Source organism: Brachycentrus maculatus, unplaced genomic scaffold, assembly GCF_059751285.1.
Source record: "Brachycentrus maculatus isolate JH-2025_06_01 unplaced genomic scaffold, ASM5975128v1 h1tg000404l, whole genome shotgun sequence".
Taxonomy (NCBI): domain Eukaryota; kingdom Metazoa; phylum Arthropoda; class Insecta; order Trichoptera; family Brachycentridae; genus Brachycentrus; species Brachycentrus maculatus.
This window is the reverse complement of record NW_028281153.1, coordinates 149369-293547: the sequence shown is the minus strand read 5'-3', so window position 1 is coordinate 293547 and position 144179 is coordinate 149369. Positions and strand designations below refer to the sequence as shown.

At 29.7% G+C, this 144179-nt stretch overlaps 4 protein-coding genes across 4 annotated transcripts in view; all 4 read right to left on the bottom strand.

Annotated features, from left to right (window-relative positions):
• LOC148302870 (endochitinase-like) overlaps positions 1–849 on the bottom strand; it is a 2449-nt gene extending 1600 nt beyond the window's left edge. The window contains exon 1 of the mRNA XM_088270917.1: positions 822–849. Within this exon, the coding sequence (XP_088127043.1) occupies positions 822–828 (7 nt within the window). The 5' untranslated portion in view covers positions 829–849. The remainder of the gene's footprint in view (positions 1–821) is intronic.
• A 4447-nt stretch (positions 850–5296) lies between these two features.
• LOC148302869 (uncharacterized) lies at positions 5297–8900 on the bottom strand. Its single transcript, XM_088270934.1, has 3 exons — positions 8826–8900; positions 7052–7254; positions 5297–5801 (listed from the first exon to the last, which is right to left on the bottom strand). The coding sequence occupies exons 1-3, from the start codon at positions 8830–8832 to the stop codon at positions 5334–5336; spliced, it is 678 nt and encodes a 225-aa protein (XP_088127060.1). The 5' UTR covers positions 8833–8900; the 3' UTR covers positions 5297–5333.
• Positions 8901–28391: 19491 nt separating this feature from the next.
• LOC148302868 (uncharacterized) lies at positions 28392–30493 on the bottom strand. The gene is made up of 2 exons (XM_088270936.1): positions 30302–30493; positions 28392–28536 (listed from the first exon to the last, which is right to left on the bottom strand). Exons 1-2 carry the CDS (start codon positions 30491–30493, stop codon positions 28483–28485), a joined length of 246 nt encoding a protein of 81 aa, XP_088127062.1. The 3' UTR covers positions 28392–28482.
• Positions 30494–35002: 4509 nt separating this feature from the next.
• Positions 35003–135151, bottom strand: LOC148302867 (allatotropins-like). Its single transcript, XM_088270927.1, has 6 exons — positions 134989–135151; positions 123648–123709; positions 43657–43849; positions 39100–39196; positions 37032–37119; positions 35003–36370 (listed from the first exon to the last, which is right to left on the bottom strand). The coding sequence occupies exons 3-6, from the start codon at positions 43844–43846 to the stop codon at positions 36326–36328; spliced, it is 420 nt and encodes a 139-aa protein (XP_088127053.1). The 5' UTR covers positions 43847–43849; positions 123648–123709; positions 134989–135151; the 3' UTR covers positions 35003–36325.
• Between the last annotated feature and the right edge of the window lie 9028 nt (positions 135152–144179).

The window sequence follows — 144179 nt, the reverse complement described above, 5'->3', positions numbered from 1 at the left end:
TTACTGTGCAACAGATCTTTTTAGGTAAAACCTGAAGGTTTTTCTCCATTTGAAAAATATTAAGTAAGTTTATTTAAAAAATATATACTTAATATTTTTTCTTTAAAATGCAAAAAACAACACTTTCTGCCCTGTAGCGGGTAAATATTAAGTTAAAAATATGTCGCTTTTGCTGAGATATAGTAAATTTCTGGGCTGAAGAGAGTTGAGAAGGTTTAGGCGTGTGAATCGAATGAATGAAGAATGAATATATATATATATATATATATATATATATATATATATATATATATATTTATATATATATATATATATATATATATATATATATATATATATATATTATATATATATATATATATATATATATATATATACATATATATATATATATATATATATATATATATATATATATATATATTTATATATATATATATGTATATATATATATATATATATATATATATATATATATATATATATATATATATATATATATATATATATATATATATATATATATATATATATATATGTATATATATATGAATGTAGTAGGAAATGGGAGCAGACGAAGACGGAGGAAAACCTGGTATGATCAAATATTTCAACTACTTTAAATTGGTCAGGTCAGGAGTCGGAATCGTCGTGGGTTTGTATGAGGAGATGCATAAATGTGGAATGTGATTGGTATAGCGGCCGATTTTATTTGACTACCCCTGCGGGGAATTGGCGTGATGGTCAGTTAGCTAGTTATTATAAAAAAAATTATAGTTTAAAATATAAACTTTATTAAATTTAATATCGAATTTCCCTACCTTTCATAATTGATTTCTAGCACTGCACACTTTCAAAACGTGAGTAATTAAAAAAATCAATATATGTTGGTTTTTATATTAAGCTTGATTTTATCGTTATCTTTACTGAAGTAGCTGATATTTCTGAGAAAACATGATTAAAAAATAGATAAATAATTCAAATAAATATTTATATAATCAATAATAAACGCAACAACATGTTTTTATTTTAAATTCATTCGTTATTTTGTTAATTATGAGTTGTAAACATGTTTAAATGCGGTGTATGCATATAAGAGAATAATGATAATCCGTTATCCTCGTAGTTAGATAGAGAAGGTTTTAACCCTCCCTTCCCGGTGTTGTGTACCTTGTACACATTGTTTCTAATAACCATAATATCCCTATAAATATAATAAATATTAGGCTGCGATTTTAGGTTATTCATCCATAACATATTGATTTAAAAAATAATATTAAAAAATAATCAGAATTTATCGGGCACATCGGATGTATTTTGTGAATATCGGAAACGAATTCACGTATAAAAAACGCGTGAAGAGTGTACTGGAACCGCGACACTATATTCGTATCTCACTCTTGCATACGTACATACAGTACGTTTTTTTGTATTTTTTGACTAAGTAGATTCTACTTAGTCCAAAATGCAAAAAAACCAACTACAAAAAAATGTCCCTTACTGTGTTTTTAGTTTGGACAGCCGATCCATTGGTGAGATAAAACGACGCTTTTTATTGAACAGATACTCTTTTATTAGTATGTGAGGTTCGAATCCTGTATTATAATCACATACGTGAGAAACGCCAGAAAATATCATTTTCATTTTTATTATTCTAGCTTATAATTTGACCAGTTAATTTATTTACAACATTTTGAGTGTGTCCCAGTACTTGTTCACAAATCTGGATTATCTCAAATTATAGTACTTATTTTTCATATTATCCTTTGACGGTATGACAGTTTGTCAAAAAATAATATGAAAAATAACTCCTATAGTTGGAGATAATCCAGATTTGTGAACAAGTATTTCGATTCAAAATGTTGCATTTAAAGAACCATGCATTTACGATAAATTGCTAATGCATCGATTGTCTGATAGGATATCTGTCTGAAGATATGTTTGAAGTCATTTTTAATTACGTCAGGCCATTTGATGACTATGATAATTGCACTATCGTCAAATAAATTCGAATAATTTTCTTATCAACACTGGTGTTGTCACCTGAATGAAAATCAAATTATCCTTCATTCCAAGACGATGATTACGAAAATTAATTGAATATGACTCATTTTTTATATTTTGAAAATCAATGTTTAAGCAAAAACGACTGCTTTAACAAATAAAATTGATTCACAACATTTAAACGAGTCTAAATCCTTGTTCACATATCTGGGTATGGGATTGTTACTTGGGAGCTATTTTAACATTTTTAACATCTCAATAGATGAAGGAGAATATGGAAGTCTGGACAATAATTTAAATGATGTTAAAAAAATAAATGAGTCTCTGCTATTAAGTAGATTTTTAGAGAGAATATAGAAGTCTGGACGATGATTTAAATGATGTTAAAAAAAAATGAGTCTCTGCTATTAAGTAGATTTTTAGAGAGAATATAGAAGTCTGGACGATGATTTAAATGATGTTAAAAAAATAAATGAGTCTCTGCTATTAAGTAGATTTTTAGAGAGAATATAGACGTCTGGACGATGATTTAAATGATGTTAAAAAAATAAATGAGTCTCTGCTATTAAGTAGATTTTTAGAGAGAATATAGAAGTCTGGACGATGATTTAAATGATGTTAAAAAAATAAATGAGTCTCTGCTATTAAGTAAATTTTTAGAGAGAATATAGAAGTCTGGACGATGATTTAAATGATGTTAAAAAATAAATGAGTCTCTGCTATTAAGTAGATTTTTAGAGAGAATATAGAAGTCTGGACGATGATTTAAATGATGTTAAAAAAATAAATGAGTCTCTGCTATTAAGTAAATTTTTAGAGAGAATATAGAAGTCTGGACGATGATTTAAATGATGTTAAAAAAATAAATGAGTCTCTGCTATTAAGTAGATTTTTAGAGAGAATATAGAAGTCTGGACGATGATTTAAATGATGTTAAAAAAATAAATGAGTCTCTGCTATTAAGTAGATTTTTAGAGAGAATATAGAAGTCTGGACGATGATTTAAATGATGTTAAAAAAATAAATGAGTCTCTGCTATTAAGTAAATTTTTAGAGAGAATATAGAAGTCTGGACGATGATTTAAATGATGTTAAAAAAATAAATGAGTCTCTGCTATTAAGTAGATTTTTAGAGAGAATATAGAAGTCTGGACGATGATTTAAATGATGTTAAAAAAATAAATGAGTCTCTGCTATTAAGTAGATTTTTAGAGAGAATATAGAAGTCTGGACGATGATTTAAATGATGTTAAAAAAATAAATGAGTGTCTGCTATTAAGTAAATTTTTAGAGAGAATATAGAAGTCTGGACGATGATTTAAATGATGTTAAAAAAATAAATGAGTCTCTGCTATTAAGTAGATTTTTAGAGAGAATATAGAAGTCTGGACGATGATTTAAATGATGTTAAAAAATAAATGAGTGTCTGCTATTAAGTAAATTTTTAGAGAGAATATAGAAGTCTGGACGATGATTTAAATGATGTTAAAAAATAAATGAGTCTCTGCTATTAAGTAGATTTTTAGAGAGAATATAGAAGTCTGGACGATGATTTAAATGATGTTAAAAAAATAAATGAGTCTCTGCTATTAAGTAAATTTTTAGAGAGAATATAGAAGTCTGGACGATGATTTAAATGATGTTAAAAAAATAAATGAGTCTCTGCTATTAAGTAGATTTTTAGAGAGAATATAGAAGTCTGGACGATGATTTAAATGATGTTAAAAAAATAAATGAGTCTCTGCTATTAAGTAGATTTTTAGAGAGAATATAGAAGTCTGGACGATGATTTAAATGATGTTAAAAAAATAAATGAGTCTCTGCTATTAAGTAAATTTTTAGAGAGAATATAGAAGTCTGGACGATGATTTAAATGATGTTAAAAAAATAAATGAGTCTCTGCTATTAAGTAGATTTTTAGAGAGAATATAGAAGTCTGGACGATGATTTAAATGATGTTAAAAAAATAAATGAGTCTCTGCTATTAAGTAGATTTTTAGAGAGAATATAGAAGTCTGGACGATGATTTAAATGATGTTAAAAAAATAAATGAGTGTCTGCTATTAAGTAAATTTTTAGAGAGAATATAGAAGTCTGGACGATGATTTAAATGATGTTAAAAAAATAAATGAGTCTCTGCTATTAAGTAGATTTTTAGAGAGAATATAGAAGTCTGGACGATGATTTAAATGATGTTAAAAAATAAATGAGTGTCTGCTATTAAGTAAATTTTTAGAGAGAATATAGAAGTCTGGACGATGATTTAAATGATGTTAAAAAAAAATAAATGAGTCTCTGTTGTTATTAAGCAGATATTTTTAAAAGCTTACTTAAATTAACCACAGATACTGCCGCGAACTCACGCATGAAACGGCATGTAAATCATATCATATTAGTACTGAGAGTACCAACTCTCCGAAACAAACAAAATACAAATTTTTACATGTTGATGAGAACAATTGAAGTTCTCTAAACTAGTAAATTCTGTTTACATTAATAAACTCAAAAGTGGTATTATACAAGTATTTCATTTTAATATTTGGTCTTAATCAAATAATTGTTCAAATGTAATTTTTTGTTATTTATTTCAAAAAAATACTTTATGTTGCTTTTTTTCTCTTTGAGTATTTTTATTGTTTAAAGAGAAATAAAAACGTTTTTTTAACGTAAATATAAGTCATATATGGCGATTAAAAAAAAAACGAATTAAAAATTATTTTAATTAAAAATATTTTATTTCCTTGAAATATGTCAATAAGACTAAAATTCATGGCAGTGATCATATTTTCATTTAACTGTTGAAAAATTATATTTTATAAATTAATACAACAGTTTGAGACTAAATTTGATAAGTTTCATCTTTTTCCGAGTCAAAGTCCAAATAAAAATAAATTAAATTAATTTAAGCTGTCCGGGAGTATGGACGTAAATGAACGTCAGTGCTAATTTTCCTTAAAGGAGTATCGACGTTAATGAACGTCGAAGTCCGTCTGTCAGTTAGTATAATGTAATTTGTAAAGCAATGACATCTGTGGATATTTGTGTATAATTTTGTCGTAATTGAAAAATATTTCAGGTGTTTTAAAAAAAATATTTTAACATTATTTATATCTTCATAATACATCGATTTGATGAAAAAATTTTTTTTTCATGTAAAAAGAACTCACTCCCTAGAGCATGTCGGACATCAATTTTTATACTCCCGGAAAGGTTAATTAATTAATTAAATTAAACAAGGAATAACGTAATTAATAATAAATATTAACAAATAACACAACATAAATAAAAATAATTTCTTTTAACATTTATTAAAAATAATTAAATTTAAATTATTTATCATCGTCATCATCATCATCATCATCTTCTTCATCTAGGTTCAAATTTTTAAATAGGATCCAAAGCTGTTTTATAAAGTTTGCCTCTTTTTCATTCTGCATACTGGTTTCACTCTTTTTGGATTTTTTATTCTTTGCCAGTTTTGTAGTTTCCGTGGTTTCATCAGTTGTGGACTCTGTATTTTCCGTGGTTTCATCGGTTGTCTGAGTGGACTCTGTATTTTCCGTGGTTTCATCGGTTGTCTGAGTAGACTCTGTAGTTTCGGTCGTTTCATCAGTTGCAAAAGTGGATTCCGTGGTTTCAGTTGTCTCATAGGTAGACTCGGTCATATCTGATGTGGAGTCCTCATCTTCTGTAGTGGACTCGTCCGTGTCAAACGATTCAGTCATTGTGATATTCAATGTCTTGTTGATATTGGACTTGACGCTATGTGCTGATTTCATGTATTTAAATTCACATACCTGAAAAAATACAACATGGGATTTTTAAATCAATAAATATATCTCAACAAAGAATTAAAAAATAAAAATTACTATTCGGCATTCTAAGTATTTACAGGGCTAACAATATGTAATTGGCTGGTTTAATCCCTTATACATGCATGACACACGATAGAAAAATTACTAATCAAATAAATTTATAAATAAGTATTGTAAAATGTGCTCTCGTTTTTTTTTATAAATTTATAAATTTAACAAATCACATTGTGATGGTAAATTCACCATTCTACCCATGATTGACAACCATATTACTAAAATTATGGGAAATTGTATGTATATACTCGTACATATATTTGTAAATATATATATATATATACATATATATATATATATATATATATATATATATATATATATATATATATATATATATATATATATATATATATATATATATATATATATATATATATATTATATACATACATACATACATATATCCACGTACAAGCAAATTAAAAAGTTTACATTTTTCAGTACAAGGTTGCCATCTATGTTTGAAAATCATACATATCGCTCACTCCTTGCAAGAACATCATAAATAAAGAAACTTGATTTTTCAGGAGAACGTTTTTAATGTTTAAAAATATAAAATAAAATGTATTAAAAATAAATATCAAGCCACTTATTGATCGTTTTACTGTCCAACAGATATTTTTAGGTAAAACCTGAAGGTTTTTTCTAGATTTGAAAAATATTTAGTTTTTTAAAAAAATTAATTAAGCAATACCTTTTCTTCAAAATGCAAAAACAACACTTTCTGCCCTGTAGCGGGTAAATATTAAGTTAAAAATATGCCGCTTTTGCTGGGATATAGTACATTTTTTAGGCATTCCGAAAACATGCACAACTCAAAATTAACGATTTTTGATATATGACGTTATTGAAAGGAGTGAGCGATATGACAGAATTCAAAATGAAGATATTAAAAGGGAATATAAGGCTGAACTAGGGTTAATTAAAACGATTAAGAAAGGTTTTAAAGGTGGTATGGATGTACGGAGTGAATGAATAACGAGAGATTAACAAATTGTATTTGGAACATGTGAACGTGAGAACAGAACGAGGACGGCTAAAAACATTCGGCACGACCAGAACAATCAGAAATTAAAACCTGGTCGTGTCAAAAGTCTACGTATGAGTATATGACTAGATGTAGGCGGTGCCAGACCGAAAAGTTTGAGAAACTGTGTTTTAGATGATCAACAAACCTTAAGTACAGGATTGAACCAGAGTCCTTCAAGGCATTCCTGTAGAACTGGGACTTCGTTTATACATAGATAGAAAGTGGAATAGTCATCGGGGTTTGCAAGAACGGTAATTTCTCCATCTTCAGATTCAGGACATACTATATGAGGCGGTGGTACAACTTTTGAATAAACTGCTGACGTCAAAACCAATACCACGAAAATTCCTGAAATATAAATGTTATTTATTAGACATTACCGTTATGAATTAGACGTTACTGTTATTTATTAAACGTTACTGTTATTTGAATAACCGGTTACTTAAATGTTATTTTTAAACTAACTAACAAACTAACTATCATGCCGCTTTCCTGAATAAGTAGGTAAAGGAAATATAACGCTACACAAATTTGTCTTTGCAAATAATCTTCGCCTCTTCCACATTTATGAATCTCCTCATACATAGCGGTAGACAGTCAAATCTATTATTTTATTGCATTATCCATGTATAGATTAAAGAGCCATGGTGACATTACACATCCCTGTTTGACAGCTTTAGAGATGCCAAACCAAGATGAAAATGAACCATTTACCCTAATGATTTTATTTTTATGTTGATACTAACTCTGTAGTATGAACGTAATAATGAACATATAAAACAAGGAATAATGCATCAGCCTGAAATATTGTAATTATAATTGCTTTATAGTTAGGAAGTGACATATTCCAGATATCGATATGGTCCGGGAAATCATTGCCAAAGTTTTGCATTCGGTGTATAGGAGTATTGAATCCAAACACTGTCCGGCTGTTATTACAGTAAAATATATGACGGTTTCTCGTGTTTCTGGTTGGGGCGTAAATATTTATAATTTGCAATAACAAGGAAGTATAAAACATGTTTGAAAAATTTTGGACATATTAATCATATCGAATAATTTTCTCCTATCACTCAAATTTATTTTATTAAGTAAACAAAGCAATTTACAAAATTTGAGTTTGTCCAAATACTTGTTCACAAAATTTGGATTATCTCCATTTACAGGAGTTATTTTCATATTATTTTTTGACATCTCATCAAAGATAAAGAAGAATATGGAAGTCTAGGCATTTACGGGGCTGACGACCGCCATAGGCTGGTTTAAGTGATCACTTTACACACGTGTAACATTTACCAATTCTACCCATTATTGACAACCACACTACTCAAATTCTTGGAAGTTTTATAAATATGAACCAACTTAGAAACATTATTCTTGAATCACTAGAACTTTACTAGAGACGTCTATTGGTGAGATGAAAATATGTTTTTATTGAGCAGAAACTCTTTTATTAGTATGTGAGGATTATAATCACACACACGAGAAACGCCAGAAAATATCATTTTCATTTTTATTATTTAAGCTTATAATTTGACCAGATAATTTATTTACAACATTTTGAGTGTTTCCAAATACTTGTACACAAAATCTGGATTATCTAAAATTACAGGAGTTGTTTTCATATTATTTTATGACAACTCATCAAAGATGAAGAAGAATATGGAAGTCTGGGCATTAACGGCTGACGACTGTCGTATGACGGTCGTCAGCCCCGTAAATGCCCAGACTTCCATATTCTTCTTCATCTTTGATGAGATGTCAAAAAATAATATGAAAATAACTCCTGTAATTGGATATAATCCAGATTTGAGAAACAAATATTTGGAGACACTCAAAATGTTGTAAAAAAAGTTCTATTTCAATTAACCTGTTCGGTACTGTGTGTCAATATATTTATTTAATTTTTTAAATCTTACCTTTCATTGTGATGTAAGGACTTGACTGATTTCCGTCCTCACTTAGTAGACTTGTTCACAGCACTAGCACAGAAATGTGACAATAATTACGTTTTATATTAAATAACATATGTTTTCATATTGTCTCCTCGTAAACGATGGAAATTATATGCAATCATATGTCTGTTTAAATTCCTTTATTCAGCCATCTTCATTGTCGTCAGTAATATCGAAACCTTTCGTAAGAATTTTAAACGAGAATCAAGTGGCTGGATCCCTAACGCACCTAACCGCCATTTAATACTTCTTTTTAAATTTAAATTAAAACACTTGATTTTCACGGTATATTTATTCTATGAAATTTTATTTATTTGTTCGGCATTTACTTTGTGGTAAGACATGTTAAAATGATTAAGAAAACAATTCTTTTTATACCACTTTAGTTTATTACTGACCAATAGTTTGGGAAGCTAAACTTCCATCGTCAGGTCTGAAAATTTAGAAAATTTAGAAATCCAAAAAAACCTAAATTTTAATCATAATTTATTAAATAATATATTGTTTCAAAATTCTTCACCTTTGTCAAACACTAATGTTGAAAAAATACACTTTTTGACTTTTACCATAATTTAACGTAATATTGTTTAACATATTTCATTCAATTTGGAAATTGTATATAAGTTTACAATGTTATGAAATCCGTTTTGTATGTTGGTTGAAAATTAGATAAACGTGGAATTTCGACAGATGGTTCTGCCATCAGTTGATAATAAGTGAAAAATAAAGCTTTTAATATTAAACTTTGAATGTGTATAATTTTAGAAAATTCTATTTGCCCAGTTGATTATGAATAATATTTTCATTCCGATTTTACCATGCTGGGGGTCCCAGGTTCGTTTCCGAAGAGGGTTTAAATTATTATAAGTGCTTTTTACTCTTAAATTTATTAACTATTACCCTGGACTGGTACCTGAAGCGTAGGACTAGTCACCTTGCATTTGAATAATAATCGATCAAATAAACTTTGCATCAATTTGTTGCATTACCCAATGCACCATTGGGAAAGAATTAGGGTCAGTAGTAATAAAAAATATATTTATTTAAAATCTAACATTTTTAAATAAAAAAAGGAAAACGGAGTTATGTTACTTTTCGTGTTGTTCTCACATGTGAATTTTTGAATAATAAAATCAACCGTGAAACGAAACAATGTTTAAACATGTTTCCAAACAAACCAATCATTGTCTTTCAATACGAATTTTGAATTAAAATTAATATGTATTTATAATGACAATACAATGTATGGATTTGTAATTGTACATCTTTTTCTTTTAAAATGTAAAAGGAGTTGTATGATACGGGAAAGATATAAATTTTAAAAACAATTCATATTGACCTTGATAGATATAACAAGAGTGTATAGTCCTGTCAGAGATAACCTGAGCATGACTTATTAGTAAGATAAAAAAATCACAGTCGCGATAAAATCAATTTCTCCAAATTGTGTATTAATGTTATACTCTGCGATAAATCATATGAAGCAATTAATCAAAATTTTTCATCGAATTAAAAATAACAAAATAACGATAAACACTTTTAAAAAATAACGGCTTTAAACCCTTTTTAAATAGTTAAAATCCCGACTACGCAACAAAAAAATTGGTAATTTAGTCCAATATTTATAGATTTCAATATTGCATTCAACTGTTTTGAATCACCAACAGTACACTCTGTTCACAGATATTTTACACATTTTTTTTATTATTTTTATTATTTATAATGTTATTATAAAAAAGAGGTAAAATAACCGTGAACATTTAAACGTTAATTAATTTAATTATTAAAATTTTTAAAAAATATATAAATAAGTATACAGGTAAAATAACTGTCAACAGAGTGTACTTTAAAACGATTTTATACCAACTGGTTGAAAACGTTTTAAACCACAGTTACCCACTAATTTTGACCCTTAAGGCTAATATTTATCGGCTTCATTATTGCGTTGAACCGTTTTAGATTTAGGTTGACTACCAACAGTACCAAAGTACCAGTTGGTATAAAACCGTTTTTATATCAAATGGTTAAAGCCGTATTAAACCATTTTTACCAAGCAATTATGACCTTTTAGGATAATATCGGTAGGCTTCAATATTGCATTCCATCTTTGTAAATTACCAACAATGGTTCAAACGGTTCAAACCTAGTGGTTAAAAATGTTTTAAACTGCCTTTACATTCATAACAACCAGAGACTATGTTTCGGTAACAGAACTATGAAACGTAACCTTAAATTTATTCTCAAAAATTAACATTTACTACCAGTTATAGTGACGCAAATAAATTTAAATTATTCTCGAAGATTCTGATGACGATGTTATCAACGAAATGCATTTTTACTAAATAAAACCAAAGTTTATAAGAATATTCTTAGAAAATACATCTGCATAATCGATTATCAGTATGAAATATAAGGTACATTACAACAATAGATGTTTGATGATGCAAATTGAAAAGAGTACCTATTGAAGGCATTTTAATTGATTCTGGTTAATCCATATTTTGTTGAAACAAGTGGGAAATTGAAACTAGTCGATTAATAGTTTTTTTACACTTCTCATTTTAAAAAAATTCAATCGTTACCTTTATATTGTAGATATTTCCCACTACATCCCGGTTGAACCAGGTCTATCCCCTTTTGAAGATGCTTACCGAAGGCTTATTATTTGTCTTCATTTGAAATTAAATGGTATCGAAATCGAAATGGAAGCTATCTACGTTTAAATAAAAAGGTAACGTTGAAATCGAACGTACCTATTTTAAAATTTAACGAACTACTTACTTTTAATTTAATTTAAATTGAATAGTACATAAAATTTAATAGTACATTAAATGAAATTTAAAAACATTGAAATTGAAATAGAACGGTACCTAAATTGGATTTTAAAGGTTTCAATATTGAAATTGAAAATTATCAAAATTGAAATTGAAAAGTACTTAAAATGAAATTAAAAGGTTACTTAATTGACATCGCAAGGTTTCGAAATTGAAATCAGACGATACTTAAATTGAAATAATTGTTAAGTACCTACCTAAATTGAAATCAAATTCTTCTTATATTGAAATAGAGCGGTACCTAAACAGAATTAAAAGATTCAGAAATTTAAATTCAGAGATCAAATTGAAATTAAAGCATTCCAAAAATAAAATTGAACGAGACCTTAATCAAACGATACTTAAATTGAAATAATTGTTAAGTACCTAAATTGAAATCAAATTGTTCTTTTATTGAAATAGAGCGGTACATAAACAGAGTTAAAAGATTCTGAAATTTAAATTCAGCGATGAAAATTGAAATTAAAGCATTCCAAAAATAAAATTGAACGATACCTTAATAGAAGTGGAAGATTATGAGATTTAAATTAAGCGTCACCTAAATTAAAATCGAAAAATACGCTTATTGTAAATTGACAGGTTCCAAAACTCAAATTGAACGGTCTCTAGATAGAAATAAAAGATTCCAAAATTGAAATTGAACGATACCTAAATTGAATTAAAATGTTCCAAAATTGAAATTAAACGGTACCTAGATTGAATTGAAATATTCCAAAATTGAAATTGAACGATACCTTAATTGAATTAAAATGTTCCAAAATTGAAATTAAATGGTACCTAGATTGAATTGAAATATTCCAAAATTGAAATTGAACGATACCTAAATTGAATTAAAATGTTCCAAAATTGAAATTAAACGGTACCTAGATTGAATTGAAATATTCCAAAATTGAAATTGAACGATACCTAAATTGAATTAAAATGTTCCAAAATTGAAATTAAACGGTACCTAGATTGAATTGAAATTGAACGGCACCTTAATTTTTATTAACACTTAAAAATTTTATTCAGAAATTTACGTATGGAAAAATGATGCATAATATTGTCTTACTCTCCTTAGAAAAAAGATGAAAGGTACTCAAAGATTCCGATTCAACTGATGTTTTCATTATGATGTTTCAGGTATAACGTAAGAGCTTACATAAAGAGCAAGTCTTAAATAAATTAAAACAGATTTAACTAAAGCATATTTATTTTGAAGTTGTTCAAGTAAAAGGTGTTTTCATCAGTTTTGTGAAAGCTTCAACAGTGATTTTAATACAATTATAATTTTCAAATTTTCAGGGGTTTTCAGGCGCTTCGTTCAGTTGTGTCTGTAGGAGGTATTGTAGTCATAGGACCGGTAGTCATTTCAGGCTCTGAGGTCGTAGTTAGGGGTGGAGGCTTACAAATTCCTTCAGGCACGTTTTCAGGCCAATCACATGTCTAGAAATAATTTTAAAAACACACACATTATACTTAACATTTTTAAGATCTCAACATAGATGAAGAATAATATTGAAAGACCGAGCTTATGACCTGTCATAGACTTGTTAAGTGATCACTTTACGCACGTGCAAATATTTATTATTCTACACATGATTAACACAACCACATTACTAGAAATAAAAATAACAAAAAAAAAATTTACACAATTTTTTTTACATTTTGACATAGATGAAAAATGAACACGAAATTCTGAGTATTTACAGGGCTCATGACCTGTCATAGGCTAGTTAAATAATCATTTTACACAATACACATGTGAAAACATTCATTTTTCTACCCGTCATAAAAAACCAAACTACTAGAAATAAGAACAAAAAAAATTACATTACATTTTTTACATCTCAACAAAGATGAAAAATAGCATTCTTGCCAAGCAAAAGTGACTTAAATGGCCCTCCTGAACATTTTACCTGTTGTTAGTTGGTCACTTTCTCCTGCACGACTACGATTTATTGAGATGTTAAAAATAATTTAAAAAAAAACTCTTAATTGGATATAATCCGGATTTGTGGTAACAAGTATTTGGACACACTCAAAATGTTGTAGTTAAAGTTTAATGGACAATGATTAAAAAAGATCATCAAAGTAATATTGACTTACATCAACCAGAGGATTGAACCAAAGACCATTTTGGCAGTGCAACAGGACAGGGGTCCCATTGGAGCACTCGTAGAATGTGGAGCAGTCCTCCGGGTTGGATAGGTGTGGGGCTCCGCCTCCTGGGCCCGGATCAGGACATTCGGGAACGTCGACAGGGCTTCCGGGAATGGAAGCCGCCCAACACAATCCCAGTAGCGAAGCGAGGACTATTGTGACTTCACGAACACACATGATCAGTCAATTGAATATAATGTAAGAGAAATGAGTAAAAATCTTACCACCAAAATATAATCATCAAAATTATGAGATAAAAGTATTTAACTCATCGGGGAAAACCATCAAAATCACGAGAGAAAAAAATCTTAAGCTCAAAGTTTAACACATCGTAAAAGATGATTTCATGATTGATGATTTCATCTGAGAAAACCATCAAAATCGTAAGAAAATACCGTAAAATTCATTTGAAAAAAAATAAATCAAAGGAAAAATACCTTAAAGTTATAAGAGAAAGCCCTGATGGTTTTCTCTTATGACTTTAAAGTATTTTTCAATTCAATTCAAAAGAGAAATCCATCAAAATCTTAAGAAAAAAACTTTAAAAATCATCAGAGAAATATATCAAAATCATAAGAAAAAAAAACATCCAAAAATCATCTCAGAAAACCACCAAACTCATAAGAGAAAACCATCAAAATCTTAAGAGAAAAACCCATCAGAGAAATCTATCAAAGTCATCAGAGAAAACCGTTTAATCATGAAAGAAAACCACCAAAATACAAAAGACAACTTAATGTGTAGAGTATAGCTTACACATACATACACTACAAAATATAGTTTGTATTTTCACCTGATAATGAGAACATCTGTATTTCTTAAAAGTAATGTTGATTAAATTAATTTACTCTATACTCCTATATTCCTTTAAATTTGCTTAAAATGTTCAATATTTAATATTACAATATTCTTCAATTAAATTTAGAAATAATCGAATATTTGGTCATTATTTATAATCAATTTAATTTTATACTTTTTGTCATATTGTGTTTCGGAGTATTATCAATCACAGACTAAGGAATAATAAATTAACAAGTTAATTTTTTAAATACCTTTCATGATCAGCTATTTTGAAGAACTAATAAAATATTTCAATTTGAGTTTCTTATACAACCTGATTTATCGTATTTTCAAAATAAAGGTGATGTCATATATGCTACATATATCAGTATATTCCTTTACCTTCACCTTTTCAGAAATAAATCGAATCGAATGATAACAAAATATTGATGTGTTTCCCTAAACGAAAAACGTTCAGAACATTCCAAACAAATCATTTAAAAATCAAATGAAAGTTATGCATAAATTTATATGAAAACGTTCTGATGATTTCTATCTAATCATAAAAAAATATATATAATTGTAATGTATGGATTTTATGTCTGAAGTTCCAGACCATGTTTTCAGCTTAGTAATATAATTCAAAATATTTTTAATGAAAAAAGCGGTCAGTTCAAGAGTGGAAATTCTCGGCGAGTATATGTTTAAGAGGAGATGCATGAAATAGGAAAAGATGTCGCTCACTCCTTTCAACAACGTCATATATCAAAAATCGACAATTTTCAGTTGTACATGTTTTCGGAATGCCCAGAAAATGTACTATATCCAAGCAAAAGCGGCATATTTTTAACTTAATATTTACCCGTTACAGGGCAGAATGTGTTGTCTTTGCATTTTGAAGAAAAGGTATTGTTTAATTATTTTTTCAAATGTACTAAATAATTTTCAAATGGAGAAAAAACATTCACGTTTTACCTAAAAAGATCTGTTGCACAATAAAGTGTTCAATAAGTGGCTTAATACATTGTATTATATTTTTAAACGTTAAAAACTATCTCCTGAAAAATCAAGTTTTTTATATATGACGTTGTTAAAAGGAGTGAGCGATGTGTCAAAAGTGTCCAAAATATTGTTCACAAATTCTGGTTTTCTCTCCAGTTAGGAGTTATTTACATTAATATCTCATCATAGAGGAAGAATGTGGAGGAATTGGTATTATTACTCTGTATCATAGGTTGGTTTAAGTCAGTGGTTCTCAAAACTTATTTCGTCTATCGCCCATTTTGAAAATCAATTATTTTTCAGCGCCCTCCAATTTTTTTCCAACTTTACCACATCTTAAAAACCACAATGACATTCATTACTTTAATTCTAAATGACACTTTTTTACCAGTGGGAGCAATTAAAACGCAACTTTATAATATTAAGAGTATGTTTTTTATTATCTTGACTAAAATAAAATCAGCATCTCTACGAAAACTATATTAAATATTGTCATTTTTTATAAAATCAAACATGGCAGAAATATGAACCACATAATCGATTTAGTGAGTTTTAATTTCTGTAATTTAATATCAGTTATTATACCTACTCTGAAAACTACTAGGGAAAGGCAATCTTTCAGCATTTGCAATTAAAATAGATTAAAAAATCAACAGATATTTTTTTAAGTAATTTAGCGCGTCAAACATGAATGATGCAATTGATAAATGTAATCTTATCAATATTTCTGATTTAAAAATTAAAAAAAAGAAAGTCGATAAAATCATTATCAATAACACGTTTTATTGACATGTTGAGATTGTTAACATTTTGAGTTTATAGATGAAGAAGAAATATGGAAGTCTGTGTATTTGCAGAGTTTATGGCCAGTCATAGGCTGGTTAAATTTTATTTATTTATTTTATTTTTCAAAATATATGACATACGTAAGTCATATTTATAATATTCCCGAAGAGTAATTTCTATTTCTTATTTTGGGACATGGGGTTAAAGTTAACAAGACTGAAACACAAATAATAAAGTTACAAAAAAGGTTTTTTTTTAATTACCAAAACTAATACATGGTAAAATATAAAAACAATAAACAGTCATAATAAAAAGGCATAAAAAGCATATTTAAAAGAAATAAATGAGAAAAACATAAGGTAGAAAGCATATTTGAAATAAACAAATGAGAAAATATAAAAATAGAGAAAATATAACAAATGAGAAAATATAACAAATAAAAAAATATAACAAATGAGAAAATATAACAAATGAGAAAATATAACAAATGAGAAAATATAACAAATGAGAAAAAATAACAAATGAGAAAATATAACAAATAAGAAAATATAACAAATAAGAAAATATAACAAATGAGAAAATATAACAAATGAGAAAATATAACAAATGAGAAAATATAACAAATAAGAAAATATAACAAATGAGAAAATATAACAAATGAGAAAATATAACAAATAAGAAAATATAACAAATAAGAAAATGTAACAAATGAGAAAATATAACAAATGAGAAAATATAACAAATGAGGAAATATAACAAATGAGAAAATATAAAGAAAAAACATAAGGTAAAAACAAATTAAGAAAATATGACTTATCACTACATAAAAGGGGTATGTTCAAAAGATCAGTTTACACACGTGTAACATTCACCATTCTACCCATGATTATCGACCACACAACTCTATCATTATTATCATGACGTTGTATACATGAGTTTATAACAGCCATCTATGTTGGATTAAGAAAGCTTTTTGTTTAGCAGAGACACTATTTTATTTGGATGTATGTAAGATCGAGCCCCGGATTTTTTTTTGACTCATTGTGAAACGCCTGGAACCGAGATTTGTGAACAAGTATTTAGACACATAAAAATGTTGATAATAATTTATTTTCATCTTTTCAAGTAGACTTAAAGAGAATGGAAGGTGAACACATCTGTTTGTTTGTTTGTATTTTTGTTATAAACCCTTAAATATAAATGTTATAAAAAATATTAAAACAACCTTAGGTATAATTACATAAATCGCTTTAAATAAATAATTACATTTGCATGTTTTATCAACAAATAAACAACGTTTAGCACATTTGATGCGGTGTACGCGCCAGCCGCGTATTTAACATTTTCTCCAGTGCGTTATACGCGCTAGGTGCGTATGGCTGATAAAAGAGAATCAAATCGCTGAAAGTATCATTGCGTAATTTCATGTATACTCTTACAGTCTTGGAACAATATTTTATGCCAATGTGCAAATGAGTAAAAAAGCAAACAAAAAAATAGTACATTTTTACTTCTCAACATAGATGAAGAAGAAAATGAAAGACTAGGTATTTACAGGGCTTATGACCTGTCATAAAGCTGGTTGTGTGATCACTTTACACATGCGTAATATTCACAATTCTACCCATGGTGACTAGCACACTACTAATTTTTTTTGGAACTTAAAATGAATAAATCTCTTTACTCTGTTTTTATGAGTTCACCGGAGCCATCTATAGTTGGTTTGTGAAAGCTTTTGTAAGCAAAAACCCTTTATTCAGATAAATGCAACATCTTATTTTTTGACATCTCATCAAAGATGAAGAAGAATATGGAATTTATTATTAGATTAAAACCAATATTTTTAGCTTTTCCACTTTTTTATTTGACCAGCGACCGGGTTTCGTCGTTACCGACATCATCAGACACCAGTCTGATGATGTCGGTAACGACGAAACCCGGTCGCTGGTCAAATAAAAAAGTGGAAAAGCTAAAAATATTGGTTTTAATCTAATAATAAATTAAAAATGCAATTCCATCACGAAGTGTCAGTGGATAATATAAATCTATTAAAAAGAATATGGAAGTCTGGGCATTTACGGGGCTTACGACCGTCATAGGCTGGTTTAAGTGATCATTTTACACACGTGTAACATTTACCAATTCTACCCATTATTGACAACCACACTACTCAAATTCTTGGAAGTTCTATATATATGAACCAATTTAGAAACCTTGTTCATGAATCACTAGAACTTCACTAGAGACATCTATTGGTGAGATGTAAAGAAGCTTTTTATTAAGCAGAAACTCTTATATTAGTATGTGAGATCCGAATCCTGGATTATAATCACACACATGAGAAACGCCAGAAAATACCATTTTCATTGGACACACTCAAAATGTTGTAAATGCAACATCCTTACAGGATTATGTAACATACTGGAAGACGCCCGAAAACATGATTCAAAATTTTTATGCTGCTTGTAATTTGACCAGATTATTTTATTCACGACATTTTGAGTGCGTTCAAATCCTTCCGCCTACGCGGTGTAGTGCTTAGCGTGTTTGGCTACAGTGCTGGAGGTTCGACTCTAAGGAGGGGGGTGAAAATAAATATATAATTGATTTTAATAAATAATAATAATAATAAATCCGTTACCGCACCCCAATGGTGCAAAGGGCACTGCTTCATATAAACGCAGTGTTATCTCGATCGATTACACATGAAGGAAAAGTGATCAGCCCTCCACTTCAGGTACCAGTCCAGTGTAATATTGAATAAATATTAGAGTGAAAAAATCACTTTTATTTATTAAACCCCCCTGAGAATCGAACCCGGGACCTCCGGAACGGTAGGCGAGCATGCTGACCATTACACTACGGAGGCGGATTGATTTTACACTGTAATATTTATTTAATATTACCCTGGACTGGACACTGCGTCAATACGAAACAGTGCCTTATGCACCATTAAGTGCGGATAGAGGTTAGAAGAAAGAAGACTTCTAAAAACATCATTTTCAATTTTTATCCATCTTTTTATTTGACCAAATTATTTTATTCTCAACATTTTTGAGTGTGTCCAAATCCTTGTTCACATATTTTTTCTTTGATGTTTGAAAATAAGGTCGTTAATGCGATCGTTATAAGTGGTAGAGCTTCCTTCAGGCAATATCTCATTTATTACATTAACCATATTATTTTTCATTACGCGAATATGAAAAAAAAACAGTCACAAAACAATGAAAAATAAAAAAAATAAAAAAAGAGGTTTATTTATTTCAAATTAAATGATATTTTACATTCTTCATGGGTAGCTTTTAACCTGGCTTTAATGAAATTCAGGATATATGTTTCAGGAAATTTCAGGAGCTTTCAAAGAGGTGCAGTCGAGAATTTTCGTCAATAGGGAGAAAAGTAGATGGTCTGTGGTATTAAATAAAAGACGGATGTAGTAAGTGGTATATTAGTAGTAGACGAATTGGTAGGTTGGGTATTTTGTATATAAAAAGCATTGTTAACTTTGTGGTATGGTAATATAATACTCTCCTTATCGTTCATCGTTTAATTTGTGTTATACCACTTTAATATACACTAATTTGTTACTACCGGTTTTGGAGTAATCATTCCATCATCAAGTCATTAAGATGAAATTGTTACAGTCTGACATTTATACAAAAATAAATTTTTGAAAGAGAGAAAGTAGACAAATCAATCACAATGGAAATATTTTTTAAAGTGGACATGAATTAATATTAATTGCTCTACTTATTTCTTATTTTTCTAGATTATTTAAATGAAGACCAGTTTTATTTACATGTAAAATTTCTACACCCGTTGATTAATTAAAATTATGGTCTTCAGATATAAGGTGATTAGCAAATTCAGTTAAATTATTATTATTCAGGTACCTTAGATGTTCTTTAATTCTTTTGAATTAATGTGTTGCGTATTAATATGTATTCAATTAGGATAGGGTGTGAAAACAGGGGTGAATTAGTATGGGTTAAGGTAGGAACTAGTCTATTAGTAAGGGAAGCAGTCGTAGTGGGTGGAGAAATACTGGTTGGAAAGCAGTAGGAAGTGAAGTGGTAGGGGTTGGAATTGTAGGGGGTAGTAGAGTTTAAGGTGTATTAGTAGGGAGTAATGTAGTAGGAAGTGGTGTGTGAAACCACTTCCTACTACATCACGTAGGGGGTGAAATGGTAGGGGGTGGAGTATTAGTTGGTGGTGTAGCAGTAGGTGGTATGGTAGAGGGTGGACTAGTAGGATGTGGTGTAGTAGGGGGTGGTGTGGCAATGATGGAATGGTAGGTGGTGGTGTAGTTGGGAGCGGTGTAGCAGTAGGGGGAATGGTAGGGGGTGGACTAGTAGGGAGTGGAGTAGAAAGGGGTGGAGTAGATAGGGGTGGGTCAATAGGTGGTGGAGATAGGGGGTGGAGTAGCAGTGGGTGGAATGGTAGGGGGTGGAGTATTAGTTGGTGGTGTAGCAGTGGTTGGAATGGTAGGGGATTGAGTGGTAGGGGGTCGAGTAGAAGGGGGTGGAGTTGAAGGGGGTGGAGTAGAAGGGGGTGGAGTAGAAGGGGGTGGAGTAGATAGGGGTGGGTCAGTAAGTGGTGGAGTAGAAGGAGGTGGTGTAGCAGTAGATGGAATGGTTGGGGGTGGAGTTGTAGGGGGTGGAGTAGTAGGAGGTGGAGTAGTAGGGGGTGGTGTAGTAGGAGGTGATGTAGTAGGGGGTGGTGTGGCAGTGGTCGGAATAGTAGGGGGTGGAGTAGTAGGGGGTGGATTAGTGGGCTTGATTGTATCTGTAGTTATTTGAGGCTTCGAAGTGGAAGTTTGTAGTGGAGGCCTACATATTCCTTCGGGGACATTATAGGGCCAGTCACAAACCTGAAAATAAAAATAAAATGACATTAATCTCTAACTCCTGACCTGTGTCTTTACAGAGTTAACCCCAAAGTAGGCGTATTTGGAAAATATAAATATTTCGATCATGAGAAAGGTAAATTTAATGATGCGATATAGCTATACTGCCTTTATATATATGTATATATATATATTTAAATATATATATATATATATATATAATATATATATATATATATATATATATATATATATATATATATATATATATATATATATATATATATATATATATATATATATATATATATATATATATATATATATATATATATATATACATATATATAAATATATATACATATATATATACATATATATATATATATATATATATATATATATATATATATATATATATATATATATATATATATATATATATATATATATATATATACATATATGTGTTTATACATATGTTAATCCTTTGATTGATACAATATTTTACATGCGCGTTCTTGGCACTCTTGGAATTGGGATGTTATATATTACTTGTTTAATATTACTAATATGATATTTTAATATAGGATTAAACCACAGACCAGGACATCTACTGTAAGATTGGAATGTAATGAATACTTTTGTTTAACATTATTTATACTGACTGTGGGATTGTGATGTGATGAATACACATGTTTAATATTACTTACATCGAATATAGGGTTGAACCACAGACCAGGACATTATTTTCACCCACTATGGGTTGGGCTAAGTAAGTTTCGTTTAGAAAGACCTTAATGATAGATTCTTCCACAATTATTTGACATGCTAAATTTACAGCCCGGAATATCACATAAAATTGAAAATGAAAAGATTTGAAAAAAAATTGAGTAGTGTGATTGTCAATTGTGGGTAGAATTGGTGAATGTTACACGTGTGTAAAGTGATCACTTAAACCAGCCTATGACTGTCGTATGCCTCGTGAATGCCCAGACATTCATATAGGAAGCCCATATATTCCACTGTGTTGGGTTGTGGTCCCGTGGCTAGTGTCGCGGACTCTTAAGTCAGAGTTTCTCGGTTCGAACCCACTCTTCTACAATTTGATACCTATTTCTAATAATGAACCGCTTAGGCTCATAGCAATAGTTTGATTTATTGATGTCAACATTCGTTTGATAATGCCCTAACAAGGCGAAACAATTGTCACAATATAATTTTTTATGTGTTTTTGTTAATAAAATACAACTTAGTAGACTCAAAAAATCTGTGTTTGATTTAAAATTAATACATAAAAAAAAAAAAAAGCAATAGTTTGAAATTGAAATATTTGTGTAAATAATACAATAATAAAAGTTCTTCTTCATCTATGTTGGGATGTCAAATATTTTATGGAAAATGACTCCTTATTGGAGATAATCCAGATTCGTGAACAAATATTTGAATGCACTCAAAATATTGCAGAAAAGAAATATATTTATGAAAAACGATTAGGACATTTTTGTTTGTTTTTTGTATTTTTTTTTATCGTTACAGGGTTTTTCTCACGGTCACATTTCAAGCAATATCATATTTATCTAATCGCAGTTAATTTCACTTACAATTCATTTATCATGAAATATTTTTAAAGGCATTATCGACGCATCAACTGCATTATCGACGGACGTCACGTTTAAAAAATAAGACACGGGTTACTTAGTACACAGGTCGCTACCTCGCTATAACTTTGTGTCATGGACCAATTTTTTAATGAAAACTATTCCTTAGGGTAAACTATTATTTTACATTAGTAAAAATTAATACTTTTTAAATAAATATCCAGTAATGTGTATCTATTTTCTTTTTTTTTAAAAAGACACAATTAAAGGATCTTCTTCACATCTTCAAACCCTTATTCGCAACCGATGGTGCATAGGGCACTGTATACTTAAATCCATTGTTGGATTGGAGTGCGATGAATGCTTCTGTTTAACATTATTTAAATCCACTATAAAATGTGATGAATATTTATGTTTTATGTTACCAACATCCAGTGTATGATGATGAATACATATGTTTAATGTTACTGACATCGAATAAGGGATTGAACCACAGACCAGGACATCTACTGTAAGATTGGAATGTGATGAATACTTATGTTTAACATTATTTACACCCTCTATGGGATTGGAATGCGATGAATGCTTATGTTTTATATTACTTGTATCCACTGTAATATTTGAATGTGATGGATACACACGTTTAATATAACTTACATCGAATATAGGATTGAACCACAGACCAGGAGGGCAGTCTATCAGTATCGGGTTGTGCCCAAACTCGCATACGTAGTAGGTCGAGCAGTCATCGGCGTTAGTGATGTAGACTATCTCACTCTCTGGCTTCAAATCTGGGCAAATCAACGCATCGACATAGCCTCTGGGAATGTAAGTCGTCCGAGAGAGTCCCACCAACGACAACAGAACTATAGCAACTATCAAACAAAACAAAAATAAATATATATTTATTGTAACTGCAGACAGTTGGTAGAATTCCATTTTGAATTGTTGGGTAATATATCCAAAATTAAACAAGGTTTATTGAATTTGAATTCTACATTTATTTATGTATATGTTAATACGTGACGCGTTTCGTCTTGACATTATCAAACACTCCAGTGTTGGATAATGTCATAATAAGGTGAAACGTGTCACGTATTAAAATAAACATAAATAAATGAAGAATTCAAATCCAAAAAACCTTGTTTAATTTTGGATATATTACCCAACAAAAAAATTAATTCGTCGCATTTTTTAAAATATATTACATACATAAGTCATACACAAGGCTTTTTTTTTAACAAAAAAGGTCCCAGAACTCACTGCATATCAAGCTTTTTACTTAAAAAATAAAAACTTAAATACCATTTAAATATTTATAAAAATATTAAATTTTATCATAAAAGTATTAAGAAGTTCTATTTTTTTTTGTATGCACTTATTTAAATCACAATTTGTACATATTTAGAACTTTTTTTGCGGAGACCCACCAAGCCACCTTGTGTGTCTTGTCGGTGGAGTTCTTTTTAATACATTTTTTATTGATTTTAACGATTTAACCTAATATAGACACAAAAAACAGGAAAAAATTAAGAATATAAGCATTTTACAATTTTCATAAAATTAACTCTTGATCAATATATATGAACCAATTTTGAAACATTGTTCTTGAATCACTAGGACTTCACTAGAGACATCCATGTCTTTATAAGCGCCCTTGAGGTAGTATTTTACGAAAATGGCGCTATACAAATCATCCAAATTATTATTATTGTTATGTATTGGTGAGATGAAAAGAAGCTTTTTATTGAGCAGAAACTCTTGTATTAAGAAAAAACTCTTATGTCAAAAAATAATATGAAAAATAACTCCTATAATTGGAGATAATCCAGATTTGTGAACAAGTATTTGGACACACTCAAAATGTTGTAAATAATTTCTTTGCACTTATGATTATAATTTATGGTAAAATGCATAAAAAATCAGTAACACAAATATCTTTATATAAAGAATTTTTTTTAGTTATTTTTTTTTGGAACCCTGACTGGGTTCTATTTTATATATGTCAGGCAGCTGGTTAATTTGGGTATAGGCAACACATATGTTGTAAGGACCTTACTCCAAACTATCCATATTAATTTTCATGGATATATCAGAGAAAAACTGACAGATGACGGTCTCTCCTCTGTTTGTTTGTGACGAATCCTTCAATTTTTCAAACACATCGCCAGAAATGATGATTGAGCGGAAAAGTTAAGGAGGAACTCGCAAACAACTGATTCAATGGCAAGGGGCCAGACACCTTTTTTTATAGAATATATGTATATTGGAAAAAATACAATAACGGTGTATTAAGCAATAAATTCGATTGCATTAAATGTTATATGGGTTCAATGAAAATTATTTTGTGGATTGTTGATTGTCCCGCTTTAAACACGTGTTCCATATCAAAAATCAGTTTTTTAAATGTAAAAAAAACATATCTCATAATTTAGAATCGATTTCTTTTATCCACTTTTTCAATAACAAAGTTATAAGTATGATATAAAAAAAAACTATTTTTTGTTCATATGGTATGGAGTTATAAGTTTTCTTGACAGTGCATAATGAACACTAGGCCCATTGGGTATAATTGGCCTCTCAGGCCTTTGGTGGCTGATCCTTACGAGATTAAACAGGTTTTTTTTGCAAAACTCTACCAAAAATGATTCTAATACCATACGATTTAAACCTGCGTAAAGTGATGATGAAATGGGTCTCTATCGCAAGATCCTGCGAGTTTCATGGTGTGATCGAGTCACCAACCTAGAGTATCAACATCACTCCTACCAACCATCAAGCAGAGAAAGCTGATGTACTTCGGACACGTCATGTCAATGAAAAATATCCTCTTCTCCAACTAATCATACAAGGAAAGATTGAGGAGCGAAGAACTCAAGGACGCCGAAGGACGTCATGGCTGAAAAACCTACGACAATGGTTTGGCAGAAGCACCAAATCTCTGTTCCGAGCTGCAGCATCAAATGTGAAGATAGCCATGATGATCGCCGATCTTCGTTAGAAGTGGCACAGAAAGAAGAAGAAAGTGATAACTTAAACCAGCCTATAACGGTTGTAAGGCCCGTAAATGCCCAGACTTCCATATTCTTTTATTTATTGATTCGGCAGTCACTGGTAAAATCTATCCATTTTTAATTAATGTTTTACTTAGTAAATACCACTATTTCGAAGTAGTGGTATTTACTAAGTAAAACATTAATTAAAAATTCCATATTCTTCTTCATCTATGATGAGATGTCAAAAAACAATATGGAATCTTGCTATTTTAATATATTTAATAATTTTTAATCGTTTTTAATTTCAATCACTTAAATTAAAACATAGATTGAAAAATAAATAACATTAATAAAGGTCCAATATACGATAAAGCGTAACATATTTTTCATTAAACACATGTAACATTTAATGTAACAGCATTTTTTGCTTAAAACACCAATTTTGTATTGAAAAAAAGAATTAAATACACAGTTTTTAAAGAAATTGAAAGCTTATGATTATATGGGTATTTATAACATACTTTTTTTAAATACGCATTCTAAAAAAAATCAAATCCCAATATTCATTCCAAAACAAAATGTGCGCTTAAAGGCATCTAACCCCTTAAGTGTTCGGTTGCGTTCAGAATTTGAACGAGATCTCAGCCTTAAATTCATGAAACAAACGATTTTTCAGTACATACCTTTCATGGTTTTCCAATTTTGAAGCACTCACATGAACATTTTATTTTGAGATCTTTATATTCGAAGTTAAAATTCGTCCATTCTCAATATTGACACAATTTTATATGAGCCATTTCTTTACTTAAACTATTAACAATTATCTGATGAGAGTGATTTTCTTGTCAATTCCTTAAAAAGCAATGTTCAGGACCCCAATCAACTAATAATTAACAATATTATTTTTTTATTTGACGTTGTAGAACTCCATAAAAGTCAGGTTGTGGTCCCGTGGTTAGTGTCGCGGACTCTCGAGTTTCTTGGTTCGAACGCACTCTACCACAATTTGATACATATTTCTAATAATGAGCCACATAGGCTCACAGAAAAACTTTTTCAAACCACATTCGTTGGAAAATACCAGAACTAGGCGAAACAATTGTCAAAAAATAGATTTTAATGTGTTTTTTAACGATAAACTTAGTAGACTCAAAAAATCAGTGTTTGGTTTAACATTTAATACATAAATAATAATTTATTATTAATAACACTCTTAAGAAGATGAATGAATGTGGAAGAGACGAAGAATATTTCCATATATAATGTGGTGTGGCGTTCTATCCTCTTCGTAGTAATTTTTTATGATAGTTTGTTAGGTAGTTGTTGGCAAACAACGGGAGATGAATTCGTTTCGATGTGTTCATATTGCATTCGTGAGAACGGTTATTATACTCTGAAAACGAATAGGGAAAGGAATTGATCTTAATTATTTTCGATAAAAAGATAAATACTGTTAAGTTTAGATAATAATTAATGAAATTCGATTAATCATACTGATGGGAGTACTTTTTACGCAAATATTATATAATTTTTAAAATATGTATATCACAAGGGCACCTTATAGATTTTGATCTAAAGCCAAATTACATAATTATAGTTTTATTATTTTTTTATTATTATCGCATACACATTTATAATTAAGATTTACAACGGAGTCCTTGTTCCAACCCTATTTGAGAAAGTGCGTAATTAGTATACGATGTGTCATAAGTATATAATATCTAGTAAATTAATAAAATTGTAATACTTTTTGTATCTATATTAAATAAATAAAGAAGTTTAAACCACAATAACCGCGACAACATTTTGTCCAAATAGTTGTTCACAAATCTGGATTATCTCCAATTAGTTATTTTTGTACATTTTTTAACATCTCAACAATGCGACTTTATACTGTTATAAAAAAAGCTTTTTTTTGACATCTCAACAAAGATGAAGAAGAATATGGGAGTGTTGGAATTTATGCGGCTTACCGTCATAGACTGGTTTAGGTGATCACTTTACACTTTATTCACCAATTCTACCCATGATTGACAACCACACTATCCACAAATTCTTGGAACTTCTATAAATATGAACCAATTTAGAAACCTTGTTCTTGAATCACTAGAACTTCACTAGAGACATTTATTGGTGACATGTCTCTAGTGAAGTTCTAGTGATTCAAGAACAAGGTTTCTAATTGGTTCATATATACGTGTATATAGAACTTCCGAGAATTTGAGTAGTGTGGTTGTCAATAATAGGTAGAATTGGTGAATGTTACACGTGTGTAAAGTGATCACTCAAACCAGCCTATGACGGTCGTCAGCCCCGTAAATGCCCAGACTTCCATATTCTTCTTCATCTTTGATGAGATGTCAAAAAATAATAAGAAGAATGACTCCCATAATTGGAGATAATCCAGATTTGTGAACAAGTATTTGGACACACTCAAAATGTTGTCGAAATATAGTGTTTGACTTCACTAGAATTTCACTAGAGACATCTATGGTGGGATGAGAGAAGCTTTTTAATTAGCAGGTATGAGATAAAAGCCTTAATGAAATACAAATTTATTTATTTATTTTTTTAACGTTATTATACATATATTTGATAAATTGATTTCGTTAACAAGGTCACAGAAAATTTTCTTCACTGGGGTGGTTTGCAAACTCCTTCTTCAACGTTTCCAGGCCAATCACAAACCTAAAACCAAAATGGAATTTAAAAATACAATTTAAATTAGATATCCATATTCCTTTTTAGAAAACCTTCTTCGTCTGTGTAGAGACATCTCTAATATCTTGAAATATTCGCTCCGGCGTTAAATCCATCACATACGGTATTTTAAAGACGCCATCACGCCTCTTCCCCGGAGGAGTAGGCAGAGAGAATAGAACGCCACATCACCCTGTCTTTGTAAATATTCTTCGCCTCTTCCACATTCATGCATCTCCTCATACATATCCGCTGATTATTTCGACTCCTGACCTGCCCACTTTCAAGTATTTGACATATCTGATTTTGCCAAGTTTTCTTTGGTATTCCACTTACCCACTTTTTCTCCAAAAAATTGCTTCCAAAATTCAGGTGCGTGTTATACTCAAAATAAAAATAAAAATGTTTGATTTAAAAATCGGCCTTAAAAATGGCCATATTTCGATGTCTCCATCTGGCAACATTGTAGTGATGGGAATAGTTCATTCGTTCGAACCCTTATCCGCATCCCAATGGTGCATAGGGCACTGCATCATATAAACGCAGTGTCATCTTGATCGTTAACACACGAACGAAAGGAACTAAGTTAGTTTTAATTTTTACTAGAAGATGAAAACATCTGTATGTTTTCGAAACTAGTCGTATATATGAATAAAACTCATTAAGTGGTATATTGAAGTGTTTAATTTAAAAAAAATCAACATGTCATTCCACAAAGTTGAATCAATAAATAATAAAAACCAACTAGTTTCGGCAACAACCTGTTGCCCACTTCGGGGTATGTTTTACGACTAAACATACATATATAAAAGAAACAGTAAAAAATATTGGGTTTTAAAAGAAACCGTTGAGAAATTATTTTATATATTAAGTATGTATAGTCACAAAACAAACCCTGAAGAGGGCAACAGGTTGTTGCCGAAACTAGTTAGTTTTCAATAAAAATGTGAGTGAATAAAAAAACAAAGTCATTTTATTTCTCCAAATAATATATCGTAGTCATACAGGAGAAAGTGACCAAGTGCATTTTGCAAGTGAAAAGTTATCATTGACTATTTGATATCTTACCAGCTTAATATTGCCCTGAAAAATATTTTAAAGGATTTTAAACTTGGAAGTATAATGTATTGACTTGTTAAAAATGACTAACAGCATTGATGTTTATTTTCTTGCCAAGCAAAAGTGACTTAAATGGCCCTTCTGAACATTTTACGTTTTGTTAGTTGGTCACTTTCTCCTGTACTGCTACGATATTACAATGATCCACAAAGTAAATGCTTTAAATATTTAAAAAAATAAAATAACAAACTGAATGCTGTCGAAATGCGATCTCTCAGAAGAATGTGCGACAAAACGACGTATGATTGACGTTCGAATAGTGAAATAAGGAAGGAATGCAAAGCTGAGATAAGCATTATCGATAAAATTAAGAAAGATGTGTTGAGATGGTTTGGACATGTCGAACGAATTAGTGTGGAAAGAACGGGGAAACAAATTTATGAGGTGAATGTGGAAAAAGGAGCAGAGGAAGACCGAGAAAAACATGGCACGATCAGGTATGCCAAATACTTGAATGTGGTCAGGTTAGGAGTCGTAACAATCGGCGGGTATGTATGAGGAGATGCATGAACGTGGAAGAGGCGAGGAATGTTTGCAAAGACAGAGTGGTGCGGCGTTCTATTCTCTCTGCCTACCCCTGCGGGGAACTGGCGTGATGGTTAGTTAGTTTATAATAACAAACTATAAAGCTCACCCCAGCTGCAGGGTTGAACCAAGTACCGGGCATGCACTTGAGTAGGGCGGGGGTCGATCCAACGCACTGGTAGAACGTGGCACAATCCTCAGGGTTGGGCAGGTGGACCGCTCCACCCTCGGGATCTGGCTCAGGGCATTCCGGGAGAGCCAGGGTGGAACAGACTACCAGGAAGGCCACGAGGAATACCATGAAGGCTGAGATATAAAATCAAACAGATTACCAAGATGTTGAATACAGAAAAAAACAGTACAGTTTTAGTAGCTATTTGTCTTATTGCAATATTAGTCTGAGTTTAAATTGTACACATATATATATATATATATATATATATATATATATATATATATATATATATATATATATATATATATATATATATATATATACAGTGTATATAACCTCTATCTATCGTTTTTAAAGGGACCTATTAAAATAAAATATGAATGCGGGATTAAGAGGTCAATACGCAAATAGATACGACTGAGTAAAGATACCGACGAAGAATGGCGCCCAAGAACTGGCAAACGAAGCATCGGCCGACCCCCGACAAGATGGACTTACGATATAAGAAGAATAGCGGGAGTGACCTGGATGCGGAAGGCGGAGGATCGAAGAAGATGGAGACTCATGCGGGAGGCCTACGTTCAACAGTGGATGGACACAGGCTGATGATGATATATATATATATATATATATATATATATATATATATATATATATATATATATATATATATATATATATATATACATATATATATATCTTTTATTATATAACATTAAACCACGAGTGTAAGTCCCTTTCCAAGCACAAGAGCACAGACTCTTTTATGGAGAGGCACAGCGAATCGAAATATAAAAGTTCTCCATATGTATAAATGATTCAAATGTTATTATGTTATAAATAAAAATGTAAATATATTAAATGAATAAAAAAATATAAATATACATATATACACTTTTTTTTACTGTCGATGACAACCCTAATTTAGTACTAAGAGTACCGTAAACGTAATCCTATTCCGGCGGCATCGGTCTAATTGCCCGGTTAGATTTTATTGCTTAAGGTCAAAAATGTTTTAAAACATTAAAATATTTACAACATTAAAAAAAGGCGATTTCTTTTTGCTCGCTATAGCAGAGAAGTTGCTCGTTTTAACCGTGAATAAATGTATGGAGAAAACCAGAAACCAAAATTTCATCGAATGTTTCCTCGTTATATCCGAGATCTCGCTATAACCGTGCTCGTAATAACTGAGACCACTGTATATATAAACAACTCGTAAATGGATTTGGATGCAGCTAAAATGTTATGGACAATCACAGAAGTGGTTACTCAAATATTGATTAAATTTAGGTACCTTTTGATGTTTTGGTAACTATAAACACACACGACACGAAAATTTGATACAAAATTCTTTATTTACCTTTCATTTTTTGATGTTGATAAATTCCTTTCTTGTGAATAAAATGACAAACTAATTCTGAAGACGATCTTAAATTCTGGTATTTATAGTTTTTTTCTTAAGTACCTGCTGATAACTGATAATATGATGTAAATGGGTTTTCTTCGGAATTATACTTTATGAACAGGATATAAGTAGTAAAATTGAGATAAGATAAACTATTATTGTAAGTTTATACTAATATTTATGACTATTTTGATATCAATTAATACTAAGATAAGATTGTTTCCTTTTTCAGTATATTGTTTGCAATTTTTTAAAGTATTTAGTAAGTTTTTAAAGCGCTTAATTCCAATGACCCTGTTTATGTATTATTCTTTATTAATTCTATCAGGTACAACCACTAATAACAATAAAAAATAATAACAAAACTGATAAATATCATTAAATATTACTTGTTTTTCTTTTGAATTTCAAATGCTTTGTTGACTGTGTCGTGTGGTAATATAACACTCTCATTATCATTAATCATTCACTTTGTCTAATACGCACACAAACTCATGAATACCGGTTTCGGAATAACAAATCGCTCATCTGGTCAACTATAGGCTTTCTATCGTCAGCTATAATTAAAATCAAATTACAACTAACATTAAAAAATAATCCATCAACAGTGTTTTTTTTATACATTATCACCTTTGTTTAATTAGAGATAGATTTATGAATTACAAATTCTCAACTGAGGGCAGCACAGTCAGCCATAATTCCACATCTATCAAAATTACAACTAACACATAAAAGATATCCAACAACAGTGAATTACATCTGTGACATATCTCTCAAAAATTAATGTAATATGTGAATTTTATTTTTAAAGTTGTCAACCCAGAAATATCCAAACATCCATCTTATTTCGGATAGAAACACATATCGCTCACTCCTTTCAACAACTTCAGATATTAAAAACATGATTTTTCAGGAGATCGTTTATAAAGTATAAGAATATAATAAAATGCGTGAAAAATAAATATCAAGCCACTTATTGAAGATTTTACTGTGCATCAGATCTTTCTAGGTAAAAGCTGAAGGTTTTTTCTCCATTTGAAAAATAAAAAGTATATTTAAAAAAATAATAAAACAATACCTTGTCTTCAAAATGCAAAAACAATACTTTCTGCCCTGTAGCGGGTAAATATTAAGTTAAAAATATGCCTCTTTTGCTGGGATAGAGTACATTTTCTGGGCATTCCGAAAACATCCACAACTGAAAATTGACGATTTTTGATTTATGACGTTTTTGAAAAGAGTGAGTAGTATATATATATATATATATATATATATATATATATATATATATATATATATATATATATATATATATATATATATATATATATATATATATATATATATATATATATATATATATATATATATATATATATATATATATATATATATATATATATATATATATATATATATATATATATATATATATATATATATATATATATATATGTGTGTGTGTGTGTTCAAATCATTTATCCAAAAAAAGTAAACTCATCTGTGATTGTCGTACCACATTTTTATTACTACAGAGTACTATTGAAACATGTATACCGATACTTGTATACATGTGTGAAGGTTCTTTCTATATACACCTTAGGGGTAACTGATAAAGCAAGTTCTATTGAAAGGGCGTTTGAGGTTGGTGAAATGAAATCTTTCGACAACATTCCTTATCCAACCCTTGGTGAAAATGCAAATTGTTTTATGGGACGTAAGGGGTGAAAACATGTAGTTTTATTCATTTCCCTTCGCTTTGACGACATACCTTCAAGGGTGGAAAACTGTCTTGGCGTTTTTTATCAGTTGTATATATTGTTCTGACTATTTTTTCCTTTATTAGATGAGTTGAAAAAAAATGCTAGTAAAAAATATTCCGATGAACTGATAATGAAGCAGTTTGATCGTGTTATGAAAACAATTGTTCAATCAAAGTATGATCAATAAAATCAAAACAAACAAAAAATATCGTTTCCAAACATGTTATTTATTTCCAACAATTTGATTGTGTCCAAATACTTGTTCACAAATTTGGATTATCTCCGATTATAGGAGTTATTTTTCTTATTATTTTTTGATATCTTATCAAACCTATCAACTTTATGTTTAAACCCATTGACGGAAGTATCTGTAGCTTCCGAAACTAGTCGTTAAAATATAATACTTAAAGAGTTAATAGCAATAGTTTTATTTATAATTTAACCATGTCTTATTGTAAGGAGAATGCCGAAACAATAAATAACATTATTTTTTCACATGTCTTCAAAGATGAATATGAATATGGAAGTCTGGGATTTACGGGGCTGACGACCGTCATAGGCTGGTTTAAGTGATCACTTTACACACGTGTAACATTCACCAATTCTACCCATTATTGACAACCACACTTCTCAAATTCTTGGAAGTTCTATATATATGAACCAATTTAGAAACCTTCTTCTTGAATCACTAGAACTTCACTAGAGACATTTATTGGTGAGATGAAAGGAAGCTTTTTATTTATTAATTCTGGCGTTTCTCATGTATGTGGTATAATCCAGGATTCGGACCTCAAATACTAATAAAAGGTAATATAAAAAGTCCCTGTGGTTTTTTGCCACTAGATTGTGTTGATACCTATATATCGAGCAACGCTTGTCCGAATTATCTATACTTTATCAAAAACTCATGTACTAATCAATTTTTAGGTAAGGTTAGAGATTAGGTAAGGTTAGAGATTAGGTAAGGTTAGAGATTAAGTAAGGTTAGAGATTAGGTAAGGTTAGAGATTAGGTAAGGTTAGAGATTAGGAAAGGTTAGAGATTAGGTAAGGTAAGAGATTAGGTAAGGTTAGATATAATGTAAGGTTAGTGATTAGGTAAGGTTAGAGATTAGGTAAGGTAAGAGATTAGGTAAGGTAAAATATGGTACGGTTAGATTAGATTAGTTAAGGTTAGAGATAAGGTAAGGTTAGAGATTAGGTAAGGTAAGATATTAGGTAAGGTAAGAGATTAGGTAAGGTAAGAGATTAGGTAATGTAAGAGAATAGGTAAGGTTAGGTTAGATTATGCAAGTTTAGAGATTAGGTAAGGTTAGAGATTAGGTAAGGTAAGAGATTAGGTAAGGTAAGAGATAAGGTAAGGTTAGGTTAGATTAGGTAAGGTTAGAAGCCTTCACTTGATCTATAGTTGAACTTTTTTTATAACATAATTTTTTATCAGTTGTCACTAGCAAAAATGAAACAATTTTGTATGGTTGAACCCTCTAAAGGTTTGAAACAATTTATTTTTTACATATACAAGTTGTAATTATTGACATCATAGTTTAAATTTATACATACACTTTGAAATAATTAAACACTGAATACATTTATATATTTTTAAATATGAAGTATTACATTTCATGCATAACGATAAATAAATTTTATTTTTATATTGAATTAAGTAAAGTCAATTTTATATAGAGTTTTGCATCGTACTAAAATAAATGATTTTTTAAATACAATGGATTTTATGACATTTTTGAAAACAATTTTTTTTTAATTTCCAAGACAATATTCGACATGTTTTTATGTTTTTTTTTCATTGATTTTTAACCAAAAATGAATTTTGTAAATACGATAATTGATTATCAAATCCAAAAGACTCATAAAAACACCAGCCCAGTCGAAAATTTGTCTTTGGAAATGAACAATACATTTTGGAAAAAACGTAAAATCACGATTTTAGATCGAAAATATAAAAAATGCTAGCATTGTTCAATATTGATTTATTCAATAACTTTTGATATAATTAATTAAGTTTTTAAGTTTATTTAAAATAAAATAAAATAAATCTTTGCCTGATTTTTATGCAATAAAATTTTAAGCCCTAATCAAAATATAAATGAAATTTAAAACTAGTTTATACACATAAATATTTTATATAATACTGAGATCTTCCTTATAATGTTATATAATATATTTATTTTCAGAAATAACAAAAAAAATAGCACAACAATTAAGCCATAATTAATAATTTTCAAATAAATTTTTAATGAAGTATTGTGATTTTTTTCAATGTTTTTTTTAATCAAACTGCTTATTTTATTAAGATACAAACAAAAGGGGAGAACGCCAAAGATTTTGAAATCCGTATTTTATACTTAGATTTTTATTTTATTTTAGACTTATATATTATGTATTATGTGACGTTTTTTGTTTATGCTGTGTAAGCGGAAAAAACGACAATGAAATCAAAAGTAAAAAATATTTGCATTTAAATTTCAGCATGATTGCGTCGCTAGCTTATTGGAATTTAAAAGAGGAATTCTATTGCCATATGTACTTACGAAAAAATTGCTTACTATCTCCTGAAATAAGCTTAATATAAGTGAGGCATTGAATTTTAAAACACGTTTTTTGACAAAAGTAGGTACTATAATGTATTAATTTATATATGACTAATTGAAAATTAATATCTTTTTTGGAATGTTTGATTGCGCGTCATTAATCGATAGTATTTAAGTGTTTTTTTTTTTAAGATATATTTTTTAGATGTTTGAATGAATATTTTTCTGTTTTCTTCATCTCAATACACACTCCTTAGCAGTTCATCCGGTGTCAGCAGGCCATCCTGAAATACGAAAAAAAATCAGGTTGACACACTGAAAAAAACTAAGTCTTTTATGCAGATTGGTACACATATCACTCACTCCTTTCACAACGTCATACATCAAAAAACTTGATTTTTCAGGAGATCGTTTGTAATGTTTAAGAATATAATGAAATGTATTAAAAATAAATATCATTCTACTTATTGAACTTCTTACTGTGCAATAGATCTTTTTAATTAATACCTGAATGTTTTTTCTCCTTTTGAAAAATATTTAGTATATTTAAAAAAATAATTAAACAAAACCTTTTCTTCAAAATACAAAAAAACACTTTCTCCCCTGTAGCGGGTAAATATTAAGTTAAAAATATGCCGTTTTTGCCGGGACACAGTACATTTTTTGTTCATTCCGAAAACATGCATAACTGAAAATCGTCGATTTTTGATATATGACGTTGTTGAAAGGAGTGAGCGACATCTGAGAATACATGTTTTTTTAGAAAATATTTATAAGCTGCCTATTAAATTTCTCCTTGCCGTATGTATAATAATTTGAATACAGTGACTTCTTCTGTAATTTTGAGGCTCAATCAAATTACAATTTAAATAAATTTAAGAAGAGAAAGTGGTATTTATTATTACCGGATTTGTTTATTTATTACCTGTTTTTTTTTGTAATTACCTGGTTTATGTCGACGAATTTACGCACAACAGTCCTGGCGAGTTCAGGGTTGTTCAGGAGTTCATCTACAAACCAGTCGACTGGAACACTGGAATTTATTAAAATAAAAACATTAATAAAATGGAATTAAGGATTTTAAAAAATCATTTCCTTTTTCCACAAACTCTTTATTCACGAATAATATATTGTTTTGAGATTATTGGTAACTGTAATTGGTAATATATGGTAATTGAAAAAATTGGTAACTGTTATTTGTAAGTCATTGTCAGTTGGGCATTTACGGGGCTGACGACCGTCATAGGCTGATCTAAGTGATCACTTTACACAAGTGTAACATTCACCAATTCTACCCATGAGACACACTACTCAAATTCTTAAAACTTCTACATACATTGATCAAACTCGAAACACAGTATGCACGAGTTCACTATAACCATCTATGGTGGGATGATGAACATTTTTAATAAGCAGAGACTCTTTTAATCGTATGTGTGGTGACAATCCCGGATTATATTCACACACTTGAGAAACGTTTGAAAACATTATTTTCAATTTTTGTTTTAGCTTAAAATTTGACTAGCTACGTTCTCTATAGAGATGAAAAATAAGGAATTTATAAATATATATATATATATATATATATATATATATATATATATATATATATATATATATATATATATATATATATATATATATATATATATATATATATATATATATATATATATATATATATATATATATATATATATATACATGGCCAAATTTATTAGAACATTTTGAGAAACACACTCAAAATGTTGTAATATATTCTGCTATATTTATCTATAAGCATCTCGATTATTTCTAAAAAACATCAAATTATTTATAGATTTTTTTATTTGAAAAAATGCAACAGAGAAAAATCCAGGTCCTTTGAGACACTGCAGGCATTATATTTTCCTTTAAGTTTCCAGTAAATTGACTCCGTTTGACATTTGATATCCTTGAAAGCATTGCAAGTATGTATTGAGGAAAATGTGAAACCGCGCGAACCCAACCGCGAACTGCGCGGGAAAGGACATCGATACGATCCTTGCAAAAGTGATGAAATTTTATTTTTAGATCGAGAATTCTCATTTTATTTACTTTACTTTGTTTTATTTTTAAAATCTTGCTCTAATTATTTATTGAAAGAAGAAAAAAACAGATCTAAGTACCTACCTTCTTCTTTTAAACGTCCAACTCATATACATATTTGATAATTTGTTTTCATTTTTATCTCTTTGATTTTTTGTTTTCCGTAAACACAAAGTGTGTGATAATATCTCGATAAGACGAAACGCGTCACATTTTATCATATATGTGTAAATAAAAGTAGAATTCAATCCAATAACCGTTAAACTTTATAAAATAAAACAACTTTGTTTTAACCGCTTTTTATCGGTACACTTTATCCAACCGGTTTCGACAAGAACCTTGTCATCCTCAGGGTTTATGTACTAATTCTAAAACATTGAAATACTCATAGTTAGGTTATAGTTAATTACCCTTCCCTTACGATACCAAAAACTTCCACGCACTCCGTACACCGTATGAAAATATGATTTAAAAAACGGGAAAAAACTCCTAAATGTTGCTTTTATTGAGCATTGCTCAGCGAATTCGTCAACTCCGGACATAAAATACGGAATTAGTACATAAACCCTTAGGATGCAAAGTTTCTTGTCGAAACAGGTTGGAAAAAGTGTACCAATAAGAAGTGGTTACAACAAAGTTGTTTTATTTTATTAAGTTTATTAAATGTACCACAAAGTATCTGCGAAAATCATTCAACCTACAACCGCGTTTAATTTTGGATATATTACCCAACAATTCAATATGGGATTCTGCAAAATATCTGCAGTTACAATTAATGAATTTTGAACATTTTTGGAGCTATGAAAAATGAGTGTCTTTGCTTTTGCGTCTGGATTTGCAAAAAGGGATTTTTGTTGCGTTACCTTTAAATTGTCATTTTATCCGTAGTGGGAATAATCTAGTGCCCGATATAAAAATATTATAAATATTTCTAAGATTAACTTACTTTTCGGGCATTTTGTCTTCGAATTGTTCGATGAATCCATGTTCCTGGGGCGAGTCCATCATGTCTAGGAAGTTGTCGGTGGGTCCCATTGTCAGGGCTGAAATAAAAACAAGAATAAAATATTTTTAACGAGAATTGAAAGCTCTCCAAACCGCATTTCCGGATCTGTTACAGACGTATCTAGGCTTCCTGACAGACCACTCTCGCAAAGCAATTTTATTTTCTGAACACAATTGAGAAAAAAATTAGAAAATGTAAAATAAAACTGTATGAAACATGATAATTTTTCATATAGTGTGGTTGTCAATCATGGGTAGAATTGGTGAATGTTACACGTGTCTAAAGTGATCACTTAAACCTATGACAGTCGTAGGCCGTGTAAATATCCAGACCTCCATATTCTACATCATCTTTGGTAAGATCTCAAAAAAATATCTTTACTTGTTTATTCATCGCTAATTTCCCAAACTTCTATTGTCAGTACATAATCAGATCATGTAGAATGTCGTTAGTAATGTTAGCTTACAGTTTTCGAAAGATTTGAATTAATATCATATGCGAAATTAGCTTAATTCTCAGTAAGATGCTCGTATACTGCCTAATAATATTATACACATCCATACCTCGCTATACGGCCGCTCTTTATACGGCATTTCGCTATAAGGCCCTCTTCGATTAAGGCACGTTTTCGATTTACGGCCTAAAATGTTTCGCTATAACGGCAAAAAAAACTTATTTTCGATGTCGGTTTATATGTACATGTTGCCAATCACTGAAAAACGAAACAGACAAGAAGACAAGTCAACAACGTTGGACAATTTTTTAAAGCCAGGCCCATCTTTACCAGCGAAAAATGATGACGACAGTGAAGTACAGGTTACCATTTCTTCATCGTCTTCAGATTAAAGCCATTTAAAAAAATGATGTATGTGTACATACACATATTTTATGTAACATGAAGTTATTTCATTGATGTTTATATATTATTGATGTTTTTTAATTTAATTTTTTTATATTTTTTTAAATTTTTTTTTGATTTATTCGGGAATTGTACAGCTTACATATAAAAAAAAGATATGAAACAAAAGTTACATTAACAATAATAAACATTACATTACATTAACAAAAAATAGTTACGTTAAAAAAAGGCAATTAAACAATTCTACATTTATGTTATAAAACTATTTAAAAACATTCAGAGATTAAACAAAAACAAAAAAAGGTATTATATAAAGTAATAGATTTAGCAGGAGGGGGAAGGAAAGGAGAGGAATTAATGAGGGTGGTTAAAGGATTTTTTCATTCTAGGTAAGAAGTTTAAAAATATATTTATAAATATACATACATACATATACATACGCATACATACACACATATATATACATATACATACATATACATATTCATTATATATGCAGAAAAAAATGTCATGCACCGTTCACCCCCCACCCATAACATAACTAAGTTATTGGTGGAGAGTAAACAGAATAAAAGTGTGTTTTTTGTAGTCTGTTATTATTTTATATACAAATGTATGTACTTGTTATGTATGTATTTTTGATTTAAATTAAAAGATAAAATGCATTTTGAATGATAAACCATGTTACATATTTACCAAAATTGAAACCGATCCCATTGAATTTGTATGAATTTGTATGAGAATAATTGATTCCTTATACGGCTTTTCGCTTTGCGGCCAAGTTTCGTGGAACGTATCTAGGCCGTAAAGCGAGGTATGGGTGTATTGTAATGTTATTCAAACTTTGGTATTTTAGTAATTACATTATTTAAAAAGACAGCGTATATTATTATGGTTTTATCTATTCATACTTTTATCAAAGAACTTACTTTAGAGAAAATTATTTTAAGGAAGTTAATATATACGGTACAGTAATTTAATAATATTATATTTTCCAAAAATGTCTCAGATAACGTCACTTTAAGACCACATTATAAAGATGTCATTAAAAATGGTTTATTTAGATCTGGGAGTAAAATAGTTGTAAAATTTGGTAGATAATTCGTATTTTGATAATAAGTTTGATAATAGGATGAAGAAACGAGAGTGAATACTGGGAACAGAGTGAATGTAGAACTCAACGTAGTTCTGGTACCAACCCTAATGTTTGCAAAAGAAGCATGGAGTTGACAAAAGAAATATGAAAGTAGACTGAATGAAAGAAGAGTCGCAATGCGATCTCACGAATGTACGGTAAAACGATGAATGATTGATGTTCGAATAGTGAAATAAGGAAAGAATGCAAGGCTGAAAAATGAGCTTTATCGATAAAATTAAGAAAGGTTTATTGAGATGGTTTAGATATGTGGAACGGATGAGTGAACAGTGAAACGAATTTATGAGGCGAATGTAGTTGGAGACAGGAGCAGAGGAAAACCGAGGAAAACTTGGCATAGTCAAGTTTGTCAATTATTTAAATGTGGTAAGGTCTGGAGTCTGAATAATCGGAAAAGGCGAAAAAATGTGATGTGGCATTCTATTCTCTCTATCTACCCCTGGACGAAGTGTTAGGTTACTACTACTACTACTACCATCACGCCGTTTCCCCGCAGGGGTAGGCAGAGAGGATGGAACGCCACACTCTTCTGTCCTGACATACACTCCTCGCCTCCTTCACATCCATACATCTAGTCATACATGCCCTCCGATTACGCAGACTTTTGACACCGCCAGATTTTAGGTTCTGATTGATCTGATCGTGCCAAGTCTTTTTCGGTCGTCCACGTTAAAGGTTAGGTTAATTTACTTTAAATATTAAGATATGAAGATCTATAAACTACAATATTATTACCCTGGACTGGTACCTGAAGCGGAGGGCTGATCACCTTTCCTTCATATGTAAACGATCAAGATAACACTGCGTTTATATGACGCAGTGCCCTATGCATCATTGGGGTGCGGATAAGGGTTTTATTATATTTTTTATAAATCCATTTTAACACGTAGAACATTGGTGTCTTATATTCTCCGCGTAATTCTAAAACCGTATTTTTTAAACCAAGTGAGACCCCAAATAATTGAGTTACAAGGATTTAAAAATACAATGTTAAAATATACTTAAAATCCTTTGTCCGCTTTATTCCGAGTCCTTTGCGAGCGGAAGTGAAAATATTCGACAAAGAAAGTCAAATATCAGATTTTTAACAAAAGTTTTAAAATTTGCTCAAAGGATTTAATTACAAAGGAGAGAAAGAATAATGTTAGTTTATATTTGTTTTAGCGAGATTTAGGCAGAGAAACGAATCACTGATAATTTCTGTAAACCACCTGTAGCGGGGGTTGGTTTCATGGATTTTTATATAAAATTGTTTTTTTACAACATTTTGAGTGTGTCCAAATACTTGTTCACAAAATCTGGATTATCTTCAATAACAGGAGTTATTTTCACATTATTTTTTGACATCTCATCAAAGATGAAGAAGAATATGGAAGTCTGGGCATTTACGGGGCTGACGACCGACATAGGCTGGTTTAAGTGATCACTTTACACACGTGTAACATTCACCAATTCTACTCATTGTTGACAACCACACTACTCAAATTCTTGGAAGTTCTATATAAATGAACCAATTTAGAAACCTTGTTCTTGAATCACTAGAACTTCACTAGACATCTAAAAAAAAAATAAGTTTTTTTTATAAATTTTAAAATTATTTATTTATTAAAATGCTGTACATTTAAATCTTCTTCTTCATCTTCATCTTGTTGTAGGCCCTGTGGCCTGTTTTTAAGAGGGATCAGCCTCCTGCTATGTCAATTCCCAGCTATAGACCCATCTCTCTGGTGGTCTGCCCGGGAGTCGTCTACCATGGGGTTGGCCGTACAGTGCGATGTGGAGGAGTCTGGATGGTTCCATTATCCTAACATGCGCTTACCATTGTCTCCTTCGTTGACCTTCCCGCCTAACGACATCTTCGATCTCGTATATTTCCCTGATCCTGGCGTTTCTTATTCTATCCCGAAGACTCTTGAGTGATATACTTCTTACAGTCTTCATTTCTGACACTCTAAGCGCGTTTTTGTGGTAACGCTGTCCGCTCTACTTTCGATTCCATACGTCATGATGGGTCGGACGCAAGTTTTGTATTTTCTCATTTGTTTATTTTACATATGCTTCTTATGTCTATTTTTATACATGTTTATTGTTTTCATATTTTGCCATGTATTAGCATTAGTTTTGGTTATTTAAAAAAAAAAATTATGTTACTTTATTATTTGTGTTCCAGTCTTGTTAACCTTAATCCCAAGTCCCGAAATGAGAAATAGAAATTACTCATCGGGAATATTATATGTATATATGACTTATGTATGTACTATGTTTTGAAATAAATAAAAAAATACTGATACTGGAATGAACTTGTAAACAGAATGTCAGAAGACAGACTTCCGTGTATCGCCCTTCAAGGAAACACCGAAGGATATGGACCCCAGGAAGCCCCCAAAAGGGTGGAGAAATAGCTGGCAATCAACATCCCAAGAGCAACAGGTCCTCAGGAGCCATAGGGAGATGAAGAAGAATAATAATGAAGTAGGCTCACTTTGGAGGGGCTCCGGATGTAGCCCCCGCTTGCCGAAGCCGCGGGCGGTCATCATCTCGGTATTCTTGAAGCCCCTGGTGGCGCGGGGCTGCTTGGCCCGCGGCAGGGAGCGCCCCGCGGCTCCGGCTCCCATCCCGAGGGCCAGCCACAAAGTCACTCCAGCAACTGCCATGTGCATAGACAGCCTCATGATCTGAAAAAAAAACGTTAAATTAGGGCTTAATAGTTCGTAAGCATAGTTAAACTTTTTTGTAAAATTCAATTTTATTGCTTAATAAAGTTGCCTTCGGGGCGATGCAACAATGGATCATTGTCAGACGAGAGGAATATCTAATTTAACATACTCAACCTATAAATGATTGTATTAGACTTGTTTTGTGTTTATAACAGCCGATAGAATCAAAATTTTCATTCATCATTTTCTTTTGGAAAATTTGCCTTCGAAATACGTTGTTTTCGTAAGTTGGTAATGAATGACGTCACAAAAACGATGGACTTATTTGAATATTGGTTACATTGCTAAATTATTGGCGGCTCTATTCGTTGATATCTAAGTAAGTATTTTAAATGTGTATAAAACTTCCTATGTTTGAGTATAAGTACGTACCTAAATAAATAAATAAATTAAAATAATGTATCGAGAATACCACCTAAAAAAAATTGTATCGTAAATTACTTGGAAAACCTCCAATAAATTAAAAATTCCTATGCAATTTTATTTTTTACGTAGAAAAATCAAATTATTAAATATTCCCATGAAATTTCAACCATAATAAAGTTACATTGCGTACGTCAAATTGTGTACGGGGAATATCACTAAAATACGTTTTCTTCTATCGTAAATTACGTTTAAAAATCAAATTAATTAATTATTCCTATGAAATTTTAACCAAAACAGAGTTACGTTTCGATATAACAAATAACTTTTGTCCGTATAACTTCTAAGACTTCAAATGATTAAAATTCCGGGTAAATGTTTCCGAGATGTGCGTGCGTTTATTAGGATTTCTACCACTGGATACACATTTATGGTAAGAAACGGGTCGGTTGTTTAATTTATGTTACGTGGGCGCTACGTATTATTTTGCGGATTGAACCCATTGATCTCCATACTAGGCGAGTTATTTATTGTTGATTGGGAATGGACCCCATTAGTCCTTAGAGTACCTATGAAAGGTTGTTCAGAAAATATTTGTTTCAATATATTTTTTTTTTTAAAATTGATAAATACAGACAGCATTTTGAGTGTATCCAAATACTACACAAATCTCGATTGGAAATTATAAGCCGAAATTACAAAAAAAATTAAAAGGATATTTTCTGGCGTTTCTCATGTGCGTGATTATAATCCAGGATTCGTACCTCACATACAAATGAAAGAGTTTCTGATCAATAAAAAAGCTTCTTTCATCTCACGATATATATATATATATATATATATATATATATATATATATATATATATATATATATATATATATATATATATATATATATATATATATATATATATATATATATATATATATATATATATATATATATATATATATATATATATATATATATATATATATATATATATATATATATATATATATATATATATATATATATATATATATATATATATATATATATATATATATATATATATATATATATATATTACTATGCCATGTTCTCTCCGATTCCGCGGCTTCACATATTAGCCAATGCTTTTGAAAGTATAGATTTATTTGATATATTGTTATCCTTCTCGAAATCTGTACTTTCTCAGCATTTTTTCTCCATGTTATAATGGATATATTTAAATGTTTTGTTTCACTCTCTCTCGCTGCTCGCTGTTAGTGTGTGAAAAGACGTGTATTTACCAGTGCTTACTATTTGTTATATATTATTATTTTATGTTATAAGACTATTTGTTGAAAGACTTTTTGTATTTCTATAAGTGTATTCATTAGTGTATTTTTATATTAGTTACTGTATATATGTATGATGTTAAACGCTCTAGCCGTTCAATAATGTTCCAAGGATTTGAGTAGTGTTGTTGTCAATCATGGGTAGAATTGGTGAATGTTACTTATGTGTACTGTGATCATTCAAACCAGCCTATGATAGTCGTAAGCACCGTAAATCCCCAGATTTCCTCATATTCTTCTTCATCTATGTCGAAAAATAATACCCTTAGGGTGATATTTTACGAAAATGGCTACATATAAACTACTAAATTTTTTTTTAATGCAGATTCCCAATGAAAGAACAGTGCAATCGTTGCTTTTTTATACAAATACAATCAAAATGAAGTAATTATCTTTACCAAGCCACTGCTTTCATTTGCTTCAAATAACCGTATTTCCAATTCCCGATTGGGTTAGTGAATATACCCTGTTGCTAAACGAGGCTAATTGGAAAATTAACGCAAACTTCCGTTCTATAACATCCATTGGCCTTTAGGACCGAGAGCCTCCCTTATTGGTACCTCCTGTAGCTCTAATTAATACGAAGTATTTTTATATACAATGAACTCTCTTTTTACGCGTTTTCCAAATTCTCGCTGCACAAAAAGGGAAGAAAAATTGCATATGGCACCGTATACGCAGTGGCGAGAAGAGAGAATTAATTAGGGTAAGCGGTAAAGGTATATATAGGTTCGATTCCCAGGGGGGGTCAAATAAATATAAGTGATTTTTTCACTGTAATATTTATTCAATATTACCCTGGATACCTGAAGCGGAGGGCTGATCACCTTTCCTTCATGTGTTAACGATCAAAATAACACTGTGTTTATATAATGCAGTGCCCTATGCACCATTGGGGTGCGGATAAGGGTTTGAATTGAAAAACTATAATTGAGTAAAGGTATATAGTAAGCTAGGTACTTCTCTTCGTTATTTTCTTAGGTAAGTCTACTTAAGTTACTCAACTTAGTAGACTCAAAAAATCTGTGTTTGATTTAAAATTAATACATAAATTAAAATGGAGTTCTACAAATTAAACGCCAAACCACTAAATATCTCAACTTAATATGAAACACATATCGTTATTTTTTAATATGAAAGAAGTTGGAAGTCTAAGCATCCTAGGGCTGACGGCCTGGCATTTGGCTGACTTAAGCGATCACTCTGTACAAAGAAACCTGTCCACCATACTTTATTATTATTTTGGTGCACTTTTTTTACACGGTATCGCATGAAACGCATCCACCGTGAAAATGGGGACCTCAGTATATATATTCATATATATTTTTACGACTATAATGGTATTTCCGGAGGCCTGATGGGGTTTTTTAAAATCAGATTCATTTCGTTAAATATCTCTCAATTTTTTTCTTCCTTTTCGATACTTTGATATCAATTTTCAAATATTTGCAGTTAAATTTGAGTAGACTTTTCAATTTACTTATGTTTACGGGCCTAGATAAGTTTGTCCAGTTTCGAGATTACTTTAGAGGTTAGTTTAAACCTTTGAAATAAACTTTTTAAAACGCCCTCAGATTGAGAAAAGGTCAATTTATTTATAAAATGCTCAGGTTCAAGTATAACTTATTAAATAATCTGAAATATTTAGAAACTTTATAAAACATCTTAAAATCCAGTTTCACATCCCTGCGAGTAATCATCCTTAGTATAATAACCCTTAAAAAGTGAGTATGGACAAAAGTTATTTATCAATTTTTTAAAATATTTTTATAATAATTATTCCTTTTTTTTACAAATGTTAATAATATTAGTATTTAACCACTCATCGAGATTTTTATGTCTACCGGTTTCGAGACGTACCCATCTCTTCGTCAGGACAATCACTACCACAGCATGCAATAATTTAAAGTTTTAACATTTTGAGTGTGTCAAAATACTTGTTCACAAATCTGTTTCTCCACATAGGAGTTATATTTATATTTTGACATCTCAATATAGATGAAGAAGAATATAAAAGTCTGGGTATTTACAGGGTATTAACTTGTCGTAGGCTGGTCAAGTGATCACTTTACACACTTTACGTGCTATTCAAGATTGACAACCACACTATTAAAATTTTTATAACTTCTAGATTTATTAACCAATCAACAGCCATCAATGTTGGATTGAGAAAAGCTTTTATTTATCAGAGAACAATTTTATTTTATCATGCAAGATCTGAACCCAGAACATTTCTACATACTGGGAAACGCCTTTTTTATGTAGCTTATAATTTAAGCAGTTAATTTTATTCACAACGTTTTGAATAAATACTTGTTGTGTGTGTAAATATGTACTTGTTCACAAATCTGGTTTTTCTCCAATAAAAAGTTATTTTTTACTTGAATTATTTTACATATAGAAAGACGCCTGAAAACATGATTTTAAATTTTATTGCAGCTAACAATTATTATTTATTCACAACATTTTGGGTAGGACTTAATCCTTGTAAGCAAATCTTTAAACAAGGGTTATCTTAAAATTTTCTGAAAAATTAAATGAATGCCTTTTCAGCATATTGAATAAAAATGAAAAAAAACACACAAAAAAATTTGAAATAGGAAAAAATCTGTTAAATCATTCATAAGTATAAACAATAAACAATGAGCGTTAGTCCCTCTCCAAGTAACAGAACCTAGTATATCTTTTAAAGAGGAACAGCGTAATTAGTACTTAGTATTTTTTTAATCGTATTTTTTTAAATATATTTTTATTATAAATCATAATTTTTTTATATAAAAATAAAATAAAGTCAACGATAGTGCGACTACCCTCGTAAGATTTAATAATTCAGTTCCTATAAGATTTCAACAGCTATCAGCTCAAACGTCTAAATTCCAAGCAAAGTACATTACTTATAAATGAGAACACAAATTTTATGCTACAGTTAAAAGGTGTCCATCAGAACTTTCCACTTTCTGATACTTTCAATTTGAGAGTTGGAAGTTGGAAGTTGAGAGTTGAAAGGAGAGAAAGCCGATACATGTTGTGTTAAAGTTAATCGACTCCGTTCTTAATCTAAAATTTAGTTTTATAAAAGTTCTTTCTTATATTCGTCGAACTTTCGACGAAAATGTCGGTAGTTATAAGGTTTTGTGATATGTTCATAGTACGAATACGAGTATATGCCAATACAAAACTGAATCTACATGATTTGACACCTAGAAAGGGTGTTTCAATATAATATAATTTTTTTAACTACACTTGAACTAAAAAAAACTAGCAACTTTAAAATGTACCGAATAATAACAAACTTACTTCTCTTCTTTTTCGTATTGTAATACTATTTTTTATTTAAATATCATTGTAAAATTTAAAAGAAAACACTTATTTTTTACTACTTGAGTTATATTTATTTTAATTTAACGATTAGTTTCGGAAGCTATGCTTCTATCTTCAGGTCTAAATATAAACTATTTAGATTTATACTAGAATAATCAAAAATACTTACTTTAAAATCATAACATAGTTTATGGTTATTTTGAAAAATCGTTACATTTTTTATATAAATAAAATGATTAAGTTCCGTTTCCAAATCGGTAGCTTAATTTGTGTGAATTTGACAAACCGGAACGGAAACCTTCCGGTTTCCGATTACTCCGTTTTCCGACCCCTGCAAATCATCTGCAAGAATATCTCTGTACCTGTAAAACATGATACCCACATACTTTCTAAATTACCAATTACCTGGAACAATCAATCTCTAAAATTTTAGATATTATCGGGATTCGTGTATCAGTTTTTAATTAATAAGGCTTGGAATGTTTGATTAAGTTTTAATGTAAAACCCGTACATATTAAAATTTGAAACAATTAATAGATTTCTAAGTAAAACCAGCCATCATAAATGTGTGTATTGCTTTTATTATTTTAATATATATATATATATATATATATATATATATATATATATATATATATATATATATATATATATATATATATACATATATATATATAAATATATATATATATATATATATATATATATATATATATATATATATATATATATATATATATATATATATATATATATATATATCTCTATATATATATATATATATATATATATATATATATATATATATATATATATATATATATATATATATATATATATATATATATATATATATATATATATATATATATATATATATATATATATATATATATATATATATTAAAAATATTTCATAATTTGCTTTTGTGCTTTATTTTTTTTTGTGTTTTTTGCTCATTTGTTACATCTTATTTTTCGAATAAACTTATTACGTCTTGATTAAATAATTTATTGTCTAGTTGTGTTGACAAACTCGCAGGGGACTTTGTTACGAAATTTAATTTGTCAGAAAATTATTTCATTAAAATGACTTACTGTTATTATTACGAAACGACATAATTAATATTTACTATCAAATACGGATTTTTCGATATGTACGCTGAAGATGATGTTCAGAAATAAATAAAATAAATATAATATTATCGAATTTACAAAATCTACATAATTTTTAACTTCTTCTCTACTTCTATTCCATTTTTTTTAATTCACGTGCAGTACCGATCACATGATAGAAGTGAAACTACTTTAAAAAAAAATAATTAGATACATTAAGACTTTATTTTTTTTTACAAAAATGTTAATAATACTAGTATATAACCACTGACCAAGATTTTTATGTCTACCGGTTTCGAGATTAGACATTAAGAGATTTAGAAAAGAGCATCTTAAAAAAACTAAAATTTCCATAAAAAATACTTTATACAATATTTATACTGGCTTTGATTGGTGCTTCAATTGGTCTCTTTCTCTCACAGTAAATCACTCTTATTTATTACTTGTCAGAAAATTTTACTTCTATCATATATACGGCCTCCGTAGTGTAATGGTCAGCACGCTCGGCTACCGTTCTGGAGGTCCCGGGTTCGATTCCCAAGGGGGGTAAAATAAATATTAGTGATTTTTTCACTCTAATATTTATTCAATATTACCCTGGAATGGTACCTGAAGCGGAAGGCTGATCACCTTTCCTTCATGTGTAAACGATCAAGATTACACTGCGTTTATATGACGCAGTGCCCTATGCACCATTGGGGTGCGGATAAGGGTTTTATTATTATTATATATACGGAGTTGCACATGTTTTTTTTTTATATTAAGGGTGGAAAATAATTAGCTTGTTCGTATTTTAGGGAGCGTAATATAAGATCGTAGCATTTTTTTGATAATTCTAATGTATGATAATTAATATACATATATTTAAAATAAAACGCAATTTTCCCAATATTACAAAAAAGTTCTATAAATTCGTTTTTTATAATTTAATGAACAAATTATAATAATAATTATTTCTTATGCGTGTGCATGAGTAAAAACAGATTTTATATGCGTAAATGAAAATTTTCTTACACTGGGCACAATGGTACATCGTTATATCGTTTTCAAATGTAATAAATTTTGATCAAGCAGGTCTTAAACTTATTAATCTCTTCAAACCCTTATCCGCACCCGATGGTGCATAGGGCACTCCATCATACAAACGCAGTGTCATCTTAATTGTTCACACATGAAGGAAAGGTGATCAGCCCTCCGCTTCAGGTACCAGTCCAGAGAAGTGAAATAATCACTTATTTATTTATTTATTTATTTCTTTATTTATTTACCCCCCCTGGAAATCGAATCCGACACCTCCAGAACGGTAGCCGAGCGTGTTGACTATTACACTACGGAGTTGAAGTGATTATTAATTATGAACAATTTGTAAGGATGGTATTTTTTTTATATAAATATGGCGACACTTTTAACTTGACTGTTTTTAGTACCTCATATGAGGGGTTAATGTAAGAGAAAGTTGATGGCGTCTGCGTCACATTTTCAGTAATATGTGGAGATAGGAGGTTCAGAATAAGAGAGTATGATCTAATAGAAGAATATGTCTGACCCTAAGGAGGACTTAAGTTAAGTGTGCCTTAAATTAAGGCCGTGTGGGGTAATAGATAGCCCCCCAGTGGGCGGGTAAGCCTTATTTAATCAAAGCCTGCGGCATAGAATAATGACTGAGAGTGTGAGATGAAAATATTAAATAAATTTAGAAAATACCAACCTTGAAAAGATTAAGGGATTCAAAAAAGTAGTAGGGCCTCGATGGAGTATGCTTTGCTGAAAAGTATTCATTCGAACCCTTATCCGCACCTCAATGGTGCATAGGGCACTGCATCATATAATAATAAAATAATAAAAAAATAATAAAACCCTTATCCGCACCCCAATGGTGCATAGGGCACTGCATCATATAAACGCAGGGTTATCTTGATCGTTAACACACGAAGAAAAAATGATCAGCCCTCCACTTCAGGTACCAGTCCGGGGTAATATTGAATAAATATTAAAGTTAAAAAAACACATATATATATATATTAGATCCGCCTCTGGGAATCGAACCCGGGACCTCCAGAACGGTAGCCGAGCGTGCTGACCATTACACTACAGAGGCGGACATTTGCTGGAAAGTATGATTCAGTAAAATGTCGTAATTTACTTTGATCACTTTTAATTTGATACTTGTGATCACTTTACACACGTGTAACATTCACCAATTCTACCCATTATTGACAACCAGACTACTCAAATTCTTGGAAGTTCTATATATATATTAACTAATTTAGAAACCTTGTTCTTGAATCACTAGGACTTTTTAGATGTCAATAATGGGTAGAATTGGTGAATGTTACACGTGTGTAAAATGATCACTTAAACCAGCCTATGACGGTCGTCAGCGCCGTAAATGCCCAGGCTTCCATATTTTTCTTCGTCTTTGATGAGATGTCAAAAAATAATATGAAAAATAACTCCTATAACTGGATATACTCCATATTCGTGAACAAGTATTTGGACACACTCAAAATGTAGTAGATGATTATATGTTTGAATGGTGAAATAAGATAATAATGCACGACTGAGATAAGCATTAGCGATCAAATAAAAAAAAGTGTGTTAAGATGGTTGACGCATATATAAAAAAACATTAAAACATATACTTAAACTGACTAACTAACCATCACGCCGCTTCCCCGTAGGGGTGGGCAGAGAGAATAGAACGCCGCACCACTCTTTGCAAACATTCTTCGCCTCTTCCACGTTCATGCAACTCCTCATACTCACCCGCCGATTGTTTCGACAACTAACCTGACCACTTTCAAGTATTTGGTAAAATTATACTTGATCGTGCCAAATTTTTCTCGGTCTTCCTCTGCTCCTTTTTCCAATTACATTCGCCTCATAAATTTGTTTTACCATATACTTCCATCTTTGGAAATATACGAATGTAAGAACAATCACGTAGCGGAACATTTTTCTGAAAAACTTAAGTTAGTAAATGTGCCACGGATGTATTCCTAAAGAAACTTTTTTAATCTGCACAATGGAAATGAATCACAAACACGAAAGATGTTATTTAGTCTATGAAGTTCCAAGTTATGACATTGCATTATATGCATACAAGCAATGCAGTTCTCTGAATAAAGCTTTACCGCAAGTTAACTAAAGTGCAAAACGAGCTAAAATAGCTGACATATTTTTTAAATTTTTATTTTTATTAACATAAATTGTATACATTTATTTAAATCACAATTTTTAACATATTTACAAGAAAAATATTTTGCAGAGACCCACCTTGTGTGTCTTTTCGGTGGAGTTCTTTTTGAATACATTTTTATTGTTTTTAACCATTTTAACCTAATATACACAAAAAAAGAGAAAAATAAGTATCAGTGGAATCAAATTAATAACATGCTGCTGTGACTCAGTCTATTTAAACAAAAATGAAATAAAAAAGAGGAAATGCCCAGATTTGTGAACTAGGATTTGGACATATCTAAAAGGTTGTGAATAAAATAACTGATCAATTTAAAAGCAGGAAAAAATTGAAAATCATATTTTCAAGTGTCTCCTAGTGTAAACGGTGATTCTGGGAAAAAACTTACATTATATTAAAAACTTACATATATTGAAAAATGTATGCAAGATATCATAACTCCTTAAACCAAAATTGTAAGCAAACCTTGAGGTAGTATTTTACGAAAATGGCGCTATATAAGTTATCCAAATTTATTATTATTATTTAATAAGAATAATAATAAATTGGGTGTAATCACCCAAATTTGTGACCAAGATTTGGATACTCTACAAAAATTTTGTAAACGAAAAACACTTGTTTTTTTACCACTTGAGTTATATTTGTTTTATTTTAAATAAAATAAATATAACTCAAGTGGTAAGAAACAAGTGTTTTTCTTTTACAATTTCATCATATCTTACGACAAAGTGAATGCCGAAACAATTAATAAAAGACTAAAAGTATTGTGAACTTACACTTATATGTATATATCGACAATATCTGACATATCGCTCATTCCTTTCAGCAATGTCATATTTCTAAAAATCGTCGAATTTCAGTTATGCATGTTTTTGGAATGTTTCACAAAATGTACTATTATATCCCAGCAAAAGTGGCATATTTTTAACTTAATATTTACCCGCAACAGGGTAGAAAGTTTTATATTATCCACTGACACTTCGTGATGGAATTGCATTTTAATATATTATTAGATTAAAAACCAATATTTTTAGCTTTTCCACTTTATTTTTATTTGACCAGCGATCGGGTTTCGTCGTTACCGACATCAGTCTGACCAGTCTGATGATGTCGGTAACGACGAAACCCGGTCGCTGGTCAAATAAAAATAAAGTGGAAAAGCTAAAAATATTGGTTTTAATCTAATAATTAATATATTAGGGTAGAAAGTGTTGTTTTTGAATTTTAAAGAAAAGGTATTTTTTATTTTTTTTAAATATACTAAATATTTTACAAATGGAGAAAAAACATTCAGGGTTTACCTAAAAAGATCTTTTGCACAGTAAATAGCTCAATCAGTGGCTTGATATTTATTTTTAATACATTTTATTATATTTTTAAACTTTAAAATCGATCTCCTGAAAAATCAAGTTTAATTGATAAATTACGTTGTTGAAAGGAGTGAGTGATATGTTAATAAGAAATTAACATTTAAAATGGTCGTATATAGGTAAATAAGAGTAAGAAGTAAAAGAAAAATAGTAAAAATGTGAGACCTCGCTTTGATAAACATGTATATTGAAGATCCTTTGACAAAAAATGGCAGAGCAAATCAGAGAAATATTTCATTTGATCTGAAATACGATACCTAGAGGCAGGGGCGTACGGTGATTGTTTTAAGGAGGAATGCCGATTCGAAAAGGATGTGGGTGTTTTACTTAAGAAGTATAAATAGCACAAAATAAACTCAATATTATTTTTAACGGTTAAGAAACTGTTAAATACATGAGGCAAATGAAGCTAGAAATGTCGGGTTGTGGTCCCGTGGCTAGTCTCGCGGACTCTTAAGTCAGAGTTTCTCGGCTCGAACCCACTCTACCACAATTTGATACTTATTTCTAATAATTAGCCGCTTAGGATTACAGAAATAGTATGAAATTGAAAAATATGTGTAAATAATAAAAACACAAATATTTTTATATTTTTAAAAATTAGGGCAGAGGAACATCGAGGAAAACTTATTAAACGAGGAGACATATTCCAGTATTTCAAATACTTAGACGTGGTTGGATAAGGAATCGAAATAATTGGCCGGTATGCGATATGCATGCATGTAGAATAATAGACATGTGACGTTTCAAGGATGTGGTATTCTCTGCTTTCCCATGTGGAGAAGCGACGTGATGGTTGCGTTGTTTTTGTGTTTTATTTCGACATTTACTTTGTGGTAAGACATGATTAAATTATGAATAAAATTATTGTTTTTTACCACTTAAGTATAATATTTTGACGACTAGTTTTGGAAGCTACACATGCTTCCATCTATAGTTTATATTCCAACCCGTAGATGGAAGCATCTGTAACTTCCAAAACTAGTCGTTAAATTTTAATACTTAAGTGGTAAAAAACAAGTAATTTATTTATTTTTTGACATGATGGTTGGTTATCAAGTAAGTTAATTATATATTACGAACAAAAGCACTTGTTTTTTTTTAATTCATAAATAAACGGCAGTTTTAAAATTACATACAAACAAATTGGAGAGAAATAAAAATTGAAAACACCCTCTATTTTACTAGCTTATGAAAGTGTGTCTAACTAATTATTTCCCAATTATAATGATATCACTTTGTTTTACATAAAATTCGGCTTAGTCGCACCCTTATTTTGTGACACAGCCATTGTGAACGAATAAATTACTTAGGGGATGTTGTACCAATGTATACCATTCAGAAATTGGTCATTTGATGTGTGCTGTAACTAAATATAAATTTAAATTTAAAAGAATAGAAATTAATAACTTTTTTGATAAAAATAAAGGTCTAAATATATTACACACATGCAATAGAGGACTTATGAAACGAATTTTATAATGCCCTAACAAGGCGAAACAATTGTCACAATATAAACTTTTTATGTGTTTTTGTTAATAAAATACAACTTATTAGACTCAAAAAATATGTGTTTAATTTGAAATTAATACATGAATTCCATATTCTTCTTCATCTGTGTTGAGATGTGAAAAATATCTTATATATGTATTGTAAAAGTACCCTCGGAACGGGAAAACTCAGTGATGATATGTATCATCGCTGAGTTATGTAATTATAAGTTGTAATTTTTCATTTTAAATATATATATATATATATATATATATATATATATATATATATATATATATATATATATATATATATATATATATATATATATATATATATATATATATATATATATATATATATATATATATATATATATATATATATATATATATATATATATATATATATATATATATATATATAAATGTACACGTAAGATGAAAGAAAAATAAATAAATAAAAAATACAGGAAACTCTAGAATGGAAAATCAGATGACCCCAAACTCGAAAAATACATACATATTGCATATGTATATAACATATTTTTACTTATTTTTAAAAACACGCTTCGAATATTTTTCATAATCCTCGTATGAAAACGCGTCCATTTGAAAAAAGCAAACGGTATCAAAGGATTAGAAAATTGAATCACATTCCCCGTTCTCTGAAAAAGATACTGAGAAATAAATTAATACGATTTTGAAAAACTCAACGTATGTTCATTTTCAAACGGATCTAGAGGATTACTACGTTTTGCCGTATTTACGTTTATTTAATTTTCATAAAAAGCGGAAAGCATTATCTTCAAATTGGATTCATAAATTGAAGTTCGTTGCAATGTTTTAAAACCGTTTCGTTTTATTATTTACGTTTGAAATATTGAAATGATTCAAACAACGCAGATAAAAATCTTGTATGATGGAAATTAATGGAGAGTCGCTGTTTGATAGAGATAAAAAATGGCATTAAAATGGCTTAATTTATGTGTTATTTTTTGACATCACATCAAAGATGAAAAAGAATATGGAAGTCTGGGCATTTACGGGGGCTGACGACCGTCATCGGCTGGTTTAAGTGATCACTTTACACACGTGTAATATTCACCAATTCTACCCATTATTGACAACCACACTACTCAAATTCTCGGAAGTTCTATATACATGAATCAATTTAGAAACCTTGTTCTTGAACCACTAGAACTTCACTAGATACATCTATTGGTGAGATGTAAAGAAAGTTTTTATCAAGCAGAAACTCTTAATTGGAGATAATCCAGATTTTGTGAACAAGTATTTGGACACACTCAGAATGTTGTAAATAAATTTATGTGATTTCAAATGTTTTTTTAATGCGTTTTATTGACATTTCAACAAAGATGAATGATACATGCAAATACTAAATAAAATATATAAATAAAATGTAAATTTGTTGCTAACCGTTACTATAAGAAGCGGTTAGCTTCGAAATCGGTAGATATTGTAATTAAGTTATAATGAAATATTTATAGTGATTTTAAAACAAAGTTAAATTTTAATTATGAAATGAAAAATTACAAGGTTAGTGTTTCAAATATAAATTATATACTAAACAAAATATCAACAAAAAAACTTCTGTTTAAAGATTTATTTTATTTAATATTCAAAAAACTGTTCAAAAATGTTACAACTAAAATATCAAAAACTGCCTTTTTCTTTTCTTAATAATAAATATTGCAATGAAAAAAATACTTTTTTTCTTCGTATGATAAATAAACATTTTATCATGTTTAAACATCTCAATAAAGATAAATAAAAATGTACAAGTCTGGGTATTAACAGAGGCTCGTGACCTGTCATAAGTTGATTAAGTGATCACTTTACACACGTGTAACATTCACTAATTCTAACGATGATTGACAGCCATAACCATACCCAGGGGCGTGCCTTCCATATAGGCAGAAAAACAGTGCCTACCTTACTTACGTGACATATAAAAACCCAACCAATACCTACCCTACCTTACTAAGTACATAGTACCAGCTTACCTTACTACCTACCTCTACTGCCTACCCTAATCAATTCTCTGCGCACGCCGCTGCGTAACTCCTAGATATATCATTGATCTCATGACGTTGTATATCCGAGTTCACAACAACCATCTATGTTGGATTGAGAATGATTTAATTTAGCATGGACTTTATTTTAGTTTTTTTTAACCCTAACTAATTTTCTATGCACGCCACTGACCATACCCATGGTTGATGTGTAAAATTGTTGAATGTTACACGTGTGTAAAGTGATCACTTAACCAAGCCTATGACGGTCGTAAGCCCTGTAATACCCAGATTTCATTATTCTTCTTCATCTATGTTGAAATATAGATACACAACAGTATTTATAACATACAGTATCGAACAGATTAACTGAAACAACTTTTTTTCGTATTTTCAACACCCTCTAAAACAAATGTTTTGGGAGTGATCCTCGTATTATGCTGGACCAGGGCTGCTTCTTTCAGTGACTAAGATGTTAAAAAATATTATTAGTAAAAAATAAAAAAATTAAAAAATAACTTCTAATTGGAGATAATCCAAATTTGTGAACAAGTATTTCGACACGCTCAAAATTTTGTAACATTATTTTGTTGTTTTGATAGATAAAAATGCCAATTTGAGTCGTTACGTTTGAGTACCAAACGTTATTTCATATGATATTTCATAAACAACGCAAGCTGATTGCAAACCGTTACAATCCGAATGATTTATGGGAACTTCTCGATGGTGTGATCCACGTTTAATCTGAAACACAAACGTTGGCTCATCAATCTACGCGAGGGAATAATCGGAAATGAAAACATATCAACTTTTTTTATGAATTCTATTTGAAAGTTGACGTGAAACCAGCTGAATACGAAAGTAATTTGTTTGGAATTATTTCAGGTTGAATACAATATACTTAGCAACATTTTGAGTAGGTCCACATACTATTTTTTTTACAATGATTAAAGAAAACACTTCGTTTTTTACCACTTGAGTTTTATTATATACTACATGTTTCAAAAGTTAAACTTCCATCATTCAGGTCTGTATAATAACTAAAATATAAAATATAAAATTGTTCTATAAATAAGGAGAGGGGAAAGTAAGGGGAAGGGGTTAGTCAAGGAACGGAGTTTGAAAACAAAGGAAAAATGGAAAGCTATTTTATTTTTTTCAAGAAAGTTATTTTTTTAACTTTATAAGATTAAATAACATTGTTTTAACCACTTTTTTAACCTACCGGTTTCGACAAGAACCTTGTCATCATCAAGGTTTATTAAATTATAAAACATTAAAAATATTCTAATATACTCAAATCAAAAACTTCCACACACTAAATAAAAGTAAAAAAAATCCTAAATGTTATTTTTATTATTTATTGTATAGCAAACCCAAATAACAACTATTGGAATTACCCAAAAACGGTATGAAGCCGCACGCGCATACGTAGAGTGGAGTACACACACAAAAACCTACTGAGCGGAAATTTTAGGAACAGAAATTGGAAAAATATAAAAATAGGACTGTTACTTAAATTTAATTAATCGTAAATAATATTTAAATTTTGTTTTATGGCTTTTTTCATTTCCGAAATCTCTTAATTATGCAAGTTATCTTATATTTAATATGGTTGCAACTTTTTCATACAATTTTAATTAATTTTCCAAACAATTCTAACAATCTTAATTAAAAACGCAGTTCTCTCCAAAAAAGAGCTCTTATGCTTGGAGAGGGACTTATACTTGTTTTACAATTTATTTTTTTTTAGATTTTTTTTCTTTCTTGGATTAACATTTATAAAATTCATTAAATTTATTTTTCAGCATTTTGAAATGTTCATTTTTTTATGTCTGTAGGAAGGTTATTGAAGTATTGTACTTAGTTCCCAAATATTTGAAAATTTGTTGGAATTGTTTGGTATTACATTTTGGTATTAAAAAGTTTTGTTTATATCTCAAAAGTTATGTTTTTATTCAGTTGTTCACAAATCTGAATTATCTCCAATTGTAGGAGTTATTTACAAATTATTTTTTTGACATCTCATCAAAGATGAAGAAGAAAATGGAAGTCTGGGCATTTACGGGACGGCATTGGTGAATGTTACACGTGTGTATTCTACCCATTTTTGACAACCACACTTCTCAAATTCTTGGAAGTTCTACATATCGCTCACTCCTTTCAAGAACGTCATAAATCAAAAAACTTGATTTTTCAGGAGAACGTTTTTAAAGTTTAAAAATATAACACAATGTATCAAAAATAAATATCAAGCCACTTATTGAACTTTTTTCTGAGCAACAGATATTTTTAGGTAAAACCTGAAGGTTTTTTCTTCATTTGAAAAATATTTAGTTTATTTAAAAAAATAATTAAACGATACCTTTTCTTCAAAATGAAAAAACCACATTTTCTGCCCTGTAGCGGGTAAATATTAAGTTAAAAATATGATTCTTTTTCTGGGGTATAGTACATTTTCTAGGCATTCTGAAAACATGCATAACTGAAAATTGACGATTTTTGATTTATGACGTTCTTGAAAGGAGTGAGCGATATATGAACCAATTTCGAAACGTTGTTCTTGAATCATTAGAATTTCACTATACACATCTATTGGTGAGATGAAAATAAGCTTTTTTATTGAACAGAAAAAGAGCCACTGCAAGCTAATATTAAAAAAAATTAATAAACAAAATATCAAAGGTTATATTTACAACAAAAATGGAATGAATACAAAAAACGAAAATGCGAATAAAAGATTAAATTTCATAAATTAAAAAGAACCATACATCAAAGTTAAAAGAAAATACATAAAATAAAATCATAAAAGTAAGAAAAGTGTATTGTAGTAATTTTGGTGGATGTAATAAACAAACACTTCAAAGAAATAATAATGTATTACGGAAACTTGAAGCAATGCCAGCGGTTCTCAACATTTAACAGATAGATGGTGCCAAACAAAATGAAATCTTAAATATCCAAAGTAGGTACTTTTAGCTTGGTTTGTTTCTCATTGAAAAAAACGATTAAATTCAAATAATAATCTTGGAATAGTAAAATTAATAGAATTGTATTATGGAAAAATAATTGAAAATGTAATATAATACACTAAATAAGTTACCGACTGACACAACCGCGTCGCTTCCCCGCAGGGGAAGGCAGAAGCGGTGGAACGTAACACCACTTAAAATTACAACTAACTAACCATCAAGTCGCTTCTCGTAGGGGTAGGCATAGAGAAAAGAACGCCACATCTATCTGTCGTTGCAATGAATCTTCGCCACAGTCATCCATCTTCTCATTACTCTTGACCACACCTCTTTCAAGTATTTGAAATACTTGATCATGCCAGATTTTCTTACGTCTTCCTCTGCTTCTATTACCACCTACATTCGTTTCATATAAATATATTTTAATTTTAATACCTTTTTTTATATCTGTAGGAAGGTTAAATAAATATTTGAAGTTTTATTTGAATTGTTGTTGGTATTGCATTTTGTTATTGTAAAATCTTTGGGATCTCAAAGATGAACTTTTCTAAAGATTCACACATTTATCACCGTTGAAGGATTGCTGTTATTTTTTTTTAAATATTTTAAATAACAAATTTAATGATGGCACGGAGAAATACAAGAGGTCTATAACAATCTGGTGAAGTCTTGAATTTTGTACCTTATGTAGCATAGTTTAATTTCACTTTCAATTTTTACTACAAATTTTTTTTCTTACTTCATTACTTTTAATTGTTATTACCCTTTTTTACAACTTAATTTCTATTCTGTATATTTGTGTTTAACCCGCACCTTTATTGTTTCTGTAAGCTTGTTGTGTTCTCATCTAATTGATGAAAAACATTTAAACAATTTGTATTGCACTGTATTTCATTTATTGTAATGTTTTTCATTATTTGTGAACCATAAATAAATAAAATAAAATAAAATAAGAACTCGCAAACCCCAAATTTAACAGCCAGAGGTAATTCCTTTAAGTAATTATTTTTACAATACGAAATCTTTTAGTGTTCTGCTCAAATTATATAGGAGTAACCTTTTAGTATTTCTCTGAAACCATAGACACAACATTACTCTCTTTATTTACGGTGCCACTTAGAAATATCTCGGCAACCTGGACCTCTAGCGGGGGGATGAAATAAACCACCCCTCCACACTTATGTGCGAACAATTATGTCCTGAAACAAGACAACGACCACGTGTCCTTTTACGTTAGAGCTTTTTGGCGAGAGAATAAACACGGAATCCCTGCTTTCCGGGATTTACGAGTACTTACGTACGACAACCATCCTTGAACATTCCCTTTCGAGGATCACATAAAACATCATTTCATTTTCAGATTTTATTTTTCATTTGAAAAAATTATTTCAGGCATTTGTGAAATACGTTTTTAAATTAATACTATTTTTATAGATTTTTTATACACATATCAAAAACATCTTAACACATTTTTTTTTAAATTTGATTGGTAATGCTTATCTCAGCCTTGGAATTTTTCCTTATTCAACCGTTCGAACATGTATCATATATCGTTTCGCTTCAAATTCTTCTGAGAGAACGCATTCCAACTCCATTCTTCACTTCCACACATCAATTGTGCACTGTTATTTTTTGCCAAATCCTTGTCGTTTTCTAGTTCTTGAAGGATTGTTATCTCATAGATACCTCAACAGAGACGAAGTTAAATCATTTTATAGACATGAGACACCGAGGATCGAATTTTTGTAAGATTTTTACCATCTCTCTCTCTCTCTCTTTCTCTCTTTATATATATAGTGTCGGGTTGTGGTCCCGTGGTTCGTGTCGCGGACTCTTGAGTTAGAGTTTCTCGGTTCGAACCCACACTACTACAATTTGATACCTATTTCTAATCATGAGCCGCTTAGACTCACAGAAAAAGTATGAAATTGAAGTATTTTTGTAAATAAAAAAACACCATATATTTTTTAAATAATATATATATAAATATATATATATATATATATATATATATATATATATATATATATATATATATATATATATATATATATATATATATATATATATATATATATATATATATATATATATAAATATATATATATATATATATATAAATATATATATAAATATATATATATATATATATATATATATATATATATATATATATATATATATACATATATATATATATATATATATATATATATATATAATATATATATATATATATATATATATATATATATATATATATATATATATATATATATATATATATATATATATATATATATATATATATATATATATATATATATATACATTAAAAATGGCATTGATTTTGAATTGAATTCCATATTATTTAATGTACATTAAGTATCAAATACTCAACTCTTATCCAGATGTAATTTTATATTCTGCTATCGTATTCCCAAAACGGGATATATTTTTTAAATAATATATATATAATATATATATATATATATATATATATATATATATATATATATATATATATATATATATATATATATATATATATATATATATATATATATATATATATAAAAACATATATATACATATATATATATATATATATATATATATATATATATATATATATATATATAAACATTAAAAATGGCATTGATTTTGAATTGAATTCCATATGATTTAATGTACATTAAGTATCAAATACTCAACTCTTATCCAGATGTAATTTTATATTCTGCTATCGTATTCCCAAAACGGGATCTGTGAAATCTCTGAAACCTACATTTCCTTTCAAAGCCAGGCATCTCAATTCTATCATGAAATGCAAAACCATCATATGTATTGCTTGAAGGTAAAAATAAAGTACGTACAATTTCGAATTTGGCCTGTTTTAAACATAAAAAATACATTTCTACAGAAATTTTCATATTAAAATATGCATCTTTTTGTTTAAATCGCCTAACGTCCAAGTGACTCTGAAATCTTGCTACGGCTTATGCAACACAGCTTATCATGACCGCTCTTAGGTTTCTGACCTGTTTTAAACATAAAACTTACTTAACTGCATATTTTTTATATATATAAATATGCATCTTTTTGTTTAAGTCGCCTAACGTCCAAACGACTCTGAAATCTGGCTACGGCTTATGCAGCACAGCTTATCATGGCCGTTCTTAGGTTTCAACATTATAATTTTTATAGTCTATACCAGGGATGGCTAACCGTTTTCGCAAGAGGGAAAAATTTGTTTTTGACCAACGACATGGGTTTAAAAATTATTTTTAAACCCATGTCGCTGGTCATATCGTAGCCGTACAGGAGAAAGTGACCAACTAATAAAACGTAAAATGTTCAGGAGGGACATGTAAGCCACTTTTGCTTGGCAAGAAAATAAACATCAATGCAGTTAGTCATTTTTAACAAGTCAATACATTATACTTCCAAGTTTTAAATCACTTCGGGATTTTTTCAGGGCAATAATAAGTTAGTTAGATATCAAATAGTCAATGATCACGTTTTTATAAAAAATGCACTTGGTCACTTTCTCCTGTATGACTACGATATACTTTGTTAAAAAGTCTTGTCACGAAATGGAGTCAAAAAAATTAAGAAGGAACCTACTCACTACTCATCCGTTTAGTTCGATACCATCTTTAGTTAGCGAAGTTGGTAACTTTCCATGTCGACAGATTCTTCCTTTCCCCAAAAAAGGAATATTAGTATACGTACCTACATGTCCCATTAACTATTGTTTTCTCCCGTAAATTATTACTGCACATGCTACAGCTATTACTAAAGTACCTAGAATTGTACAGCTATATAAGGACCCTCAGTCCATTAAATCTTCACATTAGTTTGAAAATGCCATAACTTTTGTCTGCCTTCGTAGTGTAATGGTCAGCACGCTCGGCTACCGTTCTGGAGGTCCCGGGTTTGATTCTTCGGGGGGGTCAAATAAATACAAGTGATTTTTTCACTGTAATATTTATTCAATATTACCCTGGACTGGTACCTGAAGCGGAGGGCTGATCACCTTTCCTTCATGTATAAACGATCAAGATAACACTGCGTTTATATAACATTATTGCAACAAAGTAATTTACTACATTTTATTGAAGCATAGTTTCCAGCAAATGTTTGCCCCTGTAGTGTAATGGTCAACACGCTCGTGCACGTGCAGGTTCGATTTCCAGAGGCGGGTCTAATAAATATAAGTGTTTTTTTTTATCACTTTAATATTTATTCAGTATTACCCTGGACTGGCACCTGAAGCGGAGGGCTGATTACCTTTCCTTCATGTATAAACGATCAAGATAACACTGCGTTTATATGAAGCAGTGCCCTATGCACCATTGGGGTGCGGATAAGGGTTTTATTATTTTATTATTATTATATTTTGTATGTGTTTTTAACAATAAAATACAATTTAGTAGACTCTAAAAATCAGTGTTCGATTTCAGTATTTTAGTCCGCTTAAGTCCGATTTTAGTGCGCCTCTATAATGTTATGATCAGCACGCTCGGCTACCGTACTGGAGGTCCCGGAATCGATATTCAGGGGGGGCGTTAAATAAATAAAGTGATTTTTTCACTATAATATTTATTAAATATTACCCTGGACTGGTACCTGAAGCGAAAGGCTGATCACCTTTCCTTCATGAATTAGCTATCAAGACAGCACTGCTGTATATTATGCAGTGCCCTATGCACCACTGGTGCGGATAAGGGTTTTAATAAATAAAAAAATATAAATTAAAATGGAGTTCTACAAATTAAACGTTAAATCTATAAATAAGAAGTTGGTAGATCTTGCTAGTACCACGAATTCTTAAAAAGAGAGTCCACGCTATGTTACTTGCATTATACAATATCTGTGAAGTTCGTTAGACTTGGGTTCGTTGGGTTTTGTTTTTTAAAAACTGTCATGATAACAGCATATTGTAAAAAGTACCGTTGACGCCGGGGCACATAATATTTTGTTAAATTTCTAAATAAGTATTTGGACACACTCAAAATATTGTGATTTATGTACTTCTGTATCACTTCACTAGTTCTTATGACTACGCAGTGTCGACGAATGGAAAATATGCTTTACGTCAGTTTTACCGCCATATATTGCGCTGCTGTGTTGCCAGATGATAAATACTTCATTTACAAAATGCAGGCAAACATTCACACGCGTATGTGAGTAGGTACTTGACGGGTACAGAACGATCTAGTAGAAGCAGGTAGATTCCCCGTGAGACTTCCACTAGAACCGTAATGTTTCTTTATTTGTACTTCTGAGAACACCCATTCCTCTGTTGGAAATGCACATGAAGAAATATTTTAGTATTTGTTATTGTGATTAGTTTGTTCTATTATAATACTAGTTGTGTATGACTTCACGAGTTTAGTAATGGTTGTGGCCTGATTCGAAAGACAAGATGAATCGTTCAAGAATAATTGTCTTGAAACGTATATGGGTAACAACATTTCGAGTGTGTCCAAATACTTGTCCACAAATCTGGATTATCTCCAATTACAGGAGTTATTTCTCTTATTATGTTTTGACATCTCATCAAAGATGAAGAAGAATATGGAATATAAAAGTCTGGGCATTTACGGGGCTGACGACCATCATAATAATAATAATAAAACCCTCATCCGCACCCCAATGGTGCATAGGGCACTGCGTCATATAAACGCAGTGTTATCTTGATCGTTTACACATGAAGGAAAGGTGATCAGCCCTCCGCTTCAGGTACCAGTCCAGGGTAATATTGAATAAATATGACAGTGAAAAAATCACTTATATTTATTTTACCCCCCTTGGGAATCGAACCCGGGACCTCCAGAACGGTAGCCGAGCGTGCTGACCATTACACTACGGAGGCGGACAAAATAAAAAAAACGACCATCATAGGCTGATCTAAGTGATCACTTTTACCCATTATTGACAACCATAGTACTCAAATTCTTGGAAGTTCTGTATATATGAACCAATTTATTTATATTCTTCTTCATCTTTGATGAGATGTTAAAAAAAAAGTATATGGGTGAACTTGATTCAATAGCTTCTAAAATAACAAAAATGTATGAATATATATATATATTGATTAAATTAATCATAAATGTAGTGTTTGAAGTATATAAAGAGAACTGAATTTAGTCAAAATGCGATCCCTTAAATGTATGTGCTTCAAAACGATGTATGATGGATGTTCGCGGTGAAATGAAGAAAGAAAGCAAGGCTGAGATATGCATTATGGATTCATTTAAGAAATATGTGTTGAGATGGTTTGGACATGTCGCTCACTCCTTTCAACAACGTCATCAAAAAACTAGATTTTTCAGGAGATCGTTTTCAAAGTGTAAAAATATAATGTAATGTATTAAAAATAATTATCAAGCCACTTATTAAACTTTTTACTATGCAGCAGATCTTTTTAGGTAAAACCTGAATGTTTTTTTTCCATTTGAAAAATATTTAGTAAATTGAAAAAAATAATTAAACAATACCTTTTCTTCAAAATGTAAAAACAACACTTTTTGCCCTGTAGCGGGTAAATATTACGTTAAAAATATGCCGCTTTTACTGGGATATAGTACATTTTCTGGGTATTCTGAAAACATGCACAACTGAAAATTGACCATTTTGACATATGACGTTGTTGAAAGGAGTAAGCGATGTATGACGAATGAGTGAAGAAAGAACGTTACAACAAATCTATGGCGTGAACGTAGTTGGAAAAAGAACCAGAGGGAATCCGAGAAAAACTTGGCATGTTCAAGTATGAAACATGTAACCTGAGAATAAAAGTAAAATTTAATATAAACGTGTGACTAAGTTTTTGAATACAAGTTTACGAAGAGATAGGTATGTTACTTACGTATAGCTTAATATAGAGTTGTGTGTTCAAATACTTACTTTCATCAATGGTGTTTAAACAAAAAGTGGTATTAAATAAGCAAAAATTAAATTAAAAATGGATAGATTTCACCACGAAGTGACTGCCGAATTTTTAAGCGTTAAATAAAATAATAAATTGCTTTACGTATACAACCATACAACATATGTTTGGAATGAAAAATAGAGGATTATCCGGGAAAACAAATGCTCCATTCAATGTACAAAGCGAAAACATCAAAAAGTGAAAATCAAGTTCTGACTGTAATTATCAATACGAGCGTGGAAAATTAAGCCTTTGTGTTATGTTAAAAAGATTCATACTCCACATTTGTGAAAATTGTGAAATAATTTTTACGTTTGTTAACAAGTATACAAATAATAAATAAAAAGGGGTTTCCTGAAATTTGTGAGGTGAATGTAACTAAATCTGGAAATGGGAGCAGACGAAGACGGAGGAAAACTTGGCATGATCAAGTATTTCAAGTACTTGAAAGTGGTCAGGACAGGAGTCGGAATAATCGGCAGGTATGTATGAGGAGATTCATAAATCTTCGCCTTTTTCACATTCATGCATCTCCTTATTCATACTCGTCAATCGTAATCATGTCAAGTTTTCCTCGATCTCTCTCTGCTTTTATTACCATCCTCTTTCGCCTCATAAATATGTGTGATGAATGTGCGCGCGCACGCGCGCGTGTGTGTGTGTGTGTGCGCGTGTGTGTGTGCATGTGTTTGTGCGTGTATGTGTGTGAGTGTGTGCTATTACGAGCCTATTATTGTTCTGAAACTGATTACAGGCCATCTTAATATAATTACCAGAGTGCATCGGAATGTACCAGTACCATCTAGATCACTTAATTATCAATTCATCTCGAGTTGCTGACTTGCGTATGTACTGTCCGCCTCCGTAGCACATCGATTAGCGTGTAATGCTATCACTGTATGAGTTATCATAATTTCCGACGGAATCAACGTTGACCACGTGTAAAATTTTCAACAGGATGAACAAATAAATAAATTTGTTTTTCCAAACCATGTCAATACACCTTTCTTAATTTTAACGATAATTGTATATTTTATGTCAAAAATATTAATAATTGCTTAAATATAACTAGCATACAATAGTCGATGTTAGCCATCATCTGCCCACCATAAAATATTTTCGTTTAGGGTATGAAATAGAAGAAAAAAAACAAGAGATTCATTTGTCTTCCATAAACGCAACTCATCAAGATTCGTGGGTTGATGAATTTCCCATTCAATATCCTGTTTGGTTAATTTCCTGAAATTTTCACGAAATTTCCGAAACAAATCATTCTTTACATTCCATTCACGAAAAATATTTTAACAGAAATAATAAACTTGATTAATGCTTACGAAGAAGCTTTTGAAAGCTTTGCAAACCTCAGTCTAAGAAAATACTAAAACTTATTTGAAATTTATACATTCATTTAACATTATTTAATCTAATTATAGACCTACGAATATTATTCCTCGTTTGAACTAGACAAGGGAAATCGAATCAAAACACTGAATAAAATAACTACCTTTTTAAAGGAAATCGTTATTCATTCGGTTTTTCTATTACATAATCTCATTAATTGGTTCGGCAGTCACTTTGTGGTACAATCTATCCATTTTTAATTTAAGTTTTGATTAATAGATTTATATTATCCACTGACACTTCGTGATGGAATTGCATTTTTAATTTATTATTAGATTAAAACCAATATTTTTAGCTTTTCCACTTTTTTTAGCTTTAATATTTTTAGCTTTTCTACCAGTCTGATGATGTCGGTAACGACGAAACCCGGTCGCTGGTCAAATAAAAAAGTGGAAAAGCTAAAAATATTGGTTTTAATCTAATAATAAATTAAGTTTTGATTAGTTAGTACCAGTATTTTTTATTGGTAATTACTTAGTAAAACTTAAATGATTACATAATCCACCTTATAGGACTAACTTTGTGATTTTCCATTTTATAGTTAATATGTAAATTGCCAATCACCTAATAGAAAACAATCACACAATTGATAAAATAAAGGTCTAAATATATTACACACATGCAACACAGGACTTAAATTAGAAAACTTAGAAATATTAGAAATTAAAAAGGCAATTAATAATAATTTACAACTAATAAATACACAAGTAAACGATATTTCTAAAAGTCCGTTATTAAATATGTTTCAAATTGACTGTGACTGCTAATCAACACAAAAAATAAAGCCACTTGAGACCTACCCAAGCTCTTTTGCCTAGCGCCCAAAATATTTAGAATTTTGTGAAGTAGATAGTGTTTTAGTATTAATCAGTTTTGATAGAGAAGCAGTTAGCTTCGAAACCGGTAGAAATTATAATTAAGCTATAATAAAAATACTTTTAGTGATTTTAAAACAAAGTTACATTTTAATTATATTACATAATCGTTTGAGTGAGATCTTTTAAATTTCTAAGAATTATTGTAATTTTAATAATAAAGTATCGTATTTCAGCCATTGGTTTTATGAGTAATAATATAAATAAATTGATGTTAATAATGCAACATAAAAGACAGAGAAATTTTTCACAATCAGGACGCTGAAAGCATTCAGAAGGAGCCATTCCTCTTCGTTTAGGGATGAAGTAAGTTATTTATTAATGCGACGTTACCATTTAGATGGAGCTTTTGAAAATTTCGTCCGTTATTCGTATTGTATGAAAAACGTCAATTAATTTTATAATTATTTTCAATGATTTATACGAGCATATTATTAAAAAATTTGAAAATTGATACTGGCAATAAATTACTGAATATATTAATTATTCATTATTATATTATTTATGAACCTTTTAAAAGCCTCAAATAAATTACTCATGAGGTCGCATATTGAATTAATTTTTTTTTATATGCATAATTTGTATACATTTATTTAAAGAACAATTATAAACATATTTAAAATATTTTTTGTAGGGACACACCAAGCCACCCTGTGTGTCTTGTCGGTGGTAAAGTAATGGTCAGCACACTCGGCCACCGTTCTGGAGGGCCCGGGTTCGATTCCCAGAGGGGGGTCTAATAAATATAAGTGTTTTTTTCACTCCAATATTTATTCAATATTACCCTGGACTGGTGCCTGAAGCGGAGGGCTGATCACCTTTTCTTCGTGTGTTAACGATCAAGATAACACTGCGTTTATTTGATGCAATGCCCTATGCACTATTGGGATGCGGATAAGGGTTCCTATGAAAATGAATGAAATTATGTATTTATTTTTTTATCCATTTTAACCGAATATACACAAAATATGAAAAAAATTAAAAATATGAACTATTTTACAATTTTCATAGAATTAACTCTTGATAATTTACCCATTCCTTTATTTTGCCTTTGTTCCACATTTAATTTTGACCTCTAACCTCCGTCGGCAACAAATTAAAAATGTTCGACTCCCATATTTATTGTTAATTCTTGGGACTATCAAACCTTCATTTCGGGTTGTTTTGTAAAAATAAAAGGTGTCTTAAATATTTTGTTGATGTTATGTTTTTGAAATTATAACTAACTTACCAAATATTATATCCAACATCGATCGTTAGAGTTATATTAATGAAGTTACACCAGTTTCAAATTTTCATTGTCAGACAGGGTTGTCACACTGACTAACGCACGCGTGTTTTAAATGCTTCCGAGATATCTCGTCTCTGGCAACCATCGCGTTAACATTATGGGAAACAGAGGAAGACCGAGGAAAACTTGACATGATTAAGTATTTTAAGTACTTGAAAGTGGTCAAGTGATGAGTGGGAATAATCAGCGGGTATGTTTGAGAAGAAATAAGAAAACAAAAAAGTTTGTAAAGACCGATTTATATGGCGTTCTATTGTTTCTGCCTACCCCTGCAGTGAAGCGGCGTGATGTTTAGTTAGTATGGAGTTAGTTGTGGAATAACGTGATGTTTTAAATATAGGAAATAAAGTGTTTAAACCTATTTTATTTGTTTTTTAATGTAGCGACACGTATCATCCTAGTGGTGTCTACAACAGTCTGAAGATGTCGGTAACAACAAAACCGAAACACTAGTCTAATAAAATAAAAGCGGAAAAAACCAACAAAGCTCTTGTTTCGTTATATGAAATGCAAGTCCGCTACGAAATGTATGGATGAATTAAAGTAATAACTTACTTGAATGTTTTTTGCAGATTCTTTGTGGCACATTTTATAAACTTTATAAAACAAACAACTTTGTTTATAAGCACTTTTTTGACAAGGTTCTTGTCGAAACCGGTTGGAGAAAAAGTGTACCAATAAAAAGTGGTTAAAACCAGTCAAAGTAATACTTTTTACTAATTATAAATGGTTGTACGTATCATGGGAGCTTTCATAGTACATGTATTGTACATTTTACAAAGCGTTGAAATTAACGCCGTTCTGCAGCACTGGGCTGAAAAATTGCCTCTAAGGTTTCTTTATCTGATTAACATTTCAACGTTGAATGTCAGTAAAAATAGATTACCTGTATAACTTATAATAAACCTCCTAAGAGTAGTAGTTTACGAAAACGGTTACAGTTATTTATATATATATATATATATATATATATATATATATATATATATATATATATATATATATATATATATATATATATATATATATATATATATATATATATATATATATATATATATATATATATATATATATATATATGTATATATATATATATATATATATATATATATATATATATATATATATATATATATATATATATATAAACTAAAAAAACTAACTAACCATCACGCCGCTTCCCCGCAGGGGTAGGCAGAGAGAATAGAGCGCCACACCACTCTGTCCTTGCAAACATTCTTCGCCTCTTCCACGTTCATGCGTCTCCTCATACATACCCGCCGATTGTTACGACTCCTAACCTGACCACTTTCAAGTATTTGGCATACCTGATCGTGCCATGTTTTTTTCGGTCTTCCTCTGCTTCTTTTCCCGCTAACACCCTACTCATAAATTTGTTTTACCGTTCTTTCCTCACTCATTCGTTCTACATGTCCAAACCATCTCAACACACTTTTCTAAATTTTATCGATAATGCTTATCTCAGCTTTGCATTCCTTCCTTATTTCACTATTCGTACATCTATCATACATCGTTTTGTCGCACATTCTTCTGAGAGACCGCATTTCGACTGCATTCAGTCTACTTTCATCCTTCTTTTGCCAAATCCATGTTTCACTTCCATACATATATATATATGTATATATATATATATATATATATATATATATATATACACATATATATATATATATATATATATATATATATATATATATATATATATATATATATATATATATATATATATATATATATATATATATATATATATATATATTATATATCTATATATATTTAAAAAAAATGCATCATAGATGTTCAACAATGGGCAGAATGGTTAATAAACTCCATCACTATAGTCTGGCAAATACTAGGTCGTAAGCCCTGACTTGCATCATATTTACAATATTTTGAGTGTGTCCAAATACTTATTCACAAAATCTGGATTATCTTCAATTACAGGAGTTATTTTCATATTATTTTTTGACATCTTATCAAAGATGAAGAAGAATATGGAAGTCAGGGCATTTACATGGCTGACGTAAATGCCCAGACTTCCATATTCTTCTTCATTTTTGATGAGATGTCAAAAAATTATATGCATCATCTTTCATTAAAAAAAAACAATAGATGTTTCATCTTATGTTGAAGCACCTATAATATGCAATATATATTGGTAATTATATCATATGGATGAATAACCTTGTGTTTGGTGGAATAAATAATAGAAAGAAAAAAACTTACCTTATCCCAAGCTAGGTTTGGTGAAGGTTAGGTTAGGTTAGGTTAGGTGAAAGTTAGGTAAGGTTTGGTTTTACAATGATTGTCATATGTTTATCCCTAGATTTACAAACTTTCCCATGCGTGACGTTGTTACTAAGCGTTCGTTTAAAATACGACATAGAAATAAAACTGGAATAAATACAATAATATATTTTTATTATTATTTCAGAAGTAACAGTAAAATTCTTCGGGTTAAAGAGATCACGTAATAATGGAAAAAACAAAGGTACATTAGGAAAGTACTGTGAACCAGGGGGCGCAAGAAAGAGAAATGAAAATAGTTTTTTCCAGGAATCATCATTTTGGAGTCGTAATTTTTAATAAAAATAAAAATAAATAATAAAACCCTTATCTGCACCCCAATGGTGCATAGGGCACTGTGTCGCATAAACGCAGTGTTACCTTGATCGTTTACACATGAAGGAAAGGTGATCAGCCCTCCACTTCAGGTCCATGGTAATATTGAATAAATATTACAGTGAAAAAATCACTTATATTTATTTTACCCCCCTTGGGAATCGAACCCGGGACCTCCAGAACGGTAGCCGAGCGTGCTGTCCATTACACTACGGAGGCGGACTAAATTTTTACGACGTAATTTTTACGAATGTTTAATCTAGGGTTATTTTAGGAGTAAAAAAATCAGCGATTTTAAACAACAACAAAAGCTCGTAACTGAAAGCTCGTTAATATAATATATAAATTTTCTAAAGGCACTGATGTTTTGTGAAAAGTATTTCCTGCTTAGTTTTTTGATCTAATGTAAATATATAAGAAAACAAAAATATTTTTGTATTTAAAAAACATTTATTATTAGATTAAAATCAATATTTTTAGCTTTTCCACTTTTTTATTTGACCAGCGACCGGGTTTCGTCGTTACCGACATCATCAGACCAGTCTGATGATGTCGGTAACGATGAAACCCGGTCGCTGGTCAAATAAAAAAGTGGAAAAGCTAAAAATATTGATTTTAATCTAATAATAAATTAAAAATGCAATTCCATCACGAAGTGTCAGTGGATAATATAAATCTATTAAAAAAACATTGATTACTTTGCGGTATGGTAATAATGGTAACAAAACACTTTCCTTACCATCCATTGTTAAAAAAAGTGGTATTACAACAAAGTAAACAATGAATGGTAAGTAGAGTATTTTAAAGGAAAAATATCATTATATTCCTATCTAATTTTAAAAATTAATGTGAAAGATAAATTATACAGAGGTTATTTTATAATTTTGTCGAGTTGGTAGGTAAAAAAAGACGCCCGGATATCGTGTATGGAAATGAAAACGTAGAAACAGTCGAGTTTCATACAGGGGTTGATAACGACGATACTAGTTTAATAAACTTGGTCACGTATCGCCTTTACGGTTTAATCCAACGTTGTGTCATCCTTATAAAAGTGGTGCCATTATTTCAGACACAAGTGTACAATCAGAGATATTTTCCCTCGGTGCAACACGTAATGGTGGCATTATATCCGCACATTCTACCCCAGGGAGGTAGAGATATAACGTTTGTGATTATTTGCAATCAACTGTGGAAATTCTTTACAAAGAAATAAATGAAAAGATATGTTTTTTTAAACAAAGACAATGTGATCAATCTTTTACTCAAGGCTTAAGATTGGGGATTATAAATTTATGAGGCGAATGTAGTTGGTAATAGAAGCAGAGGAATACCAAAGAAAACTATGCATGATCAAGTATTTAAAATACTTGAAAGTGGTCAGGTCAGGAGTTGGAATACTCGGCGGGTATGTACGAGGAGATGCATGAATGTGGAAGAGGCGAACATTGTTTGCAAAGACAGATTAGTAAGGCGTTCTATTCTTTTTCCTCGGGGAAGCGGTGTGACAGGTAGTTAGTTATTATTTATATTTGTGTTAGGTGCAGATGACTTAGGTGAAGGAGCTCACGTTTTTATGCATCGACATACATATATTATCACGAGTATAATATCCATTGATTTGACATTTACATTATGGAATAGCAATGATTTAAATATAAAAACAAAAATAAATTGTAAAAGATTATTTTTTTAAGTTTATTAGTGTAAACACACATTTCATTCCTTTAATTTAGTTTCGGGAACTAAATAAAAGGAATGTCAAAATGATATTATAAAGAAATGTCAAGAAAACAGGTAAAAATTACAATAAAATTGTTTTTTCTAATGTGAAAATGAAAATGTAATTTACTAAAGAACAATCAGTTTTTAAAATTGTATCTACAATACATACGTGTGTGTTTAGTATATTAGACAGATTACATTTTTAATTACTGAAATCCAATAGGCTTCGAACCATTTCACACGCATCATTACCGTAATTTAAAACGTATCAAACAGTAAAGTAATACCAGGTCTTCTTAGAAATTCAACTAGAATAATGTTGTTTCAACAGATTGGCTTCACAGGAAGGCCTAGTCTAATTTGATAAGATATCCAAACTAACTCATTCAGTCGCTTCTCGCAGAAAAATAATCCAAAAAGGAGTGAAAATACGCACAGTTCATCACACAAAAGTAAATCAACTCCTTTTATTGCTTGCAAAACTACAGGAAAGTTCTTGATGAAAGTATGTACCATGTACAGTATAGAACAGACCAATTGAAACAAAACTTTTTTTCGTATATTCAAAACTCTAAAAAAATGTTTTGGGGTGACTGAGATGATGACTAGCGAGAAGTATCATCCAATTCTACTGGAAAAGACACTACCAGAGATACAAAAACGAAGGTCAAATGGTAATGGAATATTTCAGCAGGATTTAAACCCCTTGCCACAAATTCAAAAACAATGAACTGTGTTAGACTGATCAAGAATTTTATCAGACATTTACCTAATTGAAAATCTATCGGCAATCTGTAAGAATCGGCTCTCCAAAATTGATTGCTCTACAGTGGAAAAGCTCATTTTGTCTATAATTCAGGTAGGGTTTCGAGACGAAAGCCAAAACCTTATATATAGATATCAAGAAGAGTAAAATCTTTGATAGATTTATATTATCCACTGACACTTCGTGATGGAATTGCATTTTTAATTTATTATTAGATTAAAACCAATATTTTTAGCTTTTCCACTTTTTTATTTGACCAGCGAAACCCGGTCGCTGGTCAAATAAAAAAGTGGAAAAGCTAAAAATATTAGTTTTAATCTAATAATAAATTAAAATCTTTGAGCCTAAATGAGATCATACTAAATATGAATTTGTGAATTAAGATTTCACAATTTTTTTCCGAAAATACAACAAAAAAGTTTTGTTTCAATTGATCTGTTCGATACTGTACATACATATATACATACTAGAGACTTTTTCGAGAGAACAAATTATTAATAGAGGGTCGACGAGATGTGGGCAGAAGACAGATCTCCTGGCTCCGGAATATACGAGATTGGATGGGGATCAGGACCGTCGAGGCGCTGTTTAGAGCTGTCCAAGACAAGGACAATTACACTCAAGTGATAGTCGACGTCAGAGGGACCTGACATGACACACACAGAAGAAGAAGATATAGTTAATCTGTTTCTACCGCCATCTATGGATTGTGTAAATAATTCATCCTCTAACCCAAATTCACAGAAATTATTGATCGATTTTGCATTAGCTGTGTGGAATAACACGATAATTTAAATTTAATTAAAAAAAAAACACTTGTATAAGAGACCACTTGTTTGAGTTTATTTATGTGAACATGACTAGTTTCGAGAATCACAGATGTTTTGAAAGCAGTCTTGTTTATATTAATTAACTGATTTGGCTTTGACTTTGTGAAATTCCAGGATAATTTAAACATAAAAATAAAACACATTTAAAACACCACTTTTTTTAAGTATATTTATGTAAACAAGAGTAGTTTCGAGAACTACGCATGTTCTCAACACTAGTCGTGTTCATATTAATTAATCTAAGCAAAAATATGTATGTTTATGTGTTTATAACATTTTAAATTGGGAAAAAATGGACTTAAACTATATTTAAGCGTTTTTCATATGTCTTTTATTGTAAAGACACAATTTAAAAAAAAACTATAAAAAGGTACTTACCTAAGAGTACGTATGTAGTTGAGTGTTCGTGAAAGATGATCATGGATAAAGGAATAATTGGATTAACTTTCGAACAACGATGCACTATTACAGCTTAACGCTACGACATTGTACATAAAATTATGGATTATATTATGTAACGTCTTACTGTGGGAATAACAAAACAGCGAAATGTGTGTAGTTGCGTAGAGAAACGTTTACCTAGTTCATTACTATTCGACCCTTAAATACAGGATGATTCAAAATAAGCTTTACAGTATTTTTAGTTAAGCGTAAGTTTCAAATCGCCTTTTCTTGACGACAGTTGTGACCAAGATTTGCTGCGTCCTACGCCTTATCTCTTCATTCCTCACAAAGTCAAACCACCGCACGCCTAAAATTCTCCTCAGACACCTATTCTTAAAGCTTAGTACGCAGCTGCTCTGGGCCCTTGTAAGGTGAAAAAAAATGCGATCAGTTGGCTTGGCCATTTTCTCCGCATGCCTCCTGAGAGCCTTAATCAAGCTTGCCTCTTTTACAAGGCATCAGGTTCGCGCCGCCCAGAACGACCACTGCTGACAATTCGTCGGCAGTTCTCGTCAGAACTTTGGGACGCGGATCTGACATGGGAGGATGCAAGGGAGTTGGCAGCCGACAGAAAAGCCTGGAGGCAGTTTGTGTACTCCATAAGCTCCAACTAGGGAGCGGATATGGTTTAATTAATTATTAATTATTAATAAATTATGTTTCAAAAGCAAAATTTTATCTCAAACAATCCATTGACAGGTCGTAAACTTTGTAAATACAAAGCCATACGTATTAACATCTCGGTTATTTATTTCGACATTCGTTTGAAAATGCCATAACTAGGCGAACAATTGTCACAATATTAATTTTTATGTTTTTTTTAATAAAACATTTCTTAGTAGACTCAAAAAATCTGTGCTTGATTTAAAAATTAATTCGTAAATTAACATGGAGGTCAACAAACTAAACGCCAAATCAATAAATAAATAAAAAAATTAAAAAAAGCTTTTCGTTCTTGTGGTGTCAGCTCTTTTTTTATCTTTTGACATCCTAAATTTATGATAAATTATAAAATATCATTTATTTAGGGGGAGGGGGTTAGTCAAGGAGGCGGAGTTTGAAAATAAAGGAAAAATGGAAAGCAAAGGTGAATAATTTTGAAACAATATTTTACTTAATAAATTATTACTGGAATTAAGGTTTTTTGGATTTGATAATAAATTACATTTTATTTAAAGTTTTACTTGGTAAATACCACTGTTTCTAGTGATATTGAAACAGTGGTATTTTTCAAGTAAAACTTAAATTAAAAATGTATACACATTACCACAAAGTGAATGTCGAATCAATTAATAGAATTATATTAAATAATCTGAAAATGCCATAACCAGGCGAAACAATTGTCACAATATTAATTTTTATGTTTTTTTTTTAAATAAAATATTACTTAGTAGACTCAAAAAATCTGTGCTTGATTTAAAAATTAATTCGTAAATTAACATGGAGGTCAACAAACTAAACGCCAAATCAATAAATAAATAAAAAAGGCTTTTCGTTCTTGTGTTGTCAGCTCATATTTTTTCAATCTTTTGATATTCAAATTTGTGATAAATTATAAAATATTATTTATTTTGTAAAAATACGTCTTGGTATATTTTTGTTTGTAGCTTTACCTACTCATAAACCACACGAGTATTTCATGGAATTGGGTACAGGGGCTGAAGAGTAAAACACCCATGACATCCCCCCGATGTCGGATATTGTTTATGCGAGAGATATTTGTGTACTCTGATACATACATTTTATATGATGTATAAATTTTGTTATCATATCATGTATATTTTTCAGTAAGCAAATATTATTATTGAATAAGGCATTAATATCAAAACGTTTGTTAATATTACAGGCAAGAAAATGGCAAATACTCTCATAATCAAATATGCATATGTATGTGTAACACGTGTAGGCATCTGTATGTATGTATGCATTTATAAGAACAGTTGAACCTAGTCCCTTGTGCTTCCTATATAAGGAAGCACAAGGGACTAAAAAAAATCTCTTTATATGTTTTAATTTTTTTTTGGTAAATACCATTTTTTCTTAAGTCCGCCTCCGTAGTGTAATGGTCAGCATGCTCGGCTACCGTTTTGGAGGTCCCGGGTTCGATTCCCAGGGGGGTTTAATAAATACAAGTGATTTTTTCAATGTATTATTTATTCAATATTACACTGGACTGGTACTTGAAGTGGAGGGCTGATCACCTTTCCTTCATGTGAAATCGATCGAGATAACATTGCGTTTATATGAAGCAGTGCCCTATTCACCATTGGGGTGCGGTAAGGGATTTATTATAAATACCATTTTTTCTTAAGTTCTATTGTGACGCGTGTTTCTATGCATTCCGCGTTATTTTCAAAAACTATACAGTTTTTGAAAATAATGCAGAATGCATACGTGAACGTAAGTCTAAATTTTAAAATTGTGTCTTTAAAGTTGTTGGAGAACGTAGGAGCTGTTTCGGTTTTTTTTCTTTTTTAAATATTATAGTTACTTTTATTATTGCTTACTATTATCAATGTTATATTTTTGACTAGTTGAAAAAGAAAATTTGTATTATTTGATAAAAACATGTAATGTAAGTTTATTACATAGTTATACTTTTATGTACATGACAGTTTAATTTTATTTTAAGATTACTTGAGTAAAAACCTCTAATTATAATTTTTTTATTATATTATGTTATTTTTGTTAAACATTCTGTTGGTTTTCCAATATATAAATAAAAAAAATAATAAAAAAATTTAATTTTTTTACTAGTGGAAATATAAAAGACAGGGGGAGGCTTTTAAGAAAGGTGTTGTCATTGTCATGTTGTTAATTATGGGTTTATTATTCTATACGATCTCTTAGACAAGTGTGCGGCAAAACAATGCATGATAGATTTTCGAATGGTGAAATAAGAAAAAAATGCATGGCTGAGATAAGTAATGGTAAAACAAAATTATTAGGTAAATGTAATTAGAAATAGGAGCAGAAGAAGACCTAGGAAAACTTCGCATTATCAAGTTTATCAAATACTTGAAAGCGGTCAGGTCAAGAGTCGGAATAATCAGCGGGTATGCATGGGAAGATGCGTGAATGTGAACGAGTCGAGTAATGTTTGCAAAGCAAATTGTTGTTACGTTCTATTGTCTTTTCCTACCCCTTCGGGAAGCGGCGTAGTGGTAAGTAAATCAACTACATACCTTGCCGGTATAAAAAAACTTATCTTTCTCAAAATCAGCTGAAAGGATCGATATTTATTTATTTATTTATTTATTTATTCGGGAATTGTACAGCTTACATATAAAAAAATGATATAAAACAATAGTTACATTAACATTAATAAACATTACATTACATTGACAAAAAATAGTTACGTTAAAAAAAAAGCCAATTAAACAATTCCACAATTATGTTATAAAACTATTATTTATATTTGCCTGTGAATATGGTATACCTTAGTCCAAAGGAATTAATTTGGATACCGATAACAATTTACTTCAAATCATACGACTAGCTACCCATTTTGCGTACCTAATGAGGATAAAAGGTCAAATAGCATCGTATACGCTCCATTTTGACTGTTAAAATATATAGTACCCACGTAAGATTGAATATTATCCATGCATGGTGGTGTAAACACGGTGATTAGGACAGCAAAAGTTCATGTGGGCGAAGACTAGGTTTTAGTTCGTAAATTAACGAAGTTAACCTCCAAAATGAAGATAAGAAGGCATGTTAAAAACACATTCATGTTAAATATTATACGTTTCAAATGTCTACTTACTAACTGTCACGCAGCTTCCTCGCTGGGGTAGGCGGAGAGAAAAGAACGCCAAACCAATCTACATCGTCTTATACATACACATTCATATTTGAACATCTTCTTATACATACACAACAATTATTCCGACTTTTGACCATATATGTTATATATTAATCAAATGTTTCAATCTTATTTAAAATTGTATTCAGTTCTAATTCTTATTTATTTTGCATTATTTTGTGGAATAATATTATTTTTGGAACTCAAAGCTAGTCGTGTTTACATTCATAAAATCAAATAGAGGTCTTATAAAAGTGTTTTAAATTTTTATATGAATTTATATTACATTGTTTTATTGTTATATTGAAATCATAATTCCACTTAATGAATGGAAAATTATAAAATCGTATTCACTTAAGTCATCTTTGTCAAAAAGTACTCGTTTATCCCACTCCTTAACCAAATGATCGTTATCGATCATTTTATCAATTTTCGAGAACTATAGATGTTCTCAGCAGCAGGTTAAATACAAACTGTAATGTCAAGTTTATATTTTAACTTGTTTATGAGAACATATGTAGTTCTCGAAACTAGTCGTGATTACATTGATAAACTCAAAAAGTGGTCTTATACGAGTGAATTCAGCTCAGTTTTAAGCTGAAAATTGGCGTATAATAAAGTGAATAATACAACATGTTCAAATGACCAGTAAATGAAAAGTCGTAATGCCTGTCAATACGTAGACTTCCATATTTTTCTTCATCTACGTTAAGATATCAATAAAGTCACTTATATTTTCAGTATCATTTTTATACATAAATAAAAATATATTTAATTTATTGCTTTGGTATTTACTTTGTGGACATGATAAAATGATTAAGGAAACATTTGTTTTTACATCACTTGAGTTTATTAATGACTACTTGTTTCGGAAGCTATACTTCCATCGTCAGGTCTGAATAATAACTAAAATATAAAATAAAAAAACTGTTCTATAAATAAGGAGAGGGGTAAGTTAGGGGGAGGGGGTTAGTCAAGGGGCGGAGTTGGAAAATAAAGGAAAAATGGAAAGCAAAGGTGAATAATTTTGAAACAAAATTTTATTTAATACATTATTGCTAGAATTCAGTTTTTTTTGGATTTAATAATAAAATACATTTTAATTCAATTTTTACTAAGTGAATACCACTGTTTCTAGTGATATTGAAACAGCGGTATTTATCAAGTAAAACTTGAATTAAAAATGTAAACACATTACCACAAAGTGAATGTCGAATCAATTAATAAAATTCAATTAAATAATCTGATGAATTAAAAATATTTCAGAGAATACGTTTCTCTAAATAAAGAGACTACGAACCTTTTATAACACAAGTTAATTAAAACCCACCCACTTAATAAAATACTAATTAGAGTTGCACAACCCCTCCCGCATTATGTAAAATTAAATTATTATATATAAATTATTTACCCTTTCTGCAAAGCCTTAACAAACACTCGGGGTGAGTTAATGACTTGATATTTCATTAAGCGATTCCACAGGGTTGTCAAAAATTATTTATAACCGTTTTATGAGAAACTTTACAACTATTTCTTTGTAACACTCTCTTACACTTCGCTCACTTTCAAGAACGTCATAAATAAAAAAACTCGATATTTCAGGAGAACGTTTTTAAAGTTCAAAAATATAATACATAGTATTTAAAATAAATATCATTCCACTTTTTGAACTTTTTACTGTGCAACAGATCTTTTAAGTAAAACCTGAAGGTTTTTTCTCCAATTGAAAAATATTTAGTATATTTAAAAAAATAATTAAACAATACCTTTTCTTCAAAATGCAAAAACAACACTTTCTGCCCCGTAGCGGGCAAATATTAAGTTAAAAATATGCTTTTCTTGCTGGGGTATAGTACATTTTCTGGGCATTCCAAAAACATGTGCAACTGAAAATTGTCGATTTTTCATTTATGACGTTCTTGAAAGGAGTGAGCGACTTGTGTAATACCACTTAAATTAATACTAATTCGTGACTTTTAATTTTGAGGAGAAAGAGGATTCTTGTTCCCTTTCATAGTTTTATTTTTTTACAAATGGCAAACCGTAATGATTTTATTTTAATGACTTGATGATATAATGATTATTCCGAAACCGGCACGAATAAGTGTTTATTGAAATGGTATCACACAAAGTGAACGATGAATGATAAGGAGAGTATTATTTTACCATACCACAAAGTTATCAATGCTTTTAATATACAAAATATATAATTTCTTTGTTTTTACAAACAACAACAAAAATATACAAATATTAATATAAAATATAAAGAAAAATTATAAACGAGGACCATTTGTAGTACATATTAAAGGCGCTTCAACAAAGACGAAGATCTTTAGTTTTAATATGAAAGAAGATGGAAATCTGAGCAATTTCAGGGCGTATGTGTGTGTGCACTGTTGTTGGATTATTTTCATATACAAAATTTTGACTGTGTCCAAATACTTGATCACAAATCTGGATTATCTCCAATTTAGTATATGATTTAGTTTTGTTTGTTTGTATTTTTTAAATATCAATAAAAAGCTTTTTTTCATCTCACCAATAGATATCTCTAGCGAAGTTCTAGTGATTCAAGAACAATGTTTCGAAATTGATTCATATATATAGAACTTCCAAGAATTTGAGTAGTATGGTTGTAAATAATGGGCAGAATTGGTGAATGTTACACGTGTATCACTTAAACCAGCTTATGACGGTCGTAAGCCCCGTAAAATTCCAGACTTCCATAATCTTTTTCATCTTGGAACAAAGGCGAAATAAAGGAATGGGTAAATGATCAAGAGTAAATTTTATGAAAATTGTAAAATTGTTTATATTCTTAATTTTTTCTCTCTTTTTTGTGTCTATATTAAGTTAAAATGGTTAAAAACAAAAAAAATGTATTCTAAAAGAACTCCACCGACAAGACACACAAGGTGGCTCGGTGGGTCTCTGCAATTTTGTTTAATTTTTTCTTTAAATAAATGTATACAATTTATGTTATTATTATTTTTTTTAATAAACCTTTGTTGAGATGTCAAAAATATAATTATTTAAAGAATTCTAATATCAAATCCAACCCTCATATATAAAGTATTGAATATCCAAAGTCATCATGATTTTCAAGCTTAATTTACATGTCGAGATTTAAATTAAATTGTGTATTTTTAATGTAACCCTGTACTTGTTACGTTTTAAATACGAAACACAGTAATTTGTGAGAAGATCCCAACCGGATGATCAATCATTCCATCCGTTGAATCAAAAGATTTTCCAGAAAATGGAACCAAAACAATGCGCAGATGAATATTATGAACGTCTCACAAAATATGGTTGATTTATATTTGAATATTTGCAGGTTAGCGCTATTTAAATTTAGTTTTTTCAAGCTACTAGCACAGTTCCTAAAATCAAAAAAAAATGTATTAAATGTTGAATCAAACACCGGTTTTTGAGTAACTTTGTAGACGAAAAATCAGTGTATGATTTTTTTAAGAGTAATATTTGTGTTTTTATTATTTACACAAATATTTAAATTTCATACTAATTCTGTGAGCCTAAGCGGCTCATTATTAGAAATAGGTATCAAATTGTGGTAGAGTGGGTTCGAACCGAGAAACTCTGACTTAAGAGTCCGTGACACTAACCTGAAGGTTTTTTCTCCATTAGAAAAATATTAAGTATATTTAAAAAAATTAATAAACAATACCTATTCTTCAAAATGCAAAAACAATACTTTCTGCCCTGTAGCGGGTAAATATTAAGTTAAAAATATGCCTCTTTTTCTGGGATATTGTACATTTTCTAGGCATTCCGAAAACATGCTCATCTGAAAATTGACGATTTTTGATTCATGCCGTTCTTAAAAGGAGTGAGCGATATGTAAAAAATACATTACAAACACCCAGACCAATTGAAATTTATATTTCTTGAATTGGCGGGAATCGAATCCGCAACGCCAGTTTTGCAGTCGAGCGCCTACCTGACTACGCCACGGCTCCTGTCTATACATCCCTGAAGATGACAAGTTGCTTGTCAAACCCGGTTTGAAAAAAGTACCAAAAATAAATGTGGTTGAAATCAAAGTTTTAGTTTTATTCGATAAAGTTTATTAAATGTTCCACAAAGTATATGCAAATTTAAAAAAATATATACATTTGTATTTTTTATCCGTTTTTATTTGTTCAAGAGATATGTTAAGGTGAAAAAAAACAGTGCTAACAATAAAATTTGACAATCAGTTCCGCTGTGTTGCCATTATTGAGAATAATTTCGAATTCAGAAAAACAATCCCAACGGACCTACCCAGAATATTTCTCCAACGATTCTATATTCAAAAGGCCATAGACAATCGCAAGAACGTGTGATGAGAGATGAACGCATGACGGGTTTTTATTTGATTTAGTATTGCCAGAAAATGATTTGCATTTTCGATATTTTCAATTTCATTCCACCTCGGGGTAATTTCAACCTCTTCGGTCTGAATAAAAGGTCATTTATTTTTCAAATTTTGCAATCTCAACATAGATGAAGAAAAAAATAAAAATCATGCTATTTATTCATAGGGCTTATGACTTGTCAGAGGCTGATTACACGCGTGTAACATTTACCATTCTGCCCATTATTGACAACCACACTACTCATAATTTTGGTCTAACATATGTCATAAATCTCGTTTGCTTCGTGTATGAGTTCGCAACAGTATCTATGGTTAATTTGAGAAAAAATATTTTACAGGGGCCCTTTCATTTAAACGTATGCAAGATCCTTACCGAATTGTTTTTACTTACTGGGAGACGCCTGAAAACATGATTTTAAATGTATAAAATCACCAAGAAGAAGAAAAATGATAGGTTAGGTTAGGTAACGTTAGGTGAAAAGCCTACACTCGAACTATAGTCGAATCAATCAATTAGTTTAGAATAAAGTAAAAATAAAATTTGTATCAGTTGCTACTCGTAAAAATGAATCTTTCTGTGGTACAAATGTGTTTAATTTATATATTAAATGTTAAAATCAAACACAGATTTTTTGGTCTACTAAATTGTATTTTATTGTTAAAACACGTAAAAATTTAATTTGTGATTTTTTTTCAATTGGTTGTAGAATTTTTAAACTAATATTATAACAAGGCGAAACAATTTTCACAAATTTTATTTAAATTCTAACAATAAAATACAATTTAGTAAACTCAAAAATCGGTATTTGATATTAACATTTAAAGTAGAAATTAAATTAGAATTCCACAAATTAAGCGCTAAATCTATAAATAATATGAAATGTCTTAATATAGTTTGATATATTAATAAAAATAAGAAGAAGAAGAAGGTTTCATAAATGGTTAGAACAGTAAAACAGCAGAGCTCAAAATACAACATGAAATTTCATTGTCATTTGTCTGAACAAAGAAATTCAACCTTTTAGTGTTAAAAAAATCATCAAACCTGTTTTATAAATGGAGACTGAATTATTGATATCATGTTAGCTGTAAAAAGATATTCTTTACACTACAACGCAGAAAAATATATCTGAAACCACTATAATTTTATGATGTGTTATGTTTTAAGAAATGCCAAAATCGTAAAAATGTGTTTTTATTCGAATAAACACGAGCATTGAAAGGGTTATTACGTTTCGATGTACCAATGGGTTGTCTAGATGTATACTATACCTACGCTCTTAAATTTCAGCATACGAGTACTTTACAGAAATGTTGATGAAATTTAACTCGAGACAATAACTTCATATCGATAGTAAAAATGGCAATTTCATGTTTTGTTAAGTTTAATGATGTAACTGAAAATCAAACTACTTGGATAATTCGAAAAAAAAATCATTTTTTAAATTTATTTTTGAATTCACTCGTTATCATTTATATATGTTATACAGTCAATGCCCCTATAACGATGAGACAGGTACCGATACTAAGTTGTATTTTAATGTTCAAAAACGCATACAAAATACAATATGTGACAATTCGCTCACTCCTTTCAACAACGTCATATTTTATCAATTCGTCATTTTTCAATTGTGCATGTTTTCGGAATGTCCAGAAAATATACTATATCCCAGTAAAAGCGGCATATTTTTAACTTAATATTTACCCGCTACAGGGCAGAAAGTGTTGTTTTTGCATTTTGAAGAAAAGGTATTGTTTAAATATTTTTTTTTATATTCTAAATATTTTTCAAATGGAGAAAAAGCATTAAGGTTTTACCTAATAAGATCTGTTGCACAGTAAACAGTTCAATAAGTGGCTTGATATTTATTTTTAATACATTTTATTATCTTTTAAAACATAAAAAACGATCTCCTGAAAAATAAAGTTATTTTATATATGACGTTATTGAAAGTAGTGGGCGAATTGTTTCGCCTGTAGTTATTGTTTATATTATATATATATTATATATATTTATTATACCCCGCAGGGGTAGCCAGAGAGAATAGAACGCCACACCACTCTGTCTTTGCAAACATTTTTCGCCTCTTCCACGTTCATTCATCTCCTCATACATACTCGCCGATTGTTACGACCCCTTACCTGACCATTATATTTTATTGCTAATAAAATAACCGTTATACGTTCAACGATGTTATTTAAAACCTTTTTTCCACTTATCTACCTCTTTTGAAATAATTTAGATACTCTAGGTACGCAAAATACAAATAATATATCCTTGGTATCGAATATAGCGTTCAACGTAACCCATATTGATTACATAACCCTTTGTAGTGAGGTGAAGTATCAACTTTCACTTAAAGGATGTTTTTACACGTGAAACCATTAAAATAGAGCCTTATCAAGTGTTGGATATTTTAATAAATTAAAATCTCAAGAAATACAATAGTGGTGGATATTATTATTTATATTTTTTTACGATTTCAAGCGAATTCTAGCACTGGTTTAAAATGGATATTTCAGTACGTAAAATACTTCGGTAACCATTCTGTTTACATCAAAAATAAGGGCCTATAGTAAATAAATAATTTTGTTCACCCCCGTAGTTTAATTTTCAGTACGCTCGGCTACCGTTCTGGAGGTCACGGGTTCGTTTCCCAGGGGGGGTCAAACAAACATAAGTGATTTTTTTCACTTTAATATTTATTCAGTATTACTCTGGATTGGTACCTGGAGCGAAGGGCTGATCACCTTTCCTTCATATGAAAACGATCAAAATAATACTGCGTTTATATGATGCAGTGCCCTATGCACCATAAGGGGCGGATAAGGGTTTGAAGAACACGTTTTAAGTTTGCTCTTGCTCGTTTAAAGCATTCATAATTTTTCTTCATTATTTGTTTGTAATTAAGGTGTGATTTTGCAAGAAATAATACTCAAGGAAAAATACAAGTATAAAAGCACAAGTAAAAAATAGGACAAGCAAAAATGATATCTCTAATCGTTGGCCTTTTGGACCGTAAATAGAAAACAAAAGACGTTTTTGATGATGTCTGAAAAGATGCTGAAATCTACCCTTCGCGTAGCTCGTGTGCTCGCTGACATTTTCCCTTATTCACCCCTGCTCCCGTATTCAGACTCATTTAGCTACAGTACGCTGGCTGCATAGGGGGTGGGTTCGGTGGAAAGAACAGGTGGGATGCTACAGAAAGATGAACAAAACAGTCTAAAATGATATTAATGACATTTTTATCTAATTTATATATTAAATGTTAAATTCTAAACACTGTCTGTGAGTGTATTAAATTGTATTTTATTATTAAAAACACATGAAAATTACATTTGTGACAGATTGATATGGACATGGACTGACCCTTATTTATATATATGTATATATATATATATATATATATATATATATATATATATATATATATATATATATATATATATATATATATATATATATATATATATATATATATATATATATATATATATATATATATATATATATATATATATATATATATATATATATATATAGTCCTTAAATGTTCAGGAGGGCCATTTAAGTCACTTTTGCTTGGCAAGAAAATAAATATCAATGCAGTTGGTCATTTTTAACAAGTCAATATATTATACACCATAGTTATTTTATATGTTGTTTGATAATTGAAAATGAAATTTGATGAATGAAAATTGTCTGAAAGAACTATTCTTTTGCAAACTTCGTCTTTACGAACACACGTCTAAAAGATCGCATTTCTACTGCATTCAGTCTACTTTATCCTTCTTTTGCCAACTCCGTACTTCAATATGGTTGAAAATAGGACTCTGTCTAGCTTTCGCCGATAAGCTTTTATTTAGAGGTTTTTAATTGATTTCAGTGCATCTGTCACTCTGTACCCGGCACTCATTCTCTTTTCTATATCTGTATCAATCTTTCCATCCCCAGAAAACAAACTTCCCGAATCAATGAACATTTTCATTTTTTAACAACATTTATCAAAATACTTCACAAATCTGGATGATCTCAGATTAGGAGTTATTTTTTATATTATTTTTTGACATCTCAACATACACTAAAAAGAATAAAGGACTGTATTTTCTTTTTTATTATTGTGTACTGGAATAATTTTACTGTTGTTAACGTATTATTTAACCCTTAGTTAAGCAATTCGTTTTTAAGTCCATTTTATCTCCTGTGCTTTTTTTAACAGTCTGTGGCTTTGGTCCACATGTTTAGCCTTAGAGCCCAAAGGTTGTGTGCTTTGTACGTACTATAAAAAGCTCGGTGTATTTATACAACGTATGAAGCCTTTATGGGGGTAAATATTGTGTACGGTGCAAATGGCGGTTATTACACGTAACACATGATGTCCCATTAAGTTTTGATTTTAATATGCAGTAATAAACGTTAGTTCTAAGATATTTTTTGCCAACCGACGAATTTATTCTAAGCACTACGCATTTTTTATTAATTTTAAATACACATAAAAATGAACTATTTTTTTAAAACGTTGATTAGATCTAGTTCTCAAATTCATGAAAAAAAACAATAATTTTGTAATGAGTTACAAATACCAATCTATCAAAATTACAAATAAAACACGAATGGAATCTAAAAACAGCACGCCTTTACTGTACATCTTTTAGAAATGGGCTAGTCAAGGGTAATTAAATAAATATTATAATAAAATTTCTTGAATGTTTTTCGCAGATACTTTGTGGCACATTTTATAAACTTTATAAAATAAAACAACTTTGTTTTATGTGCTTATGTTTCATATGGTGTACGGAGTGCGTGGAAGTTTTTGGTATTGTAAGGGAAGGGTAATTAACTATAACCTCACTTTGAGTATTTCAATGTTTTAGAATTAGTACATAAACCCTGATGATGACAAGGTTCTTGTTGAAACCGGTTGGAAAAAGTGTACCGATAAAATGGCTAAGACAAAGTTGTTTTATTTTATAAAGATTTTAATAAAAACTTATTATAATAGCCAAACGCGTAAAAAGTATTTTAGCGTTTATTTTACATTTCAATAAAGATATAAGTGCTGTCTGTTATTTTCTAGCATACTTAAAGGTATCATTACTGCTATACGGGATAATCGATAGCCCATAATTTAAAACCCAGGTTTAATGAAAATTAACGTAATTAAATTTTTACTTAAAACACTGTTTTTGTATTGAAAAAATAAGTTTTTTTTCTATGCACATTTATGATTTTAAAAAGAAAAAAGGTTTTTTTAAAGGAATAACCAGCAAAATTTCAACTTTTAGAGGCTAGGGAAGATAGGGTAGTTAGGATAGGAATGTAAATGTGAAAAATAGATCACAAACACCCACCCCAATGGAAATATCTATTTCTTTAATTTATTTTGCACTTGGCGGGAATAGAACCCATGACACTAGTTCCACAGTGTGTTGTTAAAAGGCAAGGTTAAATTATTAAAATAATATTTGTTTAATTTATCACCATTCTTTAAAAAAACAAATTTTAAAAAGCTTTTTTTTTTCTAAATTGTGCCCCAACAACACGTACGGCTTTTTGCGCAGCCGGTCGGGTACTAAATTGTTTATTTTAGAGTGCACTATTTAATCTTGATGGCTAAAAAGTAATTTTTCAATTTCAACGGGTATGCGGGTGACTTCACATCGCCCCTACAGCTTCAGATATGTAGGAACTATTAACGTCGTAAAACTGACATTTTCTGACGAAAATACTCAAAGGAGTTACTGGACGATTATGTTTCAAATTAAAAACTCAGATTAAAGATAGTACCGCCTCATACAAAATAAACTTTAATATACTGAAATTCTTTTATTCTCTTTTTCCATTTTCACCTCACACATCTAGTCTAAGATCCTCCCTTTATCCGTCACCCAAAGAAGGCTTTGTGCTAGATGTTGGAGAACTTATCAGGAGCTTTTGAATGAAGGGTCCATTAGAAAAAGCTATCTTGTACAAAAGACCCAAATTAAAAAAAGCTCTTTTTCTTCGTCTTAAAAAAGCTCACGAAAAAAGTAATATGTTTTGAGAAATCAATTTTCATCGTAAAACCGTGACATTTTTTTCTTATATAGAGATCCTTCTTATGTTATAGCACTTTGTCAAGACGTGTGAGAATAAAGAGCTTAGGAGTTTTAAAGATATATTTCAAATATTTTTAAGCCATTCTACCCATGACTAATCATGATAAAGTATAAAGTTATTACTAAAACCAGCATACGACAAGTCGTAAAGCAAGATTTTCATTATCTTCCTCATCTTTTTCGAGATGTCAAAATGTAGTCGTGTTAACATTAATAAATTCATAACTGTCTTATACAAGTGTTTAATTTTTAAATTGCATTAAAATCATGTTACTCCAGAAAATTAAATGCAAATTAATAAAAAATACATTGGTGGCATATAAATCGAATCAGTAAAAACATAAATAAAAATATATGTCTGCCTCCGTAGTGTAATGGTCAGCACGCTCGGCTACCATTCTGGAGGTCCCGGGTTCGATTCCCAGGGGGGTTCACATAAATATTTGTGATTTTTTTCACTGTAATATTTACTCAATATTACCCTGGACTGGTTCCTGAAGCGGAGGGCTGATCACCTTTCCTTCATGTGTAAACGATCAAGATAACACTGCGTTATATGGCTCAGTGCCCTATGCACCATTGGGGTGCGTATAAGGGTTTTATTATTTATTATTATTAAAAGTTTAAATAAAAATAGTAATATCCTTAAAGAAGTCAAGGCAATAAAACCATTTTGTATTCACAAGAAAGCTAATTTTTAGATTTCAAAGTAATTAAAGGATTTCTGAAGCTGTCTGTTGACTTTGCTCCAAAACTTTTGAATCCTGTTTTCCGAAAGTAGATATACCGTCTTATAAAATTGTAATTATATTTCAGATTATCAACACTATAAGTTTAAACAATGATGCAATTAAAGATTATTTTCTAACCAACTCACTAACCACCACGCACCCTTTCTTTAATTTTATCGTTAATTTCATTAATTGATTCGGCAGTCAATTTGTGGTAAAATCTATCTATTTTACGATGTGTGAAAATGATGCGGAATGTATCGAAACACGTGTCACAGTTGATTTTAAGAAATAGTAACATTTACTAAGTTAAACATTAATTAAAAATTTATCGTGTATGCCTATCTCAGCCTTGCATTCTTTCATTATATCATCAGCATTCGAATATCTATCATATTTTAGCCGCACATTCGTCACAGAGATTGATCTGGATTATTTTAAACCTCCAAATAAGAAATAAATCCAACAAGCATAATAAGAAAAAAACTTTTTTCAAATAAAATTATGCATTTACAACATTTTGAGTGTGTCCAAATACTTGTTCACAAAATCTTGATTATTTTCTGGCGTTTGTCATGTGTGTGATTGTAATCCAGGATTCGGACCTCACATACTAATATAAGAGTTTCTGTTTGATAAAAAGCTTCTTTACATCTCACCAATAGATATTTCTAGTGAAGTTCTTGTGATTCAAGAACAAGGTTTCTAAATTGGTTCATATATATAGAACTTCCAAGAATTTGAGTAGTGTGGTTATCAATAATGGGTAGAATTGGTGAATGTTACACGTGTGTAAAGTGATCACTTAAACCAGCTTATGACGGTCGTCAGCCCCGTAAATGCCCAGACTTTCATATTCTTCTTCATCTTTGATGAGATGTCTTTTTTTTTTTAAATATATTTATAATGAATAAATAATATATAGGGGCTTGCCTTCTATATAGGTAGAAAAGCAGTGCCTATCCTAACTTACCCGCGTAACATATATAACCGCAACCATTACCCTACCCTACCTTACTAAGTAGTTCCAGCTTACCTTACTTCTTACCTCTATTGCCTACGCTTATATATAGTACCTAACTTACCCCTCTACCTACCCCTACTACCTACTCTAATTCATTTTCCTGAATCCATAAAAATACATTAGCAGGGGGTGCTTGACTAAAAAAGTTTTAGAACCTTGGTGACAGATAATTAATGCTGATTGCAGGAATTTTCTAGAATTCAAAATGCCACAAGTATCATTAATTTAATTTTATAAATATAGTCCATTCAAAGGCTTGAGACTTGGACAGCATAGACTTGTGTAATGTGTAATAACCCCATAAAAATTATTCGAATGAGGAGGAATTAAGCACTTAGGGGTTGCGGGAACAATGCGGGAACAATAAGGACTTGTTTAAGAAAAAAACTTGTTGAAAATGCGTTGTATAAGAACAAAACACTTGAAACTTCTACAAAATTACACCCATTATGTTTCGTATTACGATTTAAAAATGTTTGAACAGTATCCCGTAAATTGAGGCGTATTTTAAATTAAAATTTTGCTTATTAAAATGACTTTTTCTTAAAATCTATTGCAACATTCTCCAATTCTACCCATGATTGTTAATCACGCTACTTAAATTCTTGGAACTTCTTGAGATATATTGATAAAACTCGAAATATTGTTTGATTTCACTAGAATTTCACCAAAGACATCTATGGTGAGATGAGAGAAGCTTTTTTTAAGCAGAAACTCTTTCATTTGTATGTGTATATTTAAAAAACTCCTAATTAGAGATGATCAAGATTTTCGAACAAGTATTTGGACACTCTCAAAATGTTGTAGAAAATATCATATTTAATTTTGTGATATGAAAACGCCCACCTGTAATCAGTTCGGTTGAAATTTCAGCAATAAAGTTGACAGTTGTATTATCTTGGTCGAGGAAGTTCTACAATGAAGTAATATTATGCCATAGTTGAGAATTATACTCGTATCTTTAGGTAATTTGTACGGGCTACAACTAACTGTTTGCAGGACAAGATAACATAATTTTCAACCCCATAACAGCTAACATTTATGAAATAAAATAAAAATTCCATAAAAAATATTTGTTACTGCGGTGTCCGCTCTGCATTCGATCCCATATCGCTCACTCCTTTCAACAACGTCATATATAAAATAACTTGATTTTTCAGGAGATCGTTTTTAAAGTTTAAAAAGATAATAAAATGTATTAAAAATAAATATCAAGCCACTTATTGAATTGTTTACTGTGCAACAGATCTTTTTAGGTAAAACCTGAATGTTTTTTCTCCATTTCAAAAAAGGTTAGTATATTTAAAAAAATAATTTGACAATACCTTTTCTTCGAAATGCAAAAACATCACTTTCTGCCCTGTAGTGGGATATATTAAGTTAAAAATATGCCACTTTTGCTAGGATATAGTACATTTTCTAGGCATTCCGAAAAAATGCACATATGTCCGCATTTCCATATTTTTGAGATAACGAAAAGCAATCGAAATTTTTTAGTTCCGATTTTTTTGTTGTTGATTCGTTGGATTTGTTGAAACACGATGATACACATTACTTACTCAACACGTGGTACCTCAGATTCTATTTATTTAATATTTACACTGTCATTGATTGGTTCTTTAATTAGAAATACTGATACAGTTTCCTTTTTCCCCTTCTCTCAACGTTATATCTTTCTTCTTTCTCATGTAACAAAATTTGCATAATAAACGCGACTAAACACCGCTTGGAAGGGTTGAGTTATGATACTAGGAACTTTCTCGAATCTTCTCGAAAGAACTTTGTAGCGTAACAATACCACATATCTAAAATTCTAGCAAAAGGTATATTAATTTGATATATTTTTTTATCGATGACAATTACCGTAATAATGCAGTTAGATTATTTAACAGTTAAGTATATATAAAGAATAATAAAATTAAAAAAATATTTATTGATTCGGCAGTCATATTGTGGTAATATCTATTCTATTTTAATGTAAGTTTTACTTGGTAAATACGACTATTTCTTGAAATCTATTGTTACACGTGTTTCGATGCATTCCGAATCATTTTAAAACACCTATTTAAAAAAAAATTGTCCGTTTCAGTAGTGTGGTGGTGCGTTTGGCTACCGTGCTGAAGGTACTGGGTACGATTGTCGGGAAGGTCAAAAAGTGAGTAATTTTTCATTATAATATTTATTTAATATTACCCTAGACTCACAATATTTGGAGTGTGTCCAAATTTTTGTAAATAAAAAACAATCAATCAAGTAAGTACCGAAATATAAATTAAATTAAAATTACGTAAGTACTTAAATCTAAATTAAATATCAAACAGAATTTATTTAAATCTTAATTAAATATTAATCAAGTAAGTACCTAAATCTGAATAAAATATTTATAAAGTTAGCACTAAAATCTTAATGCAATATTAATAAATCAATAACTTAAATCGAAATAAAATAATAATCAAGTAAGTACCTAAATCTGAATAACATGTCTATTAAGTTAGTACTTAAATCTTAATGAAATATTAATCAATTAAGTACCTGAATCAAAATTAAGTATCAATCAAGTTAGTACTTTAATAATTAAATATCAATCTAGTAAGTACCTAAACATTTTATTTAGATTTCGATACTAGGTTGATTGATACCTTATTATTAAATCATAATAACATATCGATCAAGTACCTAAATCTTAGTAAAATGCAAATTAAGGACTTACTGAGTACTTACTTACCTTTAAAATGTAATGATAACTTTCAAATAATGATCATTCTTATGACAAGCGGAAACGTACCACAGCAAATTAAAAATTTAGTACGCAAGTCCATTTCCAAGATATAAGAGGTATATTGATTGAATCAATTGTAAATACCTTGAAATAATGAAACCTTTAAAAAGTACATTCTTATACAGGTTTTTCACTTCAAATTGTACGTTTAACAAATCGAATTGGACGTTACGTTTTACAACAAAAATTAGACGTTACATTGTATTTTATAAAAAAAATATTTAATTTTTCAAATTATATTCATATTAGTAATACATATACCGTCAGTGGGAATACTAGCCCACGTCTTTTACTCTTGAGACTAGCAAGTGCGTTAGTCGGCGAGTTGGCAAGTTGTCATAATCTGTGCGCGCGATGTGTACTCAAGTTTTCAGACAAGATTTTCAATACTTCTTTTAATCATGAGTACTACTTTGAATATATTTTTAAAAATAAAATTTTAATATAAAATACAATACAACGTCCAATTTGTTTTGAAAGACGTCTAATTTGATTTTTAACCGTCCAATTTGACATGTAAGGCGTCCTATTTGGTGATCAAACGTCCGATTAGAGGTAAATAACCTGAACAAGTATATTTCTATCGGTAATTTATTTTATCTTACCATCAAAACTAAATAAAATATTTATTACAATTCTTCGAACGTTAGTTGATTAGATTCATCAACCGTTTAAATATTCTAGCTGACTTAAAAGTTAACGGTTCGAAGCAATAAAAGTAATTTTATGGAAATTAGATGAAAAACTTTACTCGGCATTAAAATCTCAGTAATCATTTCGAAAAGGCATCTGAATAATTGATTCGACTACAAGATAGTTTTAATCTAAGATAATCCTCAACTTCTCGAGTAATAACTTTTTAACGACATTTTAAAGCATTAAGGTTAGAGTATTACATAATATATATATATATATATATATATATATATATATATATATATATATATATATATATATATATATATATATATATATATATATATATATATATATATATATATATATATATATATATATATATATATATATATATATAATATATATATATATATATATATATATATATATATATATATATATATATATATATATATATATATATATATATATATATATATATATATATATATATATATATATATATATATATATATATATATATATATATATATATATATATATATATATATATATATATATATATATATATATATAGATATATTATATCGCTCACTCCTTTCAACAAGGTCAAATATCAAATATCGTTTTTAAAAATATGATCAAATGCATTAAAAATAAATATCAAGCCACTTATTTAACTTTTCACTGTGCAACAGATTTTTTTAGGTAAAACCTGAATGTTTGTCTTTTTCAAAAATATTTAGTAAATTTATAAAAATAATTAAACAATACCTTTTTTTCAAAATGCAAAAACAACACTTTCTGCCTTGTAGCGGGTAATTATTTAGATAAAAATATGCCGCTTTTGCTGGGATATAGAACCTACATTTTCTGTTTCCGAAACTAGTTGGTTTTTAATAAAAATGTGAGTGGATCAAAAAACAAAGTATTTTATTTCTCCAAAGAATATACTTGTTTAACCACTTGATGAATTTTATTTCATTTACACAAGACTAGTTTCGAAAACTAACAGATGTTTTCATAGGTGAAAAGTACAACTTTACTTTTCACCTGTAGATGAAAATATCTGTTAGTTTTCGAAACTAGTCGTGTGTAATGAAATAAAACTCATTAAATTATACAACTGTTTATTTTTTTTTAATAATCCATAAAACTACGCTTAATTTGGTTAAAATATCGCGAGTACTCGACAGTTTATTTTATTTATAGATTCGTGTTAATCACGCTCGGTGGAAAAGCGTGGTAATGCGTGGGATACCGGCTCATTAGTTGTGAGATCGATTCTGGGACTAGCCAACTGGAAGCTGTTCCCCATTTTCATAAGGCATTCTCACAACGAGCCGCTTTTTAATCGAAAAAGTGTATATTAACCCTTTGAGACGCGTTGTTAGTTAAAATTAACACGAAATTTTCCATTCATTTCGTCCCCACCGATAGCGAATAATAACGTTAGGGTTTTTTTTCTATTAGTTTCTAACCCTTTCTGCGAAAACTTTTTTCATTAGGTTGCGATATTTGAAACTGTCAAAAAAACGTTTTGACAATTGATGTTTTTAACTTACATATTTCAGTTTTTTGGAAAGAAATCAGTTCTTTTATATTTTTCGACATGTAAATTAAATACATAAAAATGAATTTAAAATATTAAATTGATTCATTTAAACGCACATTATAACACTACCAATCAATATATATATATTATTTGCAACATTTTGAGTGTGTTCAAATACTTGTTCATAAAATCTGGATTATCTCCAATTACAGGAGTTATTTTCATATTATTTGTTGACATCTCATCTCAATTTGGATGTTTGGGCATTTACGGGGCTGACGATCGTCATAGGCTAGTTTAAGTGATCACCAATTCTACCCATTATTGACAACCAAGTAACAAGTATTTGGACACACTCAAAATGTTGTAAATAAATTATCTGGTCAAATAATAAGCTTAAATAATAAAAATCTAAATGATGTTTTCTGGCGTTTCTCATGGGTGTGATTATAATCCAGGATTCGGACCTCACATACTAATAAAATGGTTTTTGCTAATTAAAAAGCTTCTTTTCATCTCACCAATAGATGTCTCTAGTGAAGTTCTAGTAATTCAAGAACATTGATTCAAAATTGGTTCATATATAAAGAACTTCCAAAAATTTGAGTAGTGTGGTTGTCAATTATGGGTAGAATTGGTGAATGTTACACGTGTGTAAAGTGATCACTTAAACCAGCTAATGACGGTCGTCAGCCCCGTAAATGTCCAGACTTCCATATTCTTCTTCATATGTAATGAGATGTCAACAAAATAATATCAATTTATACAATTCGTTCCAACACAATACAATTAACGACCGAATATTTCGTCGATATATGTACTACCATTACAAATTAATAATTCTTTAAAATCGGAAATCTAGTGCTGTCCAGTAGAAAAAAAACTAGCACCTCGTATTTCATTAGACAAAACACTTTGTATTTAATTTACGGAGGGTTGATATCGACTCTACGATCCGTAAATAAAACCCTTTAATCATAGGTTTACCGTAGAAAATTAAAATATACTTTCTGTTTACACTAATGAATAAAAATTTGGCTACTAATGAATAAAAAGAAATTAATCCTCTGAGGGCAGCATTATTTGTAATATTTGCATCCCTTTCAGCCAATGTTTAATTGCGACGCGCATCAAAGAAAGTACAGTCAAGCCTCGATATAACTGACTATTTGGGCGGAGAGTGTGTCCCGGTATTCGATAAATCGTAACTTAATTTACTCTACACCCAGGTAACATTTTTCGTAATTGATTTTTTTTTAAAACACCAAATTTGTATTGAAAAAATAAGTTTTTCTTCGAAATAATTATATGATTTTGAAGAGAAAAGAGTTTTCTAAAAAACTAAAAAAAAATCAATGTAGGTACAATCTTTAAAAAAAATCAGGCGTAGAAAGGCGTTTTACCTCTTTGGCGGTTGGCCAGCGAATGATTTTTATCTTTGCGAATATCCTCTTAAAGCCGGAAGTCCGTTATATAAAAATAGGATTGAAATTTAAAAAAAAAAAAATTGAAAATATGAACACTATATTGAGATATGAATAAACAATACAAAACACAAACAAAATTCTATTTATTGTCTTCGGACACTCACCGTGAAGCGACGCCTTGATGCCGTTTAAACGGCATCAAGGCGTCGATATCAACTATCGACGCGCTTGCTTTCGGTAATCCTGCTTTGTAAAAGAAATCAAGTTTTGTTTTCAATTTGAAGTTTGCTGTTTTTTTTATAATCAACTCTGATAAATTACGAAAATGCGTATAATATATCGTAGTCGTACAGGAGAAAGTGACCAACTGACAAAACGTAAAATGTTCAGGAGGGACATTTAAGTCACTTTTGCTTGGCAACAAAATATACATCAATGCAGTTAGTCATTTATTCAACAAGGCAATATATTATACTTCCAAGATTAAAATCGCTTTGGAATTTTTTCAGAACAATATTAAGCTAGTAAGATATCAAATAGTCAATGATCACGTTTGTGTAAAAAATGCACTTGGTCACTTTCTCCTGTATGACTACGATATTTGAACTTCGTTATCGGACGAATAGTCAGTAAATGTTATTAGATCGTCTAGATGTGATCCTATCACTGATAACTTTCATATTGGCAGTGTTGTTTCTTCTTCTTCTTCTTCTTCGCTATCTTCACTTTCATCCTAATTCTGAACGTTCACAACTTCATCTGCCATTTCACTTTCAGTCATGATACTTGGGATCTTCATTTACTTGGATTTTTTGATCGTCATATCAGAAGTCGTTAAATAGAGGTCCGTCATATCGAGGCTTAACTGTATTTTTTAAATTAAAATACAAAGCAAGAAATAGTTCGCCTTTGACTCTACATTTCTCTGGAAAGGGTTCTATGTACTTTATTATGAAATTAATTTAAAACTCCAAAGTGCTGACGTGCCTACCTACCGACAAAATATACAGTAAATCCAATTATAACGTAGAGATAAAAACCGCTTTATCGGAGTGAACGTTATAGGGAATAAATATTTTAAATTGTATTTTTATATAATAATGACTCATTTCAGTCATTTCTGTTGGTTAAAATATAAAAATACAATTTAAGACATTTACGCCATTTAACGTTCCCTCCGACAATGCGGCACTCATCTCAATGTTGTAGGGGGGTTTACTGTACTTTGTCATGTATTTTCCTTTAGACCAGTGGTTCTCAAATAGTTTTTACTGCGCACCACTTCAATAAAGATCTCAAACACAGATACCCATTGTTGCGGGAACCCCTTTACCCTTTGGTGCATTTGATCGATGAAAAATATTTTATTTTTCATTAAATGCATGCAGAGTTATCAAACTGGCGGTTTAGATATACTAACTAAATAACCATCACGCCGCTTCTCCGCAGGGGTAGACAGAGAGAGCATAAATCAAACACTAATATTTTGAGTCTACTAAATTTTATTTTATTGTAAAGGCAAATGTGTCATTCGTTTGCAAATACCATAACAAATACCATAACATACCATAACAACAATTGTCACAAATATAATTTTTATGTGTTTTCAACAATAAAATACGCCAAAGCAATAAATAAATAAGAAATATTTTGTTATACTCAAAATAAAGTGTAAAATAAAAATTTCTAGTTCTTTTTCTATATTAATTTATATAGACAAAACTTTCTAGATGTGATTTAGTTCTATAAAATGCAGTTTCATTAATTGATTCGGCAGTCACTTTGTGGTAAAATCTTTCCATTTTTAATTAATGTTTTACTTAGTAAATACCACTATTTCTTAAAATCTACTGTGACACGTGTTTCGATGCATTCCGCATCATTTTCAAACACCTAAGAAATGTCTGTACAAAACTTTAAAAAAACACTCAAAATATTATTATATGTTTATTTTGTATAGAATTTTCGTTATAACGTTATAAGGTGTAATTTTAACAGAATATGTGGATACGGATATAAATCAGTTATTTAACTACAATTTTGTTAAAATATGCATGTTCTATCAAATTTAATGTTTATTAACATGTTCCATTACTACCCTTCCATACTATTAATGCCCCATCATTAGACTATCCGTGAAATTAGGGATGAATTACTGAACATTATGTGATTTTAGACAACCCTTGATTACAACCGCTGATGTTTGTCTACTATTTTTAGCCATATAAACATTAATTATGGTGTAAAATTATAACATCATGGTGAATAATGAGTAAAATGTTATAGTTTATTTATTGATTTGGCGTTTAATGAAGAACTCCATTTTAATTTATGTATTATTTTGAAAATCAAACACAGATTTTTTGAGTCTACTGAGTTGTATTTTATTGTTAAAAAACACATAAACATTAAAAAATTAACAAAATTTTGAGTGTGTCCAAAAACTTGTTCACAAAATCTGGATTATCTCCAATTACAGGAGTTAACTCCTGTAATTGGAGATAATCCAGATTTTGTTAACAAGTATTTGGACACACTCAAAATGTTGTAAATAAATTGTCTGGTCAAATTATAAGCTTAAGTAATAAAAATGTAAATGGTATTTTCTGGCGTTTCTCATGTGTGTGATTGAAATCCAGGATTTGGACCTCACATACTAATATAAGAATTTCTGCTTGATAAAGAGCTACTTTACATCTCACCAATAGATGTCTCTAGTGAAGTTCTAGTGACTCAAGAACAAGGTTTCTTAATTGGTTCATGTATATATAAGTTCTATAACTTCCAAGAATTTGAGTAGTGTGGTTGTCAATAATGGGTAGAATTGGTGAATGTTACACGTGTGTAAAGTGATCACTTAAACCAGCCTATGACGGTCGTCAGCCCCGAAAATGTCCAGACTTCCATATTCTTCTTCATCTTTGATGAGATGTCAAAAAATAATATTCAAAAATTAATACTGTGACAATTGTTTCGCCTAGTTTTCGAAAAGTTTTTAGGTGTTTTTTAACAATAAAATGCAACTTAGTAGACTCAAAAATTGTGTGTTTGATTAAACAATTAATACAAAATGTATTTGTAATAGAAAATTACTGAAGAAGGTAGAGAAAGAAAAGTGAATGCTGGGAACAGAGTGAATAGTGTTCTGAACTCATCATCTTCTTCTAACCCTTATCCGCACTCAATGGTGCATAAGGTACTGCATCTAATTGACGCAGTGTTATTTTGATTGCTAGGCATGAGAGCAACGTGATCACTCCTGCGCTTCAGGGTCAAGGGTATTATTGAATAAATATTAGGTTATAAAATCACCAATATTTATTTGCTCACCCACACTGGGAATTGAACCAAAGGACCTCCAGCATGGTAACTAAATGCGTTAATCATTTCACCACGGAGGTGGACATAACTGCACTGAACTCGGCTAAAGCAAATAAAAACCTATCATCGAAAGAATACTCGTATTAGGTTAAAATGGATAAAAACAATAATAAAATGTATGTAAAAAGAACTCCACCGACAAGATACACGAGGTGGCTTGGCAGGTCTATGCAAAAAATATTTTAAAATATGTTTATAACTGTTCTTTCAATAAATTAATACAATTTATGTAAATAAAAACTAAATAAATAAAAAAAACTCAACGCGAAAACAGTTTTTTAAGAAAAATTCGATCATGTAAAATGTTACCTGGATTTAGGGAAAATTAACTATACTGGGCCTTAATAAATATAAACCAAGATCTGACTGCAAGGATTATTTACCCAAATTGACAAGGAAATCCGCAGGCTTTGAGGTATTTCTATTGTACAATTCATCCGCCTTACAATAACTTTGCTTTGATCTTGTATTGTATAACTTAATAAGATATAATTTATACAATACAGGATCAACGAGACGTTTTGATTCCTGTGCCTTAAGAAATATCATTTATCATTTACGTTTTGTTTCCATAAATTTCACAAATTCTTACATAAAATACTTTCCCACTTTTGATTCCTAATAATAATGCTTCAAATACATGGTCAGTGGCTTATACATTATTTTCATGAATGTTTCGCAGATACTATGTGGCACATTTAAAAAACTTTATAAAATAAAACAATTTTGTTTTTAACCACTTTTTTATTGGTATATTTTTTCTCCAGCCGGTTTCGACAAGAACCTTGTCATCATAAGGGTTAAATGTGTACTATCTTAACTTAAATGTGTATTAATCACTACATGTTTAAGTTATGTTAGTACCTACATATTTAACCCTGATGATGACAAGTTTCTAAATGTGTACTATCTTAACTTAAATGTGTATTTCATACTACATGTTTAAGTTAAGTAAGTACCTACATATTTAACCCTGATGATGACAAGTTTCTTGTCGAAACCGGTTGGAGAAAAAAATGTACCAATTAAAAAGTGGTGAAATACAAAGTTGTTTAATTTTTTAAAATTTTATAAATTATTTAGCTAACGCATGGTAAAGCCAAATTAGGGTCGTAGTATTTTGGTTTTTCAGAGTCATCCGTAATTTTTTACAGAATTATTTTTTCTTATTTTTTCTACGTTTATTTTTTCATTGTAAGTATTTATTTTTTCATTCACCATTTTCGGTTCAATTTTTTTTTAAATTCCGATTTTTTTCCATACAAGTGTCCTGGGGTGGGGAGCTGTGTTGACAACCATGTTTTTTATTGATGAATGTCACTTCGACAAGGATTTGACAATTTTTCATGGCGAGTTGGTATTTTGCAAATCCCCATATTTTCCCCTAGAAACTGTTTATTGTAAATTACTTCAAATCTCAAGGGAGGATTTTAAGGATTTTAAACGTTATTGAAGAGAAAACTGACAACCTGTATGTATGACACATGTCGAGTGTCAAGAGAAGCCTTTAGGTAAATAAATCTCTGTAGAATCGATAATATCAATAAACCTTAATAGCTAAGTATTAATTCGTCGCTAAATATGGTTGATATCCCAAAATGTTTGACATGTTATAGTATTTAAATTCGTACCAGAAATAATTTGAAACATATGTAAATTTGATCGAGTAAATTCGTTGATTTTGTATGGCCTTACGGACACAGCAACATAAAGAATACTCACTAACCGGTGAATACAGGTTTTTAACTTCAAATTGAACATTTTACAAACCAAATAGGACACCTTTCAAATCAATTTAGACGTTTATCAAATCAAACTGGACGTTTTAAAAAACAAGTTGAACGTTTTATTGTATTCTATGTAAACGTTAAAATTTTGATAAATATATTCATATTTCGCTCACTCCTTTCAAGAACGTCATAAATCAAAAATCGTCAATTTTCAGTTGTGTATGTTTTCGGAATGTCCAAAAAATGTACTATATCCCAGCAAAAGAGGCATATTTTTAACTTAATATTTACCCGCTACAGGTCAGAAAGTGTTGTTTATGCATTTTGAAGAAAAGGTATTGTTTAATGATTTTTTTTAATAAACTAAATATTTTTCTAATGGGGAAAAAACCTTCAAGTTAAACCTGAAAAGATCTGTTGCACAGTAAAAAGTTCAATAAGTGGCTTGATATTTATTTTTAATAAATTGTATTATATTTTTAAACCTTAAAAACGTTCTCCTGAAAAATCACGTTTTTTGATTTATGACGTTCTTGAAAGGAGTGAGCGATTTGTACTACATATACCGTCAGTGTGAATACCTCCCCACATCATTTATTCTTGAGACTAGCATGTGCGTTAGTCGTCAAGTTAGCAAGCCTGCGTGGCGCGCTGTCATAGTCTGTGTGCGCGATGTGTACTCAAGTTTTCAGACAAGATTTTCAATATATTTATTGATTTGGCGTTTAATTTGTAGAACTCCATTTTAATTTATGTATTAATTTTAAATCAAACGCAGATTTTTTAAGTGTACTAAGTTGTATTTTTTTAACAAAAACATATAAAAAATTATATTGTGACAATTGTTTCGCCTAGTTAGGACATTATCAAACGAATGACAATAATAATGAATGATAATGTCCTAACAAGGCGAAACAATTGTCACAATATAATTTTTTATGTGTTTTTGTTAATAAAATACAACTTAGTAAACTCAAAAAATCTGTATTTGATTTAAAATTAATACATAAATTAAGATTTTAATTACTACATTGAAGCATGAGGACTAATTCAAAAATATTTTTAAAAATACTAACTTATTATTGAATTAAATATAACGTCCAATTGGTTTTGTAAAATGACAAATTTTAAGATAAAACCCTTTACAACATAAATAAGTAAGCAAAGTATTATGTCCTGAAACGGGGTTCATAATAACGTATGGGAATTACATGACAAAAGTTTTTTAAAACATGTTCGTTTAGGGAGTATCATTCGTTTTATTATTCATCAGACTCTAATATATTCCATTTTCATAATATTATCATTCGATTCACTGATTCCTCATATTTAAATAAATAATTTAAGTTCAGGGTTTTATTTGTGTATCACGTTGTTGCAACAAAATTTGAGAGTTGAGATGAAAATGTTATCAAATATTTTTGTGAGGACCGTTTCCATAACAATATCTAGAATAAACAAACATTTCATGAAGGTTTCTGATTATAACATTTAGACTTAGATTCACATACGTTATTGGGAAATGTTGTGAAATGCATCAAAACACATGTTACAATAGATTTGAAGATAAAGTGGTATTTACCAAGTAAAACTTAAATTAAAAATATTGAAAATTCTCTAATTCAAAATAAAGTTTTACTTTAAAAATGAACTCTTTTATTACTTTAAAAATTAAAAATTAAACATGATACTCGAAATCTTTTCAATTTGAAGCATATGGTAAATTAAATTTTAGTGTATTTGAGTGATGCGGTTGTCAATGCTGAATAATGTACAGAATGGTGAACGTTACACAAGTGTATAAATGATCACTCGTACCAGCCAAATGCCAGACCATAAGCCCTGGAAAGCTCAGACTTCCATCTGCTTGCGTGTAAAAATAAAGATGCTTCTAGGTGTTTCAAGTGAGACACCTATAATATAAATTTATATTTCATCCGTAGGGTGAAAAGTCCAATGTCTGATAATGATATAGGATAAAAAATTAATAAAATTGTAAAATCTATTGTGTCAGGTGTTTCGATGGATTCCGCATCATTTTCTACGTATTGTTGGGTAGAATAATATAAAGTTCATCATTAAAATTTCATACATATTTGAAACTAGTATTGAATCTTAACATTAATTTTAAATCTCGTAATCATCGAAACACGTGACAAGTATCCATGTAACCCGTGAAATTTCATTTGATTACCAAACACATTGAAACCCATCTGAAAGTCTTCAACAAATCAATTAATGTATATAGAGAATTTCGATAATGATATAAATTAAATTTTGTAATTGTATGTTTAATAAGACAAAATTGAAGTGGGAAAATTGATCAATTTAACACTGTATTAAGGGTTAGGACATTCAAATTGAAACATTCATAGAACCACAAGATCAAAAACGCGGGAACATAATTCGAGTATTAAGCAATAAAGGTCTATACAACATTCTTCCGTTATCCATAAAAACATTTTTAGAGGGTGTTGAAAGTACGACAGAAAAGTTTTGTTTTAATTAATCTGTTCGAAACTTTATGAAACTAAACAACTTTGTTTTAACCACTTTTTTTAATTTTTTGTATACTTTAATCTACCGGTTTCGACAAAAAACCTTGTCATCATCAGGGTTATTTAAATTCTTAAACATTAAAAACATTAAAATACTCATAATTAATTAAATTCCCTTACCAAAAACCTCCACACACTCAAATTCTAAAATTTTAGAATATTTAATTGAGTGTGTGTTTTTAGGTTTGTTAAGGGGATGAAGAAAAAAAAACTAAAATGGAGGGAAACTGTGAATAAATTTGAATGTATTGAAATTTTAAAAAATGCACGGAAATGATGATCGCGAATAATGTAAAGAAAAGCATTACAGATGTAGTCAAAAATCGAATGACAGGATATTTTCGACGTTAACTGGAAAAAAAACCTATATCTAAAATTTTAGTTTTTTTTACAGAGTGTGTGGAGGTTTTTGGTAAGGGAATGTAATTAATTATGAGTATTTTAATGTTTTTAATATTTAAGAATTTAAAAAACCCTGATGATGACAAGGTTCTTGTCGAAACCGGTAGGTTAATGTGTACTAATAATAAAAAAGTGGTTAAAACAAAGTTGTTTAGTTTTATAAAGTTTATACAATAAAATGTATCTGCGAAAAATATTCAAGAAACAATCTGTTCGATACTGTATGTAAGGATTGTTTTAGCATAGATTTATTAGTTGAATATTTCCCCTACCTTTGAATATTACTTTCATGATTTTATATTATTTTTTTGGGCAACGATTTTTCCCTATTTCACTGTACCAAGTAATTCATCCTTTTGTTTGTAGACTCTAACCTGTTGATCAACGAGGAAAATAGTCGAATCCTAAACACAACACAATAGTTGGGCATTACGTGTGCCGTGCGCACGTAAGGGGACAATCCACCAAATCACCCCTCCCTAAACTAATAATATTCGTGATGAGTTAACACGTATTCCCCGTGGATACTCGGATATATTTGATCCATTAGTTGTTATTTGGTGTCACGCCCTTAACCCGTTCCGCACCACTAAATTTAACCTATTTAATAAAATAACAACATCAGTGAAACTCCTGAACCTGAAACCTTAAGGATTGATGGTAAAAAAAACATCATTTTGAGTGTGTCCAAATACTTGTTCACAAAATCTGGATTATCTCCAATTGCAGGTGTTTCGGCCAAAATTTGTGTATTTTTTAGAATAATTGATGTATTAAAATAGTATTAATAAGGGTAGTCAAGAAGAACAAAGAGACGCAGTTCAGTAAGTTTTAAATGTTACAAATACTGTCCCCACCCCAAGCAACGCCTTTAAAATAGTATTTAAGGGGTGGCGGACAAATATTTGTGTGCTCAGATTAAATAATATTCGAAACGTGTATACGCCGCGCTCGCTCTGTTTTTATATTGGTGTCGCTTTGTTCTTCTCGCCCCCTGTGTTTTTGTAATTTCGATATATTGGTGTAATTTTGTTATTTTACACTTATAACTGTGTGATTTTTTAATAAATAAAAGATTATCTTCATTTGCGCGTTTCCGTCTTCCCAATGAAAAGTGTTCCGGTACCGTTAGCAGTAACAGCAGGAGTTGTTTTCATATTGTTTTTTGACATCTCATCAAAGATGAAGATCATCTTCATCTTTGATGAGATGTCAAAAAACAAAATGAAAATAATTCCTGTAATTAGAGATAATCCAGATTTTGTGAACAAGTATTTGGACACACTCAAAATGTTGTAAATAAATTATCTGGTCAAATTAAAAGCTTAATAACAAAAAATACTCTGAAATCTAGCTACGGCTTATGCAACCCGTTTATCATATCCCTACTCAGGCTTTAACATTATAAAGTTTTATAGCCTACGCCTACTCGTGAGTGGATTTACTCTTTACGTTTAAAGTTATTATAGTTTCATGTAATTTACGAGTGAAAATTCTAGGCAAAAATACTCGCTTTTATAATAAACCAAAGTTAAAGAATTAGAGAGTTATTAATGATTTTCTTTCACCAACTAAGTACATAAAATTTTTAGATAGTTAGTTTTTTTTAGTACTATGAATGTATTTATTTAAAAATATATTTGAAAAATAGAGTTTGCATTTTGGATGTGGTGTGCAAAGGGTAAAACCGAATCGCAATAGTATGAAGAGAATTCCCTAGGGGATGGTTTTAGTATTCATCATTGTATTTCTGAGTAATTCTCGTGACATATTAAACATTGAATTATTCATTTGTAATATTTACTAGTGAAACGGACTATAGCAATTGGCATTTACAGTAAAGATACATTTAACACGCAACTTTGTAAGATTACATACATTATAATATGCACATAAAGTATTTTAAAAAATTAACCCAATTATCAAAGCATTAAAATAAACTAATTATAAATTACGTTTTTGAAATCACATCATAGAGAAGGATATGAAGGTCTGGGTATTAACAAGGCATATGACCTGTCAAAGGCTGGTTAAGTGATCACTTTACACACGTCTAACATTTACCATCCTATCCATGATTGACAACCACACTACTCTAATTTTTGGAACTTATTTTATACAAATATCATTAATGTCATGTCACTCAATGTTTGAATTTACTGCCTTATCCATGGTTGGTTTGAGCAAGCTTTTGTTTAGCATAATCCGTTTTATTCAGATGTATGCAAGATCCTTACCAAATTATTTTACATACTGGGAGACGCCTGATAACATAGTTGTCTTTTTTATGCAGCTCATATTTAATTTGACAAGTTGTACTAAATTTGTGATATGTCCAATTTTTTTCCACTTAGATGTTATTTTTTAGATCTTAACGTAGAGGAAGAATAAATGGGTAATGAGAATAATAAGTTTAACAGAGCTAATGCCCTGTCATAGTCAAAATTTGTAATGAAATAAACAGATCTGTCAGTTCTATCATTTGAAAAATTTAATTCGTTTAATTCGAACCCATATTCCGCACCCCAATGGTGCATATGGCACTGCATCATATAAAAGCAGTGTTATCTTGATCGTTAACACACGAAAGGAAGGTGATCAGCCCTCCGCTTCAGGTACCAGTCCAGGGTAGTATTAAATAAATATTAGAGTGAAAAAATCACTTATATTTATTTGACCCCCCTCTGGGAATCGAACCCGGGACCTCCAGAACGGTAGCCGAGCGCGCTGGCCATTACACTACGGAGGCGAACAAATTACTAGAAATTAAATTTCACAATTTTCCAATCAAACTTTTTTCACAGCGAACGGTTGCTTATACTCGTACGTACGTAAAATATATTTAAACCTATCAGGTTACGCTGTTTGCTACTTCTGAAAGAATTCCTGAAAAAGCTTTCAGACAAGGAAACGCCACCGTGTTAATTCCATTAAATCCAAACACACTGCTGAAATTCACTGAAAAACTGTTTCGTGAAATTTAATATTATTAAGCAATGTGTGCTCATACTTTGATTGACATTAAAAGCTCGCGTTCGTAATAATTACCAAATTGACTACCGTTTTCCATTACCATAATTTTCATTTTTATACTTGTAAATTTTCACTGTAAGTATTTTTTTTTAAATAAAAGGAAGGAATAAATTGCATAATATCAACATTAATTTTGGTATAAATTTGTTTAACTTAATATTTATTTTACCCCCCTCGGAATCGAACCCGGGACAGTAGCGTGCTGACCATTACACTACGGAGGCGGACAAAATACTGTTATACTCACTCTACGACACGCATTCACACATACTCACACATTTCCATCGTCTGTTAGATTCTCCCTTCACATATACATACATACATACTTAAGTCACCGTACAAAAATAGTGCTAGGATTATAATAAACACATAATGAACGTTAAATATTTGATCATACTAATTTGATAGCGGAAAGTATGGTTTTAGCATTCTGAAGGATCATAATCCTAAGCTTTCGTTATAATTTCAACATTAACGGAAGGTTTTGGGAATCGCGATGTGATTTCGCAAAATTATTAACGACTCCTATTTTTAACAGATGCCTTAATGTAGAAATAAATCTTTAATTTTTAAAATAAGTATTGTAAAATTAAAAAAAGTATTGTACTTTATTTTCACCACTTTTTTACATTTAGGATTTTTACGGAGTGTTTTTGGTGAGAGTATTTTAATGTTTTCAATGTTTTTGAATTGAAATAAACCCTGATGATGACAAGGTTCTTGTTGAAACCGGTAGGTTAAATTGTATTAATAAAATATTTATTATTATTCTATTGTGAAATATAAATAAATAAATAAATTCATTTGCTAATGATATCGTTAATCTCCCTTACTCTTCAAACTAAGCACCCTTTTAGAAGCTTACCTATATTTGCATATCGATGTTACGTGATAGGCCAGCTTTAAATAGTAATGGGTTATCTCAGATGTGTGTAATGAGGACATCCGCCGTATTTACGTGGTACGTTGTGTTCGCACCCAGGAAACAATTTGCGTCCTGCCAGACACACTACATAGTGACAAGCTATCGGCACGTAATCGTAAATAAACGTATATGACATGTGGACAAGCCGATATGTTAATAGAGTATTATCTATCATTTTTGAATAATCTAATAAATCCTATCAGAAAATAATATATATTAGAAAATGGGTACTTTTTATTAGCAACATTTTGAGTGTGTCCAAATACTTGTTCACAAAATCTGGATTATCTCTAATTACAGTATTTGGACACACTCAAAATGCTGTAAATAAATTATCTGGTCAAAATATAAGCTTAAATAATAAAAATGAAAATGATATTTTCTGGCGTTTCTCTAGTGTGTGATTATAATCCAGGATTCGGATATTACATACTAATATAAGAGTTTCTGCTTAGTAAAAAGCTTCTTTACATCTCACCAATACATGTCTCTAGTGAAGTTCCTGTGATTCAAGAACAAGGTTTCTTAATTGGTTCATGTATATAGAAGTTCTATAACTTCCAAGAATTTGAGTAGTGTGGTTGTCAATAATGGGCAGAATTGGTGAATGTTACACGTGTGTAAAGTGATCACTTAAACCAGCCTATGACGGTCGTCAGCCCCGTAAATGCCCAGACTTCCATATTCTCCTTCATCTTTGATAAGATGTCAAAAAATAATATGAATGTAATAAATCCTATCCGAAAATATACTGAAAAATTGGTACTTTTTATTACATTTAAGTAAACACACAATTTATGTGGAAAAAAACGAAATGGTTAATATTTCATTCTATAATTAGTTCATCACAATATTTTTATGTGTCTTAATCGAGGTTCCTCAGCAAAGGAGTTATTTTTAACTAACCAACTAAACATCACGCCGCTTCCCCGCAGGGGTAGGCAGAGAGAATAGAACGCCACACCACTCTGTCCTTGCAAACATTCTTCGCCTCTTCCACGTTCATGCATCTCCTCATACATACCCGCCGATTGTTTCGACTTCTAACCTGACCACTTTCAAGTATTTGGCATACTTGATCGTGCCAAGTTTTTCTCGGTCTTCCTCTGCTCCTTTTTCCAATTACATTCGCCTCATAAATTTCTTTTATATCAAATGAAAGGAATGTAAGCCTGAACTAGGGATAGTTTAAAAGATAAAGAAGAGTTCGTTAAGGTGGTATTGATGTGTGAAGCGAATGAATAAGGAAATAACAGAATATATTTATTGTAACTGCAGTTAGTTGGTAGAATTCCATATTGAATTTTTGGGTAATTATATCTGCCTCGAACTCACACATGAAGTTATACTTCATGTCGAGGCAGTATCTTTAGATAGTATTTATGGCAGTATTAAGTGTAAAAATAACTCCTTAGAGGTACCTAGATTTGTAAACAAGGAGACCAGATTTCGGCCATTGCATTCTGTACGTACGGGAATATTGGTACGTCGTTACACAGTGCAAATTAAATTACCAATCTGGAATTCTCTGGTCTAGTGTGTTTTGCAAGGGAATATTGCATAACAGGGCTGTGAGACATATTGTTTCCCTAAATTATAATCATATTTACTCCAGAAACACGGGATATTACCAGGTCTATTCTATATGCGTTGTTAACGATTATTTCTAACACGATTAAAACATTGAAAAAAAAGCCCCAACCCTGTCATATCACCTGTCTTCAATGTATTGTCGTGCTTTAAATTTGCGTAATTTTGACGGTAGGTGTCGCGTTATTTTGAAGGTCTTTATTCACACATCGCTCCTTTCAACAACGTCATTTATCAAAAATCGACAATTTTCAGTTGTGCATGTTTTCGGAATGCCCAGAAAATGTACTATATCCCAGCAACAGCGGTATATTTTTAACTTAAGATTTACCCGCTACAGGGCAAAAGGTGTTGTTTGTTCATTTTGCAGAAAAGGTATTGTTTACTTTTTTTTTAAATTTACTAAATATTTTTCAAATGGAGAAAAAACACTTAGGTTTTACCTAAAAAGATCTGTGCACAGTAAAAAGTTCAATAAGTGGCTTGATATTTATTTTAAATACATTTTATTATATCTTATAACTTTAAAAATGATCTCCTGAAAAATCAAGTTTTTTGATATATGACGTTTTTGAAAGGAGTGAGCGATATGCGTTTTTGTGAGTGAACTATATGTCAACTTAATATTAATTGAAATAAAAATCCTGAAAAGAGAAGAAAAAAGGTTTTCACGTAATTTGATTGAACAAAGTTTGGTATTGACCAGTGAAATTTCATATTAAATATTATTTCATACTATTGAATATAAGTTTCATAGTTTCAAGTTTTAATTCACTTTTATTAAAATGAGATCAAGGACACTTTTAATATAGTTTTCTGAAGAATAAAAACGTTAATTTATGAAAATGACGTATAAAAAAATGTTTCTCTATTTTCACTTTTTGATATCGTCAAAGTAAGGTCTAGCGTATGAGTGCGTTTATTTGTGTTACTAAATCAATGTACATGAAAATGGACAAAGCAAGCAGAGGGTTGTTTGGAGGTCTGGGGATGTTTTCTTACGTGACAAATAACACATATTTACCCCTTGATTCTTACAATAGAAATCAGATTGCGTTCTTTATCCTTAAAAAAGGTTACACACGTCAAAACATGTCCTTTAGGAGTCAAAAAGGTTATTTTGGAGCGGTAATGGTGACTTCACAATAAACTCTTCCATTAATATAATTTTGGGTATTATTGATATAAATAAATAAAATGTTTTTAAACTTTTTATGAAAAAGTGGAAGCGGCTATAAAAGTCATCGTACCGAGCACGAAAGTCGTTCATTTTACATGAATATCTACAGTTCGAACACGAATGAATGACTCTTTTTCAGATAATGTGTTCTTCATTTTCCAACGTTTTAAAGAATCGTAGCATATGGGAGTTCTACTCAGAGAATAAAAGTTATTGTCAGTCAATACCAGAACTCTGTTGTGAACTTCCAAGTTCAAGTGAAAGCCAAAGCTACCGCTTTTTGGCTGGCATTTGGCTGGCTTAAGCGATCATTTTATAAACTTCGCTCACTCTTTTCAACAGCGTCATATATCAAAAATCGTCAATTTTTAGCTTTGCATGTTTTTGGAATGCCCAGAAAATATACTATATCCCAGCAAAAGTGGCATATTTTTAACTTAATATTTACCTGCTACAGGGCAGAAAGTGATGTTTTTGCATTTTGATGAAAAAGTATTGTTTAATTATTTTTTTAATAAACTAAACATTTTTAAAATGAAGAAAAAACCTTCAGATTTTACCTAAAAAGATCTGTTGCATATTAAAAAGTTCAATAAGTGGCATAATATTTATTTTTTATTAAAATGAAACACTTGAATAATCCACTTAATTGGATTTTATTTTTATTTACGACTAGTTTCGAAAACGACAATTGTTTTCATCTTCTGGTACAAATTAATTTAATTTGTTTTAATTTGTACCAGAAGATGAAAACAATTCGCTCACTCCTTTCAAGAACGTCATAAATCCAAAATCGTCATTTTTCAGTTGTGCATGTTTTCGAAATGCCCAGAAAATATACTATATCCCAGCAAAAAAGCATATTTTTAACTTAATATTTACCCGCTACAGGGTAGAATGCGTTGTTTTTGCATTTTGAAGAAAACGTATTGATAAATTTAAAAAAAAATAATAATAAATATTTTTCAAATGGAGAAAAAACCTTCAGGTTTTACCTAAAAAGATCTGTTGCACAGTTAATAGTTCAATAGTGGCTTGATATTTATTTTTAATACATCGTATTATATTTTTAAAAACTTCAAAAACGTTTTCCTGAAAAATCAAGTTTTTTGATTTATCACGTTCTTGAAAGGAGTGAGCGAATTGTCGTTTTCGAAACTAGTCGTAAATAAAAATAAAACTCAATTAAGTGGATTATTCAAGTGTTTAATTTTAATAAAATAATCATGTCATTCCACAAAGTTAATGCTGAATCAATAAATAATATATTCATTTTTAATACAATTCATTCATTATTGAACATCCATATTGATTAATTCTTTGGATGTAATTTCATAATTTTAATACTTTTTATGTACTACTTTGCTCTAAAAACTGAAAATATTTATATGTAATGATAAACATGTCAGCTCGATGTGCGCTATTTGTCCCTGATAGTATTATAAAAACATTAAAAGCTTTAAGGAAGAGTGTGATATATGTAAGGACGAGCAGTTAGTATGTGTCAGATCGTGATTATGGTGTTTTATCACGTTCTTCCACCCTAACTCGACATAAACCCCTATTCCTTTTATTCTTCTATCAAGATCCTCTTTGGATTGCAGAAGAAAACGTTCTAACTGTTAGATGACAAAAAAACATATTCTTTCTACCATTATACTTGAACTACAAACAAAGGAAATTCAAAATGGCAATATTTTAAATTGTATTTTCGCTCTTTTTTCGGTTTCTATTTCTTTTTAGCTTATGTTTTTGATGACAAATATATCAAGAGCTAGAAATACGCTATTTCGTATTCGCAACCAAATTTGTGCACTTAATTGGATTGATCTACAAACAGAAAATTAAAAAAATGTAGTTTATGATTTAAATTCTACTCTTTTTACTTTCTTGATAATAATAAATAATGATAAAACCCTTATCCGCACCCCAATGATGCATAGGGCACTGTGTCATATAAACGCAGTGTTTTCTTGATCGTTTACACATGAATAAAAGGTGATCAGGCCTCCGCTTCAGGTAGTATTGAATAAATATTACAGTGAATAAATCACTTATATTTATTTTACCCAACTTGAGAATCGAACCCGGGACCTCCAGAACGGTAGCCGAGCGTGATGACCATTACACTACGGAGGCGGACAAAATTTCTTGATAACGCTCGTTAAATGCCAAAGGGCCACGATGCAAAAAACATGACATTTCTTACCCCAAAATTATGGGTGTCTTTTCCGAATATTAAAATGTTGACGATTTAGATAAAATTTTTGGAATAAAGAGTTTTTTGCGTTGTGGTCCTTTGGCATTTAACCAGCCATATGTTTCTTTTGATGTCAAATTGACAAACATATCAGAAGCTAGAAATATGCAATACGCAACCAAATTTGTGCACTAATTGTCGCGATTAGCTAGATCTAAAAATGAAAGAAAACACAAATTGGAACATTTAATTTTATTCTTAACACTTTTGATTTATATTTATTTCTTATCGAATTGTCCGCCTGCGAAGTGTAATGCACAGTAAAATGTATAGTGTCAGCACGCTCGTCTACCGTTCTGGAGGTCCCGGGTTCGATTCCCAGGGGGGGGGGTCAAATAAATATTTTACCCTATTTTTTTTTATTATTAAAGTGATTTTTCACACTGATATTTCTTCAATATTACCCTGGACTGGTACCTGAATTAGAGGGCTGATCACCTTTCCTTCATGTGTTAACGATCAAGATAACTTTGCGTTTATATGATACAATGCCCTATGCACCATCAGGTAAGGGTTCGAATGAATGAAACGTTCATTAAACCTCACAAATGCTTGAAAATATTTTTGAAAAGAAAAATAAAATCTGAAAATGAAATTATGTTTTATGTGATTACACAGTGCCGTATGCACCATTGGGGTGCAGATAAGTGTTTGGAGAATATTGAATCTTATTATTAAGGTATAGATAATATTCTTCAAGGCATTAGGGCGACCACTGCTGACAATAAATTCGTGGGCACTTCTCGTCAGAACTTTGGGACGCGGATCTGACTTCGGAAAAGACTGGAGACAGTTTGTGGAGCCCATAAGCTCCACTTAGAAGGCGAATATGGTTTAATTTATTTTATTAACATTAACAAAAACATAAATCGTAAACATTTATTTAAAAAAAACAATTTAAACATATTTAAATATAAATAAATTTACCCACCAAGCCACTTTGTGTGTCTAGTCGGTGGATTATTATTATTATCGACATTGCAGGAGTGATAAGGCTTGTGTAATGTCGATTCCCAGCTGTCAATCTACCCCTTTGATGGTCTATTTAATTCAATATTTTTAAACACCGTGTTACGTCACAGGAAAACAAATTAGGATCGCGTTGTTTTAGTGAGACACACGTGGTTGATATAATTTAGCCGGTATTATCTCTAGCCGTTATGCTAATTACTTAAATTGCGTCTTCAACTACGAAATAACAACAGTTTGTTTATTTTCTTAGTTGTTGAGTACGTCTTTGTTTCTGTAACTTTACAGAAAACACTTTGTTTTACACCTTGTAATTAATTACGAATACTAAAAACACCGACTAATTACTCTTTTAATTGAGTTCTTTGGTAAAATTAATTGTAAATTTGATCTCAAATTACAGTTTAATTAAATTAAGTTCTAATACATGGTCAAAAATATTTTTTTATGTATAGTTTTATTGAATCCGATTATATTTTAATATAATGTTCATTTGTTCGAAATATTAAAGGTCCTAAAGTTATTTACCGATTATTTTGAAATTTTTATACAATGTCCCATTCAAATACCTATGTGCGTGTTTTTTTTACATGTAAACCTTTGACAGGATTTAGAAATAAAAGAAAAATAACATCTTGGCCAATAAATATCGTTTCCTTTTCAATATAATAATGTTTTTTCGGTTTATGCTGAATTTTTGCATTTTTTGTTTTGCTAGTCACTTTGTGATAATATCTTTCTATTTTTTATTTATTTATTCAAATCTATTGTGTCACGTGTTTCGATGCATTCCGCATCACACGATGTTAGAAAATGATGCGGAATCTTTAGAAACACGAAATAATTTTAAATCAAAATAGATTTATAGAAACAATAGTATTCACCAAGTAAAACTTCAATTTAAAATACCTATTTACTATTTTCTCCATATATTTTAATAAAAAAAATTAATTAAATTTCACTTTTCATCATTGCAAATATGAAAAAAAAAATTGACACAGATGTCACATATTGAAAGCTGTCCTACCGCATGCCCAGATTTGATACAGAAGCATCTAGGCTTCCTGAAAGATCTGCCATTGCAAAGCAATTTTTTAAAACTAAGTTTAACAGATCTCACAGACTTGAAACATCTACGACGGTTTTTTTTTATCTGTCGCAAGTAAAAACGCGTTTTTTTAAACACATTTTTACTAAAATGGCTGCGCTGTCTGTTGAACGAACCAATATCACATGCAATACTTAACATTGCTCATGGCGGACAGCGTTCTTCGTGATGGATCTGGCACTCGGCATATAATTTTTTATCAATAGCATGGTTGTTTCATAGATTTTTTTCATATTTTCATTGCTTCACAAGCAAAACAATGTAAAATTAAACACATCAGAAATGATTTTTTTTATATTTAAGGTCTTTTCTTTAGCACAAAATAATCTAAATAATATGTAAATTGTATTGATTTATATAAACTTAAAGTGATACTTTATTCATTACTTATTTATGGGTGGAATTTGAAACAAGAGATTAGTGCCATCGAAGTCCATTAAATCTGCTATTTTGTATTAGGATCTAAGAAAATTAAATTTTCACATCAAACCCAGTGGATATCCTGTCAAACTGCTCGTAAATTCAAACCGTTTAAAATAATTTTACAATTTCATTCATAACACAGTAATGTTTATTTTCTCTAACTTTAGGAAAATATGAGTCAAAATGTTGTTTTAATAAGAAAATATACAAGAAAATCGTCTTTAATTTAGTTGTTTTTTGTTTGTTTTTTAATTAAACACTTGAATATACCACTGTAATGAGTTTTATTTATATATACGACTAGTTTAAAAAACTTACAGATGTTTTCATCTTCTGGTAAAAATTCAAACTAAGGATGGTGGTAGTAAAAACTTGTATTTATTTTGATTGACAGTGAAAGGGATATGAAAAGCTATTAAAAATAAATTTACAGTAAAATCGGGATACAATTTTGTTTTACATTTTCTAACAATTTTCACAACTTAGTTTATAAAATAATTGCTTTGCAAGAGAGGTCTGTCAGGAAGCCTAGATGCTTCTGTATCAGATCCAAGATGTGATTGAGAGCTTTCAATGCTTTTAATCGTGTATGAGTACAAAACTAACTACGATCCTTCTGACATACCTAAAAAGGTCCAAACAAAGTCGAAAAAGTCCAAACTTTGTGTTTGGAAAAGATTGACATTTTATAAGTTATTTTTTAACACTCTACTTCATGCCTTTGCGGACTTTTTTTGTTTTAATATATATTTTTTACTTGTATTATATTATATTGTGTAATGCAAAAAAAAATAATAAAGAATTATTTTGTTGTTATTATGTCCGTGCAAGCTTTAGGTGATCAAAGTCATTTTCTTATCAATAACTACGTAGAATACAAAGCAAATCAGGCTTAGTACATATATCAAAGGGAAAGACAGAATGAATAATTACTAATTATTTGAACTATAGGCTGAATCGGTGAAGATGTACGATAAACTATACATATTAATAAATCAATTCCCTTGAAATATTTTCGATATAATTTTCTAATTTAAAGATTATATCGGAAAATTATAGTAAAGATGAACCCATAAATCTAACGGTATAGAATATGAGCTTAAAAGGATAAAAAAAAATTATAAAATTATCTGTTTCGTGTATGTTCATTTATGATAAACCTACATATTTGATATTTTTAGTTGTCAGCGTAGTTAGTTACTATGTTGAAGGTCCCGGGTTCGATTCCCAGGGCGTTTAAAATAAATCAACGCGTTATTTTATTCCAATATTCATACATCACCCTGGGATATGAAGCGCAGAGCTTATCATCTTGCATTCATGTATTTAACAATCAAGATAACACTACTTATATACTATGCAGAACTGTAATAACCTAATCACTTATTATAACACAGACCATCATAGACTAGATAAGTAACATTAAAACAACCTGTAAAAGTTATAAGCCCTGCAAAGACCCTAGACTTTCACATTATTTTTCAGCTATGTTGAGATGTAAATAAAATGTAAAAATTACTCCGAAGAGATCACTCAACCTGCTTATGACAGGAATAAGCCCTGTAAATACCCAGAATTTTAAAATCTTTCTCATATATATTGAGTTGTCAAAAAATATAATAATGACTCCTAAGTGATCATTTAACCAGCCTATAACAAGTCATAGGCCCTTTAAATATACGGACTTCAAAATGATTCTCCATCTACAACATTTTGAGTGTGTCCAAATACTTGTTCATAAAATCTGGATTATCTCCAATTACAGGAGTTATTTTCATATTATTTTTTGATTCTTCGTCTATGTTGAGATGTCACAAAAACTCCCAAAAGCTTCTTCATGTATGTTCATCATTAAATTGTGTCTAATTGAGTTGGTACTCAATTAGACACAATTTAAGGTGTGACTAATTAACAAAGTTATTTATATATATATATATATATTTATATATATATATATATATATATATATATATATATATATATATATATATATATATATATATATATATATATATACATATATATATATATATATATATATATATATATATATATATATATATATATATATATATATATATATATATATATATATATATATATATATATATATTTATATATATATATATATTTATATATACATATATATATATATATATATATATATATATATATATATATATATATATATATATATATATATATATATATATATATATATATATATATATATATATATATATCTCTTTTTAGCCTTGTACCTCATTCGATTTATAGTTATATTTACGAAGTCAGGTCACATATTACGTATTATAAACGCCGGAAGTGAAATTTTCCAAACGTAGGAGAATTTTCAAGAAATCTGGATTTAGCTACTAAACATACTCTAGAATTCTCAGACCATCCAATGTGCAATAGGTTTTCGACTACTATTTCACAAATTTACGAATGGAAGTAGCGAAACCCCTTATGATTCCAGTCACATTCCATACGCATACAGAAATTCCAAAAATCAATCAGGAAGGTCTTACTACGTAGCCATTGACTAGTTTATGTGATATTTTTCCTACGTTTAAAGCCCAACATAGGATAAATCGTAACTTAATTTTGTTTAAACCCAGGTAACATTTGTCAAAATGTTGTCCAGTTATTGTTGCTTAAAATACCGTTTTCGTATTGAAATAATTTTTTTTTCGTTAAAATTAATATATGGTTTTGAAAAGAAAAGAGTCATTGAAAAGCAAGATTTTGAAAAAAAAATCAATACATATTATTCATATGTATTGAATTTTTTTTTAATTGCGCGCGGAAAGACGAACTAGATTTCGTACGTCTTTCCGCGCACAATTTAAAAAAACGTGCGGCCGTTCGCTTTCTTAATTTATACGACTGAGATATATATATATATATATATATATATATATATATATATATATATATATATATATATATATATTTATATATATATATATATATATGTATATATATATATATATATATAAATATATATATATATATATATATATATATATATATATATATATATATATATATATATATATATATATATATATATATATATATATATATATTTATATATATATATATATATATATATATATATATATATATAAATATATATATATATATATATATATATATATATATATATATATATATATATATATATATATATATATATATATATATATATATATATATATATATATATAAATAACTTTGTTAATTAGTCACACTTTGACGTACCCGATAAATTATGATTATTATTAATTTTTTAAATCAATGTGTAAATATGTTATAGAGGAATACCTAAAGCCTTGTATTTATTATATTTATAGAGATATTGATGGTTATTAGAAGTAATGTATACAAGGTACAGAACTTAATTTAGAAGGAATATATAAAAGTTGGGAGCTTTCACTCAAAGAGCGAATTTGGATTACTGTTGAAAATGATATATCTTATAACGACTACTTTTCCAGTTATTGTTTCCTTTCTCTTAAAAAAAATACATCGTGTGGTATTCTTATAATACCCTCAGCATCGTACTTTAGTACATTAATATTCGCGTTCCTTACGTTAGCCGATCAACACATTAATATGTACATAATACAGAAAACACTTACCAAAAGTTTTGATTCGGAACAGGTGGGAAGAGTCTCAGAAGTTGGGCAGATAAGTTCTCTACCTGTGGACAGAAACGTTACACAATAATAATCACCATTGTTTCCACGTTTCAATTATTGTAAGAGCCCTTTTATCAGGGATGGCCAACCCATGGCACGCGAGATGATTTTGCATAGCACGCGAATTGTGAAAAAAAAATATTGGTATTGTAAAAAAAAATCAAAACTTTATTAAATCAAACAAGAAGTAGACTTACAGACGAAAGTGCTACTGCTTGTATTATATTAAAAGCTACCAGAAATGAACGCGATTTAAAGAAAATTGACATCCAGAATCCAACAGCAAAAATCTCATTTTTTATTAATGTTTTACTTAGTAAATATCACTATTTCTTAAAATCTACTATGACACGTGTTTCGATGCATTCCGCATCATCATTTGATTTTAAGATATAATAGTATTTACTAAGTAAAACATTAATTAAAAATGGATAGATTTTACCACAAAGTGACTGCCGAATCAAAAATGAGATTAACAAAAATCTCACTAATAATAAAGTTTTAAGGGCTCAATATTTTTTTGATCAAGTTATTTTTTTATTTATTTCTTGCTTTTGAGATTGAATAGTGTGTAGGTACTTATTTTTTTTATGTATTAATGCTTTGTTTATTTATAAAATCTGAAGTAACACAAACATTTGATGCATTATTTACATGGCATGTGGCACGCGACATATTGTTTATTGAAAAAAAAAGTTTTTTTGCCACTCAGGCTCAAAAAGGTTCGCCATCGCTGCCCTATATCATTATTCTCCAAAAGGAGTCATCATTTTCCTGTCATCCTGTACTCGAGTGTAGGCGACTATTACGTCATACAGTACGATATTTTCACGACTGATTGTCTTATGTGACAGGGCTGTCAGAGAGTAGTTACAATAACACACACACTCACACACACCGTTCACACATACTGATATACGTCCGGATATACCATACATTAGGTAATGACATTGAATCATAATACATGAGTATTTTATAAATACATTTGCGAAAAATCAAAATTTCATTTAAATGTTACTTATTATATTTTCGTCCGCCTCCGTAGTGTAATGGTCAGCACGCTCGGCTACCGTTCTAGAGGTCCCGGGTTCGATTCCCAGGAGGGGCAAATAAATATAAGTTATTTTTTCACTCTAATATTTATTCCATATTATCTGGGCTGGTGCCTGAAGCGAAGAGCTGATCACCTTTCCTTCATGTGTTTAACGATCAAGATAACACTGCGTTTGTATGGTGCAGTGCCTTTGCATTGGGGTGCGGATAAGGGTTTGAATGAATTTATTACATACGAATATTTCTTAAAATCTATCGTGACACGTGTTTTGATGTATTCCGCATCATTTTCAAACACCGTATGTGAAGCTAATTCTTAATTTTAGAATTGGGTCCTTGGGACGTTAAAGGTTGAAGAGGAGGTAGAAGCTGCTAATTTTTATTTATTTACTAAATTATAATTTTTATTTTTATTTTTTATTTCATCGTGGGTACATAGGCAAAGGGGGGAGGCTTTGGTCACTGTCGTATTGTTAATTATAGGTTTATTATTATTTATGAATTTATAGTGTTTCAAAATGTTGCTGTTTGTGACTTTTCGCATCAATTATTTTTAGGATTTCAATATTATTGTGAAAATTTGTGTTTATTGTGGTTCCAAAATTTGAGTAGCGTGGTTGTCAATCGTAGGAAAAATGGTGAAAGTTACACGTGTAAAAGACGGTGTGAGTAATATTATAAAAGCTTCATCTAAAATTATTAATTGCTTACTGTGTTCAAATATATATATATATATATGTATATATATATTTATATATATATATATATATATATATATATATATATATATATATATATATATATATATATATATATATATACATATATATATATATATATCACATACATATATATATATAGAGTCCGCCTCCGTAGTGTAATGGTCAGCACGCTCGGCTACCGTTCTGGAGGTCCCGGGTTCGATTCCCAAGGGGGGCAAAATAAATATAAGTGATTTTTTCACTGTAATATTTATTCAATATTACCATAGACTGGTACCTGAAGCGGAGGGCTGATCACCTTTCCTTCATGTGTAAACGATTAAGATAACAATGCGTTAATATGACACAGTGCCCTATGCACCATTGGGGTGCGGATAAATATCCAAGAAAAATATCCAAAAATCTTGTTTTATTTTCTCTTTGTAACATCTGAAATAAGAAAATGTCGAAAGCACTACAAAAAAATATATAATACGTAGAATAGATATCACAAAGTACTGTCCTAAACACATACTGAGAAACGAATAATAAATTAGAGATGTGACTTATGTGTAATCGTAATATTTTCGCTTTTCCGATTATGATTGTATTTGTTGGATTTTCTCAGTTTATAATTATTTCCAGCTTCAACTTTTGATTTGGAATTATCATATAACAAAACAATATTACTATTTTTTTTTAGATTATTACTATTATTATACTAACATAACTTACATTTTTAATTTGTTGCCAACGGAGGTAAGAGATCAAAATAATATATAGAACAAAGGCAAACCAAAGGAATAGGTAAATTATCTACAGTTAATTCTATGAAAATTGTAAAACAGTTTTTTTTCTTTATTTGTTGTGTGTATGGTTAAAATAGATAAAATCAATAAAATTAAAATAAAAAACGTATGTAAAAAGAACTCCACCGACAAGACACGCAAGGTGGCTTGTTGTATCTCTACAAAAAAAATATGTGTATATTTTTTTAAATAAATTATATAGTTAATGTTAAAATAATATTAGTATATGACTATATGGTATAATAAAACAACGTATACGGTTCGTAAGGAATAAGCTTAATACTTCAAGAATTGCTCAACTGATGGCATAACAATCGGCCATAATTCATAAATGTATCGAAAACCTTAGATATATATATATATATATATATATATATATATATATATATATATATATATATATATATATATATATATATATATATATATATATATAAAGATATAGATATATAAATATACATTTATCTGAATGTACATATGTGTTTGTATGTATATATCTAAATATGGAGAATGATTTAACATATTTTCTGTTTTCTTGTTGTGCATACTTTGATTGAACGATTACTTTAAAAAAAAATCGATGACAAACTGCTTCAATATCAGTCAATCGAGGTTTTTGTAATCTTTTTTATTTATAAAATAATGAAAACTACTGTTTTTTATAAAAATATTGAGATACTTTCGTCACTAATTTAATAAATCATTTGTCAAATTCGCTCAAATACATCTTTTTGAAAAGATCAATGTTAGTTTTCAATAAAATTTGAGAATTGAGCCTTCTAGAGTTTCGATAGATAATTTGGTCGGTGTTTGACGCAAAATCGACCAAAAATAGAACCAAGATTGACCTAGGGGCTATACCCGGTATAAACGAACGCTCTTTCTACATAAATCTTAATTTTTGTTTACCTTAGAAAATTGATTATCTACTCGTAGCTTGTTTGCACCTTTAGCTAATATTTCAGGTACTTTCGAAAAATGTTTACACTCGCTTTTAAAAGGAAACTGAATAACTTTTTAAATGCCTTTGATTGCTTACCTGGATATTAAGAAACTTGACCTTTAGGCAGTGGCTTTAAACCTTTTTATAGTCAGGGAGCACTTTTGATCATAAGAATATTCGCGGTGAACCAAAACTATACAAAGACATACAAAGACGACTTTTATTAAAAATAAAATAAGTGTTTTATTACAGAGAAGTTGCAATTTTAATTGAAATAAAAAATATATAAAAACAAAAATACTCCAACAAAACTTTTTGCGGCGCAAATTATTTCATGTGATTTCTTGAATGTATTTATGTTTTTATAAACTTTATAAAATAAAACAACCTTGTTTTAACCACTTTTTTATTAGTGCACTTTATCCAACCGGTTTTGGAAAAACCTTATCATCATCAGGGTTTATGTACTAAATTCTAAAACATTAGCAAATATTTGCTACGCAATGCACAATAAAACAACATTTAGGAGTTTTTTAAATCATATTTTCATATGGTGTACGGAGTGCGTGGAAGTTTTTGGTAAGGGAAAGGTAATTAACGATGAGTATTTTAAATTTTTAGAATTTAGTACATAAACCCTGATGATGACAAGGTTCTTGTCGAAACCGGTTAGATAAAGTGTACCAATAAAAAAGTAGTAAAAATAAAGTTGTTTTATTTTATAAAGTTTATTTCATGTGACTCCTGAGCTTATCGGCTTTTACAATTTTCAGCGAAATTAGGTCTGATATTTGATATAGCTTTTGTCATTTCTTCATCCATATTGCTGAAGCCCAGGTTCACTATTCAAGGGTCATAAATCCTTTCAATGAACTAACCGTTGATGGAGCACCGTCTGTACAAATTCCTACTTATAAATCCCATGATATTTTCCATTATTCTAAGTAAGATGATATAGAATCAAAGATATCTTGACCACTGTTGTGAGGTGGGCGCACACAGCTTCTCTTTGCAAGGGTGTTGCCATCTAACCATTATATATGCAACATTTTAAGAGTTGCAAATATAATTTTCTCATTATTTATGTATAGGGTTTTCCAATAAGAGGTTTCATTTTGAATATCCCGCTATCTGGGCAGCTGCCACTTTAAAAGCTGTCATCTTTTGACATTTTCATCTTTTGACATAAATAAATTATCTGGTCAAATTATTAGCTTAAATAATAAAAATGAAAATGATATTTTCTGGCTTTTCACATGTGTGTGATTTTAATCCAGGATTCGGACCTCACATACTAATAAGAGTTTCTGCTTAGTAAAAAGCTTCTTTTATCTCACCAATAGATGTATCCAGTGAATTTCTAGTGATTCAAGAACAATGTTTCAAAATTGGTTCATATATATTTAGAACTTCCAAAAATTTGAGTAGTGTGTGTTGCGAGTGTTTTTGCCTAAAATTTTCACTCATGAATTACATGAAATTATAGTAACTTTAAACATAAAGAGTAAATCCACTCACGAGTAGGCATAGGCTATGAAACTTATAAAGTTGAAGCCTGAGTAGAGACATAATAAACGGTGTTGCATAAGCCGTGGCTAGAGTCACTTGGACGTTAGGTAATTTAAAAAAAATTGAGTAGTGTGGTTGTCAATAATGGGTAGAATTGGTGAATATTGTACGTGTGTAAATCGATCACTTAAGCCTATGACGGTCGTCAGCCCCGTAAATGCCCAGACTTCCATATTCTTCTTCGTCTTTGATGAGATGTCAAAATTAATATTGTATTTGCAACTTAAATCGCACAATAAATGAGCCAACATTACATTTTGGTTTTCACAATTTCGCGGAGCACTTTCAACGAGCTCGCGGACCACCAGTGCTCCGCAGATCACCGGTTAAGAACCACTGTCTTGAGGGATAATTGAAATTACGAATTGGAAGATGAAAACAATTAAATATCTTATTTCTTTTTAAACATACTTTCGGCCGAATGTAATTGTTAATATTGTATATTTCCCTTGAAGGTGAATTGTTAAGTAAATTCCACCATTCTTATGACTTCAAATAATTGTTTTGCTTTAATTTGTGAAATATTCGACTTCAAATCATTTTATTTCTTTAATTTATGAAGAGAATCGAAGTTTTTCAGAATTAAAAATTGAAAGTTTCAATTTTCATTTCGTTTTTTGTTTAAACATCTGGTACTCTTTTTTTTAAGGAGAAATATTTGTGTTTTTATAATTTACAAAAATACTTAAATTTCATACTATTTCTGTGAGCCTGAGCGAATCATTATTAGAAATAAATGGATATTAAAATATAATTTATATTTAAAGCACTAACTTTGTGATTTTCCATTTTGTAATTAAAATGTTACTTTGTTTTAAAATCATTATAAGTATTTTATTACAACTTAATTATAATGTCTACCGGTTTCGAAGCTAACCGCTTCTTTATCAAGACTGATTAATTAATTGAGTTATAATAAAATATTTATGGTGATTTTAAAACAAAGTTACATTTTAATTAGATGTATATTAAATGATCAAATTGTGGTAGGAGTGGGAGCATATCAATGATCCTATGTATAAACAAAGTCGTCCAGGCAATCTGACACTCTACCCAAAGGAAAATAAACTTTGACTTTACTATTGATTTGACCAAGAATAAACAATGTATGATTTATAATATAATATAATAACATCCCAGCGAAGCGCCCTGAGGCAGTGTTTTTCGAAAATATCGCCAAATAAATAATCTTAAATTATTATTTTTGTTAATATAATCAACTAGCTGTATCTGGCCACGCATTGCTTTGGCTCAGTCTGGTTGAAATGAAAGAAATATCTATCATTATATATATATATATATATATATATATATATATATATATATATATATATATATATATATATATATTTATATATATATATATATATATATATATATATATATATATATTATATATATATATATATATATATATATATTTATATTTTATTTATGTATAAATATATACATACCATTCAAAAGATGTCGCTGCTTTTGCGGTTAAAATAAATGATATTTTAACCTATCAAAGGTAAAAATACCAATCCCAGCGCACATATAAAAACACTGTAAAATTTGTATGTAACGTTGTGTACAAATTTCTAAGCAATCGGTGAATTACTTTAAGAGTTGTAAGATTATATATTAAACTTATTTTTACATTTTAGTTTATATTTACATGTATATATAAATAAATAAATATTTATATGTATAAATATATTTAAAAAAAAAAAAAAAAAAATATATATATATATATATATATATATATATATATATATATATATATATATATATATATATATATATATATATATATATATATATATATATATATATATATATATATATATATATATATTTATATATATATATATATGTATATATATATATATATATATATATATTTATATATATATATATATATATATATATATATATATACATATATATACATATATATATATATATATATATATATATATATATATATATATATATATATATATATATATATATATATATATATTTATATATATATATATGTATATATATATATATATATATATATATATATATATATATATATATATATATATATATATATATATATATATATATATATATATATATATATATATATATATATATATATATATTTATATTTATATTATATATATATATATATATATATATATATATATATATATATATATATATATATATATATATATATATATATATATATATTTATATATAAATATATATATATATATATATATATATATATATATATATATATATATATATATATATATACGGTTGACATAAGGGTTAGTTATGAAAAGCTCATTAACCAAAAGTTTCTTCAATCGTTGTAAGATATGATCGTATCAAACTTTCATACTTTCAAAACTAATGTTACGTTGAAAATTTCAAATTCATATTGAAAACATTGTACTCAAATTAACATATCGTTTATTTACGTGATTGCACAATACACTTCCGTCGGTATAGGCGGTAAACAATTTCAAATTACTGTTAATATATGAACTCTCAATTTGGTGCACAAATTAAGGGATGTGAAATGTTGATAAATATGTAAATGAAATACACCAATACACAAATCATTCGTTTTAATCACGGTACATAATTGATTAGTAAAGTAATTAATTTTAACACTAGGCATTCCGTAAATTAAATTATATTTAAGGTTACTTTTAAATCAATGACTAATTGTGTCGGGTTGTGGTCCCGTGGTTAGTGTCGCGGAGTCTTAAGTCAGAGTGCTCGGTTCGAACCCAATCTACCACAATTTGATACCTATTTCTAATAATGAGCCGCTTGTGCTCACAGAAATAGTATAAAATTTAAACATTTGTGTAAATAATAAAAACACAAATATTTCCCTTTTTAGTAGTATTTTTTTTATGATTTAAATAAGGGTATTTATTTATTTAAGGGCAAGTATTTATATGTTAAATGTATGTATGTAAAAAACAACATGAAAAAGACAATTTAAAGTGCCAGCATTCGTAAAGTCGCGACTTTATTTATTCTAAATCTAGGTAACATTTTCTTAAAACACCGTTTTCGCAGTGAAAATTTAAGTTTTTCTTCGAAATAATTATATGGTTTAAAATATAAAAAAGTTATGGAAAGGAAATGAGTTAAAAAATATGTAAATATATTTTTTCTGTATACAAAAACAAAAAAAAAATGTCATATTCACTTTTTTATTGAGCGTGAACATTTGGGCAGCTCTGAGCACGGCCGATTGCATTCTGAGTTGAACGGTTGGGATCTAAGCCTTAAATATTATTTTTTATCTCTCAGACGAATGTGAACGAATACAAATTTTACAGTGTTTTTATATGTGCGCTGGGATTGGTATTTTTACCTTTGATAGGTTAAAATATCATTTATTTTAACCGCAAAAGTGATATAAAGAAAGACACACACATTCCTATACACAGGACCAACCTGCCGATGGTTATGCCTGTAGGAAGAGCTACCGCTATGTTGAACAATATCTCATTGGATATTGATCTGTTTCATGTGTCTGAAGGAGATTCTTCTACACCTTTAACAACAGTCTTCTTGCTTAGTTTTTAATTTATGTTTTTAATGTAGTCGCCTTAAATGTTTGTTTGTGCTGTATATTTATATTAATATTTGAATAAGTTGAATTGAATTAAAATTATAGTTAAAATTAAGAAGGTTGTGTTGCGATGATTTAAGTAATGTGAATGGAATGAGTAAAGAGAGAATATTTCAATAAATTTGTGAGGCGAATGTGGTTGGTTATAAAAGCAGAAGAAGACCGAAAAAAAATTGGCACGATTAATTATTTCAAATACTTGGTCGTGGTCAGGTCGGTAGTCGGAATAATCAGCGTTTGTGTATGAGGAGATGCATAAATGTGGAAGAAACGAGGATTGCTTGCAAAGATTGATGTGGAGTTTTATTCTCTCTGCCTGTCCTTGCGGAAAGCGGCGTGATGGTTGGTTTGTTGTATTTTTTTTTTTTTAATATTAGCATTTAAAGTCGAGCCAAACTCGACATAGAAGTTGTCGTAGTTAATATGACGTCGAGCCATACTCGACGTTGGGTTGCTAAGGGTTAAGTCACAATTTGAATGAATTGATTTCTATTAATACAAATATTAGCATTGAACTAATATTTACCTTAATACAAAACATTTACTTGGCGTGGTTAGATCCCGGATTCAATTCAACGGTGGGATCAAATAAATACAAGTGATTTTTCACTCTAATATTTATTCAACGATGCAGTGCCCTATGCACCATCAGATGTGGATGAGGGTTTGAAGAAGATGAACAAGAGATGTTTTTAATAAATTAATGATCTTATTTTTTATTTATTAGTTCTCTTTATTTCATTTCATTATTCGTAATCTTCATTTACATTCGTCTTATTCATACTTATACAGAATTTATTTCTCATTTTTATATGAATTTTACATGTTTCTGTATTAATTTTTTTAATTCTCTTCCTGGTATTCTTCATTACATAAGAAACTCTTATTTCATATTTTATATTCATATGTACATACTCTTGTATCCTTTAGGATGTACCATATAATATTATACATGATAATATTGTTCCACAAACAATGTGTTGTCTTACACCATACTAAGAAATATACTCGCAGACTTTAATATATTCAAAATCTCTGTGTTCTTACAATATTTAAACATTTTAAATTCGAAACCGCTGGCAGGCAGATGTGGTGCGAATAAAAAAGGACTGATACCCTTAGGGGTATAATTAACAACAGGTTACAATTATAATGACTAAATGAGAAAAATCTTTTGTTGTTTTTAAATATAAAGTCTAAGCATTACAGTTTGTATCGTATTTTGTATAAAAAGTGAAAGATGCGTCATCTCAGTTGGGACGCTTGGTATAAAATATATTGATATATAATCCACGGGGTGAAAGTTGTTTAGCAAAATTTTAATTATTTTTATTTAAGTTTTACTTGGTAAATACCACTATTTCTTAAAATCTATTGTGACGCGTGTTTTTATGCCTTCCGCGTTACTTTCAAACACCGCAAAAAGGATATATATATTTATATATATATATATATATATATATATATATATATATATATATATATATATATATATATATATATATATATATACAAAACGATGTATGATAGATGTACGAATAGTGAAATAAGGAAGGAATGCAAATCTGAGATAAGCATTATCGATAAAATTAAGAAAGGTGTGTTGAGATGGTTTGGACATGTAGAACGAATGAGTGAGGAAAGAACGGTAAAACAAATTTATGAGGCGAATGTTAGCGGGAAAAGAAGCAGAGGAAGACCGAGAAAAACATGGCACGATCAGGTATGCCAAATACTTGAAAGTGGTCAGGTTAGGAGTCGTAACAATCGGCGGGTATGTATGAGGAGATGCATGAACGTGGAAGAGGCGGAGAATGTTTGCAAGGACAGAGTGGTGTGGCGCTCTATTCTCTCTGCCTACCCCTGCGGGGAAGCGGCGTGATGGTTAGTTAGTTAGTTAGTTAATATAAAACCACAAAGTGACAAATTAATTAATAATTATAAGTATTCTTTCCAATAATTGACTCCCGTTATATTTGAAAAATATTTTATGCATTTATATGTTATATAATTATTAATTTATAAATATATTTGCCTGATATATTTATTTCTTTATAATATTAAGTCTAGTCCAGTAGGCTAGTCGTTTGATAAATAGGAGGATTTAAGATGATTTTTTTTCAAATAACCTTTTTATAAACCTTTATCCGCCCCCGATGATGTATAGGGCACTGCATCATATAAACGCAGTATTATCTTGATCGTGATCACATGAAGGAATGGTGATCAGCCCTCCGCCAATTTATTTAATTGATGTTCCTATTTTTCCTTAACAAAATACTTTATTGTAAATAATGTGGTCCCGTGGTTAGTGTCGCGGACTCTTGACTCAGAGTTTCTCGGATCGAACCCACTCTACCACAATTTGATACCTGTTTCTAATAATGAGCCGCTTAGGCTCACAGAAATAGTATGAAATTAAAATATATATGTAAATAATAAATATTTATATTTTTATAAAAAAATTAATAGTGATTAAATTTCACAGATTTTTGCAAGGTTTATTTAGGTATACATTAAAAAATAAAAAAAGACATTAAAGATATAAATAAGGGTTGGTACTTACAATTTTTTAAGAAGATGTGAATGCACCTCTTAACTACACTATCCCTCGCTAAAATCTTAGGCCGACAACTGAATAAAAATTTTAAATTTTGAGAATTTCGGCGAAGTCAACAGGTAAGGATATGGGGGTTGCTAGAGGGATGGCAGGTTCGCGTCCAGGCTACCGTCGCGGCGGGTGAGTGAAGAATGGACGCGAGGCGGCTCCCGCCCTTATATATACGCAGGCGGATGCAGAAAGTGGAGGGGGCCCGCCCACCGGCGAGCGGGGATTGCGGAAGATCACGTTTTAAATAAATAAAAAATTGCTTCAATTTTACCATATTGAAATATATTCTTTATGGCGGTCTATTAAATTATATATACAGTCTAATAAAACTGAAAAAAAGGAATAACCTACAAAGCCTCTTTTTTATACGCTTGTCTATAGGTGGGATAGTAAGGATAGGGAAAGTGTATTTATAAATATATGTATATATATATATATATATATATATATATATATATATATATATATATATATATATATATATATATATATATATATATATATATATATATATATATATATATATATATATATATATATATATATATATATATATATATATATATATATATATATATATATATATATATATATATATATATATATATATATATATATATATATATATATATATATATATATACATATATATATATAGAGTTATTTTTACATTATTTTTTGACATCTCAACATAGATAAAAAGAATATAGAAAGCTGGGCATTTACAAGGCGAACCTTATTTACAGCGACCGTTCATAGGCTTGGTTAAGTGAGTGACAACCATAATACTCATTTTTATTACTTCTGTTTAAATTTATCAAACTCGTTACACAGTAATAGCCATCTATGACTTCCATTTTCTTCTTAGTCTATGTTCAGATGTCAAAATGTAAAAAAAAACTGTTTTTGGATGAATAAATCCTTCTTATAAATAAGATTTGAGAGGAAAATAAATATCTATGAAACTACTACTCCTTATCATTCATCGTTCACTTTGTGTAAAACCTATTAAAAAAGTAAGCGATGAATGATAAGGACAGTGTAATTTTACTTTACCGTAATGTTAGTGCATAATGCTTTTAAAATACCAAATGTCTATGAAACTTTTGCGTCACGATACCCACATCAAACCAATATTGAAAATTTAAAATTAATCTGTTAATTTGAAAATACTATTTGTTTTATTTTCGTCCTTTGACTTGAGCATGAACAGGATCGGAAAGCTAGCCTGAGGCATGTCAGCCGATGAGTATCAAAACGTGCATATCTCAATCGTTTAAACATATGAAATTAGTTATATTCTCTCTGCCTATCACATGCGATTTTAGTTTGATAAACATTTTGTGTAGTTGTAAGTGTGTGCATAGTGCTATGGTGGTGACGTGTAGTAATATTTGCATGCTGTTGTAGAGATTGTCCTGACGAAGAGGCGGGTAAGGCTCGAAATTGGTAGACATAAAAGTTTCGGTGAGTGGTTATATACTAATATTACTAACATTTAAAAAAAAAAAAAGTAAAAATGACAAACATTTTGTGTAGCTGTAAGTGTATGAATAGAGTCTATGGTGGTGACATGCAATATTATTTACATGCTGTTGTAGTGATTGTCCTGACGAAGAGACGTGTAAGGCTCAAAACTGATAGACATAAAAATCTCGGTGAGTGGTTATGTACTGATATTAATATCATTTTTATTAAAAAATATATTAAAGTAAAAATGGCTAACCACAAAGTTAGCCATTTTTAATATAAATATTATCTTAATTGCCTTAAATATTATCAAAGATATCTCATCAAAGATGAAGAAGTCTGAGCATTTACTGGGCTGACGACCGTCATAGGCTGGTTTAAGTGATCACTTTACACACGTGTAACAACCAGCCTATGACGGTCGTCAGCCCCGTAAATGCTCAGACTTCCATATTCTTCTTCATCTTTAATGAGATGTCAAAAAAATATGAAAATAACTCCTGTAATTGGAGATAATCCAGGTTTTGTTAACAAGCATTTGGACACGCTAAAAATGTTGTAAAATAATTTAAATTAGATAAAAATTTAATATCACATAATTAGATACATTTTGATAGTCATATTGTCTTCTACGATTAAATTAAATACAAAAGGATTCGATTCCTTTTCTATTAAATAAATTCAATTTATTTTCAGATTTCGAAATAGAGGATAATACCAAACTCTTTACGATATATTAATTCGCCATACTTCCCCCTGAATCGTCCACAAACGAACGATAGCTGTGCAATACAAAACATATAAAAAAAAAGTATTTGATTGTTTTAGATTTAGCTGAAATATCCGACGTATGTATTTATTATTATGGGAAGAAAGGTGTGTAGGGGGGAAAACGATTTTTCGGGAATGTTTATTATAACTACCTGGATAAACAGAGCTGGAATAAATCGGGATATATCAAATGTATTTCTCATCGAAACGGATTAAGACCCAGCATTTGTTAAGTCGCATATATTCCAACGGAGAGTTCACATGTCTGCTCATGCCGTTTTTTTTTTTAAATATATAAAGGATGTATTTAAAGGATATATATTTTTTTTACAATATTTTGTCCGCCTCCGAAGTGTAATGGTCAGCACGCTCGGCTACCGTTCTGGAGGTCCTGGGTTCGATTCCCAGAGGGGGGTCAAATAAATATAAGTGATTTTTCACCGTAAGTGGGTAAAATAAATGTCAGTGATTTTTTCACGGTAATATTTATTCAATATTAATAATAATAAAATAATAATAATAAAACCCTTATCCGCACCCCAATGGTGCATAGGGCACTGCTTCATATAAACGCAGTGTTATCTTGATCGTTTTACACATGAAGGAAAGGTGATCAGCCCTCCGCTTCAGGTACCAGTCCAGGGTAATATTGAATAAACATTATAGTACCTTTACACTACGGAGGCGGACGAAAATTCAATATTACCGCGGACTAATACCACTGACGCGGAGGGCTGATCACCTTTCCTTCATGCGTTAACGATCACGATAACACTGCGTTTATATGCTGCAGTGCCTTATGCACCATTGGGGTGCGGATAAGGGTTTGAATTGAATTAGAATATACACAGAAAAAATATTTTTTTTATTTTTCTAACTTACCTTTCAATAATCTGGGGAGTGATGATAATGAGAAATGTGAGATACAAGTATATTTTTACAGATTAAGAAAAAAGGGAGTTTAGTGGTTTCTCCCAAGTCTCGAGTAAATTTATATCACAGAACTGCGTAAATTTTAAAAAGTACTAGAAAAACCTTTCAGGCATACACTGTTTCACCTGACTATTGGGATTGTTTAAACAAAATACCTTGCCCATTTGTTGTTTACATATCGCTCACTCCTTTCAAGAACGTCATAAATCAAAAAACTTGATTTTTCAGGAGAACGTTTTTAATGTTTAAGAATATAATGTATTAAAAATAAATATCAAGCCACTTATTAAACTTTTTACTGTGCAACAGATTTTTTAAGGTAAAACCTGAAGGTTTTTCCTCCATTTGAAAAATATTTAGTTAGTTAAAAAAAGAAATTATACAATACATTTTCTTCAAAATGCAAAAACAACACATTCTGCTCTGTAGCGGGTAAATATTACGTTTGAAGTATATCGCTTTTGCTGGAATATAGTACATTTTCTGGGCGTTCCGAAAACATGCACGACTAATAATTGACGATTTTTGATTTATGACGTTCTTGAAAGGAGTGAGCGATATCTGTTTAGATTTCTGGTCTCAGAACCAAATCGCTATATCTACTTTATAAGATAGGAATAAGTACATTTTTTTAAATTATTATTTACAAAAAAAAAAACTTCAACCTTATACTTATCAGCTCCCCAAATGGTGCATAGGGCACTGCATCAAATAAACGTAGTCTTAAAATTGAAAATGGATAGACATTTACACAAAGTGACTTAAATAATTCAAAATACATAATTTTGATTTTAAAATGTATGATGATAATAGACAATATTATTAAGGTATGCATATGTATATATATATATATATATATATATATATATATATATATATATATATATATATATATATATATATATATATATATATATATATATATATATATATATATATATATATATATATATATATATATATATATATATATATATATATATATATATATATATATATATATATATATATATATATATATATATATATATATATATATATATATATATATATATATATATATATATATATATATATATATATATATATATATATATATATATATATATATATATATATATATATATATATATATATATATATATATATATTTATATATATATATATATATATATATATATATATATATATATTTATATATATATATATATATATATATATATATATATATATATATATATATATATATATATATATATATATATATATATATATATATATATATATATATATATATATATATATATATATATATATATATATATATATATATATATATATATATATATATATATATATATATATATATATATATATATATATATATATATATATATATATATATATATATATATACATACATATATATATATATATATATATATATATATATATATATATATATATATATATATATATATATATATATATATATATATATATATATTTATATATATATATATATATATATATATATATATATATATATATATATATATATATATATAACATATATTAACATATTAAATTTTGTAGCACTTGCATAAAAATATTGTTAATATTGACAACTTTTTTGAAAAATGTTTATCTATCAAAATCATAATTTTATGATTATCTTTGTCTTTTGCCTTTGAGGTAGTATTTTACGAAAATTGGCGCTATTTAAATCATCGAAAATTATTATTATTAAAATCAAATAAAACAAATGCAGTCAGCAGTCAGAAGTATCCCATTTTTTTCATAATCAGAATATCATTTTATTCTTTTTTTGATACCTCATTTTTGACCTTAACTGAGAAAAAATAAGAATATGTATATTCCAAAAAAGAATGAACACATCTGTAAGCAAATAATGAAAAATTATAGATTTTGCCATAAACATATATTATTTTCTTAAGCTTCGTCTAAAATGAGTCGATATCTCCCTCGGGAATCGAACCCATACTTTTAAGTTCACAAATCCTATAAAAATACCCTCAAAGGACAAACGAAGCTTGATTTTTGGAAAATTTATTAACGTGGCAGAAAAAAAGGTACAAAAATATTTTTTTAGCAAATTTAAGATAATTTCTGCCTGAAATGGATCAAATTATATATTTTTAGAAAATTTAAGATGATTTCGGCCTGAAAAGGATCAAAATATAAAATTTTAGCAAATTTAAGATAATTTCTGCCTGAAATGGATCAAATTATATATTTTTAGAAAATTTAAGATGATTTCTGCCTGAAAAGGATCAAAATATAAAATTTTAGCAAATTTAAGATAATTTCTGCCTGAAATGGATCAAATTATATATTTTTAGAAAATTTAAGAAGATTTCTGCCTGAAAAGGATCAAAATATAAATTTTTAGCAAATTTAAGATAATTTATGTCTGAAAAGGATTAAAATATATGTTTTTAGTAAATTTAAGATAATTTCTGCCTGAAAAGGATCAAAATATATGTTTTTAGCAAATTTATGATAAATGCCTGAAAAGGATTAAAATATATATTTTTAGCAAATTCAAGATAATTGCTGCCTGAAAACGATCAACATATAAGTTTTTAGTAAATTTAAGGTAATTTCTGCCTGAAAAGGATCAAAATATATGTTTTTAGCAAATTTAAGATAATTGCTGCCTGAAAAAGACATCCTTGAAAGGACATTTCACAAAATAAACAAACATTAGACGTTATCATACATTACCATAATTCTCTTTTCAGTTGTATTTATGCTTCAATTTCTTCTTCTTCTTTCACAAGCACCATCTATAATTAAATAGGTTGAACATTTTTTTTTAAATTTATTTTACAAAGACCTTCATGAAAGGTATGGTAGATTCTTCCCGAATAATTTTACACACTAGGACACCCCGAATTGAAAAAAGGGTCTCTGCTAAATAAAAAGCTTCAAATCAACCATATCAAATCAACTCAAATCAACCATAGTTACTGCCGCGAACTCAATCATCAAGCGACGGGTGAATCATATGATATATATGAGCTCCAAATATTTGAGTAGTGGGGTTGTTAATCGTAGGTAGAATGGTAAATGTTACACGTGTATACAGGTCGCAAGCCCTGTAAATACACAGACATCCATATTTTTCTACATCTATGTTGATTTATTTAAGTAAATTCATATTTATTTTGGAATCAAACTCGGTATCTCCAGCATTGTACCCAAATGGTCCCAAAACTACCCTATAAAAGGGATCAAATAAAATACCGACTGCTTTTCGGGGTCTCTTCTAAAAACAGTCACCACACGCCCCTGAATTACACTTTTATACGAATGAAATTTAATTTTTTCATGATAACGCTTTGTTTTTTCAATTTCTTTGATATTTATTTAAGTACCCAGTATTTTTCTAGATAAGCTAGACCTATTCGTTTGTGTATTTAATAATAAATTTATACATATTTTATTTGATGAAGACTGTGAATTCAAGTTCAGTGGGAATTTCAAATTTATGAAAACCGATAGAAAATATATTTTCAATTTTGTTAGTATTTTATTCGGTCATGCACTGGATTATTCACCTCACGGATATCGCTCACTCATTTCAACAACGTCATATATCGAAAATCGTCAATTTTCAGTTTTGCATGTTTTCGAAATGCGCAAAAATGTACTATATCCCAGCAAAAGTGACATACTTTTAACTTAATATTTACCCGCTACAGGGCAGAAAGTGTTATTTTTCCATTTTGAAGAAAAGGTAATGTTAAATTATTTTTTTAAATTTACTAAATATTTTTAAAACAGAGAAAAACTATTCAGGTTTTACCTAAAAAAATCTATTGTACAGTTCAATAAATTGCTTGATATTTATTTTTAATACATTTTATTATATTCTTAAACTTTAAAAACGATCTCCTGAAAAATCAAGTTTTTTGATATATCGTAGTCATACAGGAGAAAGTGACCAAGTGCATTATTTTACAAAAACGTGATCATTGACTATTTGATATCTTACTAGCTTAATATTGCCCTGAAAAAATCCCAAAGGATTTTAACCTTGGAGTATAATATATTGACTTGTTAAAAATGACTAACTGCATTGGTGTTTATTTTTTTGCCAAGCAAGAGTGACTTAAATGGCTTCCTGAACATTTTACGTCTTAGTAGTTGGTCACTTTCTCCTGTACGACTACGATATGACGTTGTTGAAAATATTCGTGATTTGATATATTTGATATATTCGTCAGCCCCGTAAATGCCCAGACTACTATATTATTCTTTATCATTGATGAGATGTAAAAAAATAATAACAAAAACATTCAATTACGTCAAATGTTCCCTGAGTTTAGAGAAAATTAAAATGTGATTTATCGTATGATGGGCCTTAACAAGTATGTCTATGTTACGAGTATTAATACATACATGCGTGAGTCACAATGTCCCAAAGAAAATATTTCTGATACAATAATATTACGGCACTTTGAAGAATACGTGCGAAGCGTTTTCTCCTCACCATCATAGACTTATAGAAATCAGATTGAGACGTGGCCCATTGCACACGTTATTGTTTAAGGGTGTACTCTCAAATATACAAAGTCACTACGGGACCGGCTGCATATTTTTTTATTTATTGGAATATGGCGAATAAATATTTTTTATCATACTTTTAACTCCTTTCCATTTAATAACTTTAAAATATATTGAAAAGTAATTTACAAATTTTAATACTACTACCATTACGCCGTTTCTCCTCAGGGGTAGGCAGAAAGGATGGAACGCACTCTTCTATCTTGACATACACTCCTCGCCTCCTTCACATCCATACATCTAGTCATACATGCCCTCCGATTACGCAGACTTTTGACAACACCAGATTTTAGGTTCTGTTTGATCTGATCGTGCCAAATCTTTTTCGGTCGTCCTCGTTCTGTTTTCCCGCTCACATTCGCCACATATATTTTTTTAGTCATTCTCTCGTCATCCATTCGCTCCACATATCCATACCATCGTATAGAACTCTTCCTAATCTTTTCAATAAATCCTTGTTCATCCTTACATTCCTTTATGCATATTTTCATATATTTTATTTAACTCGTTACCATTAAATATTCTTTTGCTTTTCAAAACCTTATATTTATATAAACAAAAAAAACTTAATTTTTCAAAACAAAAACGGTGTTTTAAGCAAAAATGCAATAACGTTAAAAGTTACCTGGGTCTTACGAAAATTAAGTTGACATGCTGCTTATAAAAACCGTTTGGAAAAAAGGATAAAAATTAAAAATGATGAAAATTAAAAACAAAACCAATGTAAGAGTTTTTTTTTTATAAAATTTCATCAAATGTGTCATAAAGTAAAAGCATTTTTTATTTTATAAACTTTTTTTTATTTTCTCGATTTTTACATCTCGCATCATGTCCACTTATTTTTAAGTCCAAGCTCTTCATAATATAATTCCACATTCTAGAAATGATTGTTTCACGTAGTATTTGGTTTTCCTTTATTTCTTCTACGTTCGAAATATCATTTATCTTTCATTTACGTCTCTTAGATACAAAGGTGCCCAAACTGGCCAATATCACAGCCTCCTTATCATTCATCGTTTACTTTGTGTAATACCACTCAAAAACTCTACTTCACATTCATCGTTCACTCCTGTAATATCACTTAAAAACTCTACTTCACAATCACCATTTACTTTGTGTAATACCACTTAAAAACTCTACTTCACAATCATCGTTCACTTTGTGTAATACCACTTTAAAACTCAAGACGTAAAAAAACTGTTATTTTTGATATCTCATCAAATATGAAGAAGAATATGGAAGTCTGGGCATTTACGGGGCTGACGACCGTCATAGGCTGGTTTAAGCGATCACTTTACACACGTGTAACATTCACCAATTCAACCCATTATTGACAACCACACTACTCAAATTCTTGAATGTTCTATATATATATGAAC

Excerpts from the sequence above, each read along its gene's own strand:
- LOC148302869 (XM_088270934.1), bottom strand. Across the intron at positions 5,802-7,051 it reads GGTTCAATCCTGTACTTAAG|GTATGTGAATTTAAATACAT; the intron begins GTTTGTTGATCA and ends GTATTTTTTCAG.
- LOC148302868 (XM_088270936.1), bottom strand. The coding sequence starts at position 30,493 with ATGGTATTCCTCGTGGCCTTCCTGGTAGTCTGTTCCACCCTGGCTCTC. Across the intron at positions 28,537-30,301 it reads GGTTCAACCCTGCAGCTGGG|GTTTGTGATTGGCCTGGAAA; the intron begins GTGAGCTTTATA and ends TTTTGGTTTTAG.
- LOC148302867 (XM_088270927.1), bottom strand. The coding sequence starts at position 43,846 with ATGAGGCTGTCTATGCACATGGCAGTTGCTGGAGTGACTTTGTGGCTG. Across the intron at positions 39,197-43,656 it reads ACATCCGGAGCCCCTCCAAA|CCCTGACAATGGGACCCACC; the intron begins GTGAGCCTACTT and ends TTTTTATTTCAG. Across the intron at positions 36,371-37,031 it reads AATTCGTCGACATAAACCAG|GATGGCCTGCTGACACCGGA; the intron begins GTAATTACAAAA and ends TTCGTATTTCAG.